Here is a 122,836-nt window from a genome sequence, read left to right as displayed (position 1 = left end):
TACCTATTTACTTATTTGGCACAAATCACGCAGAGTCACTCAAATCAAATACTGACAGCATTCACACAGTTAAAATCACTCAAAATATGCTCTCCTAGGAGTATTTTGCTTTTAGTATAGGTTTGCTCTTCATCTCAACAAAGTTATCTCAACAAAGTCTCATCCAGGATGACAGGTTTGATTAGATTAGGTATTTTCCTTATTTTCTTCATCTCATATGTTATTGTACTAAATTTGAGCAAACCTTAAGCCTGAATCAGACTACTTTTAACAATTATCCACCTCACATCATAACTGACTGAGGTGCCTCTTATTATTTAATAGTATGTCATTATTAATGTTATCATTGTATTGTTTTTCCTTTTTTATAACAGCAATAGCATATTACAATACACTACTTTACTATTAATATACAATATTATATTAATTTATATTAGTTCATATTTTATTATGTATCCATCACGGGTCTGCGTGAATCTGCAGCTTCACACCTTCCCAAGCTGGAGACATTTGCTTTTCCTTGGCTGACCAATGACACAGCCTTAATATACCCTATGCATCTCTCTTTTTCTTATTTGACATATTTTCGTGTGAATTATCTGGTTTCATGCATGGTTGTCTTCCCAATTTGTTTCATTTGTACCAATTTACAGGTTGTTATCCTTCCTATTATTAGTTTGAATACCCTAAAGATAAGCTCTAATTTAATTTAACTTTTTGTTTATTCCACTTTATTCCTCTTGTATTCAGTTGGGTCTGTATCCAGCCCTTTTTAAACTTTGATCTCTAATCTTTTACTTGATCAGGGATTATTATGTTCGTCCTCGTCTGAACTGCTTCTTTGTTTCTTACAGTCACGTACAAAATGTGTCTCTTTTCCACATCTCCAGCATGCAGTGCTAGAGTCACTGTGTGGTGTGTGTCTCTGTGTCTTACACTCACGTACAAAATGTCCCTCTTTTCCACATCTCCAGCATGCAGTGTTAAAGCCATGTTTTGGTGTGTGTATAGGCCTACCTCTACCTCTTGCTGTTCCACTATGCATTCCTCTGTCTTTCTTTTGGATTAGTCCTACTCTGGTTTGTTGTTTTTCTAAACATTGCTCATCAGGTGTTAATTTTGTTTGTTTATTCTCCATCCTCAAGGATTTTGCTGGGCCGTCACTGGCACGCTTGACTTCAGAGTGGTTTACTGATACGGCCTTCCAGTACATGAGCCTCAGCAAAGAAAACAATAAAAACAATGGAAGTAGTTCAGCAGCGTATTGTGCTGTAAAATCAACTTACTTCCAAAACACATACACAAAACACATATACATACACACAGATAGACATTTGCGCGCTAATTTGTCACGAAGTATTTCACGGCCACTTCTAAAACCAACCTAAACTTAGTTCCTTCCGGCGAACTCAACCTATTTCACATGTTTTTTGAAGTAATTCCGGTTACTTCTAACCTTATTTTACGCGTATCACGAAGTATTTCCGGCTACAGCAACCCTATTTTGCGCATTTCACGAAGTAATTCCGGCTACAGCAACCTATTTTGCGCATTTCACGAAGTAATTCCGGCTACAGCAACCTATTTTGCGCATTTCACGAAGTAATTCCGGCTACAGCAACCTATTTTGCGCATTTCACGAAGTAATTCCGGCTACAGCAACCTATTTTGCGCATTCTTCTAAACCCTTCCGGCGGTTTAAGACCAGACAGTGTTTTCTCACCCTCAGCTGTCTTTTGCTGGTTGTTCTGGTCTTCTGGATCCCAACGTTGTGAACCAGAATTATTCCACCGGCCTGGACCCGAATTTTTCTTACGTCCCAGGTCTTTCACCTCTACCTGGAGAGGGCTGTCGACAGACTTCGGTGCTGGTTTACCCACGGCGTCAGGATGCAGAAGTCAGACCTTATTGGAGTCACAGAAACGTGTCTGCTTTTTCCATCTCTAGGCTCGAAGGACCAATTTAAATGACAGAGGATTTCTTTAAATCACCCTGCCGTTCTTCAGCTGAGACGGCTGAGTCAGAAAACACATCACTGCAGAAGTTTTTCACTCATGAGGGCAGTCATGGAACGCACGAACTGCGTCCCACGACTGTCTCGCGACCTTTATTTATACAAGATTGTCTGTGTTGTGTGTGTGTGTGTGTGTGTCTGTTGTACATAGATAACATCACTCCAGTAGCGGGACTTCCCCTTTTCTACATCTGTATGTTCTCGTAAAAGCGCTGAGCTTGGTTTTCTTCTACATCTAAATGTTCAGAACAACAGGATGCGGTTAGTATCTGCAGAAGTTTAGCACACAGGTTACTAGGCAAAAGGTCAAGGCAAAATATGCTTAACTGATAAATATAAAGAATACATTTCATGTAGCTGATCAAAACATAATTATCTTCTGACAAGCAGTAAGCTTGAACAGTATGCTTGACATTTGCTTAGAGAGGACAAAACAACAACGAAGCACACCAGTCTGTGGCTGTGAATGCTTGCAATTAGTTGTTAGGAGATGGACGAAGCCAAGATCGAGTATCATGTTTCACACACTTTATACTGTCACAAGGTTGTACAAACCTTTTTGCCAACTTCGTAATAGATTTACAACAAATGTTATTATTCATGCATCTATAATGTGCATATGACTGAAGAAGTCACTTGGAAGAGTGACATATAATGTGCATACTTTTTTTTAAAGATATGGAAATTGAGCACATTATTTTTTATAATCACAATGACACTCAGTATACTGATTGAAAAACTGCCCAGTATTCAGGATTTTTAATTGTTGATGTTGTGTGTATCCACTGAAATGTAGAAACTTACATATCCTGTGCCATGGCAGTCCTTTAAACATGGAAACTGATCTACTATTGATGATGCCAAAATTTCCTTTATTCCTGAAGTTGGGCAGCAAGCAAAAACAGTTGCATCTAATAAAATTTCATAAACAAACACTTTACTTTACTGTAGATTTCTTGTAAAATAAACAAATACAAAGAGCAGAAGCTTTGCCACCCTCTGCTCCCCACACCTTCAACTGTGTTACCCAAGTGGCTAACAAAGGTAAACAGAAGTTTTCCCAGTCCCTACTAAGACACATCTGCTTACCTGTATCTTTTGCTTGTTTCTCCTTTCCTTTTCTGGTTTTTTCTAAACCGAGGACCTGGTGGCTTTGACTGTTTCTTGTCCATCTTCCATCAGTAATTTTGCACTCAAGTATCAACACCCACAACATAAACTAACAGGCCTACACCTTGTATAGGTTTTTTTCCCCCCTGGGATTTCAAACAACCCAGGAAAAATAATTAAAAATACATAATGGGCTTGGACTCACAATATTATGAATGAAACTGTAAGACTCCTTTTTAAAAATTCTTTCAGCTGCGGGTTCTGTGGTACTTAACAGACTGAGAACAAGTACAGAATACATCTGAAAACAAAATTAAAAGAAAGGCTTTGTCTAATAAAAATTGATGTTTCAGGATCATATTAAGACTTCAAGAACAACAAAATTATTTTAAAGTTGTTTGCAGCTAATGGGGAAAATAGTAGTATAATAAATGATATTTTACGGCTTCATAATTTGAAGCCATAAACCCATTTGCATTCTACTCTAACATTACTCACTACTCAAACATCCCCATAGTTTTATTTGTGAGTGCAATGGAGTTATGAATCCACAGTACAAAGAAAAATTCAAAACACAGTTTGCAATAAAATAATATACAAACCAGCCTTGTGTTTGCATTCAAGTAGTGAGCCATAAAATGTCCATTCAACAAGTCAGCAAAACAATATCACTGTGTAAATCAATAAACATTAAATTAAAAAAAATGCATTAATGCTTCAATGGGGGTGAGGCTTGGTCCACTTTGGCACAGCTGGCTGCCAGCAGAGCCCGCGGGCAAGCCACTGCAGCCCCCTCTGGCCTCTGCTCTGTGGCTGCTGGGTGACCCCTCGTCTGGGGCTCTCCTCAGCTCCTCCCAGGAGGGTGGCACGGTTGCCCCTCTGATGGTCCTCCTTGGGCTCTCGCACTCTGGGGGCCCTATTAAGACCAAAAATTTTAATCACATCTGCCCATTTTTTCAGGGAAAAACTTACACAGAAATTTTGCCTCTGAGGAGTCAAAAGAACTCGGTGAAGTGTTGATATTTACATTTGCCATTGAGAAATTGGCAGTAAACAAAACATGTAAAGTAACCAAAGCACAGATAGAATCTCAGTGTTAGTTAATGTGTGTGTTTTGTATTGTTAATGTATGCCAGACTGGTTCTGTACTGGCTGCTTTTTTGATATAAGTAGTCAAAGATAAAATCAGTAAATATACAGCACAGAAAACTACTGCCATACCAGCAAACCTTCCACAGACACTGAGGTTCCACAAAACTATTGGATAGGCTTAAAAATAACAAGCTTTGATCACATTAATGATGGTGATTTTTTTTACTAAACTAAGACTCAAGAAGAAGTTTATTGTCATTTCGTATGGTGTTACCCAGCCTGAAACAAAATACTGTTTCTCACCAGCCTCTAGAGTCCAATAAGCAATACAGTTTAAAAAAAATAAATACAGTTTAAAAAGAATAAATACAGTCAAAAGAATGAGTTTTTAAAAAGAGCAGCAAAAAAGGCATAAATAGCATAAAATCTAACTTCTAAAACAAACTCCAGTCACATTCATTTGGGTAGACAGCAGCAGTCCTTTTCCAAAAGGGGATGGAAAAATTGGAAAAAATGGAAAAATAAACTACAACATTAAAATTCCTTTTATATCTGATAAAGATGTTGCATTATGGTCATTTATATCAGATTATGCACAGAGTTAAATAGTAAATGTCTTAAACAATACAATATGACAGGATGAAGTATCACTGGTTTCAGTTGTGTTGTGTTCAACACTCAACTTAATGAAGTGGCCAGTTGTGTATGAAACTCTTCAACATTTTAATAAACAATATTTTAGACTTTTGTTTTTTCCACACATGTGACATTAAAGATAAATCTCGTTGAATTTCACACTTTTTGTCAGACAAAACCATAAATTTGACAAAATTTACCTAACTTTATAAAAGTTACCAACTCAATTATATTTAGTCTGCCCAAGGCCAGCCTCTAAGTGTGTTATTAGATAATAACTTAAATTTTAATTTATGGTAACTCATGCTCCATCGTCTCTGAAGAGCTGGCTGCTCAGCTGCCAGCCTGCCTGTTTCCTTGTGCTCATTGCTCCAAGTTTTCCTGTCTTTTCCTTTAATAGCAAACTCGTGAAATTATCTTGCAGTTTGTAGTGTTTTTTTTTTCCCACTAACTTGCCCATTGTGTTGACAGTGTTGCTCTCTACAACAGAGAACTGAAGCACATAAAGATTCTGATTGTTTATCATCTGGACGGTCTTATCATGGTTGGACAGGATTTCTCTGTGGTCCACACCTTCTTAAATATCCTCTCTATCCCTCCTTTAAACAGCATGCCTCTATCCCAAAAGGTTGATTCTGTTCATCTGGACGTAGCGTTTTCAGTAGTAGAAACGTTTCGTCACTCATCCAAGTGACTTTTTCATCCTATGGCTATGAATGAGTGACAAAACATTTCTCCCACTGAAAATGATACGTCCAGATGAACAGAATCAACCTTTTGGGATTTACTTAGCTGGATGAGCATGCATCAAGATGTCATGGCTCCATTTAAAACAAACCTGTAATGTGGTACTTGATTTGACCAGCAGGGGGAGCCAAAGTCCCATTGATCATGACAACTATTAGGAACTATCTGAATATTATTCCACCACCAATTTTCTTTATTCAAACCTGTTACTCAAATAGGTGAACTTTAATGTGAATACACACAAATAATATCAGAAATCAAATAGAAGTTAGTACAAGAGATGAAATGAGGCCAGAGTTTATATAGTGTAAAGTATGTCAGAGGGATATGCAGGATCCATCTGATCTACTAAGCTGATGTCATAAAGAGTTCCCAACACAGAAAAAAAAAAAAAATTAGTGGAAATATACATATAATTAGTACCTCCAGTTTGGTTTAAGTGCCGCTTGAAGCTGTTAATATCATCTTTGAAGACCTGCTCTTTATGTATACAGTGATGTCACTCATCAGGCTTTAATTCTCTTAACCAGTCTTGCCTGGGCTCCCTTGAGTTCACGTTGCTGTCACAGTAACATAACATAATCTAGGAAGGGTTTATAAAGATCCCACTTGAAAATAACTTCTCAACGACTGCTGAATCAGACTGTGTTAGCTTTAGTTTACTGACCTATAAGCATATACCTAAAAAACACATAGACTTGAAATTTAACAATTCAAGAGATTACAGAGTGCTTACATTTCATTCCACTTTTAACACGAAAATGCAATTTAAACAGTAATACAATAATATATGATTTCACAGGAAGGTTATGAAAAGTGCATTTCTGTGTAGATGTTCATTTGTACTGTTCATATTCAAGTATATTTTGCAAACTCTATCTCTTTAAACTACAGGAGACCAGGGAGATTCTGACTCAGAAGTTTGCAGCACTGTGGTGCAGTGGTTAGCGCTGTCGCCTCACAGCAAGAAGGTCCTGGGTTGAAGTCCACTGATCTGGGGCCTTTGTGTGTTTGTGTGGAATCTCTCTGGGTGATCTGACCAGCTCCTAGTCCAAAGACATACAGTTAGTCGATGATTCTAAATTGCCCATAGGTGTGAATGGTTGTCTGTCTCACTGTTTTACAGTGTGATCCAGTCCTCAGGTCCTCCTGTGACCATTAGTTGGATAAGTGGAAGAGAATGGATAGATGGAGAAGTTTACAATGATTAAGTTGACTTTTTTAACAGCTTAGAAATTCCCAAACAACTATGCCATAGCGTCAGAAGCTGAAGGGCAATATGACTAAAAGAACCGTAATTACTACTATTCTAGTGTTTCACATTCTTTTCTCTAGTACTTATTAAATATTAACTATGTGATTTGTTTTGTGGCGTCTAAAAAAAGTTTTATTTGGTATACTACATTTGGTAAAATGCTGTGTTCCTGCTGTGGTCCTCCACTATACCAGGAGCTTTTCGGCAACATGAAGATGATCATTCCTCCAATAATGTCAAATTAAATACTGAAAATGTTTTCAAGAGGTCATATAAAAGCTATTCATCACTCAACGAGTCCCTGTACTCGTTGAGTGATGAATATTTAAACACTTACAATATAAGTGCTCAAATGAATAGAATACTCACTCTAACATGTTACGGGAACATTTCAGTTTCGGTGTTACCGGTTCTTCCTGACATGCTGCCTGCAACACACACTGTCTCAGTCACACAGATCTGAAAAACTCTGAAGTGCAAAAGCCAGTTTAGAGTTTCATGGCTCCACCCAAACACCCAAAACGAGTCTTTAAGCATTCTTAATCTTTTCTTTCTTCATCTCACCACCTCTCTCACATGTTCCCCTGCGATCAAAAACCTGTTTCTGTTTTTAGATTTTGACTTTTACTTTTGCTTCATATGTTCAAAGATACATTTGTTGAAGGCATGTCATTTCATTTTGCTCTGATCCAGTTTCAAAATAACTGAATGCACTTCAGCTTAAAGAGTATTTGAGATAACAGCAATTTTATCAAACACATTTTCAGGAATTTTATCGCTGGAAAAAAGTTCAAGAAGAAAAAGAGCAGATGAAAGAAAACACTTCTACACATTTGTTTAACTTGAATCACAAAGGACATATTTTGGTCCAAATTGACTCAAGGGGTCCTCAGAAGTAATACTGGGGCCAAGACACTGTCATCCTGAGTAGTGTCTATCAGAGGGCTTTGTTTTGAAACTAGACTAACTTGATACTGAGCAAAACTGAAGCAAAATTGTTATGTGGAAGCAGAAAGTTTCTATGTAAAATGACTACGAATGCAGAGGAAAAATAGTTAATCTATGCAATTATGAAGTGCTTAATATTGAGTGACATTTTGAATATGTATGCTGTTACTCTGAAGTGAAATTAGTCGGTGGAAACAAATTCATTTGTAACTTGAACAAATTAAATGTATTATTTTTAAGGTGCTGTATATTGTTATGTATTTTTTAATAGGTTATAATTTATTACAATCTAAATGATTTGGTTTTAATCCCAAAATCACAATCACCAGAAGGCTGCTTTTATTTTGAAATCAGGTAGTTTCCTGTGAGGGCTGGCTCTACCACAGTTTGAAGGCAAGAAAAAACAAAGTCTCATGATAAACACAGCAAAACAAAAGCAACATGAAGACTGTGTATATATTACTCCTCTGCTCTAATGTGGTATGTCCAGGTAAGATCATACTTTGAATAATAATAGTTTACATTATCATTACAGCTTTTTTAATGAGTTGTCATTTTATTTACTTCTCCTTATGCTTACCAGTGGGGCTCTGAAGAAATGTAAGAAGCACTCTGTGTATAGTATGTGTAAAGTATTGTTAAGTTGCAGTGGTCGAAGTTGTATAATGAGAAATGACAGTTTGGGAAGTAGTTCCTCCTTTCATTGTCCTATTTGTAAAGTGTTAAATTTGTCTCAGCAGGGTTACAAATGTGTATGATGTCATAAACAAGTGTTAACTAAGATTTATAAATGAGTACAAGGATTTGTGTGCAGTTTTCAGTACTCATAAATGTGTGCTCCAGTCCACATACAAAGGAATATGAACACAAAAAATTCTTTATAAATGTGAATGTTGTAGACATTTGGAATATTTGGTCTTTGTCTGTATTTTTATATTTGTTTTGGGGTTTTGGGGGGGGGCGGGGTTTGTTTCAAATAAAACAGTTGATTCTGTTCATCTGGACGTAGTGTTTTCAGTGGGAGAAACGTTTCATCACTCATCCAAGTGACTTCTTCAGTCTCAGCTGACTCCAGATTTCCCCAACCTTATAAATAGTAAAGTTGCATAACAACCGAAACTCGAATAATTGCCTAACAATTATTTTTTCAAACTGTCATGCTCACAGATAAATGATTGCAGCCATTCCCAAACTCTGTGACTAGTAAAAGGTCAGAATCAAAGGTTGTTATGCTGCTTTTAAGGTTGGGGAAACCTGCAGTCAGCTGAGAGCGGGGAAGTCACCTGGATGAGTGATGAAACGTTTCTCTCTGAGAACGCTACGTCCAGACGAACAGAATCAACTCTCTGGGATTTTCTGACCAGTTTTTTTAAGCAAGCATCAAGACAAAGAGAATCAATGTTTTATTTTCTATATAATTACAATAAGTCGTCACCCCTTCAACTAGATCAGGTACATTTACTAATTAGATGCACTGCATGTGTGTCGGGCGGCGGCCAGGAGCGGAGGCCCTGGCGGACCGATCCCCGGCTGCCAAGACTGGCAATAGGGACATGGAATGTCACCTCTCTGGTGGGGAAGGAGCCTGAGTTAGTGCGTGAGGTTGAGAAGTACCGGCTAGATATAGTCGGGCTCACCTCACGCATGGCTTGGGCTCTGGAACTAGTCTCCTGGAGAGGGGCTGGACTCTGTCTCAGTCTGGAGTTGCCCCTGGTGAGAGGCGGCGGGCTGGGGTGGGTATTCTAATATCCCCCGGCTTGCTGCCGGTGCGTTGGGGTTTTCCCAGTGGATGAGAGGGTTTGTTCCCTGCGCCTCAGGGTCGGGGAACGGGTCCTGACTGTCATCTGCGCTTATGCGCCGAGTGGCAGTTCAGAGTACCCAGCCTTCTTAGAGTCCCTGGGGGTGCTGGAAGGTGCCCCACCTGGAGACTCTGTTGTCCTACTGGGAGACTTCAATGCTCACGTGGTAACGACAGCGAGACCTGGAGGGGCGTGATTGGGAGGAACGGCCTCCCTGATCTGAACCCCAGTGGTGTTTTGTTATTGGACTTCTGTGCAAATCACAGTTTGGCCATAACGAACACCTTGTTCGAACATAAGAGTGTCCATAAGTGCACGTGGCACCAGGATGCTCTAGGGCCGCAGGTCGATGATCGATTTTGTAATCGTATCACCAGACTTGCGACCATATGTTCTGGACACTCGGGTAAAGAGAGGGGCTGAGCTGTCAACTGATCACCACCTGGTGGTGAGTTGGATCAGGTGGCGGGGAGGACGCTGGACAGACCCGGTGCACCTAAACGCGTGAGTGAGGGTGTGCTGGGAACGTCTAGCAGAGGCCCCAGTCCGCGAGATCTTCAACGCACACCTCCGGCAGAGCTTCAACAACATTCCGAGGGAGGCGGGGACATTGGGTCCGAATGGACCATGTTCAGCGTCTCCATTGCCGGCTGCTGCTGCATTGAGCTGCGGCCGCAAGGTGGTTGGTGCCTGCCGTGGTGGTAATCCCCGAACCAAATGGTGGACACCAGAGGTGAAGGGAGCCACCAGGCTGAAGAAGGAGTCCCATCGGGCTTGGTTAGCCTGTGGGACTCCAGAGGCAGCTGACAGGTATCGACAGGCCAAGCGGAATGCGGCTCGGGCAGTGGCTGAAGCAAAAACTCGGGTGTGGGAGGAGTTCGGAGAGGCCATGGAAAAAGACTTTCGGACTGCCTCGAAGAGATTCTGGCAAACCGTCAGGCGTCTCAGGAGGGAAAGCGGTGCTCTACCTGCACTGTGTATAGTGCTGGCGGTGCGCTGCTGACGTCGACTGAGAAAATTGTCAGGCGGTGGAAGGAATACTTGAGGACCTCCTTAATCCCACTGACACGTCTTCCGAGGAGGAAGCAGAGTCTGGGGATGAGGGAATGACCCGCCAATTTCTGGGGTCGAGGTCACTGAGGCAGTTAAACAACTCCTCGGTGGCAGAGCCCCTGGTGTTGATGAGGTCCGCCCGAGTTCCTGAAGGCTCTGGACGTTGTAGGGGCTGTCCTGGTTGACACGCCTCTACAATGTTGCGTGGAGATCAGGGGCAGTACCCTGGACTGGCAGACCGGGGTGGTGGTCCCCATCTTTAAGAGGGGAGACCGGAGGTGTGTTCCAACTACAGGGGATCACACTCCTCAGCCTCCCTGGGAAAGTCTATGCCAGGGTGCTGGAAAGGAGAGTTCGTCCGTTAGTCGAACCTCGGATACAGGAGGAACAATGCGGTTTTCGTCCTGGTCGCGGAACACTGGACCAGCTCTTTATCCTCTCGAGGATACTTGAGGGTGCATGGGAGTTTGCCCAACCAGTCTACATGTGTTTTGTGGACTTGGAGAAGGCATTCGACCGTGTCCCTCGGGGTGTCCTGTGGGAGGTGTTGCGGGAGTATGGGGTGTCTGGCCCACTGCTACGGGCCATTCGATCCCTATACAACCGTTGTAAGAGTTTGGTTCGCATTGCGGCAATAAGTCGGACTTGTTTCCGGTGGGTGATGGGCTCCGCCAGGGCTGCCCTTTATCACCGATTCTGTTCATAATTTTATGGACAGGATTTCTAGGCGCAGCCAAGTGGCGGAGGGCTTCCACTTGGTGGCCTCAGAATCTCATCTCTGCTTTTGCGGATGATGTGGTTCTGATGGCTTCATCGGTGGGGGCCTCCAGCTCGCACTGGAACGGTTCGCAGCCGAGTGTGAAGCAGCAGGAATGAGGATCAGCACCTCCAAATCTGAGGCCATGGTTCTCAGCCGGAAAAGGGTGGAGTGCCCACTCCGGGTCGGGGATGAGTTCCTGCCCCAAGTGGAGGAGTTCAAGTATCTCGGGGTCTTGTTCGCGAGTGATGGGAGAAGGGAGCCGGAGATCGACAGACGGATTGGTGCTGCGGCTGCAGTGATGCGGACGCTGCACCGGTCCGTCGTGGTGAAGAGGGAGCTGAGTGTAAAAGCGAAGCTCTCAATTTACCGGTCGATCTACGTCCCGACCCTCACCTATGGCCACGAGCTGTGGGTAGTGACCGAAAAGAACGAGATCGCGGATACAAGCGGCAGAAATGAGCTTCCTCCGAAGGGTGGCTGGCCTCTCCCTTAGAGATAGGGTGAGAAGTTCGGCCATCCGGGAGGGGCTCAGAGTAGAGCCGCTGCTCCTCCACATCGAAAGGAGCCAGTTGAGGTGGTTCGGGCATCTGACAAGGATGCCCCTGGGCGCCTCCTGGGTGAGGTGTTCGGGCATGTCCCACGGGAGGAGGCCCCGGGCAGACCCAGGACGCGCTGGAGAGATTATATCTCTCGGCTGGCCTGGGAACGCCTTGGTGTTCCCCGGATGAGCTGGAGGAGGTGGCTGGGAGAGGAGGTCTGGGCTTCTCTGCTTAGGCTGCTGCCCCCATGACCCGACTTCGGATAAAGCGGATGAGGATGGATGGATGGATGGATGCACTGCACATATGGAGCATATGAAAAGCATATGGAAATTAATATATGTTTTAAAAAAGCTTCTGCAACATGGGGGACATTCTTGAGCTGGTAAACGAGTCAGTGCTCAGATGAGAGAACAGACATCACCGTTAAGGTTAATGTGATCTAGTTGAGAGCTGATGAGAGTCTTTTTTTTTTTTTTTTGTAAAACCAAGAAACGCAGGAATCTGGTGGACATCCAGTATCCATTAGCACATGAACGCATCTTACATTTGTTATCCCTCCCAAATAAATCAGGTGATATAATCAGGTGATCTGTGCACTGGCATTTAATGCTCTGTAAGTTAGCAAAAAGAATGCCACGAATATTCATAAACATTCTTATTCACAGGGAGGCTTTTGAAAGTGTCAGCGATCAGATTTATGAAGCTAAACTTATAAATGCGTTAATCATCATTATTTGTTCAGGTTTGGGTACACACATTTGTAAGTACTCAAAACACATATCATTGTACTTCATAATTGATTGATCTTGTAGAGTCTTATGTCACTTTTTCTAAAACTTTATGATCATATTTTAACTGAATCATACTGAATTAATTGTATTTCCGATTAATGTTTATATGCTTTATTTACTTGTTATAAACATTTTTGTCCCACAGTGAAACATTCATTGGTTAGTTTTGACACTGGTTCCTCTGGAAACCCAAACATATCAGAGTTTGTGGGTTTCCCAGTAATTGATGGCATTCAGATGGCTTACTACTGTGACAGCAGCAACAAGATACTGGAAGCAAGACAGGACTGGGCGAAGAAAATATTAGATACCAACCCTCAGATGTTGGAGTCGCTCACTGATTATTGTTTTGTGGATCGGCCAAATCTGTTCAGATTATGGATTTCTAGTTTGAAGCAGCAGTTAAACCAAAGCAGAGGTGCAGTGTTTTCTGTTATTTGTTTTGCCAAATCATCATAAATCATGTATATGCATAAACATCACTGATTAATGTAAAGATTGTTAGCATAATTAGTTATTTTATTTTTGTAATCATCAAACCTCACTAGTGTGCCCTAAAAAGAATAACATAATTCATAAAAATAATTGTTCTCAATTTTAGTCTTGTATTAACAATGTTAAGATTTTACCTTTAAAAATTATAGATCATATCTCTGTTTTATGTCTTGCATTATGTCTTTATTGTGCTTCTTAGAGTTTATAGCCTCTGAGTTTCAGATGTTCGCTGCAATCTCTGTTTTCTCTCTCGCCTCAGCCGTCCACATTTTACAGATGATAGAAGGCTGTGAATGGGATGAAAACACCGGAGAGGTTACGGGACTTTTACAGTACGGATATGATGGAGAAGACTTTCTTAAATTGGATCTGAAGACGCTGACGTGGATCGCACTGAAACCAGAGGCTGACATTATCAAACAGAGTTGGGATGCTGACACAACCAGAATGAAAGACCGTGAAAAAATCCTCACTAAGATTTGTCCAGAGTGGCTGAAGATGTATGTGGACAGTGGCAACAGCTCTCTGCAGAGAACAGGTAAAATCACATGACCTGATGCAGTAGTGTTTGTTTTACTTTGTATTATCTTTTGAAAAATAGTTATCATTGAAATAGAAAATGGCAAAAACGTTTAAGTAGATTTGAAATTTAATGATTTAGAATGTATGAAAACTGATATGACGTTTTCCTGATAACTGCAGTTTTAGGTTTTGGATCAAAAACATCTTATATACATATTTAGGGCCTCTCTGCAATGTGACAAGATATCATACCTTCAATCACACACAGAGTCAGTGAAGGGCAGAAAGTCTGATCATCTTAAATAATTGAAACAAAAAAAGAAGAGCCCATCTCTCACCGTGGTCATTTTGATTATAGCTCCTCTTCCAGCCTCCTTTCTTGTTCATATGCATTTTAGGAACTGAGACATCCTCCAGCATGATGTACTGCGACTGATTTCTGAATAACAGACAAGAGGACTAACAACATGAGGAAATTAGTGAAATGTCTCAAGAAAAGTCAAAATGAAACAGGAAGTTTCAACAGTACCATTTAATAACCTCCTTTTGACTTTTGACTGAGAACTTTTATACAGTAATTTAATGTTTTTGTGAGTAAAATTTACCGTCAGCAGGTCAACTTGTTCAGTGATAGATTTTAATTCAGTGATGCTGTAGTTCATCAGTGGTTTCCAAACAGTGGATGAGCCATTTTGCAGCTTCCCTTTTAGCTCCACCTGGTGGTGAATTTGGCTTCTGGTGATATTTAAATTGGTGGATGGATTAAGATAATATTTATTATGTTTGTGGTTGAAAGATTATTATTGACATGAACTGAAACTCGTGATTTTTCATTAAGTATTAAGTATTCTTGTGTTCACAATTTCATTACTATATCTCAGAGTGTTTCGGGTTATTTTTAGTTTAAAAGATGTCATATTGTAGCCTCATGCAGCTGCTGAAAGCTGGTGATGAAAAGCTGTATGTGTTATATCATCGTATACATTAGATGTTTTAAATGTCTCTTGTATTTATCCTCCCCTCTCTAAAGAACTCTGAATTACATTCTGTCTGAACAGTGCTACACAGATAAACTTGACATGACTTAACATGATGATTGTTTGGCTCTAACGACTCTGTTTTGAATATTAGGTTTTGGTTGAATTCCTTTCCTTCTTCCAGTTCTTCCCTCAGTGTCTCTCCTCCAGAAGACTCCCTCCTCTCCAGTCAGCTGCCACGCTACAGGTTTCTATCCTGACAGAGCCGTGATGTTCTGGAGGAAAGATGGAGAGGAGCTCCATGAAGGTGTGAATCCTGGAGAGATCCTCCCCAACGATGATGGGACCTTCCAGATGAGTGTTAATCTGAATGTTGCATCAGTAACACCTGAAGACTGGAGCAGATATGAGTGTGTGTTTCATCTCTCTGATGGTGAAGAAAACATCATCACCAGCCTGAAAGAAACAGTGATCAGAACCAACTGGGTTGAAAGCAATACAAAGGGTGAGAGAAAATCATTTGATTCATTTTGTTTTGCTTGTACTGTGGATTCTTGATATTGTGGTGTTTGAATGTTTTATTCTCTTTTTGTTTGGGCTTCAAGCAGAATCTAAATAAATTTAAAATTTCAACAGTCAGGGAACATAATACACAGAGCTCCTGTAAAGGTTTTAAAAGTCAGCCACATAAGTTTAGTGTGTCCGCTCTGCTTAACTAAAATATGTCATGGTATATGAGTCTGAGAGATTATTTACTTCCCCTCACCATTATGGGATTTATATTCGAACTAGAATAATACTACAGGATGGATGGATGTACTTCTACTCTAACCTGCTTCTTATACACATTTTATCTGGTTTGTTTGTTTTGACTGAGCAGAGAGGTCCTCATACATGATGATCATTCCTGCTGTGGTTGTTTCTGTTGTTTTCGTCATCATTGGATTTTATGTTTGCAAAAAGAAGAGAGGTGAGATATTCAGATGAGCTGAGCTAATACTCTGATACAAACTGCAAAACAGAATTTCTCTGGCATTCTGAAATATTTCTTCCCTTTCTATTTCCAGAAAGAAAAAGGGAACAAAGTAAGTAAACTATTTTTCTTATTTATTCTGTATTAATGGTGTTGCATATAAAAGCAACTCCAACAGCAGTGTGAGTAACAGTGTGTTTTGAACTTTACAGCTTTGGGCAACATCTATGGACTCTCAGAGAGACTGAATCCAGAGACCCCGTCAACAAACACAGCACCCTATAGACAAATATACACACCAACACATACACAAGTAACAAGCAGAGAAGAACAAGATTGTTGATCATTTCATTATTTCCTATACTCACTTTTCACCCATGACTGTTCAACTATCCACACCAGTAACACCATTATAAAATTTGCTGATGACACCACCATCATAGGACTGATCGACAACAACAATGATTCAGCCTACAGAGAGGAGGTTCAGCATCTGAAGCAATGGTGTGACGACAACAACCTGCATCTGAACACAGCCAAGACCAAGGAGATGGTAATCGACTTCAGAAGAACAAAGCGATCTGAGCACTCTACCCTCTACATTGATGGGAAGGAGGTAGAAAGGGTAGAAAGCTTCAAGTTTCTCGGAGTCCACATCTCGGCCGACCTTACCTGGTCCACAAACATCTCCCACCAGGTAGGGAAAGCACAACAAAGGCTGTACTTCCTCAGGAAACTACGTCAGGCTCAATTACCCCAAAGACTGCTAGTAAACTTCTACCGCTCCACCATTGAGAGCCTTCTGACTTACTGCTGCACACTCTGGTTCAACTGCTGCACTGCGGAGGACAAGAGGAAACTGCAGCGGGTGGTGAGGGCAGCAGAGCGGGCAATCGGCACTTCACTAACTCCCTCAGAGACATCTATACTGGCAGACTTCAGCAGAAAGCCAGCATCATCATTAAAGACCCCTCGCACCCTGGACACTCACTTTTTCCCCCTTCCCTCTGGTAAACGCTACAGGTCCATCAGGTCGAAGACAAACAGACTCAACAGAAGTTTTTACCCACAGGCTGTCAAACATGCCCTACCTCCACCCTGATTGGAGGATAACTGCACTGCCAACACTCATGGACATTACACCTTATTTATAAATCGTATTTCTGTTTATACTTCAATGCAAACAACACCCTTACCACTTTAAACTTTATTTATTATAACATTATTTAGTATAGTTCCAACAGCACCCCCACCCCCACTCAATGTGCAATATCATCCCCCGCCACACACTCAATGTGCAATATCACTGATCACACTGCACCTCTCAATGCACCTGCTAGTTAGATGGCATGTATGTGTATGTATATAGATGTAAGCGTGTATGTGGAAATATGTGTGTGTATGCATGTACGGATGCAAATATGTATATATACATATATGTATGTATGTGCGTGTATGTTTGCAGGTGTATGTATAACTTGTACATATCTTTCTTGTGTAAATGTAAATTGGTCATTGTGTAAATACTTACGCTATTGTGTACTTCACACACATGGAGAGATGCCAAACTGCCTTTCACTGTTCTTGTAACAGTGACAATAAAAAGCTATTCTATTCTATTCTATTCTATTTTTATTGATAACAGTTCTTTAATTTCTGGTATTTCTGTCTGGCGTGTGAGTATTCAGTTGTTTTCAAAAAAGTTAAACATGTTCTATATGTATTATGCTCATACCTGTCAAATAGGAACCTGGTGCACTGCTATCAGCAAGATCGTTCAAAATACAGTATATCTCACCAGTGGTATGCAGATGACACACGGTTATAGATCTTTCCTTCATCAATTTTAATTATTTGTCTCAAAATTAAAAGTAAGCTTAGTTTGTTGTCAAAATAAATGTTGTTTTGTTTCATTAAGAAAAGGACATCTTTATCATTTCTGTCTGTCACTGATTTACATTCAATCATCTTTTTCTCACCTTGACTGCTGTAAATGACTTTATGCTGGCTTCACTCAGACACTTATACACTGCAGCTTCTACCTGAAAATTGCAAAACAGTGAGAGACCAGAATATGTCACTGCAGGAGCTGTTGAACTACACTGGCTACAAGTTAACGTGTGTATAGATTTTTTTTAATCATTATTATTATTTTATAGCATCCTGTGGTTATTTCAAGGTATCTGCTTGCTGACCAGAGGACATGGACCATTTACCAACAGCACTCCCAAACTGATGAAACTAAATCAGATCAGACTGACTCCATCAATAGTGTTTCATAATTTTTATTTTTTATTTTTTATTTTTTGTTTTTAATCTGTTTTTGTTTGTTTGTTTGTTTTGCTTTCAGTTTGTTGGAATTCTTTTTTGTTTGTTTGTACTGTAAATATTTACTAATAAACAATGCTCAAGTTATAAAAAGATGGAACAAATTCCCCTTATTATTTTTCGAGGTCTTTATAGACAGTATCCATTCCACTACCAGCTACTGCTAAGTCATAACCAACAACTTTGTATATGTTGACGTTAATTTTTGGACCCATTATAATTTGGACTCGGTGGTGACCTTTAAAAATCAGCTAAAGACATTTTTATTCCAAAAGGCACTTTGTGACATATGTCTGTGAAAAGTGCTATATAAATAAACCTTTATTTACTTACTTACTTATTTTCCTGCTAATTGGGTCATATAAGTCTTTGGTCTTAAAGGAAAATGATTTTCTTTAAGCATTAAAATCTTAATGAATTTGACCCATATGACAAAAAATATATCTTATATTTACTGATGAGAGGGATCTGCAAAGCCGGACTTCAGTTTACTCATGGCATAGTGGCACACTGTGTAGTATCCCAGGATCAAACCTCAGAGTGCTGGGACATAGTATAGTCTTGTGTGGGACACCAAAATCTGGAGATGGACAAGTCCATCCTGTCGCTCCTTCATCCATCTTCAGACAGCTGAAATCTAGCTGGTGTCTTTCTACCTCTGTGACTGACATGGAGGAGTCCTCAGAGGAGGCTGGGGAGCAGTTTTCTCTCTCAGAGTGCACAATCATTTCCAGAATCTGCTGTGTGCTGCAAAGTCCAGTTTTGCTTTAGTTCCTGCTGCAAGAAAGATATCTTTGAAGCTCTGAAAGGTTAGCATCATTCATTAGTTTATAATGCAGATGGGCTTCTGAGAGAAGATAAGTTAGACACATCACACAAACACAAACTTGTTTTCATATCTTAGTGAGGACATCTTATTGACATAATGCTTTCTCTAGCAGCTTACCCTAACCTTCACCATCAAAAATGAATGCCTAATCCTAACCCTCAGCCTAAACCTAACCACAACCTAATTGTGACCCTGACACGAAAACCACATTTTGAGCCTCAACTTCAACTTCATGCGGAAGGGCATTTTGTCCCCATAAGTGACTGCTGGTCCCCACAAGCATGCCAACTTTTTGTCCTCACAAAGATGTCTGAACATGTATACACACACGCGCACGCGCGCGCGCGCGCACACACACACACACACACACACACACACTTTAGTAGCAAGATACCTTTGAAATGAAAAACTGTGGAATTGTCCAAGATGCTATGAATAGTAAAAGCAAGTAGCGCTATCAAGTAGGACGAACATATAAATCGAAAGCACGTAGTGCAGAATAAAGTCATAACATAAAGGAAAAACTGACATTTTTTGTCCTTAGAATCAAATGTGTCGCTTTTGTGTAGCTTAGACAATTGAATCGAATTTAAGGAACTGAGAGAAGTCTAAATATATATATGTATATGTATATATATATATATATACATATACATACATATATATATATATATGTGATAAGCAAATTAGTAATTATCATATATAATGTGAGTTAATATTGTTTGTATATTATTTCAGTCTAAATTAACAGACTATTACAAACTTGAATCTGTGTCTGTAGTAAGTGGTGGTACCTGCAGTGTCTTAACCATTAAACAAGCTAATGTAGGGCCGGGATAAGAGTAGCTTGTTGAAACATGTCTGCTGCCAATGTGACTGCTCACACACGGTAACATTTCCAGCACATAGCCACAGCCGCTATAAACATGCTGAAAGGTTAATCTAGCTTCTGTAGTCAGCAGCTGGAAGACTCAACACAGACCCAAGATTCAGTGTAACGGTTATCTAAATGCTGTGTGTCCTGTTTGTGAGCCCAGAAAAAGAAATTAAATAAAATGACGACCTTGAGCTTCAAGCTAATGTAAGCGTAATGCTATAGCATAAAGCTAATGCAATGATGAGGTTGTTAAATTAGTAAAAATGCAGTACATATATCCAACATGAATCATTTATATTTTTGGTCTAAACATAATTAAATCTCACGCCTTTCACTTGTTTAAGAAGGATGTTCAGTCTTTGAAAACCAGTCATATTAAAATAATAGAAAATAGTTATGTTTTCTTTTGAAACTCCACCCCCCAGGGTGTGTTCTGCGAGGGAAAATTCAGTGTGGTGGTCTGCCATTTTTTTTTTCTTCGCTTTGTTTACCTTTGGCGCTGAGCTTTACTTTGTCGAGGTAAACTTAAAACTAAATTTTTGAGGGGAAACAAAGAGAACATCCGTTAGATGGGGAAGTTTTCTCATGAACTGCTGTTGAGCAATATAATGAAAAAAACAAGTCATTCCTTAAGTTAACTAAAGATAATGCTAGCTTAAGCTGCGGGACAATATTATGTGCATTAACATTTTTTTAGTTAGTGCCCAGTCACTTTCGCTTGTTTTTTCTCAGTGAATGCAGAATAACAAACTTGTGTCCATTTAGTTAACTGGTTGTAACTAAAATGTTTTACAGTTAAACAAGCTAGTTTGCGGTGGGGGTGGGCTGTGTGTGTGTGTGTGTGGGGGGTGTCTTCACTAAAGTCACTTTATTTGGTGCATGACACCTATGAAGGGCCTGCAGTACTCATTAGAAGAGAAAGTGCATGACGTGGGGCTTTATTTCATGTTCTAGGGCAGTGAATGTAATGTACTGATAACATAAATTATGACAACTTCTGGCAGAGAAGTTCAACAGCTTACACTATGTTAAACACACAAAAAACCCAACAAATTATTTTAACTGATTTATAGAGAGACAGGAAAATAATAATGATTTTAACAAAATGCTGCTTGTCACTCTATGCCAGAATGATGTTGCAAATCACCTGGGATTTTCAAAATTTACCATAGGTGCGTTTTTTTCTTTTACATGCATTAGGACCATGTGTTGAGTTCATAGTTGGACACCTCTCCATGCTCTGACAATATTCTGCTTCTTTGCATGGAGATTTCACTTCAGAAATGCATTACCTTTTTGAGCATTCTGAGGACTCAAATCACATGCTGTAATGAATCCATTTTTGTTCACCTAATGTGTTAATGTTAACATTTTTTTTGGTATTGTGACACAGATTAAAATAAAATTTGGTATAAGGTTTTTTGACCAGTGTTCTGTTGAATTAAATTTTGGAACTTTGCGTTTTCCAGGCCACAGATGAAGCCATTATCCAACAATCTAATAGGGAAACAACCATGGGAATCTACATCATAAAGTCAAGAGATGCCAGTGGCATCCCTGAGGATGCCATCAGGATAGTCCTTGAAGGCCAGAGAGTCTTGCAGGATTTGGATAACTATACCCTAGCAGCTGCAATGCTGTTTGGACTAATGTACACTTTGAACCTCACCTACCCACTGGAACTGAAGTATACCTTTGACGTATTATAGAAACTGGTTATGGAGCTCAAAAGGAACAGCCTTTCAAAGAAGGCCTGGTTCTCAGGAACAGACTGTACGATTGAACAGTTTTCTAGTTATGATGTGGGAACAACATGTTTACCTCGTCAAATATGTACCATCCTTTCTTTTAAGCCAACACTGGTAAAGTTTCAGTAGCTTATTTTTCTGCCACTTTTCAACTTCAGGGCCTTTATTACTGCAGTATTCAGTGTTTACTTTTCAAGCCATGGCTCTTTTGAAAAAAAAAAAAAAAATCAAACTTTGAATGTCCATTCTTTTCAATGGAAATAGTGCCTTGCACCAATTTCACCAGTTTGCAATTTTTCCCACTGATTATTTTTTTCAGGATATATATATATATATATATATATATATATATATATATATATATATATATATATTAGGGCTGGGTATCATCACTGATTTCTACAATCGATTCGATTCCGATTCACAAGGTCCCGAATCGATTCCATCCACGATTCGATTTACTTCGATTCGATTCGATTCAATTCGATTTAAGTCTGGAAAATTTTGCCTGAGACAGCCAGAAATATTATAATTCAGATCAGTACATTTACATATTTTTGTATCTATAAAAAGGAAGCTGACACTCGCGACTTTATCAAAGGTGTGAGCATCACAGCAGATGCCTTTGTGTCAAAGTAGCTGAAGATATAACACAGAAAAACATGAAGGTGATTTTCCTGGCCTGGGATTTTATAAAAAATATTCTGCAGTACATCAAAAACGAAAGAAAACCATTAATCAACATATGAACTTTACCTCTGACGTTACAGCGGTTTTATTAGAGACACGGCTAAGCGTTTTGCATTTTGCATAATTTTAAAAAGTTTACATTTGTTCAGAAGCCTATTGAACAGCAGAAATGAGGCTTTCTTTTCGGAAGTAAGTAAAAGGAAAAAAAAAACAGCGGCCGACAGCGCTGTAAACAACGGTAGACTTGTGCGTGCAAGCCAATAATGCAGAAAACAGATTTTTAGACGGGAAACTGTTCTTGAAGTATAGCGCAAGAGAGAGAGAAAGAGCTGTGCATGAAGTGTGGTGGAAGCAAAACAGCAAAAGTAAGAGGGAATTCATGACGATATTTATGTGAAGCGTAGTTTGGATCTTCTTTTGCTGCTGGTTCGGTCAATATTGTTTGGAGAGAGATAAAACTAACAGCTTTAGAATCAGTGCAAAAAGGACGTAAACACAAAGCGCGGACCCGCCGAAGCATCAGAATCAGCGAGCTGGCGGCTTTCAGCCCCGACCATGTCCGTGCCTTCGGGTGAGAAAGGCGACATCTCACTGATTCTGATCCGCGGGTCCGCACTTTGTGCTCACATCTTTGTGCAGAATCCGTGTACCTGCTCTCATTTACTGTTTTAGCTGTTTGGTGGTTGTTGAAATGTTGTGAGGTTTCATCTGAGATTCTGGAGTTTCGGGCAAGATAAATTAATATTAAAAAATGGATTCAGGATTTTAATGAATCGATATCACGTTATCCAAGCCAGAATCGATTTTAATCGATAAATCGATTATCAAAACCCACCCTTATTATTCATGTTTTTGCGACCTCCAGGTTGGATTATTGTAATTCCCTGTACTTAGGTCTTCCCTCTTCTCTTCTCCTTAGACTGCAAACAGTCCAAAATGCAGTGTCCCACCTCCTGACCGGTTCCAGGAAATTCTGCTCTATTATTCCTGTTCTAGCTGGCGTGCACTGGCTGCCCATAAATTGCCGTATTCAATTTAAAATATTACTCCTTACGTTCAAAACTATTAATAAATTAGCGCCGAGTTATCTTAGTGAACTTCTCAGGCCACATATTCCTTCTACAACACTTAAGTCTGCTACTCAACTACTTCTGACGCAACCTAGATCTCGGCTGAAGTCTCTGGGTGACCCTGCGTTTGCTCTGGCTGACCTGGTGCTGTGGAATAACCTCCCTCTCTGATTCTATTGCACTGTTTAAATCACGACTAAAGACCCACTTATTGAATCTTGGCTTTTCCTCTAGTTAACATTTCACTTGTGTTTTTACATTATGCACTTTTATGCTCATTTAATTCCTTGTTTGTTCTGTATCTGCTGCTTCTTCTATGTATCAGTGACAGTTATCTGCTTGCATACCTAGTACTTGCTTTGGTCCTATTTCTGTTATCTTCCCTTTATCTTCTATGTTACATGTTAAGCACCTTGGGATACCCTTGGTTTTTAAGTATGCTTTATAAATAAAGCTTATTATTATATATCATTATAAAATCAGAATCTACCAAAGGACACAGAATATGGGGTGTTATGCTCGGCTCATTCAGAGCATAACAAAGAACAGAGCGACACTAACATTTTTCACTTAGCCAATTTATTACTCATAATCTGAGAAAATGTGAACAAAATATGACCAAGCACTGAGCTATAACCTGCATATCAAAGCTAATGAAAACCAACCAAAGCCGTCTGGCAAAAATGAAGCCAGCTAATATTGTCTACCAAGCAGGTGAAGTAAATTCCTTTATTAGATGAGAGAAGCACCTGAGAAGTGCCTGAAAAGGATTAGCAAAAAGCAGACCCAACAGCCAATACTGACAGGGCTGGGCTGTCACAGGGTTGCAATACTTGGTCAAATCAAAGGTGAAACAGACAACGTGTCAGAGCAAGAGCCTCACCTGCCTCCTCTCTCCAACATATACACTACAGAATACTGACATTGAGTTTTAGGTCACATGCATGAGGACCAAGTTAGAGAATAATAATAATAATAATAATAATAATCAAGAAAAATAATTTTTTTAATTAAAAAGGAAGTGAAAACAAGGAACACCTAGTACCATGACACAAAAGTACTGCATCAATGGCTCACTCTGTTTTGATGACACAAAGTGCTTTCTACAAGGAAGGGATTTCCTGTAATTTTGGATATAAAGGCTTGTTGCTCAGCCACCATATACAGTGGGGTGCAAAAGTTTTGGCAACCTTGTTAAAAGTCATTATTTTCCTGTATAAATCGTTGGTTGTTACAATAAAAAATGTCAGTTAAATGTATCATATAGGAGATACACACAGTGATATTTGACAAGTGAAATGAAGTTTATTGGATTTACAGAAAGTGTGCAATAATTGTTTAAACAAAATCAGGCAGGTGCATAAATTTGGGCACTGTTGTCATTTAATTGATTCCAAAACCTTTAGAACTAATTATTGGAACTCAAATTGGCTTGGTGAGCTCAGTGACCCCTGACCTACATACACAGGTGAATCCAATAATGAGAAAGAGTATTTAAGGGGGTCAATTGTAACTTTTCCCCCTCTTTTAATTTTCTCTGAAGAGTAGCAACATGGGGGTCTCAAAACAACTCTCAAATGACCTGAAGACAAAGATTGTCCACCATCATGGTTTAGGGGAGGGATACAGGAAGCTGTCTCAAAGATTTAAGCTGTCTGTTTCCACAGTTAGGAACATATTGAGAAAATGGAAGACCACAGGCTCAGTTCAAGTTAAGGCTCAAAGTGGCAGACCAAGAAAAATCTTGCATAGACAGAAGTGACGAATGGTGAAAACAGTCAGAGTCAACCCACAGACCAGCACCAAAGACCTACAACATCATCTTGCAGCAGATGGAATCACAGTGCATCGTTCTACCATTCGGCGCACTTTACACAAGGAGATGCTGTATGCGAGAGTGATGCAGAGGAAGCCTTTTCTCCGCCCACAGCACAAACAGAGCCGCTTGAGGTTTGCTAAAGCACATTTGGACAAGCCAGCTTCATTCTGGAATAAGGTGCTGTGGACTGATGAAAATAAAGTTATTGAGTTATTTGGGCATAAGAATGGGCATTATGCATGGAGGAAAAAGAACACAGCATTCCAAGAAAAACACCTGCTACCTACAGTAAAATATGGTGGTGGTTCCATTATGCTGTGGGGCTGTGTGGCCAGTGCAGGGACTGGGAATAGTGTCAAAGTTGAGGGACACATGGTTTCCACTGAGTATCAGCAGATTCTGGAGACCAATGTCCAGGAATCAGTGACAAAGCTGAAGCTGCGCTGGGGCTGGATCTTTCAACAAGACAACGACACTGCTCAAAATCCACTAAGGCATTCATGCAGAGAAACAAGTACAACGTTCTGGAACGGCCATCTCAGTCCCCAGACCTGAATATTATTGAAAATCTGTGGTGTGAGTTAAAGAGAGCTGTCCATGCTCAGAAGCCATCAGACCTGAATGAACTAGAGATGTTTTGTAAAGAGGAATGGTCCAAAATACCTTCAACCACAATCCAGACTCTCATTGGAACCAACAGGAAGCGTTTAGAGGCTGTAAGTTCTGCAAAAGGCGGATCTACTAAACTATCTACAGTGGGATGCCCAAACTTTTGCATCCCACTGTATATGTATACATATATATAAGTCTTATATATATATATATATGTATACATATTACTATCTACTGCATACAATGCAATAGATAGTAATGAGATTTACTGCTTATGAAGACAAGTGAAAAGAAAATAAGAACAGTGAATAAAAGCAGAAAGAAGTGACACTTCGACACTGTCCTTAAGTTGATAGGCTGGTTTTTATGTGAGTAACAGGAGATCCTCTTTTTTGTGTCTGTATCAGATGACAAAGATCTGATATCGGCTATGAGCTCTGCTGACATCTCACTAATTTCCCGTGGTTTTTGTCACCGTGTCTCTTTAGACGTGTTCATATTTTGCAAAGGATGATTGGATGTGAATGGGATGATGAGACTGAAAAGATTAATGGGTTCAAGCAGTATGGATATGATGGAGAAGACTTTCTATCATCGGACCTACAGACACTGACATGGATCGCTCCAAAAAACCACAGGCTATCATCACCAAACTGAGATGGGATGCTGAAAATCCTACATTAAATTACAATAAAAACCTTTACATGCATGAATGCCCTGGGCTTTTAAAGAAGTATGTCCACTACAGGAGAAAGTTTTTGCAGACAGCAGGTAAAATTACAGAATCTCATGTGAAGTTGTAAACAGTAGCGGTCTTAGATACGGGCGGTTGCCCGGGGCGGCATCGTGGTGGGGGGTGGCATAACGGGCATCGGCCCAAAAAAAAAAAAAGAAAAAAAAAATTACTCGTACTCATGCTGCGCGACGTCATGCCAGCGCATACTGGGGATGGCATAGGCACCGATCGGTTTTCTATCACTTATTTGCTGGGAGTAAGGGCGCCCTCCGTTTGCGAGGTGCGCCTGCTGCTTGCTGCACAGGGAGGAGAGGGCGGGGGATTCTCTGGCTGGCTGGAGCAGCATCTAATAACCAACTCGCAAAATAAAAGAAAATTAAAACAAACCAACAAACACGAAAACAGCAGACATTATGATACAGACTTATAATTTGCAATAATTTGTTTTTCCTTGGTGTGCCTGCTTGCTGCTGAATTCAAAGTAAACTTTATTGTCATCTCCGCTACATACAGTCCAGTATATAGAGAGACGAGACGAGGCTCCATTTACAGCAGTGCAAGTAAACAAACAATAAATATAAGAAAAGTAAGAAAATAAATATACACTTTAGGACTCGGGGTAAAGGGATCAATAACAAAAAAAATCTCACACACAACCCGTGGAAAGGAGAGGGAGACCTGCTGCTTCCAAATAGAGCACATTTCATTCATAATGTTGTAAATCCAAGCCCATTATGTGTTCATGATTTGAATCCTGGGTTCAAAGCCATCAGGTGCTCAGTTTAGAAAAAAAGAGAAAAGAAGAGGAGGAGAAATGAGCAAAATATACAGGTAAGCAGATGTGTCATTGGATAATGGCAGGTCATCCTGAAACAATGTTACAGATTTTAATATTAATTAATCATTGTCAATTGTTGATTTGTCCTGTTCTCACTGTATGACGAATTATGATGGCTGTTTGGTAGCCGTTTGCATACAATGCATACTCTCTCTCTCTTCATATCTGTGTGTGCGTATGTTTCTCTTGTGAAATTCAGTTCAGTGGCGGTCCTAGCCTGTTTGGCTAGGACCGCCACTGGTTGTAAAAGAGAAAATGTATGGCTTTTTAAAGGGAGTCAAATTCAAACGACAATCTAACAACTGCCTGTCTCTCTCCAGTTCTTCCTTCAGTGTCTCTCCTTCAGAAGTCTTCTCCTCCTCTCCAGTCAGCTGCCACGCTACAGGTTTCTATCCTGACAGAGCCCTGATGTTCTGGAGGAAAGATGAAGAGGAGATTCATGAAGGTGTGGATCTGGGAGAGATCCTTCCCAACAATGATGGGACCTTTCAGACAAGTGTTGATCTCAGTGTTTCATCAGTCACACCTGAAGACTGGGAGAGGTACCACTGTGTGTTTCAGTTCTATAGTGTGAACAATGACATCATCACCAAACTGGACCGAGTAGTGATCAGGACCAATATGAGTAAGACTGGAGCATTTTTACACGGTAGTTATTAATACTACAGTATTAACGTAAAGCATCATACTGAGTTGGCACTCAGTAGTTCCACATAATCACTAGAATTATTTATTTAGAAGAGGACAACAAGATTCTCACCAAGCACTGTAATCATTCATCAATACAAGTTGTTATAATAGTATAATAATATTAACATCAAAACCCTTGAAATGAATGGAATAAACTTTTTGTCTTGTGTACAAAAGACAGCAAACACAAATTACTCTCCTTTATGCATTTGTCTCTGACTCTGTGACTTCATGTTCCAGGTCTGAAGACCTGACCGCCCAATTATCTCTTCCTGTGTTATGTGTTATGTTGCTTGCTGTGTCTCCATGATCACCTTTTCACTCGAAACTTTCTCCCAGCTTGCTCTGGCAGATGAGCATGTCATGGCCCTGATTCTGTTTCTTCCTGTCAACTTTTCTTTTTTCTGCTCAGTTTTGCAAAGTGCTTTCACACAGAGTATTAATTGATTGATGATTTCTTTCTATAATGGTGTAAGTTGCTTGAGACAATATTGGATAGGTTGACCTTTTACCAATTTTACCACATTTACCAATCAAATCTCTACTACTAACAACTCAGTAAGATGGTTCACTGAAGAGGGGACACATGATAGATAACTGAAGTGAGCAAAAAGTAATGAGGTACCAACTGTGGAACTGATAAATCTTATTATTTCAATCAGAGATATAAGATGCATCAACTACCAGGTCCTTACTGATTTGTTCTTCACTTATTTTTAAGTAACAGCACAAATTTATTATTAAAGTCCTTCCATATTCTATTCAACAGAGAATCCCACTGACATTGGAGCTGCAATCGTTGTTCTAGTTATCGTTTCCATTGCAGTTGTGGTAATCGTGGCAGCCGTGGCAGCTGTGGCAGTCGTTACCAAAGAGGAAAGGTGAGATCTCAGTTGTGGAAATGCAGAGTTTATTTTTTGAATTTGTGTTTTAATCCATACTCCCAAATTTGCACTTTTTAAAAATATATACAGCCAGCTCAAAAATCAAAACACACAAACAGGTTATAGAATTTGGCATTTAGTATGTGAAGAAGAAATATGTTCTTTTTGAATGCAGCTGTCCAAATCCCATAAATCCCATCCCACATATATAATATAGATCAAACATAAAAAGTTTATAAGTTAGACAGATTAAAAAAAATGTTATATTTACTTTGTCACTTCATGTCATTTCTGATAATTATGTATTATTCATGGCTTTTTGCTAATGCTGCTTCTCTATATTTATCTTCTAACTGGTTTGACCGACACTGCTCACTTGTTGAGCGGGGCAGTGTTTGTAAACACAAAAAGATAATCACTTTGTATTATACCTTTAAAAAGGCTAGAACATATCCAGACACAACAGTTCCAGACAGTAGATTGCCTTCGTGTGGCCGTCTTCACCACTTCGGGAAATGTTCCCACTCACCTCATGGAAACGCTTACATCAAGTATGCCTCAATGAATTTTGAAGTGATTAACAATAACGGTGGAGCTACTCATTATTGAGTTCATGTTTGGAACTTTGATTTCTGTTTTGGGGAGTTTATGGGTTTTTTTGCAGGTGTGGTCCTAAACTTCTGATCAGCTGTAAAACAGCCTGTTTCAGTTTAAGTGTTGGTTTCGATAAATTGCATGCTCAAAAAATGTTTTGTCTCATTTCTTCTTGTTGCGTGTTGAAGCTCGACTTGGAACCTTGTGAAGATCCAACCATGCAAAATATGATTTTTTTTGCCATTTTTCAACTGGTCTTTAAACTTTTGATCGGGACTGTATGACAAGTCGCACTGACAAAAATCTGCTGTGAGCCCTAAAGGGAGATTTACAGAGTCTCTGCTGCCATCTCGTAGACTTAGGATGAAAACTTTTTTTTTTTTTTTAAACAAATCAAGCTTTGAAGAAATGACAGCCATAAACCCATTTCCATTTCTGCTCTAACATTACTTACTACTCAAACATCCCCATAGTTTTATTTGTGTCAGGGACCTGGATCTGAGTGATCCAGGGTCCATGAGCAGTTATGGACTGATATATGATGTATGTTTGCTGCACTGTGCTGCTATTCTTGTGTTCTCCATGCTTGTATGTATAGGCAAGTGGGTGTGTCTGTGAGTGTGGCTGAGCACTGGGTTTCAGGCAGGCCTGGTAGGTGTGTCCCATCTGGAGGCTGGCCACGCCTGAAGCGGATGATCACACACACCTGCAGCTAATGAAGCCTCATCGGGGAGCTACTTAAGAGTGTGGCCGAGCGCTCCTCGGCGCGGGATTGTTGTGTGAGACTCCACGTCAGTGGTCTTTGTGAGGCAAGTTAAGTGAGTGCATGCCTGCAGTGGTTGAGTATCCTGATGGTTGCTTCTTTGTTATTTTATCCAGGAAGGAGCGTGGAAGACAAGAGCAGTGAGCACGGGGTGGCGGGACACACAGGAGTGGAAGAGCACGGACTTGTGGGTGGAAGACACGACAAGGGAGTCAAGGGAACACACGGGGACTTATTATTCTGTGGATTATTTACACCACTGTAAATAAATGCACTGTTTATCATAAAGAGTCCAGCATTTGGGTCCTTCTTCCTCACATCCCCACGGTTGGCCAGTGCTAACCGTGATAATTTGTGAGTCTACACAGTTATGAATCCACAGTACAAAGATAAATTCAAAACACAGTTTGCACTGAAATAATATACAAACACAGCCTTGTGTTTGCATTCAAGTAGTGAGCCATATAATGTCCATTCAACAAGTCAGCGAAAAAATAGGGTGCACATCAATCAACAGTAAATAAAAAAACAAATGCATTAATGCTTCAATAATGTAAAGTCAAGGTCTTATAATTACGTCCTGTTTCAGGGTCCCCATTGTATTCCAGGTAATGGCTCTCTCCATTTCAACGCATAATCTACCAGAAGAACGAATGGTTATCACAAAGACTTTTAAAAATCTTCACCTTAATAGCATAGATCACATAAGAAAGAATAACAGAATATGCTTTACTTACCAGATCGAAGAATTACGGAGAAATCTGAAACACAAAAAATTAATGTCTCTGTCCCCTTGTTGAACTCTCTCCTACCACACTTAGAGGTTTATAAAAACATTTATTCTAATACTGTTTCCACTTTGATTGTAATCTTAACACTTTTCCCTTGTTGTGTCAAAGTACTGAAATATACAGGAAATGACAATCCAGCCTGAACAACATTATGTTCAATTATAGTTAAACAAAAGTATAACTTCTGTCAACATAACCCTTATAAGACTACATATCAGAATATAATGTAAACATCAGGTAGGCAACAATACATGACATACATTATTATACCATGTCATTATTTAACAAAAATGCAGAAGCAGTCCTGTGAAAATCTAAGTACACCCTTACTGCTTTAATAGGAGTTAAGATAGTAAGTAACAGCCAGATGCTGCTAATTAAATACATGTGATTAACTGATTATAAGTAAGTGTGAACACCTATCAAAGCAGAACAATTTTTTCAGATTGCTGGTCTGGAACATTCATTGTCAATCATTTTATTCTGTTCATTCACTGTATTGTTGGAAACCATTGCCAAGCTTTGCAATGTGTGGACGTTCTAGCAGATTCACTAGAAGGGCAAATGGTGTGTAAGGTTGTGGAGTAGACCCAGATGCAGACAAGGAAAACCATTAACTTAACTGAAACTAACTTATATTGTAGTTGTGGCAGCAAACAGATAATGCTGTAGGAAACGTAAGTTCAATAATCCAAAAAATAGCATGGAGCAATGCAAGGACCGACAAACAGTACAAAACCACAATGAACAGTTGGAGATAGAGAGAATAAATAGAGCCATAGGACAACAAGCAGATGGCCAATAGGTGGGAAAACAGCTGACAACAATTAAGGAGGACAAGACATGGAAAAATTAAACAGCACACAGGGGACAAAGACTAAAAAAATAAAATGGGAAATAACAAAAAACTGAAACACAAACAGGGATGACGATGACTTGACAATGGGAACAGAGAACTGCTGATAACTGTAATAAGGAATTAATACAAACCAGAAGTCAAGAACACAACCCAGCTAATCATGGTATTAAGAATAGAGATCAAAACACAAATTGTCACTCTAAGGGGAACTAGAAACAAACACAAAGGAGAAAACAGCCTGAGCAAAAGCATAATATTAAACCAAGCCTAAATTAGTTAAAACAGAGAACAGACAGAAATTGTAAGAATGGAAAACGCTGGTTGAAAACCCAGGATCATGACGCTGTGCCATGTTCACACAAAAACAAACAAACCAAGAGCTAGATTTTTTACTTTACAGGCCTCAGTTACCATTCTAATGTTAAAGCTGATAACAAAACAATTAGAAAAAGACCGAACAAGTAGTTTTAAAGGATTACCAGGAGATAGTCTCTTCTCATTAAAAAGAGTAAAACAGCAGAACTGTTGATAAAACTCTGGCTCTCTTCCATAATGTGTCTTCTGGCCCGTTTCCCTCTGTTTGTCCCCACCCTCAACTGGTTGCAGCAGATAACTGCTCCTTCCTGAGTTTGGTTCTTCATGTCAAAAATGTGTTTTTTTCTTCCCAATGCCACCAAATGCTTATTCATAGGTTGTCGACAGATTTTAGGGGTTTCCTCTGTATTATTTTGAGGTCTCTTTTTAATTTTTGCACTGACCTGAGGTTGTATTTATATAATGTATATAATGTGAAGATTTGAGTTAAATGTTTTGTTTGCTTACCAGTATTTGTTTTATAAAAGTGAACTCCAGTTAAACAACAAAGGATGAGAGCAAGAACCAGTGCAGCGATGGGGGAGTACTTCAAAGTCTCCAAGTCTTCTGGAAAAATAAGGTTTTTACTCAACAAATTATCTAACTCAGTTTTTATTTCAAATGAATGTAACTCATGCTTACTCTTTTGATTGCTTTCGTCAACTGGAATCGCAGGCAGAAACAAACAAACAAACAAACAAAGTGTTAATCACCATATCCAGTCTTCAAAAATATATAATGACATAAGTCTTGACATCAAATTTATGTTATACTGCAGATAGTCACCACAGGTTTGATTGATTCATATCTGATTCATCATTAAAGTTTTTCTGTTGAAATAATTTTAATTTGGGGTATTTTAAACTGATGAAAATTCTATAAATGATTGTAGATGGCAAACAAACTCAAACCATGATTTTAAACCTTAGATATAAAAAGTTAAACCAACAACTGAACAACAAATTAAATCTAACTCTCTTTAATATTTTAATATATGTTTGTTCTTTTAACTTTTCTTTCACAACATCATTAATGCTTTGGATTTAGATGAACTGTTTTTGGGTGGTAAACTGAATCAATAAAATTTTATAATCGTTTAATGAAAATACCATATACATATACACATCACCTGTAATCTTGTACACGATGAAAACAAGGACTGTGATGAGCAGAACAAAAAAAAAACCCCACAAAAACTTTGAGGTAATAATCATTGTTCTCTTCGGGACTTGTACAGATTAAATAATCTGGAAAGACAAGACATCCATCAATCCAAAGTTGTGTATCTGTATAGATGTATAACAGTTATTACATCCACACTACCACACAAAAAAATGCTTTTGTATTTGTCTGCTGGTCTACGTCTTTGCCTAGGATTTATAATGAAAACATGAAGCATGTAGATTTCTTAGGTTTAAAGTTATTACTTTCCCAAGATCTGGTCCTGAACACACACACTAAATCCATTATTTTGGGTTCACTCTTACCTCTGTTACTCTTGATCACTTTTTGGTCCAGTTTGATGATGATGTCTTCTTTGACAGCAGAAAGCTGAAACACACAGTCATACCTTGACCAATCCTCAGGTGTGATGTGACGGCCAGTGGGCTGGCCTTGTGTTTTGCTTTTGCTTTTACCTGTTTTTGCAGGTAGGTGGAGCTGACCCAATTACAGATGCAGCACACCTGAGTAGGCCAGTCCCAGTGCATATAAAAGACACTTTGACTGAACCAGCTGGGTCTCTCTTGCTCTGACTGGCTCTGTCTCTGGCTCCCGTCTTGTTCGTTTGGAAGTTTCAGTTATGGCTGTTATGTCCTTTACATTGTGTTTAAGTTACTTTACCTTATTTTCATTAAATATGTTTTACAGCCTTTAGAAGCCTGTGTGTGGTCTCCCATTTGTTTGTCACTTCCTATGAGCCGGGTTGTGACAGTGACTGATGAAAGTTTTAGGACTACATTAATTTGGAACGTCCTGTCCTGATTAGGGTATATCTGTTCACGGTCCGTCAATTGATAAAGTTTTTTTCCATCTTTCCTCCAGAACATGACGGCTCGGTCAGGATAGAAACCTGTAGCGTGGCAGCTGACTGGAGAGGAGGGAGTCTTCTGGAGGAGAGACACTGAGGGCCAGTCTAAAGAGAACGAAATAAGGCATTATACCTTAATAGAGAACAGCTTTGTGTTTTGCATATATATTCCTTTATTCCTTTCATTTGAAATGAAAGGAATAGGCCCTGTAGATATTGTTTCCCCAAAACAGCGTTATGTGATGGAAACTTACCTGTTCGTTGTAGAAAATATTTTCCATAGTCCAGATACTTTTTTAGCCATTTAGAACACACATTTGTGAGGTAATGGTTAATATCTGCTATTCTAATTTGCTGATTGTCTAACTTGTGTTTGACAATGCTAGCACAAGGAGTTGAAATGAGCCATGTCTGTGTCTCCTGGTTAAATTCCATAAGGTCTTCTCCATCATAACCATATCGATCAAAACCTTTGACCTCTTCAGTCTCATTGTCCCATTCACATCCATACATTCTCTGAAGGGTGTGAACACCTGAGGGACAGAAGGAAGAAAGAAAGAAGATATCAAACCAAGCTTGTTCTGCTTGGGCAAAGCAAAAGCTTCTGAACATTTTAGCTTTACAACAATACCTTCAGTTTGGCTGCAACTCCTTCTCAATACATTTAATGTGTCTTTAAAAAAATGTTGACTATGAAGACACTCTTGAGTGTACAAGTCGTTGTGTTCTTGATTGCTTTTCATGAATTCTTTAAGCCAGTTTGGTTTTGGTTCTGCTTTGTTAAGGTTGGTATTGCAGTGCACCAGCTCAGTTTCATCAGCCCACAGGACACCCACAAAGTCTTGGACTCCAGATGATTCAATGAAAATCAACTTCAGGGAGTGTTTCACTGCATGAAATAAATAAATAAAAATAATATAGATTTGAGGTTGTTTTATATGTTTATTTCCATTTTGCTTAAGAAAAACAAGACTGCAATATTTCTCCTGTTTTAAGAATAGTATTTATTTTAAATATCTAAAAGTAATTTCAATATATTTCCTCGTTCAAGAAATCAGGAACACACACACACACACACACACACACACACACACACACACACACACACACACACACACAATATTCTGCTAAAACAAAATTATGTCTCCCGTTCTCGTCTGATCTCATCTCGAAGTGGCATTAGTCACTTATTGCTGTGCTCAGTGAAAGATGATTCTGATACGAAAAGCTTGTTTTTAACTTTACTATAAATGTATAAAGCGTCAGTTTTGTTTTCTCCTGAGAACCATTCTAGTGTGTGAATTAAAGATTGTGAAGGGGAGAAATATTTTCCTGCTATTATTTGCTGCTATTTTGATAATCATCATTACCGTTTCATGTTAATAGTGATGTTGCTTTCCTAGATGCATTCAGATGTTCAAACATATTGGTATCATATTAGTCTTTATTACAAGGTCCAAGAAGAACCACTTTAAACGGTTGAGTTGAATCTATAGTTGTAAATGTTTTTAATACTTCTATGATCTCAGGGTTTCTGTGTAGAGGGCAGAGACAGGAAAATACACTCTGTGCCAAAATGAGACAGGAAACGAAACGCGTCTGCAGAGCATGTTTTTGCAGAAGTGAAACTGAAGCCAGAGTTTAAGTGCAAGCCAAAGAGCAGGGTGTTATTATGCATGTATCGTTGATTAACACACACACTTAGTTAGAGGGATCACTGATAGGGGAAAGTTCAAATTGCTTTGCTTGGGGTTACTTTTAGACTATATTAGGAGGAGCAAACATATTGGCAGATCTGAGAAGGAAAACCTGTGTTATGAAAATGATTTTAATCTTTTATACATGATTGCATTTGAGCTTATTAAAGAGCTGTGGCTCCTGGTCACGTGAAGGTCAGAAGTGTAACGGGTGAGATGTGAGAGCATTTAAGGCGAGACATATACATACAGACACAAATAGTGAGAGGTCATGACACGTGCGCAGTACACAGCATGCACGCCCTCGCACGCGTGCACGCACACACACATACACACATGGTGGATCTATTTTGGTAGGGCAGAAGTGCAGAAGTGTGCCGGCGTACTTAGAGGAAGTGCAACAGATGAGCGACAGCGAAGACGAGCTGAGGGAAGCACCTGGCGTTGACCGAAGAAGATGTTCTGTTTTAGACTATGTTAAAGTTCATGGAACATTTTGTGGTTTGGATTGACGTAAGCTGTACTATTGTCTGTTTTGCAAAAGAGGGGCTTTGTTGTCTCAACCCTATAAAACCTTGTCTAATGATTGTAAGTTCAGTTCGACGCTGAAATCTGCACAGCGGTCGGACTCACACATGTTTTATTAAAATACTGTCTAATTGCACACCGGACTGGATCTGTGGTTATTTATGGATTCTTCTCTCAACATTGAACCTTAACAAGATATATCAATATTATTGTCATTGCATAAATGTTTTTAATTCTAGGAAATAACAAGTATTTGTGTATGCAGGTATTTAAAATTTTGCAGTTTACGCCGACGATTTTTGTAATTACCACAAATGAAAGTGAAAGTAGTTAGATGTCCTCTCCGTGTAAAACTCACAGTTTCAATTCCAAGAGACAGTTTTAAAAATTACATAAAATACGAGCTTACCTGGAGATACTACATGACTTAAGAGGGAGAACGCCGCAATGAAGTGAATAATCATTACTGCAGTTTCTTGGTGACTTCCAATGGTGACATCTGTTTATCTGGGAAGTCGGTGCATTTTCAGAACTTGTCTCGATACTTCTCCCAACTAATCAAGTATAATACAACTCAAATAGTAATACTCGAGTAACATTACTTGAGTATGTGAGTAAGTTGTGGATGGCGCAGGACAAGAAGGTAACGTACTTGGTATCAGTGGCGGTTTTTGATATCGGCGACAGTTGCCCAGTGCGTCACCGTGTCTGCCAGAAAGTGATTGCCCTCCATGAGCGCCAAGCAGCCGCTTAAAGCTGCAGCGCCCGGATTACTTGCGTTGACAGCTACTTCCGTGCAACTGATATAACGTGGAAAAACCCCAAACACATTTATAACTTTGTTGTTAGTCAAAGGTATGCATTTATGGAACTTTAACGTTAAGGTTATGTGATTGTAATCACAGATGCATGTCCATCAACTATCAGGTGCTTTCTGATTTGTTCCTCACATTGCAGGTGTGGCATTTGTTTATTTCAAAATTAAGGAAGTCGTGAAATCTCAAATGGGAAACACTGTATTTAGTTTATTTAGTTTCTGTTTTAATCCATACTGAGGAATTTAGCATAGGTCCAAACACACACAGTTTGAAATAAGTCTAAGTCTCAGAGCTACAGTGAAATGACTGTATAACAGTAGACTGAAGATCGTACAGGACATGATCATGTCTTCTATCTTTAATATCTGCATCTATGACATGGATGAGTAAAGAGCTGCAGGTCTCCAAAGCTACTTAGAACAGGAACAGGATTTTTCACTTCTGTTTTATACTGTCCTTTGATTGTCCATAGTCTGTATCCTCAATAAAAAAGAGAAAGAAAATCACCAGATTCTTCCAGTAGTTGGTCACAATTTTCTTGTCATTGTTGTGTTATTGTTGCATTTCCCAATTCATTAAAATTAACCCTGATAGTTCACATTAAATTCTCAGTGCATTCTTCTTCTGGGTAACTCAGAGTACATATGTGCAAACCTTCATCTTAAATTGATGTCATATTTTAATCAGACTTAATAAGATCAATGTTTACATCATACAAACTAAGTAAATAATTAAAAAATTAAAAAATAATCATGTGTTGCTTAAGTGAATTTCTCAATGGGCTGTATGATTCAATGTAGCTGCAATTACATTTAAAACTAATATACTTCATAAAAGACAAAAATGTCTGTTAAATATGCATTTAACATATTTAATGTTCTTCTATTTTGAGTATAATATACAGGAGTGCAGAATTATTAGGCAAGTTGTATTTTTGAGGAATAATTTTATTATTGAACAACAACCATGTTCTCAATGAACCCAAAAACTCATTAATATCAAAGCTGAATGTTTTTGGAAGTAGTTTTAGTTTGTTTTAGTTTTAGCTATTTTAGGGGATATCTGTGTGTGCAGGTGACTATTACTGTGCATAATTATTAGGCAACTTAACAAAAAAAACAAATATATACCCATTTCAATTATTTATTTTTACCAGTGAAACCAATATAACATCTCCACATTCACAAATATACATTTCTGACATTCAAAAACAAAACAAAACAAATCAGCGACCAATATAGCCACCTTTCTTTGCAAGGACACTCAAAAGCCTGCCATCCATGGATTCTGTCAGTGTTTTGATCTGTTCACCATCAACATTGCGTGCAGCAGCAACCACAGCCTCCCAGACACTGTTCAGAGAGGTGTACTGTTTTCCTCCTTGTAAATCTCACATTTGATGATGGACCACAGGTTCTCAATGGGGTTCAGATCAGGTGAACAAGGAGGCCATGTCATTAGTTTTTCTTCTTTTATACCCTTTCTTGCCAGCCACGCTGTGGAGTACTTGGACGCGCGTGTGATGGAGCATTGTCCTGCATGAAAATCATGTTTTTCTTGAAGGATGCAGACTTCTTCCTGTACCACTGCTTGAAGAAGGTGTCTTCCAGAAACTGGCAGTAGGACTGGGAGTTGAGCTTGACTCCATCCTCAACCCGAAAAGGCCCCACAAGCTCATCTTTGATGATACCAGCCCAAACCAGTACTCCACCTCCACCTTGCTGGCGTCTGAGTCGGACTGGAGCTCTCTGCCCTTTACCAATCCAGCCACGGGCCCATCCATCTGGCCCATCAAGACTCACTCTCATTTCATCAGTCCATAAAACCTTAGAAAAATCAGTCTTGAGATATTTCTTGGCCCAGTCTTGACGTTTCAGCTTGTGTGTCTTGTTCAGTGGTGGTCGTCTTTCAGCCTTTCTTACCTTGGCCATGTCTCTGAGTATTGCACACCTTGTGCTTTTGGGCACTCCAGTGATGTTGCAGCTCTGAAATATGGCCAAACTGGTGGCAAGTGGCATCTTGGCAGCTGCACGCTGACTTTTCTCAGTTCATGGACAGTTATTTTGCGCCTTGGTTTTTCCACACGCTTCTTGCGACCCTGTTGACTATTTTTGAATGAAACGCTTGATTGTTCGATGATCACGCTTCAGGAGCTTTGCAATTTTAAGACTGCTGCATCCCTCTGCAAGATATCTCACTATTTTTGACTTTTCTGAGCCTGTCAAGTCCTTCTTTTGACCCATTTTGCCAAAGGAAAGGAAGTTGCCTAATAATTATGCACACCTGATATAGGGTGTTGATGTCATTAGACCACACCCCTTCTCATTACAGAGATGCACATCACCTAATATGGTTAATTGGTAGTAGGCTTTCGAGCCTATACAGCTTGGAGTAAGACAACATGCATGAAGAGGATGATGTGTACAAAATACTCATTTGCCTAATAATTCTGCACTCCTGTATATCTGCATTATGTTTTAAAACAGGAAATAATAGACCTTTATCAGGTTTAAGAAAGCATTTGTTTTAAATCGGGGTTGTATCTACTCGGGTATTATTATTTTGATAAGTCAAAATCAAGTACAAAAAAAAACTACCTGCAAAGTAATAAAGCTAATGAAAAAAATAGTTTTGATACTTTAACATAAAGCTTTCATTTTAATAGTGTTTTGTAAGCGGAGTTGTGGGCGGCTCTTGACCGCAGTCTCCAGGATAGGATGTGATGTTTCACATGCACTTTGATATCATAAATCAACGCTACCTCTGTCACGTAAATGAAACCCTGAGCTAAATTAGAACAATAGCCCACTGCTTTGGTCCTATAATCCAAATAAAGTTACAATGGGAAGGTTATTATTGTTGCTTTTCTTGTGTCACTTTTCATCATCAGGTAAGATTACGTCCACATTCTTCATATTTTCTTTGGATACTTGCACCAGGTCTGTCTTCAGTAATGAGAGTAGAGAGTGAGACCGTCAACAGTTGTCTGTTTTACATTTGCTTCTATAAATCACAGACCACAAATCAACTTTTGAAAAGAAAAAAAAAAAAAAAGTAAATAACGATGTCGACGGACCAATGTTGACACTGTTTCAGACGGAATAGAGGTCAGATGAACGATGAGCAATATAGATTAAATTTAAACGGATCCGTCTCTCTCTCTCTCTCTCTCTCTCTCTCTCTCTCTCTCTCTCGCTGTAATTTTAATGTTTTATTGCTATATATTGTTAATAATAAAAAGAGCAGCCAGGATTCTTTGATATCTTATGGTTGGGCCACGTGGTGATAGTGTTAGTAGTATTGATTGCTTCCTGTTTGCTTCCCGAGGGATTTTTTCTGAATGAGTGGGTGATGGGGGAAGTCGACTTTTACTGACCGCTCAACCCTGGTTATTTCGATTACTGTTGTTTTTGGATGGATTTTAAGGATTTTCATAACAAATAAAGGCGTCTTAACCTCCTAGGACATATGTGATGTCCACATCCACATATGTGGACATCACATTTTGGTTATTTTGACCAAAATACTCAATTTTGCTCTCACGTGGGCCTGATATCCACTTACGAGGACATTATACTGCTACTGTTCTATCAAAATTTTAAATGAATATCATCATTTGTGGCTCTCATTTTCTTAAAAACAAAAAAAGGTAAAAAAAAAAAAAACAAAACTGGAAATTCTTTGTTTTTACATTCATCGGGCCCCAATATGCCCAAATATCAAAGAGAAATTAAAATGCATGTCTTGGAAGAGTTCGGGTCTTAGGAGGCTAAATTGAAAGTTTGTCTTACGTTTAGAGAGCGTGCGCATCAACATTAATCCCATATTCAGCTGCTCGGCGACTCAAGGGTTTGACAGTCGCCAATAGTTTTCATTGTAATGCCGGTTGGTCCTCGGTAGCAACTCTGGCAGTCGCTACACTGGGAACTTTAGTTGCGCAAACATGTTTAACATCACTATTTCACATTCATATGTTGATAAAAAAAATAATGTCATATCCTCTGAATATTATACAAGCCGTTTTCAGCAGCTAACTGGGACCGCCAGTCTTTAAATACATGCTTTATACTTTTCTTTTGTAAATAATAATAATAATATATCAGTTTTCTTGTCCTCAGAATAGGCTGTAGTTTGTGGATCATTCCTCAACGCCCACTCAAATTGCGCTTGAGTGGGCAGTTTGAGTAGCTAACAGGTGTAATCCGAATCCATGATTACATATTCAGAGGGCGGACCCTCCTTTCTCTGTCATTATTATTTGTGTATATTGTAGCATTCCTCCTACAGAAAACAGAGACAATCGATATTCCTTTTACCGGCTGTTTATTAAGAACAGTAACACAGGCTACTTGTGGCCATGGCCAACAAAACAACAGGGAAAACGCTCTCTCCGGAATCAAAATAAACCCCACTCTTTCACTTCCACACAGGCTGAAGAACAGAAAGTAGGTTTTCTGTTGTCTTTGTGAGTGGTGGAAATGTGTGTGTGTGTGTGTGTGTGCTTGTGTGTTTGTTTTAAACATATAAACACAGGAACAGGAGAGTTTGCCGAGTAAGTGAGAGTACTGGGATAGTTAAAGGAACTGAGATAAAAATCAAAATGCCTGCAATGATAAAGGTCTATTATTTCCTGTTTTCCCACAGAATGTAAAATAAATGTAAATATTAAAAGTTATTCTGACGCTACTGATGTTGTTGTCCAAGGTTTTCTGAGTTGTATAAGTCAAAATTGGCTGTTTCAATGAAAGTTTTAGCTGACTGGTCTCAGGCCTTGTGATGATTATGAGCAGAAGCAGATGGAGATAACAGCACATAGACATAGGTCACCCAAGGCCAACCAGCCCCTTTCTTTACAGTAAAAAGGCTGTGAAACATAAACCAGTATGCATATTTATCATGATCACACTTTTTAAAAGTAAAAAAAAAAAATAGGTTCACTTATAATAGTTAAAATATATTATGCATTCTGTCAGAGAAAAAAAATATTTGCAAAATACAAAACTATCAGAACAATGTAGGCATGCTTCCTGTTAGAAAAACTGAATACACTGAACTGTCAAGTTACATACTTAGAACCTTTTGAAGCTCTCAAGTTTAATACAGTAACTTCAAAACAATAGCTAGTTCATCACAAACCAGCAGAAACCTAGAAGAGTCGATTAACACCCATTTTATCTGTTTTCATTAATGTTGGGGGCTGGTTGACCTTGGCTGACCTCTAAAAAACTTTTATTAATATCTTTAAAACAAAAACAGCACAAAGAAAACATTTTGCAGCACAAACTTAGCACAAATGTTTGACGTTGTTTGATTTGAAGAAGGTGGGGGGGCACCTTCACTCATATCATTAACCTACTCCACAAATAGCTAAGTTGTCTAGCTAACCTTACAGAAATTGAATGTTTGGGGGCTTTTAAGATAATAAGATAATGTTCCCAAAAGGTTCTCTTAAGGTCAAAACGTTCAAGGACCCTTCTAAAAAAATAGGGTTTAGAGAATGTACCCTGAAGATTGAAGGATATTGTTTGTGTGGAAATCATGCTAACCTGGTTACTTAATAAACAATCAATTCTTAATGAAATAAGTTAATATGAGGGTAAGTGCAAGCCTTCAGCAGCCAGTTTGAATGGAATGATAAGACACATTTGCTTATTTTGTACTTTATGATGCCACAATGTTACAATATACTGAAAATGTCATCTATGTGTATATTTCCAAAACTATCTGAAGGTCTTAAACAGCTGACAGGTAAAATGTTGACTTGTGGTTTGTACAATTCCAGTCAGAGCACTGCTGTTTTCCCACCCATCCATTTTCTTCTCTTTATCCAGTTTAGGGTAGCATTTGAACTGGAGCCTATCCCAGGTGCCCATTTAAACTTTACTAGATATTTGGATGGATGGATAATTTGTACAGCTACACATGTACATTTCCATGAACTGGATATAAATTATTTTAGAGAGAGTTACTTTAGGCTCCACCAACAATACAGTAACTGGTTAGTTTGAGATGCTGCTGAGAAAGCAGTTTTTTCTCAGTCTCTCTGTTGAGAATGTTAATTTCTCTTTAGTTCTAAGTGACAAGTGCATTCAGGTTTCATTGAAGATGTAAATCAAACAGAATTAGCATATTATCTGTGATATCAGTTAAACTTTTATTTTGGAAAGGATTTTTTTAGAAGTTAATGACAAAATATGTAAATCTTTAAATATAATGCTGAGAGTAGTTAAAGAAATGCGTCTATATAACAGTAAAGCCATCTAATTCAAAGTCTCATCATTGTTACAGTAAAACACTCCTTGCAGTATTTCTTCACTCAAACAACTGGAGTCCAGAGCATCCCTGAGTTTGTGGCTGTTGCCCTTGTTGATGGAGTTCAGGGAGGTTACTATGATAGCAGCACAAAAGAGCAGAACCCAAAACAGAATGGATTAAAAGCTCATGAACGATGATCCTCAGCACCTGCAGTGGTACGCTGATCAATCTTTGCACACCAATGAGGTTTTCAAACATTACATTTGGAGTTTAAGGCAACGTTTCAACCAAACTGGAGGTATGGATTTGTCTGACCTGTTACTGCTGAAAATACTTTTAATTTATCCTGATTTGGTTTAAAATAGAAAACAAAGGTTTTTTTTTTTTTTTAAATTAGATTGCAGTGTATGATAATAAGATCTGCTACTTTACTTAGAAAAATGGGAAAATAACAAATAAGAACAGTGAAAGAAGCATAGAAAAAATGTGAACCTTCCACAGTGTCCACAAGTTAATAGACTGATTTTTGGGCCAGTAACTGTATGTCCCTCTGTTTTTGTGTCTGTGATGCTGACATCTTACTGGTTTCCTGCAGTTATTGTCACTATGTCTTTTTACAGGTGTTCATATTTTGCAGAGTATGAATGGCTGTGAATGGGATGATGACACTGGAGAGGTTACTTGGTTCATTCAGTACGGTTATGATGGAGAAGATTTTATAGCATTGGACCTGCAGAAGCTGACATGGATCACTGCAAAACCACAGGCTGTCATCACCAAACTCAGATGGGATACTGAAAAAACTCGATTAGAACACAATAAAGAACTTTTCATCCATAAATGTCCTGAGCTTTTAAAGAAGTATTTGCAGTATGGGAGGAGCTTTTTGCAGACAGCAGGTAGAATTACAGAATCTGATGTAGAAAAAAATAGAAAATTTGTGTTGCAATTTAAAGACAATGTAGCAACTTCCTATCTCTTTTCAGTCCTACCTTCAGTGTCTCTCCTCCAGAAGTCGTCCTCCTCTCCAGTCGGCTGCCACGCTACAGGTTTCTACCCTGACAGAGCCGTGATGTTCTGGAGGAAAGATGGAGAGGAGATCCATGAAGGTGTGCATCACACAGAGAGCCTTCCCAACAATGATGGGACCTTCCAGATGAGTGTTGATTTGAAACTTTCAGTCACACCTGAAGACTGGCAGACGTACGACTGTGTGTTTCAGCTCTTTGGCGTGAACGAGTACATTGTCACCAAACTGGACAAAGCAGCGATCAGGACCAACTGGGGTAAGACTGGATCCTGCAGTGGTTATGAATAATTTTTACAGAGTAGTTATTTATTTCAAAAAGGTGACCACTCTGTCACACCAACCCTCTGCATGTACTCTTTTACTACATCCATGAATCCTCTCTGTGGTCTTTCTCTTTTCCTCTTGACTGACTGAACCATCTTTAACAACTTTACAGTTATGTTTTTCACAAATAGAATTACATATACTATCATATGTTATAATGTTTTTATAATGGTATAAAGGTTTTACATTAAATTATTAAGTTCCTTGAGGCGATGTTGGATAAGCTGACCTTTGCCACATTTACATTCACCAATCCAATCAAACAATACTTTTAGCAGCTGCTCAAGAACTAATTAATAACAAATCAGTAAGATGCTTCACTGAAAAGGGAACATAAATAGCGAGAGAACTGAAGTAAGCAAAACGTAATGAAATACTATATGTAGTGTTTTTATCTTCAGTTTTCACAAAGACGAATGTCTAATGTTGGCGTATTAACTGAGTATTAATTGTTTTGTGTCGCCTCTTGTTTTAATCAGAGATGTCAGCTGCATCTACTATCAGGTCCTTACTGAGTCGTTCCTCACTTGTTCTTTAGTAATCTCATTCATTTGTCCTCTGTACAATAAAGTGTCTCCATGTTTTGTTCAACAGAGAAGCCCACTGACATCAGAGCTACAGTGGTTGTTCTAGCGATCGTCCTCATTGCAGCTGTTGCAGCTGGGGCAGCTGTGGTGTTTTTCACTTACAAAAGAAAGAAAGGTGAGAGATCTGTTGGAGAAATGTTGATTTTAATTTTTGAATTTGTGTTTTAATCAATACTGATAAATTTCACATTAAACTGAAACACTCAGTCTGAAATAAATCTCAGAGCCAAAGTGAAATTATTATATGACAGTAAACTGATGATGTGAGAAGCATCAGTGTAATAGATAATTACAGAGCAGCTGATCTTCATAGCTGTGCAGAAGACGAACATTTGAACTCTCTACCTGTGAACTACATTTGAGGAAAAGAGTTTGCTCATGTGGAACAGCGTAGAACATATTACTGCTCGCATTTAGAACATAAATCACACTTAAAATCTCATCACTACTCTCTCAAAACATTAAAAATCACAGGAACGCTTGTTTTTATTGTGTTATTGTATTTTATGCTGTTGTATACATGGTTGCTTGATGAATGTGACTTCCCTATTAATATTTCTGCTTGCCTGACTCTTTGTTGCATGTTTATCTAGAGAGTTGGAGCGTGTTTACTAACAGAAATCAACATTCACTGTACATTATAAAAAATTTACTTTTATCTTTTTGTTCTTACAGCTCTGACAATGTCTCTGAACAGTCTGAGAGACTAAATCCACAAACGTGACCGACACTCAAGCTGTTCTGTGCTCCACTCTCTGTAAGACTTTAGTCTGGCTGTTTAAGTTCTTCCACAGCTTGACGTTTTACATGTTATATGCACTGATCATTGAAATTCCCAGCAGGTAACATAATAACATCTTATAGAAGCTTTTTGTTTTTTATTTGTTGTTTATTTCAATGCCATACACTGCAAAAAATATGCCTCAAATGAAGCTCAAAGATTGATATAGAATCTCTTCAAAAACATAATTTATCTTGGTTCATTTACATTTAGGTTTGTAACCTCTTCTGAAATGTTTATGTATTTCCCCCCTTTATCAAATCTTTTGCATAATAAGTAATTCACTACACAAATAATCTTTTCATCTAATAAATAAATAATAACACTTAGAAACACTTCCTATTCAGTTTTGATGACATTTTTCTTCTTTCTCTATGTCTTTCACACATAAACCAGAAGAACTCTTTGACAGCTGGGCACTATGTGCTGAAACGTGTACTAGAACACCAGATTGCGATGTTATGTGATTACATATGGAATATGTGATACATATGGTATGTCTGTGAAGGTTCTCAGTCATCCAGGTCATTGTAGTCGAAGTAGTTTGCAAAGAAAAGCGTCTGGACTTCTTTAAGTTGCTTGAAGACGTTTCACCTCTCATCCGAGAAGCTTCTTCAGTTCTAAGGTCAAATGGCCGGATATGATTCATCGGCCAAACTCCTTTGATACATATGGTTATTTCAAGAGTATTATAAATGTGTATGTGTAGTTCCATAATTTTACTTTTTTTTTTTAACTTTTACCTAAAACAAACAAAGCAGTCAAAAAACAATATTTTCAATATTAATAACAATATAAAAAAATGCTATAATTCCTTTATCATGATAACACAGCTTAACTGCATTTTATTCCTTTAACACTCTGTATTATCTGTTATTTACTCTCCAAAACTATATTTCCTTTTTTGTGCTGTAAAAATGCTTCTATGCTATAAGGCTCTTTTTATTAATAAAGTTGAAGTGAAAAACAAAGTTCACTCTGAGCTGCTCGATGTGTGTTTCTTTCAAAGAGAGAGAAACTCACAGAGAGGGAAGTAATCACATCAAAGTTGAATTTAACTGAAAGAGTTTTGAAATGATAACTTTTAGCATAACCTTAATATACGTTTTTTAAGTATACCTGTAAAGTTCAGTTCTAGGTTTCAGTTCTAATCATCGAGTCAGAAAAGATCAACTTCAAATCATTTAACGGTCACCAGCTGACCCCACCATTTTCATTTTAACAAGTCTGTTAAAATGAAAATGAAAATAACAGTCACAGTCACAGGGTTATCATTTACACCACAGTTACTGTTGATCTCTACTGCTTAAATCTTACTTTAACTTGTTGAAACTGCCGACATGGATTAACTTGCTGTCCTGCAAAAAGTTTGTATCCAAAGACTCAAAAATGTCATGAAAAGGTGGTTACTGTAATTGTGCTTACTGTGTGATTTAAAGTTGTTTGACTCTTCACTATAAAAATGATATGATTGTTTTTAGCTCCAGTAACTGTTTTGAGGACTTTGAAAATGTGATTCCTTGTTTTCCTATACTGCATGATGACAATAGCAACAACAGACAGATTAAATTGGTTTAGATAAGTTGAATCCAGTTCACTCACATCAAATGATTTCAATACTCATCCAGTCAGAGAGGATCTAATTAGAATTACTTGAAGTAAAATCTTCAGATGAATCTTTAAGCATATCCACTTTGACAGTTGATGTCTTCACTCTGACCCCCAGCAGCATGGAATACACACCCATTAAAAACACTGAAACTGACTGGATAAAAAGCGTGAAATCTAAAATGAAACTGAAGAAAACAAAATCATAAGAGATGCTGAAAAGAAGGATACATTCCCTGCCTTGAAATTGGCAAAAGTATGTAGGGTGAAAATCCTGAATACAATCTTGTTAGTTCAAAGTCTTGGGAGCCATTTAAAATTATAATCTTGTCTCTAAATTAAAGTATACTGAAGAAGTTAAGGGGATTTCAGTCTTTAATCACTTATATTACAAAAGAATAATCATAAGAGCATACTTTTTTTAATAATAGATAATATAATACATACAAAATAATAGATATGAAAAATGAAGGTAAGGGGGCCACTTATTCTAAAATATTGTAATACCAAAAGAGTTTCTGTATGTGGAATAAGCAATGTAATTACTAATTAAGCATTCATAGTAGATAGACAAAGATTTGGACAAGAAGACTGTACATGTAACTGCTTAATCAGCATTTACATTGATAAAGATTCAATATTGTGATTGCTAAATGAGCATCAGCGCTAATTAGCAAAAACACATCCCCCCATGGTTCTGCATCAAGAATAAAAACATAAAACATAAGGTTGTAAATGAGTCTAAGTGTAAGAGATTAACAGGCTTGTCTTAAATTACTGTTCGGTGTATAAAATTGTGTGTGATGGCCTGGTGGCGCTGTTTTGGTACCTGCAGCGCTGGTTTAGGGTATTAATGGGTTTTTTTCTTTTAGAGGCTGTTTGCTAACCTTGGAAATCTTGTTTCTTACAGGCATCTTCTTACAATGTGTTGTGCATTTGTTTACAGTTTACAGTGCAGGGCATTTCTCCACGAACGGTTATCTTTACTCAGGCCACCGTTATTGAATTCTTTGTAACATAAACTAATTGAGCAAGCTAAGCTGTGTCTGTAGAGTCTTTTTTTTTGTTGCCAATGCTGAGCCAAGTTGGTAACATGAGCAAGTCACTGTTTACTGAAAAATATTCTTGTGACATGCTGATAACAACAGCTTTTTATCACACTGCTAATTTTTTATGCACTTTTATATTTCTAAAAATCTGTTAACACCTGCTGTATTGATTTTATCCTTCTTCCTGGTGGACATACACTGATGCTGTGATTCAAAAGAGAAATTCAAATACAGACACCAGAGAGATGTCAACTAATGCACCATAATCACTGATGGAATCTCAACAAACAAAAATGACACTGAGATACATCCACTGTGGACAATGCACTGTATCATTTAGCAATCCTTTTGTCATGACTTTTTCCACTGGAAAAACTTCTTTTAGTTTGTATTATAGTTAGTTTTAAGTAATTTTTATATTTGATTTCCCAGAGGTAATGTTGCTCTTTACATTTCAGTGCACTAAGTGAATATAAGAAACTAATCATGTCTTTCAATTTTACATTTTTTTCCTTTTCCCGTTTTAACAAACATGCAAGATTTTGACATTTTATCTTGATCAGTCATTCTCAAACTGTAGCGATACATGGGCTCCCTCTAGTGGTACGCAGGAAGTCTTCATGATCTTTTTAAGATTAAATAACATAACATTTATATACTTTTAATATTAATATATATTATTAAAAATATATTAAATTATTATGCAGTGATCTTGTCAGTATTGAATGCATGAAACTTTCACATCTCAGACGACATCTTATAACCAAGTACACGATGCTGAAAGACAAACCAAATGTTTTTCAGAGGCAGCTACAGTCAGCGTTTTACTTTTGTGCTTTTTTTATTCAGCTGCGTCATGCTAGCAGCTCAATATCCTTATCACAGAGAATCTCTTTGATATGCAGGTGTACAGAGTTGTATTATCATTCATAAATACAGCCAGACCCGCTTGTCTATTCTTCCCGCTGTCGTTGTTGTGTCAGCCTGAAGTAGATAAAAACTGTCCATGTTTATGTGTTTGTCCAGAGTTACTATGGTAGCCACGTCTCACACAGGATAATTAAGCTGCTCTCTCTTCAAGCCCCCTGATGCTGGGTAAGGGACACCAAGTCATCAACTTTTTAGCAAAGGATCTCCCGTTCCCCATGATGATGGGTCTCTACCTTCTCCCCTGGTTACAGCGCCTGATGTTGTTGTGGTTCCCTTGTCTGTTTCTCCTCAGCTTGACGAGGAAATCAGGCGGCTTGGTGGGAGGCAGCAGCACAGAACTCTCCAGCCTTTTTAATTCAAGGTGCTCCAAAGGCTTGAGGAACAGGGATGCCTCCTCAACCTAAGTAGGACGATGGGGGTATGTACTGGGGTGTCTTTTGTGTCTCAGCTGCAGGGGAGAGGTGGAGTAGCTGGTTCAGGGTGTGGTGTCAGGGCTGATCCACATAGCTGACCTCCATCATCTAATCATTATTTTTTTCTAAAGAAAATCAGTAAGATGTGTGATGAAGACTCCTCTTCTATCAGTCCATCAGCAGGCAAAAGCAGATGTGTGCTCAGTTCCTCTTTTTGGGTCTGAAGTCTTACAACTGATTCAAGAAACAAAATTGAAAACATCAGTTGTGCAATGAGAACATTTAGTTGCTGATTTACTTGCTTCATTGGCCCAACTTCCTGCAGACTATATCAGATATACTTGAGCAGTGTTTCTGGAATTGTTAATCTACTCTAACTTTTATTCTTTATATTTCATTTGCTTTCTTTTCCCTTTAACTATCGCAAACAGAATATACAACAGTATTCATTCACACTATTGTTGAAGAAACATTTTCCTTCTTCCTTCTTTTAACATATGTACATATATGTCTAAATTTGTTTGTACATATCATTTTTATTAATATTTTAAAAATATTAATATAAATATCTTACCTGTGTTTTGTCCATGTTATACCTGCTTCAGTTGTCATGGTTACTAGCCTGCTAATGCTTGGAAGTCTTCTCTTGATACCAGGAAGGGGAAAACTCAGAGGTGAAACTCTTATTCTTGGAAATCAAAAACCAGTTTAACTCTTAAGCAGTCGAAAAATCTTCAATTACATTGTAGAGCCAAATCTGCTGAATTTACTCCAAAATGGTCTCCAGTTATGAATAAACCAGCCAGTGAAATTGCCTTAGTGTCAAAACACAAATATCATGTCCACATGTATATTTAATAAAACTATTTTTGTTATATAATTCACATCTGCTTTTTTTTTCAATACTTTACTTATTGTTGCTAATTTGTTACCTCTGACAACAAGGCGATGTATTTGGTAGCGTTAGCATGTCAGTCTGTCACTTATGTAAGCCAAAAACAACAGCAGCTCTTCATCTGATTGTGATGGAACAAATAACTCGACATAACAATTTCTGCACTGCTAAGTCAAAAAAATGAAGTTTTGTAGATCTGCAAAATATACAGAATTAAAAACGTATTTCTACACCTCTGTGGTGGAAGCCACATTATTTATTATACTTCTACACGTGACATTCAGAAGTTACTTAAACTTCTTCATAGGTTTAGACAATCACAACATGTTTTCTCGTCGTGATCTGCCAGGTTGTTGAAGAGATATGCAACAGGATACAAACAAAAGAAGCAAAAGAAACAGAAAAATAATAGAGAAGCAGGGGAATAGAAAACATACAATTTAACTAAAACAACTGCAGTTACAATGTAGACACTGAACATTTTGACAAAGGCACCAAATTCCATCGTGTTCCTCTGTGATCCTAATCATTGGAAACATTGTGCTGAATAAATTAAGCACAAAATCAAGTGAGGTAAGTTTTATTTTGCCCAAGGGCACAACGACCAAGACAGACAGAGCTGGGAATCGAACCGGCAACCTTCCTGTTACTAGATGAGCTTTGCAACCCCTGAACCATGGTCGCCCCGCATTGACCCCATGTCTACTGTAACTAAGTAATGAGTAATGAGTTCATTATTAACTAGTTTGTTAATGAATTACTGCAGTCAAATTGAAACAGTATTTGCCACACTTCAGGCTGTGTTCACTGGCAGGATGTCATCCTCAAAACATTAACTAGGTCTGCACCAAAAAATTTTTAATTTACTTGAGAAGATTATTCTCCGTTAACTATGCTAACTTTAAAAAAATCTCACTTGTACTCGGAAATATGACAAGTAGCCAAACAGCTGAATACATTCTGTTTGTATCTCCATGATATCTTATGAGTCTCTGACTTTTCTAGATGATTTGATGAGGGATGTTAAAAATGAATTTGCATGCACAATTAGTCCAAAATTGACATGTCGACCATTGGCGCCCTGTGCATTTCATGTATAAGAAGAGGTTCACTCTGAGCGTGTGTGACAGATGTGAAAGGGTCTTGAGAAACTGTGGAAAACATTATGCTGCCTGTAACATCATTCAGCATGACGAATTTGGCTGCATGATCTGCTGTAACATAAATCAAATGGCTGAATTGCCACCTCAGCAAGCAGTCAAGTACTATAGGCTTGCTAATGACCTATTAATCGTATTCTGGTGTGTAGCAACAGGGATGCATGGAAAAATTTCAGGACACCAGCCTAGAAATCCACAGGACACCCCGAGGAACACAGTCGAATGCCTTCTCCAAGTCCACAAAACACATGTAGACTGGTTGGGCAAACTCCCATGCGCTCTCAAGTATCCTTGAGAGGATAAAGAGCTGTTCCAGTATTCCGCGACCAGGAGGAAAACCGCATTGTTCCTCCTTTATCTGAGGTTCGACTAGCGGACAAATTCTCCTTTCCAGCACCCCGGCATAGACTTTCCTAGGGAGGCTCAGCAGTGTGATTCCCCTGTAGTTGGAACACACCCGGACCCGTTCCCGACCCTAAGGCGCAGGAAACAAACCCTCTCATCCACCGGGAAGAACCCCAACATACAGGCAGCAAGCCGAGGGGATATTAGAATAACCACCCCAGCCCGCCGCCTCTCACTAGGGGCAACTCCAGACTGAGACAGAGTCCAGCCCCTCTCCAGGAGACTGGTTGTAGAGCCCAAGCCATGCTTAGAGGTGAGCCCGACTATATCTAGCTTGTACCTCTCAACCTCACACACTAACTCAGGCTCCTGGCCGCCGCCCGTCACACAACTCACCCAACCCCTACAATGCCTTGTGCAGGTGATGGGCCTGCGGGAGTATTAGCCCATGTCCCCTTTTCGGGCTGTGCCCGGCCGGGCCTTATGGACTAAGGCCCAACCACCAGATGCTCACCCTCAAGCACCCTCCCCAGGCCTGGCTCCAGGGCGCTCGTTGTCTGGTCCCTCACCCAGGACCAATTTGTCATGGGAGACCCTACCAGGGGGCAAACACCCCCAGGCAACATAGCCCCTGGGATCCCTGGGACACACAAAGCCCCTCCACCAAGATAAGGTAGCGATTCACAGAGAGGCGGATAAAAGACTTTTTTTGTCAAAATTGACCTCTTTCTTGATTACAATATTATTTTCATGTATTATTTCCATTTCCATCTTCAAATCTCACAAACCAGCAAAACTAGTAATAACAATGTACTCAACGAGCAGAACCCAAATGAGGACCATAGAGAATTTTACCTTTGATTTTTACTTACACAGAGGGTTATATGATGTGAGGAGGAAGCAAAATGGGGAAGGTGGAAACTGTTAGGGTCACAGAGGAGGTGCAGTCCTGGATGATCTTTTGAGGGAATGATGTTGAGAGATTGTCCAGTGTCCAGAGAGTGAGAATTAGCCAGGATGCTTACTTGTAATCAAGGGGCGAAAAAGTCCAAGGGTCTATGAGTCCATGGAGAAAGGAGTAATTGGAACGTAAGCAGGTAGTTGAGTCGCTGAGTTGCACGTCATCCGGGGAAGAAGGATTTTTCTTGCCTAGTTGTTGCATGCTTTATTGTGTTTGATGTTGAGAGCATTTTCCCTTTTTTTGCATGTTTTTACTGTATTTATTGGGAATCTTCCGGAGAGACTCCTCCCCCCTGCTTTCCATAACTAATTAGATACACATGGAGGACACAGAGAACACCAATTAATCAGGCCTCCCTTGTTGGTAGCCAGAGGCCAATAAGAGAGTTTGGCAGGTCAGAAAAAGGAATCGCAGCTGGATGCAGGGAAGGAGGAGAGAGCCACAGAGTAGCGTGGTGGCAGGCGCAGCCACAGCAGTGAGAGATGTAGAGCGGCAATTACCGGCATGGCACGGCCACAGGAAAAGAGAGAGACGGCTCTCGTTCAGTTGACGGCAGACTTCTTCCACAGTGGTAGCGAGACGCCAGCTAAACACTTAAGACACGGAGCAGCAGCAGGCAGAGTTTGGAGCTCTGCCCTCGCGTGGTAACTCTCAAGTGGTTAAAATTCTTAAAGACGCCTCGGTAAATTAAGAAGGGTGACTGCTGCTGCTCTCCTGTGCTTAGTGGAAGCTGGAGCGGTGTGGCGAGGAGACCACGAAGGACTTTGTTGGCCTGGCTCCCACTGGTGGACTCAGCGGACCCTTAACAGCCAAGAAGTGTGGCAGAGCCCGATTGGGACCCTTGGGACTTTAGGTTTTGTTTTTAATCATTCAATCATAATATCAATCTGACTTTGAATTACACATTTAATGACACAAAAAAAATTGTATACATGCAGTTTGCATCCTTTAAATTCACATTGGCATTAAAAGGTCTTGGACTTGTGTAACCTGCCTGCCTTCATTTTAGACTAATAGCAACCACTTCCACAAAAATCCCCCAAAACGCAAATGTGTGTCCTCATAATTCTATCATTAAGTTGTTCATCTAAAGTAGCTCCATTTAAACAGTCTAATTTCAGTGCAGGTTTCAAGTTTGATGCTATAATTATAAGAAATAAAACATATTAAATTATTTATTTGCATAAGTACTTGTAACTCAGTTGCCTGAAACCTGCAGTAGATAGGGGATGTAGTTTTACTAAATAATAATGTTTTATATTTTTGCAGTTTTAGTTCTTTTTCTTATTAACCAAGATGACTTTTGCAACTCAATTGAAGCAGCAGAAGTAGTATTTATAAAAAAAATAAATCTCTCTAAAGTATCTGAAACCAGAGTTTGTGTCCTGTCTTGTGTCCTTGTTATGCTTTCAGGTGGAATCCAGTGTGCATGCCATGGGAAAAACAGAGAGACTGTTGGAGGCACACAGTCGGTTTAATGTTTAATTTTTTCTGACTCAGACAAGTTCGCCCCAGCCTAACAGAAAACAGAACTTGAACAAGTCATGCAACCACTTGCAGTTGTTTTTTGTCTGTTGTTTTTCTTGTTTTAATGAATGTGAAAATGGAAAAACAGATGAAGTGTGTGCTTATATTACTGCTCTATTCTCATGCTGCATCTCCAGGTAAGATATTTTATTTAAAGTGTATTTAAGTTTTATTTAAAAATATTTCTCTTGACTTACAGCAAATTGCATTGTAAGAGACTTGGTCTTTTAGTTTTGCTATGAGCTGTCGCCATTTTACACCTGACATGGACTACTAACAACACCTAACTTGTCAAAAAGACACAGGGAGTTATTTAAGCATATAGAAGAGAAATTTTAGATCAGCAGCTGTGGCTATGCTTTTACAGATGTTTTGTTCAAAGTATCCTCTCTTGTGACATCCTTGTGTTTTTCACAAACTGGACTGTAGCTGAAAGGAAAGCACTAGAGAGTGTTATTAAATCAGTACAGAACATTATACACACAGTTAGCTTATTTACAATAAAAAAAAGTTAACTTATTCTAAAAGCAGGTTACTTGATATTTTATTTTCTGTTTTATCTTTTTAACTTACACTATGTGATGAAAATGTTTCTTCTCTTTTATGTGTTCATTACATGTTTTAGCAATATCACTTTTGGGTCATTTAAAAGGTGCACATATGAAGGAGCATTCAGCTTTAACTTTATTGCACACACACAGTTACAACTCTGAGAAAGTTGGTGTCACCCAGTCGGGGCAAATTCAACAGGTGTGAAGTCTTTTGTTCTGTGTCCTTGAGGATGGGTGGAAGAGACAAGGGGCAAAAACTGTAATAGGAGATAAGGTTATAACATCTCTCCTTTTCTGGAGAAGGTCAAGGGTACATCTGGTTACATCTGCTTGACTGTATTTAAAATTGACTGTGCTGTTCATCTTCAGACACTACTATCAGTGCCCTGTTGAATGGCCATTCTCTCTCTCAAGATTGAGATTTAAAGGTGTTAATTTCATTAATTAAAATGATGAATCTAAACCAAGTTTTAGTTTTTATTTAACCTTCTTAAATGGTACAGAAAGTATATAATACAAATGTCATCTGATTTTGTCCTGCCAATTTTACAGTAAAACACTCCCTGAAGTTTTTCTCCACTCAAACCTCTGAAGTCCAGAGTATCCCAGAGTATCCCAGAGTTTTCGGCTGGTGCACTTGTTGATGAAGTTCAGATAGGTGACTTCAACAGTGTAAGAGGAGCAGAGCTAAAGAAAGACTGGATTAAATTCTTTGAAGATCATCCTTGGCACCTGGAGTGGTATAGTTTCCAATCTAATGACAGTCATCAATTCTTCAAGGCTACCATTGAGACTTTGAGGCAACGTTTCAACCAAACTGAAGGTACTGATTTGTTTCACTTGTTACTTTTGTAATGTTGATTTGTCCCAAAGGTGCAGTTTCACTATGCTGTGCTGACATCTTACTGCTTTACCACAGTTACTGTTACTTTCTCTCTTTTCAGGTGTTCATATCATGCAGAGGATGAATGGCTGTGAGTGGAATGATGAGACTGGTGAGATTAATGGGTTCAATCTGTACAGTTATGATGGAGAAGACTTTCTAGCATTGGACCTGCAGACACTGACATGGATCACTCCAAAACCACAGGCTGTCCTCACCAAACTGAGATGGGATGCTCAAAAAGATCGATTAAAATTAAACAAAACCTTTTTAGGCCATCTGTGCCCTGAGTTTTTAAAGGAGTATTTGCAGTATGGCAGGAGCTTTCTGCAGACTGCAGGTAGAATTACAGAATCTGATGAAACATAATAGAACAGAAAATTAATATGGATTTCTTGCTTTAAAAGTAAAATGAAATTCAAAAAAAGAATGTGACAACTGCCAGTCTCTCTCCAGTTCTTCCCTCAGTGTCTCTCCTCCAGAAGACTCCCTCCTCTGCCATCAGCTGCCATGCTACAGGTTTTTATCCTGACAGAGCCGTGATGTTCTGGAGGAAAGATGGAGAGGAGATCCATGAAGGTGTGGATCCCGGAGAGATCCTCCCCAACAATGATGGGACCTTCCAGTTGAGTGTTGATTTGAAACTTTCATCAGTCACACCTGAAGACTGGCAGAGGTACGATTGTGTGTTTCAGTTCTCTGGTGTGAACGAGTACATCATCACAAAACTGGACAAAACAGCGATCAGGACCAACTGGGGTAAGACTGGATCCTGCAGGGTTTGAAAACTGCAGTTTGATATTATGAAGTTGTTAACTAAACAGCTTAGTTGTCAAATTTAATTCCTAAATGCCATTCTTATCGATCAATAAAGACAAGTCTTTACAAGTGTTGCATAAGTCTGGCGTAAAAATGGGATCTCATACTGGGTTAAAGTAATGAAGTACCATTTGCATTATGGTGTATCACTACTTTAGAGTGTACAAGACGCGTAACTAATGCTTAAGTAATGCTGTTTTGATGGCTTTGTGTGACATTCAGAGATGTCAGACTCATCAACTATCAGGTCCTTGATTTTCTCTCCACTTATTCTTTAGTAACTGCACACATTTTTTGTTCAGTATTATAAGTGTTGTCATATTTTGTTCAACAGAAAAGCCCACTGACATGGGAACCTTCATCGGTGCTGCAGTGATTGTTCTAGCTTTCACCATCATCACAGCTGTGACATTTTTGACCTACATAAATAAAAAATGTGAGAAATCTAAAGTTTAGTTCAAATTCATGTCAAGTAAAATGATTATAGGGCAGTAGAATGATGAGGTGAGAAGAAAATAATCAAATTTAAAAGGAGATTGACACAAAATAATTGCATAATCAAGAAACAACAAATTAAAAACAAATTACAACACATATGGTTTATTTTAGTTTGTTTCAGCCAAATGTTCTGCATCCTGTAAGTAATGTAGAACATTTATTAGAGATATAATATGCATTATTTAATTGAAAACAAAGTACAGACTTGTTCTTTTTTGTTACACATGATCTGATCACTTGAACAGCACTGATCTCCCTCTCACTTTCATAGCTGGGAAGCAAGGGCCATGTATTCAATAATCACTATAAATTACACCCTTGAAAAGGCTAAATTATGTGTAAACTGTATGCTTTTGATCTTCCAGCTCCTGACGATGGCTCTGAGCAGTCTGAGAGACTAAATCCACAAAGCTGACTGTCCTAAGAAGTTCTTCACTCCGCTCTCTGTATGACTTTCCTCCAGCTGCTGCTGTCACCTCAGTGTTTCAAATACATATGTTAAAAACACCAGTGAATAAATTAGGCACAGGTAATGATCACATTCTGCTGCACTTGTTGTAAATTAGTGCATGGTCAGACATCTGTATGCAGCACCTGTGTGTACATTTCATGCATTTGTGATTTTATTTTGCTTCAGTATGTAGTCATGGTATCGATGCAGTGGTATCACAAGTCTTCTACAAAGCAAAACTAGCTTTATTGATGGATATGTATCTGATGATGACCGTTTGTTAGAACTGAAGTGTTTAATTTTATTGAGAAATTAGAAATGTACAAAGCATGTGGTATTTTCCAAATGGCACCAAAATATCTGAAGGATGAAAACACTCTCATTTGGAAATAAAATTTTGTCATTTTATTATTTCATTATATAGTTCTATAAAAATGACTAGCCCTTATTTTGCTGGATTTGATTTGTGAGGTCACATGATCTTCATCTTTGACCGCCTCTGGGCTATGTCCTTAGATCAAAAACATACAGTTACAACGGAAAAATGGTAAATGGCCTGTATTTATATAGCGCTTTTCTGGTCCCTAAGGACCCTAAAGCGCTTTACATATCCAGTTATTCACCCATTCACACACACTGGTGATGGTAAGCTACATTGTAGCCACAGCCACCCTGGGGCGCACTGACAGAGGCGAGGCTGCCGGACACTGGCGCCACCGGCCCTCTGACCACCAACAGTGAGCAACGGGTGAAGTGTCTTGCCCAAGGACACAACGACCGAGACTGTCAAGCCGGGCTCAAACCGGTAAACTTCCGATTACAAGGCGAACTCCCAACTCTTGAGCCACGATCGCCCCACTAGGAAAAAACAAAACAGAAATAGGAAAAAACAGATTTCCAAAAGCACAAGGGAAGTGTTTCTGGGGAGACAATAACCCGGCGGACCAGTTGCAGGAACCAAAATAGACAGAAGACACTTCAAAGAAGTGGTGGATCTATCGGTTTTGTTAGGAAAGAAAAGATGAGAGGTAAGTTTGTTAGCCTAACTATTAGCCAGAAAAACCGTCATCAGTATTATATGAATCATGATAAAAACACACCTACCATGTTTTGGGTTCCTGCAACTGGTCCGTCGGGTTATTGTCTCCCCAGAAACACTTCCCTTGTGCTTTTGGAAATCTGTTTTTTTTCTATTTCAGTTTTCGTTCTTCCTATTTCTGTTTAGTTTTTTCCCTTTTCCGTTGTCATTTTTCCTATTTTGTGTTTTGTGTGCTTTTGCAGCATTTTTCTTATTGCTGGTGTTTTCTTAAGTTGCAGTCCGTTTGGCCTCTCACAATCAGCTGCAGAGTAACATTTCAGTGAGATAAAGGAACTTGTTTTTAGACAGTGCATATTGGATCTGGAGAATTTTCAGTTGCTCAATTGGCAGATTTTTTCACTTAATACAAGATATTGAAATAAGTAAACAAATCTGCCAGTGAAAATTCTCCAGATTGAAGATGCACTGAATCACATGACCCCCTATGAACAAGGACTTGGCAACAGTTGGTTGAAACATTACAATTAGATTTTGTTCCTATTAATTTTATATATTTATTTGTGTTTCTTTCATTTTAATTCTAAATTTTATTTTGATTAAAAATAGTTCATATACTTTTTTATTTTGGTTTAAGTAAAGAATGCTGCTTCAGTTTTTGTTTTTTCAATTTTTTTCAGCTATAATATTTTCACACTGTAATTTGTAGTTACACCAAACCATTTAAAAACATTACACAATATTTGCGTATTTGTACAATGTGACTTGAGCTGAGCTTTGATGCTCTAATAAAAAATGTTCTCTGATGTTTTTTCTTGTTTTTTTAATCTTCAGAATTTGAACATTTCTATCTATCACTGATTTAAATGGATTCATAGTTTTCTCACTCTGAATGTTGTAAATTGCCTTCTGGCTTTAGCTGGGAGCATACAGATTCCTGATATTGTCAAGGTTCTGGGACTTGGACTAAGCTTTTGAGTTTATTTTGTTTGAGTATTTCTGTGCTATTATGATTTAAGTTTCACTAGTCAGTCCTGAATATTATTCTTGTTATTGCTGCAGAGTTTTCCTGTGATCTCAGTTTAATTTCTTGTTTTTGAGGTTTCCTTTGTGTCGTTGTCCTGTGTCCCTCGCTTTCCCTGGGTCTGTGGGTGTGTGTGTCCTTGTGTCTTGTTTCCCTTTTTCTATTTATTGTTGCCTTCCTTGTGTTTCCATGTTACCCCTGTCTCTCGTGTGTATTTATGTATGTTCTCCACAGCCCGTTTTGTGTCTCTCCTTCTCTCTCCAGCTCTCTCTCTTTCCCTCCATGACTCGTCTCCCTTCGCTCTTTGTGTTTCCTTCCTCTGTCTCCCAGTCAATCCTCTTCTAATGTTCCTGCCTGTGTCTTGCTGTGTGTTTTAGTTTGCGTCTTAGTGTTTTATTTTGACAGTCTCTCGTTTTGTGTTCATTGTGTTTAGTTTTGTTTCCCCTGGTTCGTTATGTCTGTTCGTCCCAGCTTTGTTCCCATGTGTTTCCACTTCCCTCATCACCCCTCTGTGTTTTAAGTGTGTGAGTTTTCCTTTGTTCATTGTCAGGTTGTCTGTTCTTCATGTGTCATGTTCAGGTAATTGTGTTTAACTGGTTTAACTTAGTTTAGTTCTCCCAGTGTAGTCCAGTTTATTTAGTTCTCCCATTGTAGCCCAGTTTATTTAGTTCTCCCATTGTAGTCCAGTTTATTTAGTTCTCCCATTGTAGTCCAGTTTAGTTCTTCCAGTGTAGTCCAGTTAGTTTAGCCTCAGTTCCCTCTTGCCTTTTGATTTGTGTTGCTCACCAGTTTTTGAATAGACAGCTTATCCTCAGTTAAGTTTCATTTCCACGTGTCTACATTTGGGTCCATTATTCAACTTCCATAGACTGTGACAGAGAGTACATAGCACTAAGAGATTTAAACATGTTAATCCAAACCTCTTGTATTAAAGTATTCTGTGAATGCAGCTTTCGTGGTTATTTCAGGTTTTTGGGGTTGTAAACAGGAGACAGATAAGATATGATAACTCTTCATTGTCATTGTACACTCATACATAGTACGATAGTACAATGAAATTGGAAAACTGTCCCACATTGGCACTATGTACAACACAACACAACACAACACAACACAACACAGTAACCTAACTTAGCAATAAAATGAATAATAAGTGTATGTGATCCTTTGCCATTAGAGCTGCTAAATTGTCGAACAGTTCATATCAGAGTAGCTACCTTATGAGTGTTTCATGTGTAGTCTTACATCTTTTGTATTCAAATTCAAATTCAAATTTTATTTGTCACACACACACAACCATAGACAGTATGACATAGGGGTGAAATGCTTGTAGCTGTACAATGCCCGACCATTAAATGACAGAAAAAAGTTTTACAGTATTTACAATTTACAGGTTACTACAAAATTTACAAATTAACTTAGAAATTTACAGTAAAAATGTGCAAATAGCAGAAAGAGATTATAAAGATTATAAATTATAGGAAATGTGTAGTGGTGCGTGTGTTAATGTGATGTGTGTGAGAGTCCAGTCTTATAGTGATGTGATGTGTGTGGGAGAGTCCAGTCCTACACCTGGTTCAGGGCCCGAATAGCCTGGGGGAAGAAGCTCCTCCTCATTCTCTCTGTTTTGGCCTTAAGGGAGCGGAAGCGCTTCCCAGACCTCAACAGTGAGAAGAGTCCATTGTTGGGATGGGAGAGGTCCATCATAATCTTCCTAGCTTTGGACTTGCACCGCTTGGTGTAGATGGACAGCAGGTCAGGGAGCTCTGATTGAATGATGCGTTCGGCCGAGCGCACCACTCTTTGCAGATCTCGTCTGTCCTGCTTGGTGCTGTTCCCAAACCAGGTGCAGATGTTTCCCGTCAGGACGCTCTCGATGGTGTAGGAGTAATGTGTAATGTGTAATGTGTTTTAGTTCTAATTCTTTTTCATTTTGTGAAAAAATTTGCAAGAGTTGAGAAAAACTGCTTTATAAATAAAATATTGGGATATTTCATCTTCTATACTTTAGCTCAGCAAACATATTAAATATGTGGATGTAATAACCAAAAATGTCTATTATGCCCAAATTTGACAAAATTTATGTAAAGCCCCATTGGTCATGACAACTATTAGGCACAATCTGAACATTATTCCACCGATAATTTTCTTTATTAAAACCTGTGTCACAAATAGGTTAACTTGAATGCGAATACAAACAAATAATATCAGAAATTGCATTCAGATAGAAGACATGAAATGAGGCCAAAGATCATATTTAATGTAAAGTGAATTTGAGTGAGATTCAGGATCCATCTGATCTGCTGAGCTGTTGTCATAGAGGTTTGTCAATACCACAAAAAAAAAAAAAATCTAATTTAGTGGAAATGTATACACTGCTCAAAAAATAAAGGGGACATTTAAACAACACTATGTAACTCCAAGTCAGTCACACTTCTGTGAAATCAAACTGCCCACTTAGGAAGCAACACTGATTGACAATCAATCTCACATGCTGTTGTGCAAATGGAATAGAAAAAAGGTGGAAATTATAGGCAAGTATCAAGACTTCCTCAATAACGGAGTGGTTCTGCAGGTGGTGACCACAGACCACTTCTCAGTACCGATGCTTTCTGCCTGATGGTTTGGTCACTTTTGAGTGCTGGTGGTGATTTCACTCTACTGGTAGCATGAGACGGAGTCTACAACCCACACAAGTGGCTCAGGTAGTGCAGCTCATCCAGGATGTCACATCAATGTGAGCTGTGGCGAGAAGGTTTGCTGTGTCTGTCAGTGTAGTGTCCACAGCATGGAGGCGCTATCAGGAGGCAGGCCAGTACATCAGGAGACGTGTAGGCAGTCGTAGGAGGGCAACAACCCAGAAGCAGGACCGCTACCTCTGCCTTTGCGCAAGGAGGAACAGGAGGAGCACTGTCAGAGCCCTGCAAAATGACCTCCAGCAGGCCACAAATGTGCATGTGTCTGCTCAAACGGTCAGAAACAGACTCCATGAGGGTGGCATGAGGGCCCGACGTCCACAGGTGGGGGTTGTGCTTACAGCCCAACACTGTGCAGGATGTTTGTATTAATCTTCTGACCTGGATTTTTAAGCATGCATCAAGACAAATGGAATGAATGTTTCATTTTCTAAATAAATACAATAAGTCGTCACCCCTTCAACTAGAGCAGGTACATTTACCAATTAGATACACTACACAGTAGTATATGGAAGTTAATATATGTTTAAAAAAAGCTGCTGTTACAGGGTGGACATTCTTGTGCTGGTAAACCAGTCAGTGTTTAGATGAGAGAACAGACATCACTGTCACTCATCCTCGGAAGTATCTGGCAGTTTAATGTTCATGTCAACATTCTCCTACGAGAGCAGACTAACGACCTGTTGTTTATCAAATATTAAATTTAAAAGCTTAATGTGATCTAGTTGAGAGGTGATGAGCTCTCAGGGCCATTTTTTTTTTTTTTTGTAAAAACAAAAAACAGGGATTCGGGGGAAATCCAATATCCATTAGCACTTCAATGCAGCTTATATTTGTCGTCCCTTCCAAGCTCAAATAAATCAGGTGATATAATCAGGTGATCTGTGCACTGGCATGGTCTGCAAAAACATCAATATTCATAGACATTTTTATGCACAGGGTTTTTTTTTTCTAAAGTGTCAGGGATCAGATTTGTGAAGCTAAACTTATAAATGTGTGTGTTAATTATCATTATTTGTTCAGGTTTGGGTACACACATTTGTAAGTATTCAAAAGTACACATATCATTGTACATACTTCATAATTTATCACACACCTGCTGTAGAGTCTTATGTCACTTTTACTAAAACCTTAATAATCATATTTGAACTGAATCATACTGAATTAATCTTATTTCTGATTACAGTTTTTTCTGATGGCTTGAGCACATTTTTTGTAACTATTGGCTATTTTTGCAAAACTCTACACACAAATAAGAAAACTCTTCACCCAATCAGCAAAACATTGTAGTTTTCTTGTAAAAGCAAATAACCCTTGCTTAACTCTCCACACCTTTGTACACCTTTTATTTTTGTATCCAACAGTTAACACAAGCCATCACATTAATAAGCACACAATGCACCAACTACACACTGATGGTATGAATAAAAAACACATCTGGCTTTAGCTTTCTCTGTGCACAAGGTAGGCCATGTCAGTTTGAGCTCATACTTTTGTCATAGATCCGTAAGCATAGAGGGATCCAAACTGCAAGTACTGGTGTTTATTCACACACATCAAAACAAACACAAGTGTTTATTTCCAAGTATAGGATTATTTGCAATCGCCATATTGACTATATGGGTTTCTTTGTCTGCAGTGAACATGCTTCCTCTACCCCAGCTTCTGGTCATCTAGCAATTTTGTAAAGTAACAATTTCAGTATTTTTACATCTATGGTATTGTTGTGTTTCTCATTGGCATATGGCAGTGCTACAAATCTTAGTGCAAAGTGACTGTACTAACCGATTCTCATTTCAAAATGTCCTTATGATGCTTGCTACAGTGTAGCAGCTCGAGTTAGGCTGAACCCGTTGGCCAGCTTCCCTCAGGGTCATTCCATGGTTGATTACATGTCCACTATTGTAGCTCTGATGTCATCAGCAATTCTATTTCTTACTCTTCTTACCCTTCCTCTCCCCCCTCCTGGTCCTCCTCTCCCCCCTCCTCGTCCTCCTCTTGCTCCTCCTTGTCCTTGCCATCCTCCTCATCCTACTTCTTCACCTCCACGTCCTCTTCCTTAGCCTCCTCTACTTCTCACTCTTCCTGCTCCCTCCATTGTACTCCACACAGCTTACCTGTATTATAGTGCTTAGGCTGATTGCAAAGTGAACTAATTATCTAAAAAAAGTTTTCACATGTGACAGTGTGCCAGACAGTTGGTAAAATAGTGTAAATAATGGCCTTAAATGTGTATAGTTTTGCTAGGAGTGCGTTGATCATTTGGAAATTAAGTGTAAAGCAGTGAGTTGTGTTTATAGTTCTGCAAAAAGAGTGCTGTGCAGTGGATTGTAGCTACAGGTTTGCAAAGTGTGTGTTACAAAATGGCAAACTGAGTGCAAAGCAGTGTTTGTGCTTTTAGTTTTGCAAACTCAGTGAGTGGTTTTGCTATAAGTATTAATAGTTTTAGAAATTGTGCTATAAGAATCACAGTTAGGGTCTAAGGGTTTAGGGTTTAATTCAGAAAAAACTGTAATGTTTATATATTTTATTTACTTGTTTACTAAAGTTATAAACATTTTGTCCCAAAGTGAAACATTTATTGGTTAGTTAGTGATGAGACCTTTCAGATGAGTGTCAATCTGTGTCCCTCATAATTTGTCTCGTTCCACTACAAGACACTTGCTTTATCCAAAACACAGTCATATTCAAAGTAATCCCAAATTGGACTCTGACGCTTTCTCCCGACTTTTGTTGACATGATGCTACGCGTGGACGGAGCAGCAACACAGACGACCCGACTGAGGTACTTGCCACCTGCTGGCATAATGAGGCACAGCAAGAACATAACCTGGAAAATACACTTCATTCTCACCCTAGACTAACGTATGACACATACACATCAACGAAAACTAAACACATTTTCTCTATAAATTCAGTTAATTTTAGTTAGTTTTGTGAACGGTCATTTCAGTTTTAGTTAGTTTTCCTTTTATTGCAAAGTCTCGTTTTTATTTTTATTTCCGTTAACGAAAATGTTTTTTATTCGTTATTTCGTTAGTTTTCGTTAACGATAATAACCTTAATTACAACATGCGGAATTGCCTGAAATCTTTGGTTTCTATAAGCTGTAAAAACCTGAGATTTTAAAATATATTCATGCATTGTGTTTGTTTGTCTTTCATTGTGATGTCATAGAGCTCTCTCCATGCCCTTTCATGATATATTACTTGACATGGTGTCTTCAAAGTTTTTTTCAAGGTCAACTTTGACCTTGGACACTAACAACGAAGGTCAAGGTCAAATGCTTAGCCAACCTAAATACTCTTGTCCCACAAGGCCTAGTATATTTTTCTGAAGTTTGAACACGATCCATAAAAATTGTGCGTGAAATAAAGTTTTCACTGATTTTCATATTTGGTGTGACCAGACAGACAAAGAGAACCGATTACATGCTCCCTCCCTTTAGGGGAGCATGAAGGAAGTTGTTTCTAAGTACCAAAGATGTAACGCTATATTTAAGTTTATACTTTTATCTAGATTAATCCTGTTAAAATAATTACCAGTATACAAGAACCTGGGGGTCACTGTTGAATTATTGCCATTTACATCAAATTATGCATGAGGTTAGAAAATATTTGCACCCTTTGTTAAGAGACCACAGCAGTTCAACATGGTGAAATCTCTCTTATTAATTCAGTGTGCAGGATGGCACTGAATGTAACTTTATAAAGAATCAGTCATAATTATACAAACAAGATCACGAAAGGTTCTGTGTTGACAACCAAGTGCCAATTGAGTTATATTATGATGATACACTAGAACACATACATGATAATCTATATTTGTGACTTCCAGCCTTTTCAAATGGCGATGACGATTTTCATACACAAATCCATTCTTGAGTGAATTGAATCTAGCAATGTTTGCCAAATCATCATCATTGCTTTTGAAACTCAACAAGATCCAAACTGCACTGGACTTTTACAGAGCTTCCTCTGAGTACTGTGTCCACAGGGTGGGTGGTATTCTGCTGGGCCTCATGAGCTAAGGCCCTATCACTACATGCTAGCAGGGGTGGTTAGTTCTGCAGTTCAACTCCAATTATCAACACATGAAGAAGCTAATGGTGCCGCTCCTTCTATGTCAGACTGCATCTGCAGGTAAGCTCATGATGCACAATTAAATAATATGAAATAATTAAATATTACAATTTCATATTTAAATGACAGAACAGATCTAAAAACAGACCGCAGACATCATCTTAAATACAGTAACTAAGTGAATAAGTAAGTGAATCCATATCAGATGGGTGTGTTAAATGTGCTTTATAGTACCCAAACCATATTTTATGACATATTGACTGGGAGCTCTGTTTAAGAGCTAAGACTCTGGTGCAATGTATTATCTGGGCAGAAACTGGACGTTGTGCTCCGGACCCAAGCCAGCATGAAGTGATTTAGAACAGTGTTTTTGGTTGATTAAAGCTTCTGACTCAAAACTAAATTTTAAAAAAAAGTTTGTGAGACAGTCAACATTTGGTTTATTAAGACAACAAAAAACGTATTAAGGCAGCTGGGATCACATGCTGTAATCACTGATCGTTCAAAAACAATTTGTTAATAATAAATTAAAATGATCAATGATCTTCTTCTCTTAAGGAGTGTGTTGAACTGAAGCCAATACAAAGGCAGGAGAGGCCTTTGAACATTAAGGTGTCTAAACATCCACCCCATCAGAGCTAAACAACCAGAACTAAAAAAATTTAACCACAAATGTTCAGAATTACCAGAAAGATAACAAGACAAACCCGAGTATAAGAACTAAAAGCCTCAATACAAATGAACATAAATGAACTAAGAACAGAGATGACAAAGAAAATCATACAATACGAAAAGATAACCACGGATACTAAACTAAAGGAGAGACTTAACAATATACGAATGCACACAGATAAGGTTGTAATAATGAACAACACAGAAGGAACAACACTTGTTAACTAAGTTTAAAAAGTCACAAGGAACAAAACTCCATAAACTCCAACCAAACCCACCAAATAGAAAACAAGGAAAAAAAATCCAAAATCAAACAAACCATCAAAATCCTGGGTCCAAGATCAAAGTCTGTGACATCTTTGCTTTTAATGTGTTTAACTGCAGGTGTGTATAGCTTCCCAAATGGCGCTAGTCTGGATTTATACGTATATAATAAGACTCTCTTGTGCAATATTAACACAACCTTTTTTAAATCCATAGATCAAAGTAAAATTGTAAAATATTTTACTTACAAGGTGCAATTTCTTTTCTGAAATAAAAAGGAAACATAATTACAGACATGTTCAGTTTTATTAGAGCAACAGCTCAGCCCATTTGAATCTCTCACCTTTCTTCTTTTTGTAAACAACAAATCCAACAGCAGCAACGGTGATGAGAACAGGAACAACAACAACAATGATGGAGAGGAGTTCTGCTCAGAAGAAAAAACAAGACAAAATACAGAGATGAACCCATTACTATGAGATCCATTCATCTTTAAATCACATATTGATAAGGGGAAAAAACAAAGTATCAACTCTATATGAGGCTGTACTGCTGTGAAATTATTATGAGTATGAAAATAAAACAAGGGTGGGAAAGTTTTTCCCCCACACAAAAGCAATTTAGGAACCAAAGTGGTCCTGAAATATTGTAGGATATTATTTATCACTGCTGTCATTTTGGGGATGCATCTACTGTTTGCTTCTCTGGCTGGCTGGCTGGGCCAAAAAGTGAAAAAGAGGGCAGTGTGCTGAAGTCCCTCCTGCCAGTACATAGCCTCTCCTCTGTCAAGACTCCCGCCTTTCCTCTACATGGTGCACCACAGAAACTGGGCATTAGATGTGCAGGTGATCTCTGAGCAGGTTGGACTCCCAGAGGTGAAATGTGCATGGCACACCGGTGTGTGGCCATGCCTTGGCACCCACCAATCCAATCACCAACTATTCAGTTATAATTCACCTCAAGACTATGCAGAAGAACACATTACATATGTCAATGAACAGAAGGTTACAGGGGTGGAGGAGACTGCAGCTATTTAGGAGGTTATCTTGGACAACTTCAAATTAAACCTGCAAATTAAACCTCCTCAACAGCCGTGGCAAACTCGTGGCACTAGTTGCATCAGTGTAGCAATGACTGCTGATTGAGAAGACAGTGGGATTGGCTCTGGACAAACCTCAGCCACTTTAATATACTCAGTGTGCAGGAAGAAAATATGAATGCAACACTTTAAAATTTAACAGGATGAATGTCAACTAAAGAAATTTAGTGTAGGGGGCATTTATGTAAGTGTGCCTTTTTCCTCACCCCATAAAACCCCTAAATTCATTCAGTAACAGTTCTCCAATTGTGAGGCCAAACATAAATCAACATGATTTTTTTTTACTGACTGGAAACATGTGAGGAATTTTGAAATTCTAGGATTACTGTCAGGGTTGCATGGTCTAAACAGTGAATGTGAAATTAAAATAGAATTAATCTTAAGGGCAATGAAAAAAAATGCTTGGGAATTCCCTGAGTTCAAACACGAAGGTGGACAAAACATTCAAACACCACATATAGTAACAGAAAACAAAATGAATTAAATGTGTTTCTCTCACCCATCCTGTTGTTTTCATGCCAATTAGTTCTGATCACTGTTTTATCCAATTTGGTTACAATGTTGTTCTCAACACCAGAGAGATGAAACACACAGTCGTATTTTTTCCAGTCTTCTGGTCTGACTGATGAAACGTTGAGATTAACAGTTATCTGGAAGGTTTCATCATTGTTGGGGAGGATCTCTCTGTGGTCCACACCTTCATGAATCTCTGCTCCATCTTTCCTCCAGAACATCACGGCTCTGTCAGGATAGAAACCTGTAGCGTGGCAGCTGACTGGAGAGGAGGGAGTCTTCTGGAGGAGAGACACTGAAGGAAGAACTGGAGAGAGGAATTGCCTTCAAAATACTATTCACACACTATGCCTTCACAGAGTGGTTCAGGTCAGTTTTGACCTGGCCCGAAATTCCCTCATATCCCTCACAAATTTTGGACAACAGATGTATTATAAATCTATACAAAGCCTAACATTAATACATGGAGAATTAAACTTTAGTGTAAATTAATTTCAGCTGGTTCAGTCCCAACTGATGGTCTATAAAAAGGTGTGTCATCATCAAGGTGTCACACAAGAAACATTTCACGATGGGTAAAAATCAGTGAGCTTTCAAGACCTTTGCTACCTTATTTTTGCAAGATATACTGATGGCATCAGTTACAGAAGAATTTCTAATTTGGCATTACAACATGCTTTTTCTTCAGCAGTAAAGTATATTTAAAATTTTCTGAACAACATTTAGGCAAACCTTAGAAATACTGGGAGAATATATAGATAGTTCAATATATAGTAATACACACCATAATACACACCATGTTTGGGTTTCAAAGGCATTGCATATAATCCCCAAAACACCAGACCAACAATGAAGTTTGGAGGTGGGAACATCATGGTGTGAGGCCCTTTTTAGCATGTTGAACTGGCACACTTCATATAACTGAAGGAAGGATGAATGGAAAAATGTACCAAGACATCCTTGATAAAAAATCTGCTGCCATCTACCAGGATGATGAAGATGAAATTAGGGTGGATGTTTCAGCAAGACAATGATCTCAAACACAGCCAAGGAACCTCTCAACTGTTTTCAGAGAAAGAATATAAAGCTGCTAGAATGGCCCAGCCAATGACCTGACCTGAATCCAACTGAAAACTCTATGGAAAGAACTTAAGCTCAGAGTTCATAGCAGGGGCCCACAGAACCTTCAGGATTTGAAGACTGTGTGGAAGAATCAGGCAAAATCACACCTGAGCAAATTTCAGGCTACAAAAAGTACAAAACAATGAAAATAAAAAAAAACATTTAAGGTATATTTACTGCAGTTAGAGTTACAGTTTTTCTGAATTGCTAAAACACTAAACTTCATTCTCTAAACCAAATTCTTCGTGGCCTAACTTATTTTTCGAATCAAACACTCTTTTGGCCAAACCTTAAACACTGTTCAGGTACTTAGACACAATTTGCAAAACTCATCCACTCTTTTTTTCAAAACCTTAAACACATTATTACTCACTAAACACATTTCACATATGTGTTGCAAAACTGTAAACACTGGCAGCAAAATGTAAACACAACGTCAACACAGCTGTCATCTTTTACACACAGCAACTGAACACGTTTCTAATGATGTGATCAAACCTTTTGAGCAAAACTTTGCAAGAGTTAAAGATCTTCAATATCAGGATGCGCAAGTGTAACCGACATACACTTTCAGCAGCGACTCTTCGAGGACAATTCTATGCCCACAAGCCTACTGTTACTGTAGGCTAGGTTGTTGCAGATGGTACTCTTGCAGTACTGTAGACTATATTGTAATGCACATATATCTGAAGTGCATATACTGTATTTCATAAGTCTGTCTTTCTGTATCACTACTTATCTATTATCTATCACTGTCACGGCAGGGTGCGCCGGTTTGAGGAAAGAGGTAGACCCAGATGCAGACACGGTGGAGACAAAAACGTAGTTTCAAAAATAAAGCGAGCCTTTATTGGCTGATTGCAGAAGAAAAACATGGAACTAGGGAAACTAAGGAGGCTATGAACACTGTGTTAACAGAAGGCTGTGACACTCAGTGAAAAACTATGACAAACTATGAACACTGAGTAAACTAGGAAACACAGAGAAACAATGGAGTAAACCTATGAAAACTGTGGTGAGGTTAACAGATGATCTGACACTGACTGAGTGGAAACACACTGGGCGTTTATCAATATGCGTACTTGTGCGTACTTGCGTTCTTGTGTACTCGTGATACGTCATCAGTTGGAGACCAAGTACTGTTCCAATTCGAAGTACGCATCAAGCCGAGAACGCGAAAAAGTCCCGGATGTGTTCTCGATCCGCCCGTTTTATCGAGCATGCATCGGTGTGGACTTGGGACAGCTATATATCCCAGAATGCATTTCGTCCAAAACCCAACAGCGGACTCCCGGCACATCGTTTATGTGAAACTAATTGTAATAAAAAATGAACAGGTGCTTTACAGCATTATAATTATTACTAACATTTTGATTAGATACCTTGAGTTTGTAAATGATCAGATTACATAATTGGAATACAATTCAATACAATTCATGTATCCAATTCAGGATGAAGCCTATCCCAGCTGATACAGGACAAAGACAGGCTGTCAGTTCGCAGGGCTAACACAATATGCGTGACAGAAAATCTACTTAAATGTTTGATATTTCTAATAATAATCATAATTATGACTATTATTTCAAATATTATTTAAAGGTTTCTTTATAAATACATTTAGAATATAATCCCTAGAATATAAACCTGAGCTGTTTCAATTTCTGACCTCAGTGACCAGGCTGTGTCCTCACTGCAGCTCCCTCTTGGAAGTACGTCTGTTTCTTTTCTTCCCCCAGTGATGACCGCCTCCCCTAATATCACATACTGTACCTGAGGAACAAGACAGGAGAAACACTTGCCTTCATTTAAGAAGTACATTCATACAGAGATAATCCATGGAAACACACTAGTTCACCCTTTGGGAGGAATCAGTTCCTGTGAAACATTTCTGTAAATGAACATCATGTGGAGAATGAATGAAATGAGTTCTTCAGGTGACTCAGCAGTCCCACACTGACAAATGAAACTTCTGTGGAAGAAGAAGCTGGATTTTTTGATTTCCAATCCAGTTAAACTATTAAGGATTAAGCAACAGTGCTCATCTTTGCTCTTCTGAAATCTGTGTTAAACAACAACAAACATAAATTAGTAACAAGAATACAGCTGAGTAGAGGCTTTACACACCACCAGCAGCCATAATGCTAAATTTTAATCTTCAAATGTTTCTGAGCCGTCTTCAACCTACTTTTAACACAGAAAAGTCCCACAGTCAATGCAGCCTGACTCAATCTGATTCCAGATGTTCAGCACAAACAGAGACACAGAGGGACTGTTTAAAGTTTGCTGTTAACCTGAGTCACTGATCATTTACAGTATTACAGAGTCTGGCAGTCTTTGCATGATGTCCACGTCACTGTAGGTTTCTAGCTGACTCTCAGGTGTGACAGGTGTGCCAGCAGGAAAGAGTAATAATAACCTGCATCCTGAGGTTTGTCATGCAGGATTAAAGGAGCCAGGCTTTGTTCACACAGCTAGGATTGTATTTTACACTGACCCTGTATGGGCTCAAAATGTGGTCATAAATATTTTGTACTTATAAATCAGGATTTGTATGTGTGAAAAGAATTTGTGTGTGTGTAAAAAAGATTTGTGTGGACTTATCCAAAAAAACACCTGCAAGTTACAAGTACGAATTTTGACCCTATTTTTCTTCCTTTCATCTGATTGGTCAATGTCATGTCAATCACAAATGTAACAATCCAATCAGAGAACAGATGGGTTTGGCTGTCGGAGGGGCGAAGAACCACTAAAACAAAACAAAAATGAAGTCTATAATTTTCTAAATATGACTGTACACATTTTAAAACTGATGGTGTTGTCTGCATAGCTGTCACTTGCTGAGGTTTATTTGCTGAGGTATGTTGTCTGTGGTGGAAAAAGAAAAGGAAGAGATGAAAATCTAAGTTTTGCAACATAATTATTAATTGCAGTTCAATAGGGAGAAAACACTGAGAAAGAACAGAGTATGACTTAAGGAGAAAAAAGAATTTGAGGAATAAGCAATTACTCAATTAGACTCTAATGAAAAAAAAAACATAGAAGAACAGATTCCCTACAATGATAGAAAGCAGAACAGGATCCCCTGGAGTTTACATACTGGTGGCAGAGCTGATGAAGAAGGGGGAGGATTTCATAAGGCTCTCTAAGTGACAATGATGAAGAAGAGATGTGGAGGATCACATGAGATGAGAGTCTGAAAGGTGAAATGATGATAGAAGAAAACTTAGATTGAAACTACACAGAAGTTTCCAATGTATGATTTAGGAAGTTGTGTTAAATTAAGTACATTTCTTTTCTGATGCCACCTTATAGTTTAACATATTATAATGTTAAACTATAAGCCGAATTAGGGAAAATGAAAGAAGGTGTGAGTATTCTATTGTGTATTTTCCTTAAAGGAAATCACCTGCAGGAAGGCCTGTAGTTTTGTCTAGGGATGGGTATTGATAAGATTTTCACGATTCCATTTTCGATTCTGTTTAACGATTCGATTCTTTATCGATTCTCTTATAGATTCTCATTTTTTTAAATTAAATTAAAAACACAACATTCATTTAAGGTTATCGCGTGTTTTGTGAGCAAATGCTTTTTCATACTCGTAGTGTTTCCTCCCTTACATGAAATATCTACTTTGCAAGTTGCCCTGTTGTCATCCGTTCTCGTAAAGTATGACCAAACTTTTGAGCGTTTGAGCCGCAATGTTTCCTGCCAGGTAAATGACGCTCCGCAACGTGCTACATCAGTTTCCATCCAAAAAATGAAAAACTCTAACAGCATCTCTTTTGTTTTTCTTTCTGTTTTTTCTTTTGTACCTGCAGAGGGTCAGGCAAGTTTTAAATCATAGAGTGAGCTGTAAGACAGTCTTTGGGACCGTAGATTGTCTTAATGTGCTGCCCTGAGGTTTACTATTCTCTGTAAACTGAATAAGCAGGTGTTTCGCAAGTTGTCTTGATAGCTATATTTCCATCCTTTACACCAGGGCTGTCAAACATTACATGGTGGGACACATACGGCACACTTTGATCTTAAGCAGGCCAGGCTCGTAAAACTTCCCTTTCTGTCAGTGTAAAGAAGTTACATATTTAAATGGTTTTCTGCATGATAAAGAAAAAAGCTGCTGTAACAAAGAAAGAAATCTGTCAGTAAAACTCTCTGTACCTAAATTGTAGAAATAAAGGTGTAAAATTACAAAAAATAAAAATAAAATTTTGCATTGAATTTTTCAAACTGGGTACTTTTTTGTATTGTTGTTGTTTGCTTTTTAACTCTATTCGTAAAAAAAATGGAATTTCAATAGTAGAAAGTAAAAAAAACCAAGCTTTTCTGTTTTGTCTTGAGTTCAATTCCACCATCAGGCCGAGGTCTTTCTATGTGGAGTTTGCGTGGGTTCTCTCCGGGTACTCCGGCTTCCTCCCACAGTCCAAAGACATGCAGCTTGTGGGGATAGGTTAATTGATTAATCCAAATTGCCCATAGGTGTGAATGTGATTGCGAATGGTTGTCTGTCCCTGTGTGTTGGCCCTGCGACAGACTGGCGACCTGTACAGGGGTGTGCCCTGCCTCTTGCTCTATGACAGCTGGGATAGGCTCCAGCATCCCCCCCCCCCTGCGCGACCCTGAAAAGGATAAGCGGAGGCAAATGGATGAATAATAATAATAGTATTATTAATATTGATGATGTAAATCATGAATTAAGAATTTACAAACTGGCTGGAAAAAAATAAATTATCACTAAATCTTAGCAAAACAAAATCAGGTGTCACTGATGTTTATTTATAGACACAATGTTAGGTTAAGTGCCAAATTACAATATTTGTCTTAAAGCACTTATCTATTATAAGCTAAAGATGCTAAAATCAATGAAAGACTAGATGTTTTCCCCAAAGATCAAATAGGTTGCTTGCAAAACATGAAGCTGGCCTGAACTCAATGGGAAGTTCAAGTCAGCTTGGGAAAATACAAATTAGAATAAGCAATACTGCTCTTAAGCAGGGAGGAAATAATAGTCACACATAAAATACAGTTATGATCTTGTAACATAATGATGATAATAATGGCTCATAAAATCATGAGCTGCACATTATTTCCTGACTTTACCAAAACCTTCATAAGATAACTAACATTTTGCCATTTCTTTAGGTTTGACCTTGTGGGATGATCGCACTCTACAAGAGCACACAGTTGAGAGACCTCAAAGAAGCAGCACGTTTGAAACTTCTGCTTGCGACTCCATTGAATCCAGATGTTCCTTGTTGGGTTTAGAACCTTCTTTGAAGGCCAGTTTTCTTAGTGGATGTGTAGAAGTTGGAGGATCTGGCAAATATCTGACAGATAAAAAGACATTCAAGAATCAGAGCAGAGTGACTATTCAGTACCAAGCTACCACCAGCCTCAAAAAATTATCAGCATCTATAATTGGCACCATAAATGAACCGCAGAGACAAATTATAGAAAGTATCTCAGCTACACATATAGTCACTGGTATCCTTTATGGGGCCAATGCCTTGTTTGCATTTGATAGTGAGAAGTTAGACAGTAGCCAAGTTAAGGATATCCAGGGAAGCATGGATGCTTTAATAAAGAAGATCCATGTTGATGGGAAACTTAAAATCGAGCTGACTAAAGAAGAAAAAGACCTGAGCAAGAAATTCTCCTGTAAATTCTTTGGAGACTTCATTCTGGACAGCAACCCTACAACATTTGAAGAAGCAATGAAGACCATTGCAGAACTGCCAAAGATCCTGAAGGAAAAGGGTGAAAATGCTGTTCCTATAAAAGTCTGGCTGACGCCACTGAAGACATTAGGATATGGAGGCGCAGAGCTGGTGAAAGACATCAGCGTTGACTCACTAAGGAAGATTGAAGATACTCTGGAAGCTCTAAAGGAGATGAAAGAGAGATGCAATGAGTCTCTGGATGAGGTGGTGGTGAAGCATTTCCCACAAATTAAAAAGTACCTACAAAACTTTCAGAAGTTGTGTAGTGATAAAATATCTGACTTCCAACGAACTCTGAAAAGAGTGCTTCCCTCCGTTCGTGAAGGTAGAGTTGATGAGAGCTCACTGAATGACGTTTTTGATGACCTAGACAAGTCACCATTCGGTCTTGGAAATCTTAGCAAGTGCCTTGACTATAGAGAGAGAGAAATCAACATCATCAGGTCCTTTATAGGGATGATGGAGGGAATAAAGATTGTTCAAAATAAGTCAGAATTAGATAGAGCAGTACTTGCCACAGGTGTAAATCATGCATTTTGCTTTGTTTTCACTGGTTTGAAAAATGCTGACCTCAACCTTGATGCAATGGCCAGTGAAGACCCATGGTATTATTTAGACGATACCTTGGATCATATGAAAGAAGTAGCAGCCATTTTCTTGGATCTTTACAGAGCATACAAGAACAGCACCCAGCTCTGTTTCCTTGTAGCAGCTATACAACACCAGAATTACAAAGGAGCCACCATTTATCAGTACAAGGATGGCAGAATGATTACTGATCATTTTTCAAAGCCCAAGATTCGGGATCCCAGAACTATAAAAAAGCGAAGTCATTTTCTTTGGAGTAAGTATTTGCTTTCTAGATTGCTAGTTTTCAAAATCATCAAATATCTAAAGGCATTGTTTTAATTATCAACAGAAACCAAATATAGTGTTTTTTTTTTTTTTTTTTTTTTAAATGTTAGAAGTTACTTGACTGAAGTGGATGATTATGTAGATGACTCCTGAAAATTGTGTTTGTTTTTTTTTTGTGTTTTTCCCTTTCATTCAGATTACTGTCATCTCACTCTGGACCCAGACACTGCAAATAACTACCTCACTCTATCTGAAGACAACAAGAAGGCAACATGTGGGAAGTGGCAAACCTATCCAGATCACCCAGAGAGATTCGATAGACATACACAGGTTCTGTGCAAGCAACCGCTGACTGGTCGCCACTATTGGGAAGTAGAGTGGAGTGCTGGTTATATGCCGAGTGATGTTCGCATAGCTGTTGCATACAAAGAAATCGGAAGGAAGGGAAGAATGGATGATTTAGAGCTTGGATGTAACAAGATATCCTGGTATTTTGGTGTGGATAAAAGTGAATCCTTTGTTCCTTTGAGAGACGCACTTTACAAAATTGTGTCTAAAATGAAATCCTTCATGCCTTTTGTAGACATATTTTATAAAACGCTTGTAGCATACCATGACAATAAGGTCATGATGGTCTTTTCTCTTACTAGATTACGCAGAGTTGGTGTGTATCTGGATTGGCCTGCAGGCACTTTGTCCTTCTACGATGCTTCCTCTAATAGTGACAAACTTGTTCATCTGTACACCTTTCAAACCAAATTCTCAGAGTCTGTTTACCCAGGGTTTTACATCTATTACCCATCCAATTATGTTTTCCTGTGTCCAGCTAGTCAGATGATGGAAAACATTTTGCATACACCTGTTTACTGACAAAGAAGTAAAGCGCTCTGTAACAAAGAACTTGTAGAGGAAAGTCTCACCTTTGCTTTGTTGCTTCAGTGGTGAGGGAGGAGTGCTGATTGAGCATTGCTGATTGAGCATTGCTCGGACTTCCACCTCCAGCCATTGGCCAACTCTAGGGTGACCGAGCAATAGGTGTGACGGACTTCTGTGCAATGCAAAAACGAGATATGATGATAAGTGCTTTGATACAGCTTCTTTGTCCATGCTTTGCCGTCTCCTCACTGCTTGCTACACACCAAGGAGTGCCTATGCTCCACAAAAACAGCAACATGCTTTCTGTATGACACACGGTGATGACCTAGATTTAATTGGTCTGATATTTTGTGCCATATTTGTAAATACTTGGTTGAGGAGAAATGTAATCTAAATTTTTGACTGTTTCCTGTCTTTGTTATCCTGACCTGGTTGAATAAAAGGCTTTGTAAATAAAACCTTTAAAAAAACCTGTCTGTGGATTTATTCATTCTATAACACCTACAGATTAGTATTGCTGTGTAATATCACAACATCCTAAGCACAGCTATTGCATCATTCAAACCAACAACCATTGCCCTTAGTATTTGCAAGTATTTCTGCTATAGGTATTGTAAGTACCGCTGCCCCTGAGTCTAAGAGTCAGCAACCTTGAACACCCAAAGAGCCATTTAGACCTGGTTTCCACAGAAAAGAAAACACTGGGAGCTGCAAATACTTTTTTTGACATCTAAAATGAAGATAACACTCTATATTGTTTTATTTATTTATTTTTTGCCGTTATGCTTTTATAAACAACTATAGTATGTTGCTTATGAAATCCATGATTTACTACAGAGAAAATTACATTGTATTTATGTTATAAATACAATTTGAATTCTTAAAAAATTATATCAAAAAAGAGACTCCCAGTTGAAGGTCTCTAACGAATTAAAAAGTTGAACTTGAATTATCCTTGTGATGGCCCGCTTGAAGCTGACGCTCCGGTGCGTGTGTCAAAAAAATCATCACACTGGGCGTTTATCAATATGCGTACTTGTGCGTACTTGCGTTCTCGTGTACTCGTGATACGTCATCAGTCGGAGACCAAGTACTGTTCCAATTCGAAGTAGGATGTAAGTCCCAAAAAACTGAATTTTGGAACTGAAATTGAATGGTGAGAAGTGAAACTGAAATTATTCGAGAGCTGAATTTTTAAAGGATAAAATGCAGTTTCAAAGCAAATCAATTCATTTTCAAAATATAAAATTCAATTTCAATTTAGTGATGATCATTTTCAAACCATAAATTCAATTTCAAATTAGACTAATTCAAATTCAGTTTTCAAAAGCTTTTATTCAAGTTACAATTCAGATTCAATCCGAGCAATTCAAATTCAAATTTAACTTATTCATATTCAGTTTCTGATGGCACAGATTTCTGCCCATAGGTTCATAAGCATTTTCCCTTTCCAGTTCCCAATCAATTCTACCCCCAGGTCGAAAATATGTATAGGAAAATTTCCCTAATGTAATATTATTTATAAAATACCCGTCTAGCGATTAACTGCATAAGTACATGGAGGCGGGACCTCACAGCAGAAGCATACTCCATAATGTGTTGTACATTATTATATGTATATTCTATGTAAAGTGGTATTTTTCAATTATTGTATTTACCAACATCAAGAAATCACAAGCAAAGAAAGACCACTTCATGGTGCATATTTAAACAAGGAATGTTTACTGATCAAAATTATTTATTAAAGAAATAAACAACGTTTTTGTCACCCCAAAGAATACACGTTTAAAGCAACACAATATCAGACAGAATTCCACTCTGTAGAGTGAGCAATCATTATGAAGCAGTTGGTTTTATTTTGTGGATTCAAGCTGCTCTTCATATTTTTGGCCACCAGATGTCACCAGAGAGAACTGTGTTGAAAAGCTTCGAGTAATGAACCGTTTTTCAATACAAGCTTCAATGCTTCAGAAAGCTTCATTTGGCCATCACTAAAGATTAGTTATGGAAAAATTTCCAGATTTTGATCTTTAGTGATTTAAATGTTTAAAAATCACAGCTATCAGCAGCACTTGAAGGTTTTCGCCCCTGCAGCTGAAATGTGTCCACTATGTCTGTCTGGGATGAAAGTTATCCAGATTCTAATGACAAATAATTAAACTTTTGTGTCTAGATGTGCTTAGGGCCAAACACAATCACTCCAGATTTTTTTTTTTTTTTATCAGATAGAGACTGAGCTGAAAGCTTCAAATTGCTCTTTATATCCAAACATGAAGCCAAAGAAACTATATCAACACAAGCAGACGGTGTTTTTGCAGCTGTTCCTGACTGACCTGCTCCATGACACCAACTTATTTTTAAGCATTTAGCTTCATTTTTTTCCTCTCCCTTTCTTCTCCACCTTTATTCTGACTGTCCATTAAACTACCCCACTTTAACCTTAAGTGAAGAAAAGCAGTAAAACAGCGAGCTTTGCAGAGATAGAAAGAGGCGGGATGCACATATTGCATCTATGAGGGTCTTTGTGGAGAAATCTTACCACCACTGATGCTGTGGTAAGAGCAGACAGCCACAATAATAACAGAAATTCTGTTTGAATTTACTCACAGGCTATTGGCTATAAGTTGCTAATGTTACTCAGTCATACACAAATTAACCACCTCCTATTACCAGTTTTTAATTCATGTTTTATATAAATGAAAACATTTACATAAATATGTGTTACGTTCTTTGTCTAGGCATGTATGAACGCAACAAGAAGTTGGCCCACTCACACACCACCCAAGTAAGTACACAAACAACAATATCTTCTAAAAGTGCTAAGCGGCCATTTATTTGCTTCAGCAGTGAGCAATGCCAAAAATAACAAACAAAACTCCCTACTGGTCCCTGTGCTTTCCTACACAAAATAAAAACCAACCAAAAGACAATCCACTTACCTAACTTTCTACATGAAAAACAGGAGAAAACTTAATCAACAAAAATGGCTTCTCACGCCTACTAGGCTGCTGCAGTGAAGAATATGTACAAGGTGAACAAAATACACAATTGCTACTTGACAAGACTATTTACAAAACTAAGATACTAACACCAGACACACGAGTGGAACATGGTGGATACACAGACAGACCCACCACCACAAAGACAGAAGACGCGACTTAAATACACACAGAGAAACACGGGGAGATTACACACAGGTGGGGAACACAGCTGGGAATAATCAACAAGACGAGACAGAGGTAAAACTGAACACACTCACATGAGACGCAGACCTTCACAATAAAACAGGAAACGAGAACACTACACCAAGACGCAGACCTGACACTGAGAGACAGAATGACACATGGACCCTGAACTAAACTAAACGTGAGATACAACCGAGAACAAAATCCTTAAACATGACATAAAACAAAACACTGACAACATTAAATCATAACATATGTAACTGTATATACGTAAATTCAAGCCATGTAGAGTTTTTATATATCAATACTTCAGCGTGCACAAGAAGAATAACTAATGTATTAATTGAGTATTAATAGTTGTGTGGTTAATGGTTATGTGTGATTGTAATGACAGATATCACATGCATCAACTACCAGGTGCTTTCTCATTTGTTCCTCTCATTCTTTGTTAAAGAGAGAAGCATGCTGACATCAGAGCTGCACTCATGATTCTAACTATCAACCTGGAAATGATCATGTCTCCTGTCTCTAATATCTGCATTTACATATCTGGACAGAGTTTGTTTATGTGGAACAGTGTAAAACAAATGCTGGCATTTAACATGCAAATCACAAAATCACACACATTCTTTTTGAGTGCAGTTGTTTTTACTACTTAAAAACATTAAGCTTCTCAGAAAGCTAAAGCTTGTTTTTATGGTGTCATGTGACCTATAACTGACAGAGCTGTTACACTCTTGTCTGGTAATGGTCACCGGGTTTTTTTCTTTTTCTTATTAACCTAGCTGACTTTTGCAACTCAACTGAAGCAGCAGAAGTAGCATTCATTAAAAATAAATCTCTCTAAAACCAGAGTTTCAGCTCTGTCTTGTTTGTTCTATGCTTTCCCATGGCATCCTGTGTGCATGCCATGGGAAAAACAGGGAGACTGTAGGAGGCACACAGTCTGTTTAATATTTAATTTTTTTCTGACTCAGACAACTTTGGCCCAGCCTAACAGAAAATAGAACTTGAACAAGTCACGTTACACTCTCAGTTGTTTTTTGTCTGTTGTTTTTCTTGTGTTAGTGAACGTGAAAATGGAAAAAAAAGATGAAGTGTGTGCTCATATTACTCCTCTGCTGCCATGCTGTATCTCTGGGTAAGATCATATTTCAAGTTTTTCTTTATACAATATTTCTCTTAACATTTAGCAAATCGAGTTGCAAGAGACTTTTAGTGTTACTATGAGCTGTCACCATTTTATTTCTTTTTTGTTTGAGAGTGTCAACAACTGACATGGACGGCTAAACCACCTAACTGGTAAAATGCACAGGGAGATATTTAAGCATATATAAAAGAGGGATTTTAGATCAGCAGCAGTGGCTATACTGGCTTTTACAGATGTTTTGTCAAAGAATCCTCTCTTGTGACATTCTGGTGTTTTTAACAGCACTGTAGCTAACAGGAACGCACGACAGAGTGTTTTTAAATCAGTACAGAACATTATACCCACACAGCTGGCTCCTCTAACTGACATATACAGAACTGAACTTTCAATAGGAGCTGTAAAAATTAAGTATTGAGGATACTTTGATTTATTTACACTTCATAAGGATAAACTTATTCTACCAGCAAATTACTTGATCTTGTATCTTCTACTTTTTCTTTTTATCTGACACTGACAGGAGTTTCATTATGACAGCAGCTGCATGTTAGTGCAATAACAATAAAAGCATTCTGTTCTTTTCCTAATGGTCCTGGGTCAGTTGACCCAGTGTTTTGTGTTTATGATCTTATGTTATACTTTATTCTGATTTTGTATTCTGGGCAAGAGTTAGGGTTTTGATTCTCCGTGTGCTGTCTAGTGTTTCTGGTTCTAGGTTCATGCTTTCTGGTTTGCTTCTTCCAGGTCTAGTCTAATTAGGTTCAGCTGTGTCTTCCTCCTGTGTACCATTTCCTCGTTACCTTGTGTGTGTATACTTAGGCTGTGTCCCAATTCAGGGTCTGCATGCTTGAAGTACGCGCACTACACGTACTACGTACGGTGCATACTATAAGTACGAGAAGTGCGGAAGTGAGAAGCTTGTGAAATGGGACGGTCTAGCCTTCGTCGTGCTGCTCAGATTGCCTAGCAACCATGATACTAACCGCGAGAAACGTTACACACAGCATTGTTTGACAGAAATGAAGGAGAAAGAATGTTTTGTTGGTCATTCATTTTTGTCATGACATCACTTTGATCAGTTGAGTATCTGAGGCTGAGACCACAGGACTGTAAAACATGATTGTTGGGCTTCATTTCTGTACTGAACAGTCATTTTAAGATTAGTTAGTAAATAACAATTAACTAATGTTGTTCATGAGACTAAAATCATCTCACTGTGGTAATGTTAATATAATATGGCCAATATTATAGTATTGTCAGATTATTATGATATATATATATATATATATATATATATATATATACATATATATATTACAGCAGTGAGCTTGAACTCTGGGTCAAAGATTCAAGTTGCAGTTATTTATATTTCCAATCACCTTAAATCTTCACTCAAAGACAAGTATCTCTGACAGTGTATATATAGATGTATTATATATAAGAGACAAATATTGTTCTTTCAATATGTTGGCATTATTACATTTGGCTCAATGATTACATATATGTGTAAAAAGAAAATGTACGAGCTGTGATAACTGTTTCTGATAGAATGAAGATCAGACTGATATATTAAATATTCCTTTATTGGGTGAGAAAATCAGACCATGTCATAACTGCTTTAAGTCATACAGAATAGATATCAGAGCCTTAAACAGGCTGACTTCTGCTAAATGGGTCAAACTGGGCAGAAAGTATACAAACACATAACATCCTTATAGAATATGATGTAACACTATAGATCAACTTACCTCAGAATATATAAAGCATATAAACAATTACAGCAATATGATCCAACAAACACAGCAGTACTACTAATCCAAAATACTCAAAGCTTCATAGAACTGAAACAAACATTTATTTTTAGCTCCATTCTGCTGCTGATACATACTTAAGATTTCTGAATATTAAACTTGTTGCTGCCTTTCATAGTGTGTAACTTGAAGGCTCTGAGTACTTTCTCCCACACTGAAAACACTGGGATGATGACATTATTTGAACATTACCTAATAAGACTGATTCAGGACAGACAATTAGTTATGTTAAACTTTCCTAGCAGTCGTTCACAAACAGGGAACAGTCTGTCTATTCTCTCCATCTGTCAGCTGCTGCTGGCTCTTCCTCCTCCTCTTCCTCACACACTGCTGAGTTTGTCCTGGTGGATCATCAGGGGTGCAAAGCCTCACAGATGATGTGCAGCAGTGGGTCCCTCAGTCTGTCCTCACTCTGGACACTTGCAGTTGTCACACATGGGAATCAAATGTGTGATAAGCTGCAGGATTCAAACACAAGTGTAACTTATAAATACATGTTCATACTTTTATTCCACAATCAGAGAGAAAGAAACAGAGAGAGAGTGCAGGACAGACAGACAGGTGACAGTCTCAGTTTTATACACTGCTACAAAACACATGTTAAAGTCCGTTTGGCTTTAACGTGCGTACTTCATGCGTGCAGACCCTGAATTGGGACACAGCCTTAGTGTGTGGTTGCCTTTGCTCATTGTCGGTCCATCTGTGTTACTTGGTGTTTCTCCGTGTCATCCCTGCTCATCATGCCCTGTGTTCCTCCACATGTGTTTCTCCCTGCGTGATATTCAGTGAGTATGGTTTCGGGTTTTGTTTGTTAGATTTTTCCCAGTTTAGGTTTTCTTAGTTCTGTCCCTGCTTTTGTTTGTGTTTTTACCTCTCGGAATAAAAGCTCACAGACATCACAGCCTGTGTCTGCATCTTTACTCACAATCACCACATGACTGCTGCCACAGCCGTGACACTTAAGGTCACTGATGGTGAAAGGAAGATGTGTGCAGTGGCGGTCCTAGCCTGTTTGGCGCCCTGGGCGAACACTCCCTCTGCCCCCCCACACACACACACAAGAATCACAAGAATCCCCCGCCGCCCCGCCCTCTCCTCCCTGTGCCGCAAGCAGCAGGCGCACCTCGCAAACGGAGGGCGACCTTACTCCCAGCAAATGGGCGATAGAAAACCGATCGGTGCCTATGCCATCCCCAATATGCGCTGGCATGGTGTCGGGGCAGCATGAGTACGAGCAATTTTTTTATTTTTTTTGCCGATGCCCGTGATGCCGCCCCAAACCACAATGCCGCCCCGGGCAACCGCCCGTGTCACCCGTATCTAAAACCGCTACTGGATGTGTGCACCCCTGAAATGTCACAGTCAGTCTATGTAGGAGACATATTAATATTATATGTGAATGTACTTTTGGTATAGATGTGGATTTTAGAATGTGGTATGATTTTCTTTGTACTGCAATGTATGGTTGGAGTAGTAGGAATAAAGAGTTACAGAAGAGTTATTAGCAGAAATTTAAGTTTGGCTACAAGTATTTCATCATTGAATAGATTCTAAGTGTATTTTTACCCTAAAACTTTTAAAGACAATGCTAAATCTAAAACAATTTCTAGTTCATATTTAACCCTCTTAAATTATACAAAAAGTATATAATAGGAATGCCTCCTAATTCAAAGTCTTCCTAATTTTACAGTAAAACACTCCCTGAAGTATTTCTTCACTGAAACCCCAGGAGCTCAGAGCATCCCAGAGTATGTGGTTGTTGCATTTGTTGATGAAGTTCCTATAGGTGACTTCAACAGTGTAAGAGGAGCAAAACCAAAGAAAGACTGGATTAAATTCTTTGAGGATCATCCTCAGCACCTGGAGTGGTATAGATTAAAATCTGTGGATAGACATCACTTCTTGAAGGCTACCATTGAGACTTTGAGGCAACGTTTAAACCAAACTGAAGGTACTGATTTGTTTCACTTGTTACTGCTGAAATATTATAATGGTTTGTCTTAAATTGTTTTATTTTTTATATTTTGAAAAAAGCATTTATATTTCCATTTGTATTAATAATTTTTGATAAATATGTAGTTTCAGATATAAGGTGTGCTGACATGTTACTGGTTTAATCACTGGTACTGTTACTGTCTCTCTTTACAGGTGTTCATATTTTGCAAAAGTTGGATGGCTGTGAATGGGATGATGAGACTGGAGAGATTAATGGGTTCAATCAGTACGGTTATGATGGAGAAGACTTTCTAGCACTTGATCTGCAGACACTGACATGGATCGCTGCAAAACCACAGGCTGTCATCACCAAAATAAAATGGGATGCTCAAAAAGGTCGAGTAGAAGAAAATAAAAACTTTTTTGTTGATCAGTGCCCTGAGTTTTTAAAGGAGTATTTGCGATATGGGAGGAGATTTCTGCAGACAACAGGTAGAATTATATAATCTAATAAAACATAATAAAATAGAAAATTCGTGTGTTTCTTGCTTTGAAGGTAAAATGAAAGAAAATAAATAATGTAACAACTGCCAATCTCTCTGCAGTCCTTCCTTCAGTGTCTCTCCTCCAGAAGACTCCCTCCTCTCCAGTCAGCTGCCACGCTACAGGTTTCTATCCTGACAGAGCCGTGATGTTCTGGAGGAAAGATGGAGAGGAGCTTCATGAAGGTGTGGATCCTGGAGAGATCCTCCCCAACAATGATGATACCTTCCAGTTGAGTGTTGATCTGAATGTTTCATCAGTCACACCTGAAGACTGGCAGAGGTACGACTGTGTGTTTCAGCTCTCTGCTGTGAAAGAACACATCGTAACCAAACTGGACAAAACAATGATCAGGACCAACTGGGGTAAGACTGGATCCAGCAGGGTTTATAAAACTGCAGCTTGATGTTATGAAGCTGTTAACTAAACATTTATTTTTTAGTTAACTAACCATAACCCTTAAGTACCATATGCAAGATGATGCATCACAAGAAGATTACTAAAACTAATATTTGAGTAATCTGTATTGACTAAGTAGTAATGGTTTTGTGTCATTTATTGTTTCATTCATATCAGGTCGTTCCTCACACATTCCTTGGTATCGGCACAGTTTTCTGTTTAATAATATAAAATGCTGCCATGTGTTGTTCAGCAGAAAAGCCAGCTGACACTGTGACCTTCATCAGTGCTGCAGTGGTTGTTCTAACTGTCACCATCATCACAGCTGTGGCATTTGTAACTTACAAAAAGAAGAAAGGTGAGAAATCTGAATGTGGGAAATATTGAGTTTAGTTTTTGAATTCATCTCCGACGTTTTACTGCCAGATCAGTTTGGATACAAACATACAAGTTCTAAAGTAATTGCATAAGGCTCACAGCCACAGTGAGATGATTACAGGCCATAAAAAGGGTGGTGTGAGAAGAAAATAATAAAGAAAAAAAAAAAAGAAATGGACACAAAATAATTGTGCAATCAAGAAAAAAAAGACAACTGATATGATTTATTCTTATTTGTTTCAGCTAAATGTTCTACATCCTAAAATCTGCTTTTATTAGTTTGTAATTTGTCAGAGGTGGAGTCTGATTAGAAATATAATAATCAGGATTTACATGAAAATAAATTATAGATTCATTCAGTTTCATGATACATATTCTGCTCACTTGAATGCCACTGATCTCTGGGAAGCAGGGTCATGCATTCAAACAGAAACCAACAATCACTACAAATCATTTCCTTGAAAAGGATAAAATATTTGTAAACTGTATTTTTTATCTTCCAGCTCCTGACGATGGCTCTGAGCAGTCTGAGAGACTAAATCCACAAAGTTGACTGTCCTGCAAAGAGTTCTTCACTCCACTCTCTGTGTGACTTTCCTCCAGCTGCTGAAGTTTATTCCATAGTTCAAAGAAATATGCTAAAAACACCTATGAATAAATAAAGCACAGGTAATGATCACTGTGAACAGGCTGCGGCACTTACTGTAAATTAATGAATGGTCATATATTTGTATCTAGCTGCTATGTGTACGTGTTTCATGTATTTGTGATTTTATTCTGTTTCAGTACGTAATCACCGTATCAATGCAGTGGTATCACAAGTCTTCTACAAAGCAAAAGTAAATGTTTCAACTTTATTGATAGTTATGCATCTGACAATGACAGGTCACATGACCCTGATCTTTGACCACCTTTGGCTACATCCTAATTCAAACAAGGAAAACTGTTGTTTTGATCTCACTATAACTTCCTTACTGTGTTTTTTCTCATGTATTTAAACAAACAAACAAACTGATTAAATAATTTGATGTTAGAACATTACTGATATCATGTAGAAAATATTTTTGTTTAAGCTCAGAAGGAAAAGTTTTATATGAGTAATCGTATAAAATTACAACTGCTATATGACATGATAACATTCTTTCTATCAGACAAACTGTCTGAAGCTGCAAGTAAAAGCAGCTTGACACTGTTCGGATTAGTGATAAAAGAAAACATGCAAAATATATCACTGATATAAGAGTTTGTTTCTACCGTTTCTGGACTTCTGCCACAGCAGTTCTCAGTTCTAACCACAAATAAATAATACTTGGAAAAAAATCTATAGTATTATATATCTGAACAGAGGTTTGAAGTAGAATCCATATTTAATTAAAAAAAAAAAACACATTTTAGCATTTAACTGTAGGAGTCGTGGTGGAACTAATCTACTCACTATAATCGCAATTTTACCTGTTAAACAGCACGGGCATGTTCTTCAATTCAACATTATAACTGTGGTTTCAGTTCCAAGTCCCTGGTCCACTGGTTTCAGCCAGAACATAGTAAAATTTACTATACCTCATATAAATGACATGCAGTTATACATCTCACTTCAGTTTATTAGTCCCAGCTGCATTGACACTCATTTTGGTCATCTTAATAATATCAAATGTTGGCTGTCTCAAAGCCTCAAATGTTTCAACGATTGGTCAAAGCATAGAAAGGTTTGGGTTCATTGACTAAAAAGATCAAATAATCCGGTAGAAATCTGTTTTTTTAATACTGATCATATCATGTCATATGATATCATATCATATCATATCATATCATGATTTGCCTACATCCAGTAGCAGGTGACACTAAAGTATAAGATAAAAATAACAAGAAGCAATAAATGGAAATAAATGTTATAAGTAAAATTTATTTCAGCAGTAGGGTTAGAGTAGACCTCACATGTCACATGCAGATGTGTCAGAGGAGTTCTATTGCTGACCATGTGTAGGAGATAGTTTGCAATCTATACCTTTAGAACTGCAAAGTTTTTCACATAAAAAATTATTCTCTCTAAACCCAGAGTTTTAGTTCTGTCTTGTTTATTCTATGCTTTCCCATGGCATTCAGTGTGCATGTCATGGGGAAAACAGGGAGACTGTAGGAGGGGCATAGTCTGTTTAATGTTTCATTTTTTATGACTCAGATAATTTCAACCCAGCCTAACAGAAAATAGAACTTGAACAAGTCACGTTACCGCTCCCAGTTGTTTTTTCTCTTTTACTTTTTGTTGTGTTAGTTAACGTGAAAATGGAAAAAAAAAAAAGATGAAGTGTGTGCTCATATTACTCCTCTGCTGTCATGTTGGATCTCCAGGTAAGATCACATTTCAAGTATTTCTTTATACAATATTCCTCTTGACTTATAGCAAATTGAATTGCAAGAAACCTGGTTTTTTAGTTTTACTTTGAGCTGTCACGATTTTATTCATTTGGTGTTGCAGAGTGTCAACAACTGACATGGACGGCAAATACCACCTAACTCATGAAAAAGGCACAGGGAGATATTTAAGCATATAGAAAAGGGATTTTAGATCAGCAGCTGTGGCTATGCTTTTACAGATGTGTTGTTCAAAGAATTCTTTCAATTTCCATAAAACACCATCCTAGTGTTTTAACAGCTGATAGGAAAACACTACAGAGCGTTATTAAATCAGTACAGAACATTATACCCACACAGCTAGCTTCTCTAAGTGACATATACAAAACTGAACTTTCAATAGGAGCTGTAAAACTTAAGTTAAGTACAATTTATTCTCCTGTTGATATTGAACATACTTTGATTTTTACACTTTATTTACACTTCGTAAGAATGAACTTATTCTGAAAGCAAATTACTTAAACTTGTATCTTCTATTTTGTCTTTTTATCTTACACTGTCTTCTGCACCACTGACTGGAGTTTCATCATGACAGCAGCTGTATGTTAGTGCAATAACAATAAAAACATTCTGTTCTATTGTTAAGTTGACTGGTGGTGAAAGGAAGATGTGTGCACCCCTGAAATGTCACAGTAAGTCTCCGTTGGAGACATTAATGTTATCAGTGAATGCACTTTTGCTGTACCTGTGGATTTTAGACTGTGGAATGATTTTCTTTGTACTGCAATGTATGTTTGGAGTAGTGGGAATAAAGAGTTACAGAAGAGTTATTAGCAGAAATTTAAGTTTGACTACAAGTACTTCATCATTGAGTAGGTTCTCAGTGTCTTTTCACCCTAATACTTTTAAAGACAACGCCGAATCTGAAACAATTTCTAGTTCATATTTAACCCTCTTAAATTATACAAAAAGTATATAATAGGAATGCCTCCTAATTCAAAATCTTCCTAATTTTACAGTAAAACACTCCTTGAAGTATTTCATCACTGAAAGCCCAGGAGCTCAGAGCATCCCAGAGTTTGTTGCTGTTGCATTTGTTGATGAAGTTCAGATAGGTGACTTCAACAGTAAGAGGAGCAAAACCAAAGAAAGACTGGATTAAATTCTTTGAGGATAATCCACAGCACCTGGAGTGGTATACATTACGATGTCTTAATAGACATCACTTCTTGAAGGCTACCATTGAGAGTTTGAGGCAACGTTTAAACCAAACTGAAGGTACGGATTTGTTAATCTTGTTACTGCTGAAATATTATAATGTTTTGTTTTAAACATCTTTTTTATTTTCTTTCTTTATATTTGCATTTGCGTTGTTTAATTATGGTAAAAGTGTAGTTTCAGGTATAAGCTGTTGTGGCATCTTACTAGTTTATTACAGCTACTGTTACTGTCTTTTTTTTACAGGTGTTCATATTTTGCAAAAGTTGGATGGCTGTGAATGGGATGATGAGACTGGAGAGGTTAATGGGTTCAATCAGTACGGTTATGATGGAGAAGATTTTCTAGCATTTGACCTGCAGACAATGACATGGATCACTGCAAAACCACATGCTGTCAGCACCAAAATGATATGGGATGCTGATAAATTTCTATCAGATAATGTAATTCTACCCATTGTCTGCAGAAAGCTCTTCTGCAAATACTTCTTTAAAAACTCAAGGCACTGATGAACTATGAAGTTTTTATTTGATTCTAATCGAGATGTAACAAAATCAAATTAATATGGGTTTATTGCTTCAAAGTTAGAATAAAATAAATTTAAATGAAGAATGTAACAGCTACCTCTAACTACTATCTCTTTGCAGTCCTACCTTCAGTGTCTCTCCTCCAGAAGTCTTCCCCCTTTCTGATCAGCTGCCACGCTACAGGTTTCTTCCCCAACAGAGGTATGATGTTTTGGAGGAAAGATGGAGAGGAGCTTCATGAAGGTGTGGATCCTGGAGAGATCCTCCCCAACAATGATGGGACCTTCCAGATGAGTGTTGATCTGAAACTTTCATCAGTGACACCTAAAGACTGGCAGAGGTACGACTGTGTGTTTCAGCTCTCTGGTGTGAACGAGGACATCGTAACAAAACTGCACAAAACAGTGATCAGGACCAACTGGGGTAAGACAGGATCCTGCAGGGTTTATGAAACTGCAGTATAATGTTCTCAAGCTGTTAACTAAACATTTATTCTTTTCTTACTCTCATGCCTACTGTTACTGCTGATACATAAACATAAGTCTATACAAGTTCAGTATATGTTTGGGTTAAAATGGGTTTTAATGGTTGGATTAAGTAATGAAGTACCACATGCAATATAATGCATCACAAGAAGTTTACTCAAACTAATGTTTGAGTAATCTGTAATGACTGAATAGTAATGGTTTTGTGTCATTTATTGTTTCGCACATACCAGGTCGTTCCTCACTCAGTCCTTGGTATCGGCACAGTTTTCTGTTTAATATTATAAAATTGTGCCATGTGTTGTTAAACAGAGAAGCCCACTGACGCTGTGACCTTCATCAGTGCTGCAGTGGTTGTTCTAACTGTCACCATCATCACAGCTGTGGCATTTGTAACTTACAAAAAGAAGAAAGGTGAGAAATCTGAAAGCGGGAAATATTGAGTTTAGTTTTTAACCTTCTTATTATGTTATGGGTCAATTTGAGTCATTCCAGTTTTTGTGTTGACCAAAGTACTAGTCATCCTTTCTTTTTCTTCATGAAAGTTTATGACTTTTCCTTATCTGGGGTCATGAACTGGTGTGTAAAATATGGACACTTTGATGTGTCCTGGAATGTCTCTGCAGTGTTTCTATACAAAGATGATGTTACGGGTCATTTTGACCTGCACACTTTTATGTAAGTAAAAAGTTGTTCAGTTTCAAAATAAACATTTCTCTTTGATGTATCTTGTTTTGACTGCCTCTGAATATACATTCAAAACCAGATGTGTTTGCGAGAAACTTTCTCTCCCCTATTCTTGTCACTGTTTTCATGTCATTTCAACACATCAAAAATGAGCTCTAGAAGGTTGATGGCTGAAGAAGCTTTATCACTGCTTTTCAATATATAGGATAGTGATGAAGAAGAAGATGTTTCAGAGACTGAGGATCTTTCAGAGGCCGAGGACAATGTTATTGATGATCCAGACTGCCAATTTTCAGACGAGGAGGAGGATTCTAGAATAGAATAGAATAGAATAGAATAGAATAGAATAGAATAATCCTTTAATTGTCCCACAAGGGGAAATTTGGTTGTAACAGCAGCCAGAAAGACACATATACAAACAAACAGTACACAGGACACAGAACAGAAACACAATTTTTCTTACATATTTACATTAAGGACAATGGTTACTATAAACAGAGTACTGTACAGTTATTAAATTAAATATAAATAACTACAGATAAGAGGCAAACCAGGTTGTAGTGCGAATCGGTTGATTAACTTATTGCAGTTACAGCACTGATGTAAACATTGTGGAATAAGGGAAATATTTTACTGCTACTTATGCTTATTATCATTATCATTGCATTAATTAACTTTGCATTAAGTCATGATCATTGCATTAAACCATATAATAATCACTTCATTGAAGCAGTTATTGAAGCTGCTGACATTACATTAAAGTCTGTATTACAGGTGTTATCATAATCACATAATAATCTCTCATTGCAGGCGCAACTGTAATCATGTTATACACATTGCAATTCTGTGCTTATTAATGAGTTGTGGCTCAGTCAATTAATTAAAAGGATATAAGCTCCGTTGGGCGTGAATGTCCCGGCGAAACATGGAGTAAGTGACTTGGAGCTATGGAAGGTTCAATGCATGCACGCCTACAAAACACATATAATACATATAATCAAGAAGCAGGCTTGAGTGAAGGCCTGAATGTATTCAGCTTCTTGTCGCATTTGAGTTTGCCCGATTACAGGTGACAGAGGAGGTGGCCAGATGACTACCATCCCCAAGGACCATCTGGAGGATGCAGCGAGTGGCCTTATATGGAAAATGTGATAGAGACAGGAACTTCTATGTCTATTTTAGCTTATGAAAATGAATATTTACTGTATCTGACATATCACAATCTTTGTAAATGCATGAGGGGGCGTTAACCAACCCTGACGTTATAAAAGCAATCTGAAGTGTATTTTTTTGGGCGGAGTTCTACAACTGATGTTTGGCAGTGTACCTCCCGCATGTGTATTCAATAAACTCTTCCGTTTGATTGCATCCTTCTGGGCCTTTGGTATTTTGTTTTGGATCTCAGTATTTCGAATCGGGACAGTTTTGGTGCCGTGACCCGGATATCTGAGTCCATTGACCCGTTCTGAGGTTCTGGTGGAGAAAACAGAGGCCAGAGGTGGTCAAACAGGCAGACGGGACCCAGTGGTTCGGCTGAGTGTTCAGGGCCCTGACAAAAAGGTAGGCACAGCCTGTTAAATCAAAATGTGCTGATTGAAATATTATATTCTAAATTTACTCAGCTAAATTACTGATGGATGTCTGTTTGAGTAATTGTTGAGAAATTGAAGCTTCATAAGATGTTGAAAAGGTCAAGCTTGATGTTCTTATGATAAAAGTGAGAAAGACAATAAGGTGTCTTTAGAATATTGAAGGTGAAATAAGTTAATATATTGAAGGTGAAATAACTTAACATATTGAAGGTGATTGAAGGTGAAATAACTTTAAAGTTCAGGGTGGAGACCCCCCTATCGGAGACGTCCTTTAGAGCCCGCTAAGGTTGCGGTCACTCCAGACTGACCATCTGCTGATGACTTGGGACCATCAGTATTAAAATTGGTTATGATCAGAGGATCATGTCGGTATAAAGTTATTGTTTCATAGAGAAAGTAATCTTGGACATAGAGGTCCGACAAACAAACCTTGGGTTGTGCAAGGTTTTCTCATGTGAGGCAGAATTTCAGGAAGCCAAGTGTTTGATAGGTTTTCTGAGAAAGTAATGTTGAGAAGAATAAATGTTGACATTACTGAGTTAATGTTGATAAATGTCAGTGGATCTGCTGTGGTCCTGTAAAGAAACATTGCTGGTTGTGAGAAGTATTGAGTGAATATTTCTGAGTTTACTCTGAGTCAGTGCAGGTGTCAAGGTTGACTGATTTGACACTGAATATTGCGTGTATCACTGCCTGGCAGATACCCAGGTTTTGAAATAGTGTCGGATCCCGTGATTTTCAGGTGATGAATTGCCTGACAATAGGAGTCAGAAAAGGACTTTTTGATGCTATATTTTGTGTGATTTGAGAAAGATTGTGTTCGAATCGACACACACACACATTCATTGCAGCTGTTGGGTGTGAACAACTTCCTCTTTTAATTTTAAACTGCGACACGTGTTTATTGAACTAGAACTTCAGCAGTGAATGAGACAGGATTTAGAATTTCAGAAAAGAGAGTCAGAAACGGTTTTGTGGCTCTTGGTAAAACTGATTTTGAAGGAAAAATCAGTGTTTATTGTGCTGAAGTAACAGATCCGGCGTGGTCTGAAGTGTAGAATCAGCTGGGTGTACAGCGTTGTTGATATTAACAGATCCGGCGTGGTCTGAAGTGCGTTGGTTTGAATGTTGATAAATGATCCAGGAAGAATTGCCCTGGGTCTGTCTCTGTGTGTGTGTGAGCTGTTGAGTAACAGCCTACGCAGTTAGAATTGGGTGCTGGTTACTTCCTCTTTTCAGTTTCGAAAAAGAAGAGTTTTGGTTTCACTTTAAAGTTTGATTACGTATTACTGGGTGAAACATGGTTTCACTTGTGATTAGGGAAATAATATGCTTACTTTTGGGTCTATGAAAATTGAATTACAGTGGGTGATCTCTGTGACAACATACAGTGTTGAGATACTGGATGTTTAATTGAAGATAGTGGATCTTGACGTTTTGTTTTTATTGATTTAAAACCAGTAGAGAGTTTATATTTGCTCAGTCTTTTGACTGCCTGAGCTGACTTCCTCTTTCTCAGTGAACAGCTGTATGCAGCTGAATTAAAGGACTGAGAGAGCAGAGGGAGTGATTTTCAAGCTTTGTGCGTGTTTACACCAAAAGTGGCTGGTTTGGTGCATTCATGAGGTGAATGCAAGATTAACATTGTTGAGCTGATAATTGTGGTTGGCTTGGTGCATACTTCAGGTGAATCCAGTATTGACATTGCTGGGTTGACTATTGTGTTTCACCCTAGAGTGAAAACAGAAACTGAAGCAGCTGAATGAAGACACACTGGGCCAGTAAGTGAACAGGAAGACCAGTGCAGAGATGAAAACATTGAAAGAGAACCACAGTGAGTGTTGCAAATGGATGATCATGTGCCGAGGAATATCCGGTTGGATGAAAGAGGATGTAAAGAGCATCCTAAAGTCTTTGCAAGATTTGCAACAGGAAAATAAGAAACTAGAGGGACAGATACAGACTCTGTCTATAAACAAAGAGGAACTGGAGCTCCTGAATGATGTACCATATGACACAGTGGAGAATCAACTAGCCGAGGCAGTCAGGAGAACTACATGACTGTACCAAGAAAGCTGAAGCTGAAGAAAAGTCGGAGAGACCTGGAGACTTGAAGGGGCAACAGTCAGCTCAGAGAGCAGAAGAAATTGCACTGAGCAGGGCCCTGAGACGGGCTAAAGAAAAGAGAGCGAAGACATACACAGATTCAGCTTATGCATTTGGGGCAGCACACGTGGAGCCCACTCAATGGAAGAGAGCAGGCTTCAGAGCGGCAACAAATGCTCACATTTCAAAGAAGAAAGAAATGGGAGGACTGGAAAAGGTCCTGGATGACCCAAACGAGGTCAGTATCATAAAATGCAAAGGATACTCTCAAGCAACCACATTGGTGGCACAAGGGAACCAGAAAGCAGATGAGGCTGCCAAGTAAGCAGCAGGCTAAAAAGGAAAGCCACAAATGGTGAGATGCCGGGGTAAAAAGAGTGAGTTCGGACGAGGAAGTCCGAGAAAAGGACACCTTGAGTTGAGCAAGGTGTTTAACTGACTCAGGATTTCAGAGAATCGAGTCAGCTGTGATCTTGAGTTCTAATGGTAAATTGATTTTAAAGGAAAATCAATGTTTACCATGTTGAAGTAATTAATGAAAATATTACTAGATGTGCTGTGATACAAGTGAAGAATAAGTTGTGTACATGGGGATACACAATTGTGTTGATATTGATGGATCGGCTGCAGTCCATGTGATAAGTTAATACTGGGTGCATTGAGACAAGAAACTGTTTTAAATCAGCACTGGCGGCAGTGATATACATGTGCTGAAGATTACTGGACCAAGCGAGGTCCATTTGATGAAGTCCTTGGGCAGATAAATGACAGAAACAGTTTTTGAATCTTGTGTGAGAATTTTGAAGCACTGGGATTGAGTTTTCTCCATGCTTGGTGCGCTGTGTGGACTTATATGACGGTTATAAGTCCAAAGTTTATGCCTTGGAGGCCAAGAGTTGTGTGAAGAGAAGAACATGACTTAGAAAAGGACATTTATGGTCAGATTTTGTCTAAGATGGGGAGAATTGTCCGATATGGGTTTATTTTTCTTCTCTTGTAAAAGGACAGACGCAGTTACTGGGTGTTGTCTACTACCTCTATTGTTTTTTGTTTTTATTTTAATAGAGGGAGTTTTATTAAACATGGACATGTCTAGAATTGGGCACTTTAAAATGGTAACAGTGCACTTATAAATCCTGTCAGGTGATTTTGTTTTGTGTTTTGATGAGCTAATAATCAGCTCTCTTTTTCTCATTTTTGTTCTAAGCAGGCCTGGAAGAGTGAATAACAGCGCTGTAAAAAATTTCCGGACAGACAAATATAAGGTGACTTTTCCAGATTACAATGGGTGGAGGAAAGGCTACCTGTGGGGACCTGATCAGATTGAAAGTCCCTGTCTAAAAGGATTGTAGCGACTCAATCCAGTCCAAAAGCATAAAGAACTAGTTTCCATTTTGTGTGTGCTGTGAGAGTGATTAGAGGTTTCAATGGTTTTTCTTTGACTTGCTCTTTCTGATTATGAACAGCATGTCCAAAATACTTGTATGAAAGCATATTTTGAGTGATTTTAACTGTGTGAATGCTGTCAGTATTTGATTTGAGTGATTCTGTGTGATTGGTACCAAATAATAAATAAGTAGAATGACTTAGAGTGCGTGAACAGACGAAGTCTGAGAGAAAAGTGTGTGTGGGACAACGAAGTTCAGGGAAGGATGCAAAATGCTGAGGAAACTATTGTGTGGATGATGTTACAAAATTGGGCTGAAAGAATGGTGATATGTGTGTGAAAACAAACAACAAAAACTGTTAATTGTCCTGAGGTCTGAAAGAGATCCGCTAAGCACGCTGAAGAGTTTGATGTGAATGCTTGCAAATGCAAAGAGCTTAGTATATTTAAGTATGTGTGCGTGTACTGAGGGTACATTCTTTTTAGATCAACACTTAGCAGAATTATAGAGGGTTTAGACTGTAAATGTATTAAAAAACAAAACAAAAAGAGTTTGATTAGCCTGTAGAAACAGGAAAGAGTAACAGGAAGTATGTGTGTGACAGGCACTGCATGCCCATAAAAGGGAAGCTCACGGTGACAAGTGTGCACCCAGAGAAGAGAGAGAGAGTTAACTCTGGGCAGATGAAGCAAAGGGAGGTTTTAAGATAAAAAATGAATATGATACTAATTATATGCTTTAGTGTGTCAATACAGGTGGACTTCTCTCAACATGGAACCTTGAGTAAACCGGTAAAAAGGATAGATTAACATTGGGAAAATAAGCCAGTCTTTGGCTGAAATTTTATAGCTTGACCTATCACTTTGTCCCCAAACTGAGAAGAACCTAAAAGGACAGTCAATCTCCTGATGAAGACCGACAGAACATCGTGGACTTGAAGAATTAACTGAAGCTAAAAGACAGTGCAAGCGAAAGCAGTAACACTGACGACGACTGATGAGTCCAGCAGTATGAAAGAAAGCACGTGATGCAACATGCAGGCTGGTGAAGAACAGTGTGATGTGTCTGCTTGAAGGCACTGACTCTCATATTTGCTATGCTTGGAGCAATCTTGGAAGAGAAGACTGAAAAGATGAATGGAGAAGAAAACAGAGCAAATGAAAATAAGACTGAAGGAAGAAGAATACTGAAAGATCAAAACAGAGAAGAAACAGACTGTGTTTGCTGGAACTTTGAAGCCCGAACAGGACACTGTGAATGAAAAGGACCAGTGAGAGATGAAGCTGGACGAGTTTGACTGCGAGAATACAGGATATGATTGGATTGAAATTGAAGCCTGAACTCATGATGGTTTAGGGATGTCCACCACATCACAACAAAGAGGTAAACACGAATAGAAAACACACATGCACAAATTGTTACATGTGAAATTATTTGTGAAATGAATCAGAAGTGAGATAGTTTGAATCTAAAGCTCAGTGAAGAGATGCATAAATTAAATATGAATACATAAAAATGCAATGAAGAGCACAAATAGGATGCAATGAAGATGCAGCTTACACTTAATTAACATGAAATGTAACGAGGAAGAACACGCTTACATTCATATTCATGACATAAACATGACATAACTGGTATTTGTGGCAGGAAAGAGAGAAAAGTGGGTCGTTTAAACACTCGTGATAATAATGAAAATGTCTTAGTTTGTTATTTTCAGGAGTAAAGCAGACCTGGACCAGTTCTCCAGATGCCGCAGTCGGAAGGAAATTGTAGGTTAACATCAATGGATAAGTTAAGGCAAGTTTCTGGTTGAATTGTTCACAGCATGATGTGTCCATGAACCTGAAAAGCAAGCCCTAACACCTGGCTGAAGACCAGGAGGGTGGTCATTTAAAGTGGGAAATCAAAGTTTGGGTTAGTAATTCGGGGAAAGAGAAAAACTGACTGCTTAAGTGGAGAATTGTCAAGGAGTCTGAAATACTGCAAAGAAACATATGCAAAACCACACATACAAATAGAGAATGCATTAACCTTACAAAGACAAGCTCATGAGGAGTAATGCATAGACATTGATTAAACCTGGCTAAGAACACAAGCATATGCAATGAAGATCAGCTTGCTACTTGTATGAGTGAGAGAATGGTGTGAATGTTTAATAAAATACATTCAAAGCTTGAAGTTGAGGGATAGCTCAGGGAAGTTCGATGACAAGGGAGTGATGTATGTGTAAAGGAAAATGTCTCCAGCTTGGGAAAGGGGGAAACTGCAGATCACCCGAGGCCCTGGATGGATACAAAATGAAATATGAATAAAATATTATAATGGACTAGTGTATATTAGTAGTATAGTAGTATATTGTAATGTACTGATACATTTGGGTGTGACCAACCCCAAGCATGAAGTGTTCTCAGGTGGAAGCTGGCAACTTACTACTGGCAACGGCTCTGTTCATCATGCTATCCGCACTGGAAGACGGCAGAAAACACTACACGAGCCGAGAAGAGAGATGGACACATGACAACTCACATCTAACGCACATGACATAAGCACATCAGTACATCTAACCATATATGTTAAACACGCTGGACCTTACAAAGCATTCTGCATACTGATGAAAGCACTGAACGGGACAACTGTAATAATTGTGTACACAGAGTGCTTATTACGAAGTGTGTTCTGGTCGACCACCTCGAACACCTGAGGTTGTTGTTTCATTCCCTGTGCCAGAGGACTGCTGGAGAAGGTAATAACGAGGGCCGTGGCGCTGAATCGGTGACTTGGGTGGCCATGATGCCACTGATGGGCGTGGAGGTGGCCGACTGGGAGGAGGAGTGACTCAACGGAGTGTGGTGACCCTGTTTGTGAACAGGGTCAAGAGAGGGAGTGTGGAATAAGGGAAATATTTTACTGCTACTTATGCTTATTATCATTATCATTGCATTAATTAACTTTGCATTAAGTCATGATCATTGCATTAAACCATATAATAATCACTTCATTGAAGCAGTTATTGAAGCTGCTGACATTACATTAAAGTCTTTATTACAGGTGTTATCATAATCACATAATAATCTCTCATTGCAGGCGCAACTGTAATCATGTTATACACATTGCAATTCTGTGCTTATTAATGAGTTGTGGCTCAGTCAATTAATTAAAAGGATATAAGCTCCGTTGGGCGTGAATGAAATTTTTGGGCGGAGTTCTACAACTGATGTTTGGCAGTTCGTACCTCCCCGCATGTGTATTCAATAAACTCTTCCGTTTGATTGCATCCTTCTGGGCCTTTGGTATTTTGTTTTGGATCTCAGTATTTCGAATCGGGACAACATCTATGATTGTTGGGAGCAGTTCTGATTGTACAGTCTGACAGCTGCAGGGAGGAAGGAGCTGCGGAAACGCTCCTTCATGCATCTAGGATGCAGCAATCTCTCACTGAAGGAGCTCTGCAGTTCAGCAACATTTACATGCATGGGGTGGGAGCATAGCTGGACTGGCCATCGGGCATACCGGGCATTTGCCCGGTGGGCCGCTGGCGATTTTTTGTTTTTATGGGCCGATGGATTTTTTATTTTTTTTTTTTTTTTTTAGGAAGGGTATATATAATGAAAGGTGTTGGATTGGCCAATTGGTCATGATCGACTCTGGGCTGGACCAATTACAGCCGAGGAGGCCGAATGCACCCTCCCCTTGTTCAGCAATCTTATAGACGAACTAAAGAAAATGGAGAACAAAAAAGGAAAGGAGGTGTTTATGAAAATATCACTAAATCTGTCATTTATTAATTTTAATATTAATTAATGATCATGTCTCACCTCTAGTGTTCTTGGTCTTAATTTAGGGTTTCTACCATGTGTTGTAGATAGTTCAGGAGGTTAACTCGACCAAGCAGTCTTTTGTTTCCGCTATGTACTGTTTAAAATCCAGAATAGGGAGGATGGTGTAGGTTTAAGTTTATTAGATTGATACATATATACCAACAAGGCAGTGTACATCAAAGCAGTTGTTTTCATGCAAAGGCTTTATGGTTTTTCCTATAGCGATTGACAGATGACGTGACTTTCGCGCATTGCATGCCAGGAACTCGTGGCAAAACAATCCAAATACCGCATCAAATGCAAGCATTTGCAGCACCGCAAAAACGTTCATTCTCCGGTTCCAATACCTTCTTGGTTTTCTTTGCCGCACAAAAAAGGAATGTACAAAACTAAGGAGAACAATGCCGGACCATACAAAGACAGACTCGACGAAAAGGCAAAGAAAAGATACGAGGAAAAATCAAAGGAGTGAGAGGGTCAGACCCTTACGAGCACACAAAGTGGACAAAAGACGTTAGCGTGCTGCCCAACTTTAACCACGCTCAGATTTATAATTATATGGATCTTGGAGTGAGTGCATACACTCATGAAGTTTTTAGTAACTTCAGGTCACTGCAACAAGCCCGGGTACAGTTTACCGACGGATGGGTACAGGACCTTGAAATGCACCGTGTAGAACGAAAGACCATGTACAAACAAAGGTAAGTTTACCAGTCTCACAAATCGTCTTCATAAATACACAATCGTTAACCGTTTATTAATATAACCTTTGAGCTCAACGGTAATTAATTAGTAGTGGAAATAATTTCTGGTGACAATAATATTGTATGTTGTAATCGCACTGGACAATTAGTGATACAAAACAACTGTTTTATCCTGTGAATAAAAGTATATGTTTTTGTCAATGTACCCTGGTAATAACAGAAGCGAAACGCAATATTATATACAATAAATAAAGAAGCATAGCGTGACAATTTCTGTTCAGCGCCAGACTTGCTTGTAACCTATATCACCAATTATGTTAAGAAAAATGACGTATTAAGTACTACAAAACACTGACCTTTGTGGGAATGCTTGGAGCAGACTAACATGTGAGCTGGAGTGTTCTGAGACGTTATATTTGGTATATCTAGACCATCCGTTGGCTCTTACTTGAAACATGGCTTAAAAAATTTCTCTTCAACGACATAATCCGATAAAAAAACCCGATCTCTTTACCCGTCGGCTTCCCGTGGCTGTCATGCGACCGGCTATTGCAGTTAATAATACAACAGCTTCTTGCCATTTTTTGGGTTTCTTTTTATCGCTGTGTAACTGAGTTCAATTGAAAGCCTGCGTGCGCTAGTACCTCTTGCCTCAAGTTCCCAGAATCCTTTGCGGTTTTACCCCTGAATGACGTCACATTTTCAATCTCTATCCTGGTGGGCCGGTCTCTAGTCAAAATGCCCGGGCCGATTTTTTGTCCCAGTCCAGCCCTGGGTGGGAGACTCTGTCCATCGGAGATGTTATTTTGGCCAGAGTCCTTCTGTCTCCCACCACCTGCACTGGGTCCAGGGTGCATCCCAGAACAGAGCTGGCCTTTCCGAGGGGGTTTGTGCCGCCATCTCTACATAAAATGAAAACCAAGGAATGCAGCAATCATCATCCACAGGGATGTTATCTTCTAATGTCATCAAAATGACTCCTGGTCCTAAAAGATTTGCCATCACACGAGTTGATGATATTCAATCCACATTTCAACTCTTCATATCCCCTCCAATAGAAAGATTATACTGGACATGACTAACTTGGAGGGGAGGCATATATTTCAAGAGAAATGGAAGCCACTGGATCAGACTGACTTGCATGCTTATATTGGAATACTGATATTAGCTGAAGTATACAGGTCCAAGGGAGAAGCAACTGCAAGTCTATGGAATGAAGAGAATGGAAGGCCAATCTTTCGAGCAACAATGTCTTTGGAGACATTTCTCAAGATATCTCCTGTGATCAGATTTGACAACCGTGAAATCAGAGCTGGTCGACGTGAAAGAGACAAACTTGCTGCAATCAGAGATGTATGGGATAAATGGGTGGAAATTCTACCTTGTTGTACAACCCTGGTCCCCCATCAACGTTACTATTGATGAGTGCCTTGTCCCATTCAGGGGTCACTGTCGATTCCAACATTATATGCCCAACGAGGCGGCCAAGTATGGCATCAAAATATGAGCAGCCTGTGATGCAAAATCTAGCTATGCATGGAAGATGCAAGTGTACAGTGGAAAGCTACCTGGAAGAGCATCTGAGAAGAATCAGGGGATGCGTGTGATGCTGCAGATGAGTGAAGGACTGCAAGGGCATAACATCACCTGTGACAATTTCTTTACATCCTACTGGCTTGGAGAGGAACTTCAGAAGAGAAAGCTGACTATGTTGGGAACAATCAGAAGAAATAAGCCAGAACTTCCCAGTGAAACTCTGAATATGCAGGGAAGATCTCTGCATTCCTCAATATTTGTTTTCACTGAGAAAGCAACAGTTGTTTCATACTGAACAAGGAAAAACAAGAATGTTCTTGCAATGAGCACAATGCACACAGATACATTTCTGAGCCTAAGAGAAGGCAAAAAAGCCACAAATGATCCTAGACTACAACTCCACCAAAGGAGGAGTAGACAATCTTGACAAAGTCACAGCAACATACAGCTGCCAGCGCAAGACAGCTCGTTGGCCCTCGGTAATTTTCTACAACATTTTGGATGTGTCTGCTTACAATGCCTATGTCCTGGGGACTGAAATCAACCAACATTGGAATGTGGGTAAATGGTACCGACATCGGCTTTTCCTGGAAGAACTGGGAAAAAGTCTTGTCACTTATGCGTGTCAGACCAGCTCGACCCCCAGCAGCAGCTGTCATTGAAAAGGTCAAGTGTGCACCATCCAACCAATCTGCAGTCGATCCAGTGGATACAGGTGTAAAGCAACGGAAAAGATGCCAGCTCTGTCCCTCACAAGAAGACATTAAAACAAGCACTTTTTGTGAGTAATGCAAGAAGTACATCTGCAGAAAGCACACAGTTACATTCTGCCATCATGTGGACAAAAATGAAAATGTATAACATTGAAAAACGGAGAAAATCAGGCAAGTTGAAAAGAAATTTGTTTGTAAACAAGGAAAAACTTGTACTAAATTGTTCTTAAAAATAGTTATTGAAATTCAAACTGTTGTGTATGTCTGTGTTCTAAATGTTTATCTAATGGATAAATAAATAAATAAATGAATAAATAAAGTTGCTATTGTTTTATTGCAGTTTTTTGACAATTCTGAGTGCATGTACACAGTACGGATCAAAATGACCCGTAACATAATCAATGTGATTTTTTTTTTCTTAATTTGTGCAATTAAGAAAAAACAAAAAAAGCGGCAACTGATTTTTTTTGTGAAAACAAAGTATAGATTTTTTTTTTACTTATATGATGATGCTCTGCTCACTTGAATATCACTGATTTCTCACTTTCATAGATGAGACGCAGGGTCATGTATTCAAACAGAAACCGAAAATCACTTCAAATTATCTCCTTGAAATGGATAAAATATTTATAAACTGGGTTATTTTTTTTTTAATCTTCCAGCTCCTGGTGATAGCTCTGAGCAGTCTGAGAGACTAAATTCACAAAGTTGACTGTCCTGCAAAGAGGTCTTCACTTCACTGTCTGTGTGACTTTCCTCAAGCTACTGCAGTTTATTCCATAGTTCAAAGACATATGTTAAAAACACCAGTAAATAAAACATAGGTAATGATCACAATTTGCATATCACTGGCAACAGGCTGCTTCACTTACTGTAAATTAGTGCACAGTGATATATTTGTATCTTGCTCCTGTGTGTACCTGTTTAATACATTTGTGATTTTATTCTGCTTCAGTATGTAATCCCTGTATCGATGCAGTGGTATCACAAGTCTGTGACAAAGCAAAAGTAAATGTTTCAAATTAGTTGTGCATCAATGACAGTTTGTTAAACCTGAAGAGTGTGATTTTACTGAGACACTGGCAGTGTACAAAGCATCTGTTTTTTTCTAAATGACACCAAAACATCTGAAAAATGAAAGCAACAGACTCTGATTTGGAAATAAAATGTTGTGAGTTTATTATTTTATTCTTCTGTAAAAATAACTAACCCCCTGCATTTGATTTGGGAGGTCACACAACTTTTTTCTTTGACCACCTTTGGCAGCAATATTGTGTGCACAAACTACTCTAACAACAAACTCACCATGTATGTTGTACCGTTTTCATGACTTCTGTACATACTGATGACCATTTTAGCAAAAAAATTCATCACTCCATCAGACCTGTTGCGACAGATTTGTGATCCATTGCTTGTATAAATTGAGAGCAAACCTTCCACTGAGACATTGATGAGGCTTCAGTAAACAGTGGATGGATCAGCTAAAGGGCCAAATGTGTCTCAGGTTCGGTGTCTAGTCTCTGTTGGACCTTTTTTAAATCACAAAAATATTTGTGCTAAATCCATTTTAAATATCCAGTGTTATTACATATTTAAATATTGTTTGCTTATACACACATAAGCATTCTGACATGAAGATCACACTATATTTACTGGCTCACGTCACTGTGACGAATGCAAGAATCAATGTACTTATGTTATTATTGTTATAATAGCTTTGCATGTTTTAGATCAGGGGTGTCAAACTCATTTTAGTTCAGGGGCCACATGGAGAAAAGTCTATTCTCAAGTGGGCCGGACTGATAAAATCATTGTATATGTAACTTAAAAACAACAACTTCAGATTGTTTTCTTTGTTTTAATACGATCAACATAAAAATAAAGCTAGAGCCTGTGGACAGTATGTTCAAAATAGTACAGGCACAACATAGCTATTAATCATAAAACACCTCAAGTTATTTGAAAATTCTGAGGACAAAGAACACACAAACACACAGTGCCTCAGTGATTCACAGAACTGTTTCACAGATAACAGAACTATGTCAGGGTGTCATTTCGCAGGCAGCAATGTAGATGAAAATAATGAAATCCTGTTCCCCAAACAAGTACAAGAACCACAGAATAGGTTAAATATATAAATCAACTATAATCAATTAGAAACAGTAGCACATCAACATAAAAACACATAAACATTAAGCTGGAGCCTGAGGACAGTGTGTCCAAAAGCACAACATAGCTATTAATTACAAAACACCTCAAGTTATTTGAAAATTCTGAGGACAAAGAACACACAAGCACACAGTGCCTCAGTGATTCACAGAAGTATATCACAGATCACAGAACTACTATCAGTGGGGTTGCATAGTTTATTTGACTCCTGATACCTGGCATCTTTTAGCTTTCACCAGCTCATCAATATCAGGCTTCACATCCTGAGCGGCAGCTATCTTCAGGATGTGATTCAAGTGCTTGTGCGTGAGCCTTGAGCGTAGTTTTGTTTTATTTATGCTCATTACAGAGAAAACTTGCTCACAAAGATATGTGGCTCCGAACATGCACAACAGTTTTGCAGTAAGGGCTGTCAAGTTGGGGTAACCCGGCAAGAGATTCTGATAAATGTGTTCAAGCCAGCTGCGGCAAATTTGCCCTTCAAATCCGAGTCACACTGCAAGTCTATTATTTCAAGTTGGATCCTGACGGGCATATCAGAGGGATTCACGGTGAACCGTGAGCAAAAAACTTTGAAGTCTTTCTCCAGTTCACCAAAAATCTGAAATCGTTGCTCAAACTCTAGTAACAGTCCCATTGTTTTATCTGTGAACCGCTTCATATCTGCCACACTTTGGATCGTGCACACATTTTTCAGACAGGGGAAGTGAGCTGCATCACCACCAGCGAGCTGCGTCTCCCACAATAACAGCTTCAACTTGAAAGAACGTATGCTGTCATAATACTGCGTGACAACTTTGTTGTGTCCTTGCAGCTGTTTGTCCAAGTTATTCAGGTGCTCTGTAACATCCACCATAAATGCAAGGTCCTGCATCCATTCTGCGGAATGAAATTCTAACACTGGTTTGCCCTTTTCTTCCATAAACTGTTCAATGTCTTCTTGTAAATCAAAGAAACGCCTCAGCACAGCACCTCGGCTCAACCATCTTACCTCAGTGTGGTATGGCAGGCCATAGATGTGGTCTTTCTCTCTGAGAAGGCTGTCAAACTGACGGTGATTGAGGCTTCTGGATCGGATGAAATTAATAGTTTGGATGACCACCTTCATGACGTTATCCATTTTCAGTGACTTGCAACACAAAGCCTCCTGGTGCAAAATACAGTGATAAGTCCAAAAATCATGTCCTCCATTTGCAGATTGCACTTTATGTCTGAACTTTTTTACAACGCCTGCTTTTTTCCCGATCATTGAGGGCGCACCATCTGTAGCCAGGCTGATGTGGTGTAATCTATATTGATAAACATGCATACGCCACTAGGTGGCAGTACTTACCCACTAAACAGGAAATGTGTGGTATGTGAACAGCACGAGAGAGGCTAAAATAAAAGGTGATTGTTGCTCCACGTTATCGCTTGAGCGGGAGTTTATTCAAGAGCCCAACACAACAGCTGACAGCGCGGGACCAGTCCACTGCGACCCTGTCCAGCGCGCTGATGAGAGCGGTGAAAATATCAGCTGCGGTCATTATATCTGTCATCGGCACCAACTCCACGAACTCCTCGGTGACGGTCAATGTGTCATCAACTCCGCGGATGAAAATTGCCAGTTGTGCAACATCTGTAATGTCCGTGCCTTCATCATTTGCAACTGAAAACGCAATTAATGACTTTACTTTTTGCTTCAACTGTCTGTCCAAATCTGCTGAAAGATCAGAAATCCTGTCGGCAACTGTGTTTCTTGTCAGGCTGATATTTGCAAAGGCCTGGCGCTTTTCAGGGCACACAATCTCCGATGCCTTCATCATACATGTTTTTACAAATTCACCCTCACTAAATGGTTTTGAAGCTAGTGCAATTTCGTTAGCAATGAGGTAGCTAGCTTTCACTGCAGCGTCACTGATGTCTCGGCTGTGAGTAAACACAGACTGCGGTTTCTTCAGACCCGCCAACAGTTCATCACCTTCTCTCTTCTCCGCTGTCCTTGAAAGTTGTCATATTTGTCGGCATGAAGATAGTGGACGGAGGTTATATTCTTTCAGCACTGCAACATGCTGGGAACACACCAAACATACAGCTTTCCCATTCACTTCTGTGAATAAATAGGAGGATGACCATTTTTCTTGGAACACTCTGCACTCTGCATCCACTTTTCTCTTTTTTGACAGAGACATATTGGGGCAATGAAGGTGCCAAAGCACATCAGGTTTAAATTCCGCGGGCAAAACAAAGTAGCTCACAATTGCTACCGCACCATCCAATGGACACAATTGGAACAGCAGTTTCTTTATTGAAAAATTGCAGCTCATTTTTATTCTTTAAAAAAATCATCTCACGGGCTGGATTAAACCCGTTTGCGGGCCTGATCCAGCCCGCGGGCCGTACGTTTGACACCCCTGTTTTAGATTGAAGCTATTTTATTTTGAGTCATTTCTAACAAATCAGCAGCTGGGAGCTCATTCTGGAGGGATAGAATCCGAACCCTGAATGTATGAATCACAAAAGGGGAAAACTAAAATGCATTAAAGTTGGCAAATTGTAACAGGATAAAAAGTGAAATAAATTGGATTAGAATAAAATATAAGCATTATAAACAAAACCTATTCTGTCTGTTTAATCCTCTCTAAAATAGATATTTTGACCCTGCTCCAACTAGGTTGATGTAGCTGATTGTGTGTTGAGCGTATTAGAGACCAGCAGACAAGGGGGGGGGGTGATCAGAATTTCTAGTGAAAGAAATCATAAACAGACTGTGTGATAACCACAGAAACACACAGAAGCTTTAGCATTTATTTACTCAAACATTTTTAAATTTCATCTTTTGCGTCAAATCTAAGCCATAATATGATGGTCACCTCCCTCGTAAAGTGGCTCGTGGCCACAGTACAGGCGTTTGACACGCGTTTTGAGTTACTACTTATTTGTATATAATTTCCAGGATGGACCTTAAGAGAGATACTCCATCGCCAACTAGTGTTTTGGGGGCAAAATTACAAGGCAAATGTTTTACTGCGCAAGTGACGCACGTCAGGACAGGTTTTATTACTGGCGAGGACATAGGTCACCTTGTGAATAATATGACCCATGAGCTATATACTTCAACAAAAGGAATGATAATTTTGACATTAAGCATTAAAAAAAGATGAAGCTGTTTTTTCTGCTTTTCTCCTGTCATAGTTCTTTTGCAGGTAAGAAAAAACCCTTAAATCTTTTATCTCTAACAGCACTCTCACCTGACTTTAAGCAGCGTTTTCACTTTTGTTTCATTTTAAAGGTTTTCAGTAGCCTGAATCTTACTAACTACATTTTCATACCCATTTTCTGGAATAATAGGGAATCAAAACATGACAAAATTTTCTTATGTAATGCAAAATTAAACAAAACTAAAATATTGAACATATTAACATTCTTTTATTTCAGATATATATTGGTTGTTCCTACTTTTTAAGCGTGAGAGAAACACTCAAAGCACATCAAATAAAAATCACAGTCACTCAGTCCTACTGTAGACTCTTATAATGATACTGTTACTGCAAAGTGTGAATCTTACTGAATTATACTGAAAGTAATTCTGACAATGCTTGACTCTTTTATGTTGCATGTAGGTATTCTTTGTCTTGTTTAATTAATTAACATTATAAATCGTATTTGTTCCACAGTGATACACTCACTGAAATATTTCTTCACTGGATCCTCTGGAGTCTCAAACATCCCATCATGTTGCTGCTGTGACAGGCCTACTATTCCAGTTATATTTCATTATTCATGCTTAAAAAGGGCTGAGAGTACTTCACACAATGTACAATGTTATTATGATTTGTAGTGTCCATGGTCTTCCTCTCTCTCTCTTCAGGTGTCCACAGAGGATAGAAGGCTGTGAGTGGGATGAAAACACTTGAGAGGTGGCAGCTGTCTTAGAGTAAGCATATAATGGAAAAGAGTTCTTCACTTTGATTTTAAGACGCTGATATGGATTGCGCTGAAAACAGATGCTGACATTACTAAAATGAAATGGGATGCTGAAGGAGATGCAATAAAATACACTAAAAATATACTCACACACATCTGCCCAGATCAGCTGAATATGTATTTAGAAATTGTGAAAAGCTCCCTACAGAGAACAGATGATCTGTTTCATGGATGGATAAGCCTTAAGTTTTTGTTATTTTGTTAAAGCCTTCCCAAAATATACATTATATCATTGACATATAATAAATGTATACATTCTTTAAAACAAAATAGAATGGCACAAGCATTTATTTAATGGTTTAGAAGGTGACTGATAGTGGTTTAACAGTTTTATCAATAAAAGTAGTTTAATCACAAGTAATTAGAGATGGGAAGACAATGACAGGAAGCAAAGCAACATACCACACAACGAAACACTAAAGGGCAGGATTTTATCATATCAAATATACAAATAAAAAGGCAAGTTGTTAAAGGAGCCCTCCTCTTACCATAGTGTGTTTGCTGTGTCACACATCCTTAAGATATCTGTAATTTATATAAAAGTTTGTTGCGTCCAAGACCACACAGACAAACACACCGCCCTCTTGACAAGTTAACAAACCTCCAGTTAAGAAACTTGAGTGCAAAGAAAATTGTTTTTTTAATTTTATTATTTTTAGTAATAACAGCTTTTACATTTCTGGTATTTTTCTGATGAGCATGTGAATCAGAACTTGAATCAGCTCTTACTTAGTGATTACTGAATAATTGTGCTGGCAAAAGTAATACAGCCTACTTGTTTTTAAGGTAATTTTAATCATTAGTTGCGGTACAAATTTATATTGTAACCTGTTGTTCTGATATAAATTCAGTCTCAAAAATTCCTCTGCAAAGTAATACCTCTGTGAAATTAATAAGATAACAGATTACCCATGTACGAGATAAAATATGTTTCAAGCACAATTAAAATGTTTTTCCATTTTCCAGAATATCATAACAGTAACAATTAGACAAATGCATTAGATTTGATATAGGGCGAAGATGAACAAAGTTATTGGAGTCTGCACCCAAAGTTATTGGGATTACCCATGTACAAGATAAAATATGTTTCAAGCAGAATTAAAATGTCTTTCAATTTTCCACAAAACCTTTCTTATTGAAAAGACATAACAGTAGCAATTAGACAAGGTAAGTCCGACCTAAAGCATATCCATCTTTTTTACTCCAAACTGAATGACCATCATGTAAGGTTTAAAAGTAGTGACTATAAACTCATCAGGAAACTGTTTACTGTTCACCAAGTTCAAGGGAACTATTTGGGCATCTGCTATAGATTGTACTCCTGGCCATTAGCAAGAATGCAGATTTAAGGCACTTCCGCATCTGTAAAGACTGAAAACTTCATCTCTGCTATACATACACTATGTTTACGTCATGAAACGTTTCCAGTCTGCTGATTCAAGTTATTTTTAACTTATTTGTCATCAACATGCTGGTTAGTCTTTTGCTCAGACCGATTACAGAGACGTCAGAGTAAAATGAGTTAAAATGTGTTGTATACATATGTATGCAATAAAAATGTACAAATGCATGCAACCTTAAAGAGGTAAAAAGAATTAAATTAACAACTACATATATATATATATATAAAGCTGGTGCTTTTACAAGACAATTTATTTTTAAAGGAATTTAAAAGTCAAGAAAAAAGAATCTTATTGATGTGAAAAATACAGAAAATAAAGAGCAGCTGAACTTGTCAGACCTCCTTTATCACAGCAGACATTTTTACTTTAGACGCACCTTCTTTTAAACATCCCAGAACACCACGATAGTACATCAGCATCCACAGCCACGGCGGGCGACTTAAGCTCAACCAAAGTGTATTGTGACGACCAATTCCAAAGGAAGGAACTAGAATTCTGAATTCTGAATTAAATGCTGTGGAACAGGGGTGAGAGCAGCAGTGAGATCAAGAACAACTAAAACTGATGCTCAGTGAATCATTGTGGATCGTCAGGCATTTGATAATTTCAGTAAGAGCTTTCTCTTGTGCTTTGATTGATTCTGAGCTATGATTGGTACTTATAATAAACACTGTGACTTTAAAGATATCTATTCAGTTGTTTGTAAACATTTTTCAAATATTTTACTGAGAAAAGAAAGAATAGAAAATGGTCTATAATCATTAATTACCAATGGATCTATGTTTTTTTTTTTTCATGGGAAGCAGTATAATTAAAGCAAAATTCACAAAAAAATGCTACAGGCCAAAGTTTCCACAGAGACAAGTATCTGTGGACAGTGGTGAGAGAGGAGAAGTAAAAAATGCTGAGAAGAAATTAACTAGAACACTTTAAAGACGGGCAGTGAACTGTATCAGAAAAGTATGTTATTGCAAGAGTTTCTGTTAGAGGGCTACTGAGCTACTTCTACTACTGGGCTACTATTTCATTAGTGGCAAGAAATACCTTTTCAAAATGTCATTCTAAACAGTAACATGTATGAAATATTTCACCCTGACTGAGTCGTTAACTTTAAATTTAAAGAGACAATGTAGCTAAAAGACTGAAAATGCCTCCTCCCAAGAACATTCAGCAGCCATGCTGGTGTTTCTGTTTTACTCTGTGAGTTTCTTTTTCCACACAGAATTTAGATAATGTCATGAACAAGCTGTGTGAAGGCAGATGAGGACCTAAACGCAAAACTCACAGAGACAGAAGCTGAACTCAAAATCGCTGCTTTATTGCAGGCCTTACAAACTAAACTGGGTAAACTAAACTGAGGACCAAGGAAACACAGAAAGGCACACAGGTTCGGGGAGGAGACATTGACGACATGACACTGAACTGAGGGAGACATGCACATAAATACACAGAGGGTTAACGAGGGAAGTGGGAGCACACGGGGAACACAGCTGACACAGATAATCATAACGAGACACGGCAGGAGAAACACGACACTGACGGGAGACTGTCAAAGTAAAACAGGAAGTACAGAGGTGCAGACTGGAGGAGAGAGAGAGACAGGAGAGCACGGGGAGAGCACAGGCATAGCGGGCTGGGGAAACATGGAATACAATACAAAGAGGGGAGACAAGGGTTCACAGATACACAGAGGGGCACGGCATAAACAAAGAGCAAAATACAAAACACACGAAAACTAAGAATACTGGGCCAACATGGCCCAGGACCATGACAGATAAATACAACCAGTGAGCATTCAAACACATCTACTCTATGGTTTTCTCGTCCAAGTGAAAAGGACTCTGTGGACAGAATTAACAGTTTCACTTGTTTATGTGTACTCGTGCTCGTCACCCTGGGTTTCACTTCTCTGTTTGAGTCACACTTTTCATGAGTTATTTGTGTCATATGACATTCTCCATATCAAGGGCATAGATTTGGTTTTGGCATTGGTGGGGACGGTTGATTCAACCACCGAACCCTGCCCTGTTTCTTTTTTCTTTTTCCTTTTGGTCTTTGCTTCTTGATAAAAAAGGAGAACTATACTTGCCTTTCATGCTTTTAAACCGTTTAAAATTACAATTCATAGTTTTATATATGAATTATATAATGTTAAATTACTATTAAACAAATGGCAAAGTATTTTAGACTTTAGTTTACTTCAGCCATATTCCATATAAACCAGGTATCATACAAAAATAAAAACAGCTTCATATACAGTCAAGACAATAAAAGAATATGACTTTAAGGACTTAACAACATTACTTCAGTTATAGTACACCAACATGTCATATACATTAGCACTAAGGGAACACTGAATGACCTGGTGGTTTTTGTCCATAAAAGTACTCATCTAAGATTACCACAAAATTATTATTATGTGCTTGATGTGCCTCACCTTTGGCCCTGACTCTTCCCCTCTGACTGCACTAGGACATACTGCCAGCTGATAAAATAACACATTGATCCGTGCCATACAAAAAGTGCGACATTTCAATTCAGATTCTTTGTCAAATATACACTTATGAATCAATTTACATCAGCAGCCTAACAATTGTCATGATAATAAATACTAGTTAATCTATAGCACCAGATCATCAGTCAGTCACCTGTGACCTCGCCTCTTCACCTCTGTCCAAGTACAACATGGCAGAGCTGCCTCTGTCACCTGATAAGTAACAGTGAGACATTCCAAATACATGCAGTCACACACGTGCTTCAAATACAGTGATGAACCACCAAGTCATCATCCAATTTCACCTGTGATCATGTATCACCATTACTCTCTGAGCTTTGTGTTGGTTCTTCTGTCACCTGACAAATAGGACATACATGACAATGAGAATAAAATGTGTAGCTGCTTCAGTGTTTCTGTCAATTTGTGCAGATCTTGACTCATCAGTAATGTTTGCAGGGTGAGTGCATTTTTAAAACAATTTGTGCAAACTGCACTACAAGGTATTATAATATTTGCAAAATCATGACTACCTTGTCATATTTTGTTTCAAAAATTAACCCTATGAATAAGTCAGTACCATTAGGATGAAATTATTGTGTCACCAACATTTTAACGTTAGACATATAATTTTAACAGCCTCTGTAAACTAATATCCTGGCTTGCTCGAGGCTGCAGTTTTCTCTGACAGTTTCAATCAAAATTAGAAATGCTACTCTGGGAGACTGAGATAAGTAACAGTGCTGTCTGATGTGCATTTAGTTTTCAAAAAAGTTATTCATGGTTAAATACAATTTTAGACTGATGTGGGCCAAAACCTAGTATAGCCTGTAACGTTATTATGACGGACACATTTTATGAGTGAACTTGACTTTAAGTGACTTACAGGTTTCTTTGAAAAATACTTTCTTATATCCAGGTTCTTCCTTTTTGCTGCAATCCTCCTCTCCTCCTCGCAGTGCAGGCATGCCGCTGCTAAAACTAAACAGAGCTCCCTGAAAGGCACAGCCAATCACATTGGCCATATTTGTCACATGAGGTAGGACTCCAGTAGAGAACGTAAATTAACTATTTGTTCACCGCTGGGTGAAAGAGACAAGACAGATCGTTTTTTTCTTTCTATCTGGTTTGTTTTTCTTTACTCGAAGAGATCAAATTATTGGTGGGGACAATTCAATAATTGCTGGATATTGGTGGGGACATGTCCCTTCCGTCCGTGCCAAATCGACGTCCTTGCTCCATATTCTCCGTCATTAACTCCTCAAACACTGTATGACTTTAATCTGCTAATTGCTTACAGCTAAATCGGAGCAGGTGAAAGACAACCTGGAGAGGTTGAGTTATTTTCTCCAGAAAATATTTTCTGGGGATTATGACATGTGTGGGGAAAGATCATGAAATAGTAAAATGTGTCACTTAAGCATTCAATATGTTTTCTGTTCTTCTCTTGTGAATAAAATATGGTTATATGAGATGTGAAAATCATTGCATTCTGTTTTAATTTATGTCTAAGACAGAATTTTTTCTGGGGGTTGTAATTGTGTTATTATTTTAGATCATTCATTTACTCTAACATTAAACTTTCATTTTTAATAAAGCGTTAAAAATGTGTTTTCTAAATGGACTTGCAGCACAGAAAATTTAAACGGGGGTTCTTGACCGCGCATCAGGCACTGTAGGAGAAACACACAAGTTACTTCCCTGGCGCGCGTCATAATTTTGTCTCGAGGACGGGATGTGGTGTGCTCTTCTTGTATTCACGTGCTCTTCGAGGCGATACGTCAAAGCCACATCTTTCCCGTGAATGAAACCCTGGGCTGAATTAGAACAATAGCTCACTGCTTTGGTTCAATAGGTATAATACAAATTGGAAAATGGAAAGGTTCTTATTGTTGCTTTTCTTCTGTGCATTTTCCTCATCAGGTAAGATCACGTCCACATTCTTCATAATTTCTTTGGACGCACTCGCGCTGTATTTTCACTTCAGTTTCACTTTTACAGCTGAATGAAAATAAGAATTTATTGAGAGGAGACAGACCGTGACCAGTTGTATATTATACATTTGCTTTCATAAATCACGGACCATAAATCAACTTTTCAAAAAATAAAAAAGAACGACGACGAAAAATATAGATCAGATCAGATAAAGAAGGTTTAAATTTGAACTCTCTAATTATTTTTTCTTTTAATAATAAAAGGATTCTTGTCAAGATTCCATGATATACCTTATGACAGGGTATATAGGAGTCATAGTCATTTTATAGATAACTGCATAACTTTCTCTTAAGCTAACTGTTTTGTAGATTCTTTCAAACGCTAAGTACAAACGACGTTTCTGTAATAAGCAGATAAAGAACTCAAACGCAACAACCTGTAAACTAATAGGAAAGCATAAAAAGGATGAAAAACGTGATTTGTTCTGCAGACTTTAAAGACACAGTTTTTAATTTTTTATGTTTTCTGCTTGAGTGTGTCTTTGGACACAGTGACTGGAATGTGTGTGTGTGCATGTATCTTGGTCTGACAGCAGGTCAAGGGGCTTTTATTGTCATTTCAACTATGTACAGTGGTACAGTACAGAGTGAAATGAGACAACGTTCCTCTGAGACGCTGGTGCTACACATGACATGTAATTCACAAACACAGGACTACGTAAAAGTGCAATGTGCAAAAAAAAAAAAAATGCAAGAAAATAAACAAGACAAGACACTGCAACACTAGACAGAACAGGATGATACAGACACAACACAGTGCAGTGGAATACTCAGCATGTGCAAAATGCTGAGTATTGTGCAAAAGTAACTTGGCGTCTGAAGGGGTTTCTGCATGTGTGTGTGTTTGTGTGCATGTGTGTGTGTGTGTATGAGTGTGATATACTGCAGACAAGTATTTGGTAGTAATGTGTAAGACGGTGTGCATGTGTGTGTGTGTCAGTCTAATCACTGAGTGCATGGGAGTCTGTTGGCATATATATATATATATGACATCTGTTGAAGTTCTATGTACGGACAGCATCATCACACTGAAAGAACATTATTTGAAATTAATTTTTATTAATGTTAACATGCTAAATATGACATTAACTCACACCACAAATAACTAAATTGTCTAGCCAGCCTTCCAGAAAGAAATGTTTAGAGGTCCTCCAGGTAATATTCCCAGAAGGTTCTCTTAAGGTCAGTACGTTCTAGGAACCTTCTAAAAAAGTAACCTTTAGGGAATGTACCCTGAAGTTTGAAGGTTACTGGTTGTGGGCAAATCATACTAACCTGGTTACTTAATAAATAACTTTTGCTTAAATAAGTTAAAATCAGGATAAACACTTGCCTTCGCCAGCCTGTTTGAGTTGAATCATAAATTACTCTCTAATGGCACAATATTTAATTGTTTAAACGATTGAAACACTTTAAGCTATTTACGCTTATATACATAAAAATCCTCTCTCATTGGTGGCTTGGTGAAGACTCACTTTGCTGTCCTTAATTCCAGCATCATAAACCCAGGGAGCGTTACCACAGTCTCCACCAACAATACAGTAACTAAGCAGTTTGAGATGTTGCTTAGAAAGCATTTTTCTTGTTAGTCTTTTTGTTGAGAATGTTTATGTCTAATTAGTTAGCATAAACAATTCTTAAATATAAATTTTCTTGAAACTTGAAAGCCTAACAAGTGCATTCCAGTTAGATTGAAGTACACCAAACAATGTTAGCGTATTGTCTGGACATGGATGTTACTTAAAACCCTCTACAGCATAGCATTGCCCTGAGGCAACAAACCACATTTTCATGCCTTACACTGGAACTTAAAAAAATAAATAAATAAACCACTTATTTTTTTTCAAATAATGCTACCAGACACACCTCTTTCCTATAAAATAATGAGTTGAAGGTGGTGTGACTTTTATTTTCTGGGGGAGGACCCCTTTCTGCAAGCTGCACTACATGACAGACCATCTCCATTAGGAGGCAAGATAAAGATCACTATTTTACATGTTTATAGTGAAATAAATGTATATTAAAAATACTTGTATGCACATTAATATGTTAAGAAGCATATTTGATTGTTTGTTCTACTTTTTAAAATTTATTTATACAGTAAAACTGTTAATTTTACAATCTACTCATAACTACAAGACATGGATGTAAATACCTTTTATGGAAGGAAACCAAGGGAATGTGCACTTCCTGTCCTCAGAAAGTGAGGACAGTGAGCTTTCAGGAAGTGACAGTGAAGTAGAGGAGTGGATCCCTGAATGAGGTTTGCGGGACACTTAGGAGCTCAGGGGTCCATTGGTAAAGTAACTGTGTCTGTGTGTATGTTAGTGCCCACATAGCAAGCAGGTCTGGCCAGGATCTGATATCAAGCTGGCACTGCTGGCTGACTTCTGGCATGATAAGACATATGTCATCCAGACATGGGACAGGCCTGGCATAGATGACACTGTCTATGCAATTGCATGCCATATCTGGCTTGATTGTGGCTTGGTTTATGTGGCCCAGGCCTACAGAAAACAGGTCTGGCCCAGATATTGCATCAAGCTGGCACTTCTGACTGACTGATGTTTTGGCAGTGTATGTCAACCAGATGTGTGCCAGGTCTGGCAATGACGCCACTGTTTATGCAATGGCATGTCATATCTCAGGTGGTAGAGCAGGTTACAAACTGATCGGAAGGTTAGTGGTTTGATCCCTGGCTCCTCCAGTCTGCATGTCAAGAGTGTGAATGTGTATGAATGTAGTTAGGAGGCACTCAGTTAAGCGAAAGTGGGTGAATGTGGCATGTTGTTTAAAGCACTTTGAGTAATCTGGGAGAGTAGAAAAGCGCTATATAAAAATCAGTCCATACAGTGTGTCTGAAACTGGCCTTGTGCTGGCCCATGTGTGGGCCACCTCTGGCAAACCAGGTCTGGGCCACCAAAGGCCATCATTCTTTGCGGTATGTGGACCATGTGTAAGCACATTGTGTGGGCCTGATCCAGGCCATACCAATTTTGCTGTGTGGGTGTGTGTGGTCGTGTATTACTTATTGTTGTAGGGACACGAATTTGTTTACACACTCACATTGTGAGGTCTCGCCTACTTTATGGGGACAAATTGCAAGGTAAATCATTCAATTTTAGGGTGAAGGCTTGAGTCAGGGTTAGGGTAAGGTTCAGGCAGGGACTTGTGATGGGTAGAGTCAGGATAAGTCTCCAGAAAATGAATGTAAGTTAATGTAATGTCCCCAAAAGTGATGGAAACACAGTGTTTGTGTGTGTGTGAGTGGGTGTCTGTGTGTGTGTGTGTGTGTGTGTGTGTGTGTGTGTGTGTGTGTGTGTGTGTGTGTGTGTGTGCGTGTGTGTGCATGGGGTTAGAGTCCAGTGTTGGATATTTTGGTGTTTTATTGTTCTGTGAAATGTTTACATTGTTTATTTGTTGTGTATTTATTTGTTCATCCTTGTTGTACTAATACAGCTTATTATAGAATAACTTGGCATTTTACTACTGTCATGGTCCTGAGTCTGAGGACTCTGTGTTTTGTGTTTCTTTATATTATTCTATGTTCTTGTTTATTCTGTTTTGTCTTTTGTTTAGGTGTGCTATGTGTTAGTGTTTTTGTTTCATGCCTGCCTGTGTTCCCTCTGTATGTCCTTGGTGTCACTGTTTCTGTTCATGAGTCTGCCTGTCAAGTTCAGTGTCCTGTCTGGTTCTCTGTCTGTTTGTTTCCTGTTTTATTCTGAAAGTTCATCTCTCATGTCAGTGTTTTCAGTTTTACCTCTCCCCTGTCTCGTTAGCCTAATTTCTCCCAGCTGTGTCTCCCTCCTGTTGCCCATTCCCTGATTACTCCCCTGTGTATTTAAGCCCTGTGTTTTCCTGTGTTGTCTGTTTAATTCCATGTCAGTCTGCATTATTCTATGTTACCTGGTATTCATTCTGTGTCTCTCTGCCATCTCTCTTTGTGCATTTTGCTCCTCCTCCCGTGAGTGTTTCGGTTTAAGTTTTGTTCTTTAGTTTTCCCAGTTTAGGTTTGTTTACTCCCCGCTCTGCTCTTCCTGTTTTTGTCACCTTATCTGTAAATAAACACTCACTCGCACCCCAGCCAGTACCTGCGTTTTGGATCCTTTTTTCAATACTCCACACGACTGCTTCCCAGCCGTGACAACTATTCTTGTCGCACAGTGTTGCCTTGAAGCAACAAACCAATATCTGTTTTTTTTTTTTTTTTTTTTTGGGGGGTGTCAAATTTTATGATTCATATATTATTAGGGATCCTAAAGCTCCCCCAAAATAGGGAAAAAAATTGTTTCCCCAAAATTAAAAAGTCATGCAGTAGAGGGTTAAAGGGTTAATGACAAAACAAATAAATCCTTGAATATAATGCGGACAGTCTTGTAAAAAATTAAACAATATAATAGCAATGTCATCTAATTCAAAGTCTCGTCATTGTTACAGTGAAACACTCCTTGAAGTTTTTCTTCACTCAAACATCTGGAGTCCAGAGCATCCCGGAGTTTGTGGTGGTTGGACTTGTTGATGAAGTCCAGGGAGGTTACTATGAAAGCAACACAGGAAGACCAGAACCCAAAACAGAATGGATGAAAAAACTCATGAAGGATGATCCTCAGCACCTGGAGTGGTACACTACACAATCTTTGGATCTCAAACACTTATTCAAACATTACATTGAGGATTTGAGGAAACGTTTCAACCAAACTAGAGGTATGGATATGTTTTATCTGTTGCTGCAGAATTTTTTTTTATGGTGGTTTGGTTTAAAATAGAAAACTAGTTTTCTATTTTCTAGTTTTTAAAATTAGGTTAGATATAGTAGATATAAAATGTAAAGAATGATCATATGATGTGCTACTTTATGGACAAGTGGAGAGAAAAGAAGAAAATAAAAGAAGAACAGTGAAAAAAGCAGGGAAAAAATGTGAACCTGCCACAGTGAGTGTTTTTTTTTGTGCCAGTAACTGTATGACCCTCTATTTTTTTGTCTGTAATGCTGACATCTCACGGCTTTCTTGTAGTTATTGTGTACTTTTTTCAGGTATTCATATTTTGCAAAAGTTGGATGGCTGTGAATGGGATGATGAGACTGGAGAGGTTAATGGGTTCAATCAATATGGTTATGATGGAGACGACTTTCTAACATTCGACCCGCAGCGACTTATATGGATTGCCCTAAAACCACAGGCTGTCATCACCAAACTGAGATGGGATGGTGAAAAAGAACGACTACAATACAACAAAAACTTTTATGTCCATGAATGCCCTGAGTTTTTGAAGAAGTATGTGCAGTATGGGAAGGATTTTTTGCAGACACCAGGTAGAATTACAGAATCTGATGTAGAAAAAAAATTTAATTTATATGACAATTCAAAGAGAAGGCAACACTTTTCTTTTTCCAGGTTTTCCTTCAGTGTCTCTCCTTCAGAAGACTCCCTCCTCTCCAGTCAGCTGCCACGCTACAGGTTTCTATCCTGACAGAGCTGAGATGTTCTGGAGGAAAGATGGAGAGGAGCTTCATGAAGGTGTGGATCCTGGAGAGATCCTCCCCAACAATGATGATACCTTCCAGTTGAGTGTTGATCTGAATGTTTCATCAGTCACACCTGAAGACTGGCAGAGGTACGACTGTGTGTTTCAGCTCTCTGGTGTGAACGAGTACATGATGACCAAACTGGACAAAGCAGCGATCAGGACCAACAGGGGTAAGATTGGATCCTGCAACAGTTATGAGTAATTTTTACAGAGTAGTTATTTATTTTTTTTAAAAAGTGATTTCTCTCTCACAGCAATCCTCTGCATGTCCTTCTTCATACACTAGTGAATCTTCTCTGTCTTCTTCCTCTTTTCTCCTCTTTTCTTCCTGGCTGGCAGTTCCATCTTCAACATCTCTTGTTCTAATCTAATGTTCTCTGCTGGAGGTTTCTTAAAGCTATGTTTCAAGCTGTTTTTCACATACAGGATCTTGTATATGATCGAGGGATTGTTGCGATTCCTTTCA

The 122,836-nt window shown here is 38.5% G+C and overlaps 6 protein-coding genes, 1 long non-coding RNA gene and 4 pseudogenes across 9 annotated transcripts in view; 8 read left to right on the top strand and 3 right to left on the bottom strand.

Annotated features, from left to right (window-relative positions):
* Positions 1 to 8,238: 8,238 nt before the first annotated feature.
* LOC116335517 (major histocompatibility complex class I-related gene protein-like) lies at positions 8,239 to 21,228 on the top strand. The gene is made up of 5 exons (XM_039607597.1): positions 8,239 to 8,292; positions 12,893 to 13,165; positions 13,502 to 13,780; positions 14,926 to 15,246; positions 21,218 to 21,228. The coding sequence occupies exons 1-5, from the start codon at positions 8,244 to 8,246 to the stop codon at positions 21,226 to 21,228; spliced, it is 933 nt and encodes a 310-aa protein (XP_039463531.1). The 5' UTR covers positions 8,239 to 8,243.
* A 34-nt stretch (positions 21,229 to 21,262) lies between these two features.
* Positions 21,263 to 28,205, top strand: LOC116330535 (annotated as a pseudogene).
* Positions 28,206 to 32,497: 4,292 nt separating this feature from the next.
* Positions 32,498 to 33,379, bottom strand: LOC120436738. The gene is made up of 3 exons (XR_005610568.1): positions 33,326 to 33,379; positions 32,839 to 32,859; positions 32,498 to 32,763 (listed from the first exon to the last, which is right to left on the bottom strand). It is a non-coding gene; the product is annotated as an uncharacterized LOC120436738 (long non-coding RNA).
* A 655-nt stretch (positions 33,380 to 34,034) lies between these two features.
* On the bottom strand, positions 34,035 to 37,149 carry LOC120436737 (major histocompatibility complex class I-related gene protein-like). Its single transcript, XM_039607596.1, has 5 exons — positions 37,103 to 37,149; positions 36,860 to 36,957; positions 34,857 to 35,114; positions 34,480 to 34,758; positions 34,035 to 34,330 (listed from the first exon to the last, which is right to left on the bottom strand). Exons 2-5 carry the CDS (start codon positions 36,912 to 36,914, stop codon positions 34,035 to 34,037), a joined length of 888 nt encoding a protein of 295 aa, XP_039463530.1. The 5' UTR covers positions 36,915 to 36,957; positions 37,103 to 37,149.
* Positions 37,150 to 40,102: 2,953 nt separating this feature from the next.
* On the top strand, positions 40,103 to 46,174 carry LOC120436735 (annotated as a pseudogene).
* An 8,853-nt stretch (positions 46,175 to 55,027) lies between these two features.
* Positions 55,028 to 58,758, top strand: LOC116329860 (annotated as a pseudogene).
* A 9,506-nt stretch (positions 58,759 to 68,264) lies between these two features.
* Positions 68,265 to 70,050, bottom strand: LOC120436734 (major histocompatibility complex class I-related gene protein-like). Its single transcript, XM_039607595.1, has 3 exons — positions 69,708 to 70,050; positions 68,453 to 68,536; positions 68,265 to 68,374 (listed from the first exon to the last, which is right to left on the bottom strand). Exons 1-3 carry the CDS (start codon positions 69,940 to 69,942, stop codon positions 68,265 to 68,267), a joined length of 429 nt encoding a protein of 142 aa, XP_039463529.1. The 5' UTR covers positions 69,943 to 70,050.
* A 4,229-nt stretch (positions 70,051 to 74,279) lies between these two features.
* Positions 74,280 to 78,382, top strand: LOC116312618 (stonustoxin subunit beta-like). Its single transcript, XM_031730073.2, has 3 exons — positions 74,280 to 74,283; positions 75,983 to 77,404; positions 77,612 to 78,382. The coding sequence occupies exons 1-3, from the start codon at positions 74,280 to 74,282 to the stop codon at positions 78,283 to 78,285; spliced, it is 2,100 nt and encodes a 699-aa protein (XP_031585933.2). The 3' UTR covers positions 78,286 to 78,382.
* A 4,113-nt stretch (positions 78,383 to 82,495) lies between these two features.
* Positions 82,496 to 88,822, top strand: LOC116312619 (major histocompatibility complex class I-related gene protein-like). 2 transcript variants are annotated; one of them, XM_031730074.2, is made up of 6 exons: positions 82,496 to 82,617; positions 86,125 to 86,385; positions 86,583 to 86,861; positions 86,975 to 87,277; positions 87,568 to 87,669; positions 88,193 to 88,822. In XM_031730074.2, the coding sequence occupies exons 1-6, from the start codon at positions 82,569 to 82,571 to the stop codon at positions 88,240 to 88,242; spliced, it is 1,044 nt and encodes a 347-aa protein (XP_031585934.2). In that variant the 5' UTR covers positions 82,496 to 82,568; the 3' UTR covers positions 88,243 to 88,822. The 2 variants fall into 2 exon arrangements, with proteins under 2 accessions (XP_031585934.2, XP_039463525.1); XM_039607591.1 differs by having other exon boundaries at positions 87,565 to 87,669.
* Positions 88,823 to 90,708: 1,886 nt separating this feature from the next.
* On the top strand, positions 90,709 to 91,893 carry LOC116330564 (annotated as a pseudogene).
* An 18,959-nt stretch (positions 91,894 to 110,852) lies between these two features.
* LOC116312622 (major histocompatibility complex class I-related gene protein-like) overlaps positions 110,853 to 122,836 on the top strand; it is a 14,371-nt gene continuing 2,387 nt past the window's right edge. Inside the window, exons 1-4 of one of the 2 annotated variants that reach the window (XM_039607593.1) lie at positions 110,853 to 110,900; positions 121,279 to 121,545; positions 121,877 to 122,155; positions 122,238 to 122,540. In XM_039607593.1, the coding sequence (XP_039463527.1) occupies position 110,900; positions 121,279 to 121,545; positions 121,877 to 122,155; positions 122,238 to 122,540 (850 nt within the window). In that variant the 5' untranslated portion in view covers positions 110,853 to 110,899. Of the gene's footprint in view, positions 110,901 to 116,633; positions 116,771 to 121,278; positions 121,546 to 121,876; positions 122,156 to 122,237; positions 122,541 to 122,836 lie in introns of those variants that run through there. The other variant, XM_039607592.1, reaches the window with a different exon arrangement.

Source organism: Oreochromis aureus, unplaced genomic scaffold, assembly GCF_013358895.1.
Source record: "Oreochromis aureus strain Israel breed Guangdong unplaced genomic scaffold, ZZ_aureus HiC_scaffold_101, whole genome shotgun sequence".
Lineage (NCBI taxonomy): Eukaryota > Metazoa > Chordata > Actinopteri > Cichliformes > Cichlidae > Oreochromis > Oreochromis aureus.
The sequence above is the reverse complement of the archived record's forward strand: the minus strand, read 5'-3'. Positions and strand labels throughout refer to the sequence as shown.

What these genes read in the sequence shown, in the direction of transcription:
- LOC116335517 (XM_039607597.1), top strand. Translation starts at nt 8,244, where the DNA reads ATGAAGACTGTGTATATATTACTCCTCTGCTCTAATGTGGTATGTCCA. An exon ending in CTCTAATGTGGTATGTCCAG is followed by an intron (nt 8,293 to 12,892) that starts GTAAGATCATAC and finishes TTTGTCCCACAG; the next exon opens with TGAAACATTCATTGGTTAGT. An exon ending in GCAGTTAAACCAAAGCAGAG is followed by an intron (nt 13,166 to 13,501) that starts GTGCAGTGTTTT and finishes CTCTCGCCTCAG; the next exon opens with CCGTCCACATTTTACAGATG.
- LOC120436734 (XM_039607595.1), bottom strand. Translation starts at nt 69,942, where the DNA reads ATGTTCTGGAGGAAAGATGGAGCAGAGATTCATGAAGGTGTGGACCAC. An exon ending in GCATGAAAACAACAGGATGG is followed by an intron (nt 68,537 to 69,707) that starts GTGAGAGAAACA and finishes TCTTCTGAGCAG; the next exon opens with AACTCCTCTCCATCATTGTT. An exon ending in TGTTTACAAAAAGAAGAAAG is followed by an intron (nt 68,375 to 68,452) that starts GTGAGAGATTCA and finishes TTTTTATTTCAG; the next exon opens with AAAAGAAATTGCACCTTGTA.
- LOC116312618 (XM_031730073.2), top strand. An exon ending in GCGAAGTCATTTTCTTTGGA is followed by an intron (nt 77,405 to 77,611) that starts GTAAGTATTTGC and finishes CCTTTCATTCAG; the next exon opens with ATTACTGTCATCTCACTCTG.
- LOC116312619 (XM_039607591.1), top strand. Translation starts at nt 82,569, where the DNA reads ATGAAGTGTGTGCTCATATTACTCCTCTGCTGCCATGCTGTATCTCTG. An exon ending in CTGCCATGCTGTATCTCTGG is followed by an intron (nt 82,618 to 86,124) that starts GTAAGATCATAT and finishes CTAATTTTACAG; the next exon opens with TAAAACACTCCCTGAAGTAT. An exon ending in AACTTACAAAAAGAAGAAAG is followed by an intron (nt 87,670 to 88,192) that starts GTGAGAAATCTG and finishes TTTATCTTCCAG; the next exon opens with CTCCTGACGATGGCTCTGAG.
- LOC120436737 (XM_039607596.1), bottom strand. Translation starts at nt 36,914, where the DNA reads ATGATTATTCACTTCATTGCGGCGTTCTCCCTCTTAAGTCATGTAGTA. An exon ending in AAGTCATGTAGTATCTCCAG is followed by an intron (nt 35,115 to 36,859) that starts GTAAGCTCGTAT and finishes TATTTCATGCAG; the next exon opens with TGAAACACTCCCTGAAGTTG. An exon ending in GAGTTGCAGCCAAACTGAAG is followed by an intron (nt 34,759 to 34,856) that starts GTATTGTTGTAA and finishes TCTGTCCCTCAG; the next exon opens with GTGTTCACACCCTTCAGAGA.